This window comes from Ornithodoros turicata, chromosome 1, assembly GCF_037126465.1.
Source record: "Ornithodoros turicata isolate Travis chromosome 1, ASM3712646v1, whole genome shotgun sequence".
NCBI classification, from domain to species: Eukaryota; Metazoa; Arthropoda; class Arachnida; order Ixodida; family Argasidae; genus Ornithodoros; species Ornithodoros turicata.
Window position 1 is genome coordinate 46,846,394 of NC_088201.1, and position 110,819 is coordinate 46,957,212.

Below are 110,819 nucleotides of genomic sequence, written 5' to 3' on the forward strand. Positions count from 1 at the left end.
GAATCACAGCCGTTGTTTTAGACAGGCGTATGCATTTAGTGTGATTTATATCAAGCAAGAAAGAGTCTTTTAGTGAACGACAGTGGTGTCTTCGACGTAATGCCTCGCAAATATGAACACACCGAAGCATCCCAAACAATTACTTCACGCTATTAGATCACGCTTAGACCAGTTAATCTAGGTATTGATGTAAACTTAATCAAGTTACTTAGTAAGTGGTAACACCTCCTTGAGACACAAGACTTATCTCCTTTTAAAGTACAGCACTTTTTTTTTCTTCTCCCTTCATTTGCTCTGATTATTTGCAGGTGAAATTGAATGTCCTTCTCGCGTACTCACATGCTTTTGCTGAATAGAACTGCGGCGTGAACAAAGCTGCGTAGGGACGGGGGCCTGCCATCCACTGCTGACTTTGTCATGCTTGTTATGTGGAGCACGTTGCAAAAAAATGCAGCTGCACATCTGAAACCCCAATCATTATCATCGTCATCTAAAAGGGAGTGTGGTAGCACTGCCGTGAAACCAGGCACAATTTCCGACACTTTCCGCAGTTTGCACACTTTGCTTCAGCGTCAGTCTCTCTCATGGGACTTTGCATTAACAGTGACTCCCACCTTACATTTTAATGTGCGAGGGCTCTCTTGCACTACACATGTACGGTTTCCAAACTGCAACATGACGATTTGGAGCTTGAAACTGGAGCCCTGGTGTACCCTGTCTATGAAATGATACCAACTGAATCATGTCAAACGTGATGTTTAGTGGAAGATGGCTTTCTTGATTGTGCATTCTGCGTGACAAAGATGTAAACACGATATGCTTTTGTAAAGATAAGTGATGTTATGCTCTATGAATAAAGAGAATATACATTTTTCAACATTTATTCTGGCATATACGCATTTCAAGATACAATGAATGTGCAGGGAAGTGACAAAACAATATGTTTATTGTTTTGTGACCTCCCTGTAATGACAATATATATCTCAGGAATGACAATGTACAGGTACACTACGTAAACTTGTTGCACCTAATTTTCATACATGCTGAATTTAAAATTTTTGTTTTGCTGCCTATGTGTTCAGTGTATTACAAATTGCTTAATGCAAAAAACACTTTGTTAATTTCAAGCTTTTTGCTCCCATCTAAGATATTCCCATCCTGAAGGAACCGCCACTTCGAGACCATAAAATATTCAGTAGGTTCCACTGTCTGTTTCACCTGCAGTGGCAGGCCCTGCCACTGCAAATTTCCTGCATTAACATCCTTCAAACTGTGTCATAACCTTAAATACGTCAATATTTTTGCAAGTAGTTGACATGCTGGAGGACACTCCTCCTGCAGCTAAGGCAACTACAGAGAGTTCCAAGAGTCTGAAGGTAAACCTACAGCTGCATGAGTGTGATCAACAGTAGTGCATTCTCAAGAAATAATTTTCTTCTTATAGCATATATGTGCATGCCTAGCAACTGAAACAATTATCACAGTTCCACAACAAGTTTTAATTCCTGAGGGTGTATACTGTAGAGGTGGGTTAGATCTACAACAGTTAATACAAGGTATTATATACTATGAATACCTTTAAAAATCTCATGTGACACATGTGCTTTTACTTTTTGGAGGTGCTGCGGCGATCGAAGTTTGTGGGCACTGCTCAGGTTTTGCACCCATTTCTTGCGTATGTCGAGGCAGCTGTGAAGGAGAGAACATTGGTTAGGATGCAGCTAGTTAAAAATAAATGTGTTGCTTTTTAAAAGCACTGCATAAATGTTTAAAACATCATTTTAAAACAGGGTTTACAATCCCGATATCTTTTAAAAATTTCAACGTTTAAACGCTGTTCTAAAAATAATTATAGCTTCATCACCAAGACACAATGCTTGGTGAGGAGCCTAAGGTGTATATAAAACTCTCTGAAGTGATGTGTTCCATGATGTGAACATGTAAAGAGAATGTGCAAAATTGAGAGAGGCTCACCACAGTGCATGCACTGGGGTGGTTCCTCCCCGTAAAGTAGGAACCCGTAAATGAGGAACATGATACTTATATGTAAGCTCGATCGCATCAGACGATGACACAGATGATGCTCGATGACACAGACGATCCTCTGGGTAGCCCCCGTGAGGAAACCTGTATTGAGAGACCACACTGCTACAAATAACACGACAAGCTACAAATTATTATTATCGCAACAAGCTGACAACATAGCTCAGACACAAAGGCGGTATCCAAGTCACACCACACCACCGTTACGTAGGATTCTTTGCCACAAATCAAACCAAGGCACAAAACACTACCAATACATGAAAAAGGGTGACTATCTTGGTCTTATTACGACGTAATACTGAACTTATACGCGAAGGTGGTTCAAAGAAATGACTGTGCACTTGCTTCCGTAGAGAACACTTGGTACCGTGCTAGCAATGCATGCAGAAAAGCGCTCGAGTGCTCGCACATATTGATGACACCACTATCAGTGTAGTGTAACATGTTCACTCCAGCATATTATGCACTCAAACTGTATTTGCCGGCGGGTAAAATGCAAGTGTGTTCGATTGAACCTCGGAAGAGCGATCAAACGACTGGCACCCAGTGCTGGTTTGGGGCAAAAAAACACTTCATAATGCTCAAATAAATGTACAGAATGGACGCCTATTTATTCCTTGATAAAGAATGACTCACCTGTAGAAATTTCGGCCCTGTATCCTTGCCGGGGTAGGGTTGGTACGACCGTAATTGCAAGAAGTTGCCATGATCGCTGCGGCGACTGTTTTGGGTACAGTAAGATGGCGGCCGGTTGCCGCACGCTCGCGCTCCCTATCCGCGATCCAGCCTTTTACAATCGAGATCAGTGGTTATCACCGCACGGGACGCCCATAGTTGTCCGACGCCTTTCTGCGACCCGTGTGAGAATCCAATGCAGGGAGGCGCCCAGGATCGCGAGTGGTTAAAAAACGGCGCACTTCGACCGGGAAACATTCTGGCGTACGAGTTTCACGACAAGCGAAATACTTTTTAGGAAAAATTTTATGGGGTGCTAGGGAAATTGCATAGTCCTTTCAAGACCACGTGGGAATGCATCTGTTCAACCCGAAACTCGTTATATCGGAGGTCGACCAATAAGGTTACAGCTATCAGACATCAGAAAATGAGGAAGCTTTGGGGATGGGCTGTCCGCTGACAATGCATGCCCAATGTATTGGTGTGACTTAAACGTGAACAATTTACAATTCTAAGCTCCTGCGTATTCTGGGTTTTGAGTACACAAATATTCCGACCTGCACGGCACATTAGTGCAGGAAACTTTACTTTTGCGTGTCGCGCTAGAATAAACATGCAGTTTCGCGAATGAGTAAGATAACGTAAGATGTGTTTGGTACGTATTTGGTCCATAGGTTTCATTTCGACAAAAAAAAAAAAAAAGTAAAAAGTCTGTGTAGATGCGGTCTGCTGTCGCGAAGAGTCGAACGGCTCGGATGCGGGCTTAGAGAAAAGTAGAGAAAAGGGTGAGGGTACCATTTCATCAGGAGCACAATAGTCTCGACAGAGGTTAACATCGCCTACAAAGTGCCTGTGCGGTTGTCATGATGCAGTCTATCGTTCGTCGGGACATTATTGCGGAGGGTAAGGGTCCATTCACACGGTGCAACTTTTGCTGCCACTTCGTTCCCACGACGGCCGCACGCAATTGAAGTTGCCACCAGAAGTGAAGTTGCAGAGAGTAGGCTCCCTTCATTGTAGTGTTGAACGAACTGGTCAGATGGCGTGAGAAAATGTCGTCATCATCATCATCTTCGTCCAATCGCACGAGAGCGAGAAGTGAAAATAGGGTCGACAGTTTGCAAGTACGTATTCCAGAACACATTCGCGTGAAATATTTTACATGAACCGCCGGAGGAGCTTCCATACTGCTACCATCACCTTCGTAACCCGCGACGGCAGGGATGCGGAATTTACATTTAGGAGGTGATGCCACGACAGCCAGCCATTGCGACTGGATGCCTTCGGAGGAGGAGCCAAGTGATGGACAGGTTCCGCCTGGAGGTTGCGAAAAGAATCGCTCGTGGGCGAACAATACTGAAATTCTAGCAACCGGACTGCGCAACCCCTTTACACGGCTCAACCTCGCTGCGAAACCTTTTGCGCACTTCCATTTCACTAAAAGGGCTAAAAGCAAAGTTGCGCTAAAGTGGCATTGTGTTAATAGATCCTAATAGAGAGTATACCGTCCTAAATCCTACGACAAGGTCATCACCTCCCACAGGCCTCCGAAAATAACAACATCGGGCACAATAGACTAAGCGACAACAGGGTTGAGCGTCTTGGTAACCAAAAAATAGTTACAAAAATGTACTTTAATACAACCACGCTAAAACTTTACGTACAACATTCGCCCACTGCCGCTATTGAATGACTTAAAATTTTACTGCTGCCGATACTTGGTAATAAGATATTTATTCTGAAGTCTTGTTGTTTCGGAACTGGCTGAAGCTGATGGCATCTCAGCGGCATCTAACATTGTATCTGCCATACGACTCCTCCATCGTGTCCTTGGCGATGTCTTTCGACGTTTTGTCCCTCGTGCAGCTGGTCTCCTTCAGCGAGTTCTCGATGCACACTTTCAAAAGGTCAAGTTCCCTGCAGTATCCCAATGATTTAGGAGGTGATCAATTTACCACACATTCGATACATATGAATGTCACGTGAAAGACTAAAATATTCGACGTTAGCAGTCGAAAAAGCCCGACACCGGCGGGAATCGAACGACGCAGCTCTTGATAGCCGATCAAGCGCGCTGACCACTACGCTACACTGGCACGGCTTACCGACAACTTGCCAGTGGACATCACTCAACGAACAGGACACGCACTCACTCGCTTCACATCCTCTCCCATATGTTTCTTCACACGCACACACACATATACACTGTTTTCTCCTGGACGCCGCCATATTGAAAGCGCAGCGCCGTCTAGCCGGGGGAGCATGTTGAAAACAGTTTATCGCACAATCCAAAGAGAAAGAAAGCACACAGGTCGTGTCCTTCCTCCTTGGTGTCACTTTTCTCCTCTCTGTCTTGTGCTGGCTGCAAAAGCGCTCGGTGAGGCTGGCTGGAAAATGGTGTATACATTTACAAGGTGTGTTCTCTAAAAGGTCAGCCACATTTTCGCGCGTGACGCGATACCTACTTGACGGACAGACTTCCGCTGCCACACAGTGAATAATTTTGGTTTTTCTGGCATAAATTCTTCACTGTGTGGCAGCCGAAGTCAGTCCGTCAAGTAGCGATCGCGTCACGAGCGAAAATGTGGCTGACCTTTTAGAGCACACACCCTGCACACACATACAACACAGGATGAGGCAACGGCCATCTCGTGAGCATGTTTCAAATCGATATTTTATGCTTTTAGGTACATTGAGACTGATGTTGTGTTCCTCTATTTGTGCGTTCCAGCCTCAGAACAGGTACTTTCCATCAAGAACGTCACGTGTCACTTATAAGACGAATGCAAGGTCGGCTTGACCGCAGGACACGAAAGCACATCCGCCTATACGCTATTTTCTCATGGACGCCGACATATTGAAAGCGCAGCGCCGTCTAGCCGGGGGAGCACGTTGGAAAGAGTTTAGCGCACAAGCCAGACTGAAGGAAAGCACACGGGCCGTGTGCTTCCTCCCTGGTATCGCTTTTCTCCTCTCTTGCTTGTGCTGGCAGCAAAAGCGCTGGGTGTGAGTGAGGCTGGCTGGAAAACAGTGTACAGAAGCCTACTTATCTCAAAAATTTTGTTCTGCGATAACATATAGCTCATACCCCGAAAGCATAATTCATTATAGGACCGGAGCGGTATTGGTCCAAGGAAATGCAAAGTCGGAATGCCGTTTTAGTCAGTCCTCAGCGGCATCAAAGCATGAAACTCTACTAGATGCGTGACGCCACGGGTCAATTCCGTCACGTCCGCCATTGTTCGAGCAGCGCAAAAGCTCGACTGCACCGCCAGACTCGAGGATTGAACTCTTGGATTAAAAAAAAAAAGAATTCAGAGACTAACAATAACTCCTCTGCTGGAAGATAAATGGACGGTTTGTTGTTCCTAAAATGTGTCGTGCATCACGCTTGTGTGCTACATAGGAGGTTATATCACTGTCCTACAATGATACAGATTATACTCACTCGCATATGTCCGTGTCGGCGTGGATATCCCTGGCTCTTATGATACGGTAAGACTCCTGCTGACAGGTGATTACTTTGTTTCGGAGGTCTTCCTGCTGACAGTTTGGCTCTTCCGCTTGCTGTTCTTCCATCATGTCTGTAATACTTCATTATGAACCTCTGCCCATGTCAGTGACCTGCATGATGCTATTAAACTATGTAAACACAATCCACGCTGGACTTCGCTGTGCAGAATATTTCGACCGTTCTTCATGTTTGGTTCGGCAGACGAGGCCGTAAGGTGCAGCACACCTATTCGTAGACGATACATGTTAATCATTGCTCTCGAACAGCAGCCTTCGTGCACCGCAACCAGCCCTCGTCCTTTCACTTCGTGGTTAAGTCTTTACTTGTACTTTTCCACTAAAAAAAATGTCAATACGAAGAGTTATTCGACTCTATTGAATGACATGAAGCCTGCAACTCGCTGTAAACCAAGGTTAAAACAAGTTCTACTTTGTTTTCTTCTACACAAGGCTCACAAAAGAGACACATCAATCGACTAGCAGTGTGAGGTCATCCACTTGAAAGGAATAAAGCGATTGACTTATCACATTTTCGAAACCGATATCGTGAACAACTTTCCGATCTATTAAACTTCACTAAGGATTCAAAAACAACGAAGGGGGTTAGCAAAGCTGTACGCAGCTTGGCTAACCCCCGTCCACCGCAGCTTCGCCAAGTAACATGCAGAACGGGTTATGCGGTGAAGTCCATTTCTTAGAGCTGCTTAGTTCTGAAACAGCACGGCAACCCGCGCACACACAATAACAACAACTTTATTTTAAGATGATGAATGGGAAGTTTCATCGCAGGAGGCGATACTCTACCCCATTGCTGGTGGTAATGTGGGGAATGAAATAATGAGCCCCTTCACAATAAGTATTGAAGTCCGATTGTGTCCAGAAAGGTCAAAAAAGCTTTGAGCGAACCGCGCACATAAAATTATTAATTCCTCGTTATTGTTAACATACGTTTATAGAAGCGTTCGTCTTGCGTGTCTGAAGTACGATTTATGAAGTAACATTGAACGAGGAACAGTTCCTGTGATGGCTCTAAAAGATAGCTGCTTCCATTCCTTCTGTCAGTGTAATGTAACGAGCAGGTTCTGTATATAGGACTTGTTACCTGACGATCACGAAATTACTTTCTTGTGTTGTAATGATTTCGCACGAATATGAAAACAAATTGAATGATGACAGTTGAAGAAAAGGCACCAGCAGGGGGATTCAAACCCACACACCCTGATTGTCATGGTGCATATACTAGATGCCTGCCCAATAAAGCAAAATCGGCCGTTCACGCTACTGTATGGGGGCGCCAGTTTCCTAGGGTCAACGGAAACACTACTATAGTTAGAGCAGCGTAAGCGTACGCTGCCGTACACTCCGTGTATAGGGCTGTTGCGCTGGAGTTTTTGCGCGGACGGTGGCGCCTACGAGCGAGGGGCAGCCGAAGTAGCCGCTCGTTCCGTCGCTTTGTTGGGCTAGCGTAGGTGGTGGGAACCATCGGCCCACCGCAGAACAAGCGCGTGACAAAAAAAGCGCGCGGTGCTTTGCTGACTGGCAGAGAGCAGGGCACGGCAGGCGAATTCCTCAGGCAAAAGCGCGCTCGCTATGTTGTGCTCCCGCTCTTAGTAAATTTAGCAAAAGCTGTTTGTCGTATTCTCTTACCATAACTTTGTGAATGCAACAGCCCATTCAAAATGCAAGCTTTCAGTACAGCTACACTTATGAAACAGTAATAGTTACAAATGAATGTTCAGCTTGTTATTCAGCAGAGATTAATAATTTCGGCAGGCTAACTTAGACTTTTAAAATGCGTTCAGATATCTTCTGCGGCCCCTGGAAAACGTCCAGAAGGAGGGGGCGGGGGTTGAATGTGGCACTTGGGATTGTAAAGGGTCACAATCCCTGGGCTAGCGTGTATGTAGTCTGCATAGTATTTCCAGTATTTCTGCAGTACTGTTGTGTTGTAGGCTGTCGCAACTGTTACAAAAATTAAAAGGAGAGGATAGGACAGCGTCATGACATATACTGCGGATATCGCATCTAGATAACTATCACGGACCTAGGAAGCTAGCGCCACCATTATGGACGACTGGCGCCTATGTGTTTCGATATCATTGGTCAAACATGTAGTATATAGAAGGCGGTGGTGTAATTGATAGCATTTCTGACCGGCAATCAGAGTGAGTGGGTTCGAATCCCATTGCTGGTGCCTTTTCTACAACTGCCATCATTCAAATGAAGTATACAAATGGGCATTGTGAGCTTTGTGTTGTGTTTATCCTTCTATGTTAAATTGCCTCGTCCACTACAACGTTACATAAGAAAACGAGATATGAAATACCGTAATTCTGCAATATGGGCCCACGTCTAGAGAAGAAACATGCACCCTTATCCCATCAAAAAGAATTTTTTGTATGCCGATGTTTCGTATCGTTATCCCCATCGTCAACTGGTGAGTCAGAATCTGTAACCCTACATGAATATTTCTTGCACACCAAGCGGTTGTAACATGTGCTACGAACCTGATTCTTAGACAGAAAACGCGTGAACGCAGAAAAGTGCAATCTGGAGGGGCCACTGTGGAGGGCATGCGCAAGACAAATGGTATTGGCAAATTCTTCAGCCTGCTGTGATTACAAACAGCTGCGGTAAGTGCTGTTACCCGTTGGTACGTATAGCTTCTATTCCCGGCGGTGCGTCTTGAAACTAGCGAGCCACTCACAATACGGGGCGCAAAGTCTGGACACAATGACCGCGACAACCAAGACACAACGAGGTGGCAGTTTATTGTCCAGAGCGAGAATGAGTTTAGTTAGAACCACCTGGTATATGACATATGAACTTAAGCAACTAAGCGGAACGAAACGTACGTTTCATAGCCATAGTCTTGCATTCCAAGGTGTACTCCCCGACGACTGCCTTTGAGAAGTGCAGCATGCGACTGATGAGGTCCTTGTTTCCGGAGCACGCGTCATTCTTTATCAGTGGCGTCACACAGTGCTTGTACTCAGTCAGGGACCTGGGACCAAGAAACTCATATTCAACGAGTATGTTGCTTTTCAACAGCATATAGTGTATCTTTCGGAAAGTATATAAGCACGGTTTAATATTAGGTTATTGTTCGACTAATAATGAAACAACCACATGTCGCTCTTCCACCATTTATAATGGTCCAGTCGCTTAGGCACTATACGAAAATTAGCTCAATCACCATAGCAGCTCCCGATTCAGCTGAAATGGGCTGCGTTACGATTAAAATAATGTTAGACAGTACAAATAACACTGAGTATAAAAGTGCGTCGCACCAAATGATGACTAGTACATTTGCAATGCTCACTCATGGGACAGACATGAGGCAGACTTCGAATATTTTAATGAAGTGCGCAATTAAAATTGACGGAATTGGAGGATGCAAATGCGGCCACAGAAGTTTTCCCCGTAGGAGCAACGTTTTTAATTAAGCAATGTCTCACAATCTGTTGCGTAAAGAAATAAGTGCGACCTTGTTCACAGTGTACACGAAGGTGCATTTCTAATGGTATCTTCGACTGGCAGCCACCGGTCGCTCTAGAGCACTCTGGAGCGCGTGCTCTATCTTTGCCTGGACAACACTAAGCGCTCTAACAGCACTCTAACTTCGGCAGTTGTTTCTTTCTTCCACCTTCTTTCTTCCTCCAGCTCGGAGCGCTCTGGCTTAAAACACTGTAGGAAAGGGGGAGCGCTAGTTCACGAAAACATAGAGCAACTTTTTGTAAGATAAATACCAAAAGAGGATGTTCCCGCCTTCTACATACGTCAGAAAGGAACCCACCAGGAAAGGTACGCAGAGTCATTAAGTAGTAGGAAGGGAATCTCATCGACCTGAACCAGTACAGTCTACTGTGCTACCACAAAGACAGTGGAGTAAATTGGTCATAGAACTCCGTGGACAATTCCCTACGGGTGAACGCATCTGCGTTGTCGTAGACCTCTACATTAGTCGGGTCTAAAATACTTAGGTCAGCAACGGGTACAGCAATTGTCTCTCTCGAAGAACTATTTCCACGGTTTGGATACCCTGACACAGTCATATCCGACAACGTACCACAGTCTCTGGCTGAAGAACGTAAGACATGCATGAACCACCATCGGAACAAAGACAAACCACGTCACACCTTATTGTCCACAGGCAAACGGTGCCGCCGTAGAAAGGATAAGCAAAACATACTGAAAATGTTACGGGTTACAGTAGCAGAAGGAGTAGACTGGCGAAAGGATCTTCATTCACTTCTGGCAACATACCGCGTCACGACACACAGCACCACGGGACACAGCCCTGCAGAACTAATGTTTGGACGAAAGATCCGCTGTATTCCGGAGGTCGTTGACATTCCACACGATGACGCCCAGAGGGAACACGATGTGCGCCAGAAGCAAATTTCGAAACGCCACGCTGACACTTAGACGTGTTGCGCAATACAACTCTATCGCAGTCGGCGATACTGTTGTCTCAATTCAAGAGAAAAAGGACAAGCTTTCGAGAAAGTTTGCTCCCTGAAAGTGGAGAAAAAAGGAAGTCAGGCTATCGTTGGAAAAGATGGAAAGACAACCTGTTGCAACGTTGCACAGATGAAGACGATTATAAACAGACGTCCGACGTGCGAACAAGACTTTGCTGAAGCGAACAACGAAGAGTCGTATCGAGCCGTATCGAGCAAGACTTCGTTCTGCCTACAAACGACAATGTTCATAGCGCATAAGAAGAAGAAGTCGTCACCTACAGACCATTAATGTAGCTCGTGTACCCTACCACATAATCGCAATGAATGTAATAATCTTTTGGAGAAGATGAGGAATGTAGTGTATACGCCAAGCTCGACTAGCAACCAGGAGAATACAATATCGCGGACTAGACCGCACACGCATCTCTGTGTGCTCCAGGGTTAGACCCCGTAAAGTAACCAACCAAATAACCACCCAGTGGGTCTCATCCAAATAGCCACCGATATTGGCTTCTTTAAAAATTGTGGCAGCAATCGCTGCGCAGATTGTCACTGAAATGCGACAGCATTGCTGAGCTCATCGCGGCCATTCTTTGACGATGGGCAGTATAGAGACCTGTGGAAACTGAAGTAGCTCACGTACTTAGCAACCCTACCTTGTCTATGCCCCTGACAAAGACACATAACACTTACAACACTATAACACTTCCCGTACGGGTTGTGGGAATTTTATCGTCATTGACTAGATGCAAATTCTAGACTTCCTTCATGAAGTCCGCGAGCCAGCTGTTCCGCAGTGAAGTCTCCCACGACAGTCATGGGCATTTTGTGTTCCTTGAAGTTTTCTACGAAGCCTACTCGAGTCCAATAAACGAACACAACATTGATTTTGTCTTTAGATGATCCCGCTGTAATGTATACCAGTACCATGATGGTGGGGGCATCCAGGAAGGGATGGTCCTGTGCTTTCTGTTGCGGGTTATTCTCCGCGACTACCCGATTCCCAGAGCAAGATGGACAGCACACCGCTTCCTCTTCTGTACCACCATTACCTTTTCCTCTTTTATTCACCCTTCCATGGGTTCACCGTGGGTGCACCGAGCCGCCACCCCCGAGTAGGCTGACCGAGCCTTCCCCAAACATCATCCCCCCTTTCCTACGACGCATGCGTCGCCAACCTCGTCTGCAGCGGCTAGGGAGTGTCCTACCTTGTCTACTTTTGGGCTGTTTATTCGCTCGGAGGCGCTCAGAGCGGACATGACGTCCCGGAGTTGGGTCGTAGGCGTACGAAAACTGGCTCAGATCCGCCCGCTCTGTGTTTGGATATTCGCTCGGATCACATCCGAGGCAGCTCGCTTCGCTCGGAGTCTGGAGGACGAGCTCGCCAATCTTTCCCATAATTCATCAGCTAGAAGACGGCGACTACTTTGAAGTTTTGAAATTGTTTTCGTCTAGACCGCCTTACCGCCAGAATCAGATTGTGGAATTAATCATAAGTGCTTAAATTTTGCCTCTGGTACTTAAAAAAAATGTAAAAATCGCTGGCAATGAAACAGATCGGACACGTTTAGGTGACACAGGCTTTCATGCAGAGTCTGCACTTCTATAGACAACATTGGAATGGTGGACAAAAACAACAACAACAACTTTATTTTGGCTTTGGAGAGTGGGAAGCTTCATCGCCACAGGCGATACTCTACCCCATTGCTGGTGGGAAAGTGGGGACAAAAGGTGGACAAAAAGAAGAAACACAAAGCAATAAAAACTGTGAAGTACACAGAAGTAAAACCATCGGGCAATTAACATATGGGAAGGGACAGCAGGATTTGGCGCATGTGAATAGAATGGCTGGAGATAATCAGGTTCAGTGCGAGAATCTGTGTGTCTGTCCATGGGACGCATAGAGTCCGGGTATTTTGTTATAAAGTTGTAAACAGTGGGGCCCCGAACTGTGGCTCCGCCGGAATTTTCCGTAGAATTTTCTTTCCTACTCGGTTTCCCCCGACCGATCCATTTGCGGTCCCATGACGCACTCCCGCTAAGCTCGTGCTCTGCTGCCGAGCAAATAAACATAAACGACCTTTGAGAGTGACTACCTAATGGCTAGGAGAGTTACGTCGTTTCTCGAGTAGATAGCTTCGTTTGTCTTCTCTCTTCGCATGGGAAACGCATCACAAGCATGGGCTGATGCCGGGGCATTTTTTTTTTCTTTTTTGTTGGAGGGGGGAGGCGGGGGGCTCTTTGTCGAAGCGCGTAACTGGGAACGGGAGAGCGGAAAACTAATGGTTGACGTAATGGTTGACGTAATGGTGGACGTAATGCTTTGAGGGCCGATCACCCTGACAGAACACCCGCGCACGGATTTGAACCCCGGTCACCTCCCAATGGCGGCGTGGAATGCCATTATCGTAGCCACTAGGCCACAGGAGCTAGCTATGGGAGTTCTCACGGCGGTTTGTGGTTTTGTAGCCGCGCTTGAACACGTGATCTCCAAGCAGCAGCCAGTGAGTGCAGGGCTTACACTGCGACATACTCCGCCTCAAGAAAACTCGGAAGGTTCGCTGATAAATGCTATGCATTTAAAAGAACCGTGCATCAGTCTTAACCAGATCATAACCTTGCATCAGTTGTTGTTATCACGTTCAGACACCATTTACATCCTAATGAAGATGGCACGAGGGTAAGAACAGAACGAAATGTACTTACTCGCAGAGTTTCTCCTTATCTACTTCTAACTGGAAGTTGAGGTTAACGATAGCCCTGTCAAAGGTGGTTCCGCAGGCAAGATGACGATTCAAGAGGGTCTTACCATCGCACATAACATAGTCGTAGCTTTCTGAAATAACGCAAAATGAAAATCACCGCAGTTCTTGAAATAAACACTAAATAAACGGTATTTTACGTGCCAATACTAGGGAGTTTTAGTGAATCGTTTTCACTCAAACCGTTCGCGAACGAGTTTGCCGCCGCCCGACCACAGTGGAATACATTCTATGTCCCCTCTCCTTCTTATTGGTCACCTGCGACACCGTTCGGGAACGGTGTGAGCGAAAACGATTCACAAAAAGTCACTGATCCACTGCCCTTAGAAACTGAGTTGAGTTTGAATGTAAAAAGGCATTAGAAACAGTTTCAGGCGTTATTAGAAGCAGACTATATGCTTCCACTTCATTCCCCACATCACCACCAGCAATGCGGTAGAGTATCGCCCCTTAACCTAAAACCTTAAACCTAGTGGCTACCTTCATATGATATATGAAGGACAAACTCACGAATGTTCATTTGACAATCCCAGTTATATGTCCTGAGCTGTCTCTTCCGGCGGTCCACTTCTCTGCCAAAAACATACCGATCACGTCGGCATTTTGTGGAAGACAGAGACCTATCGATGCAGGTGCTGTATTTGCGTAAATTCCTGAAAGAAGCCAAACGGCACGGTACATGGTGTGCGTTACTTTGATGTTGGGCTCGTGACTCACTAAGCAACTGCTGAATTGTATGGTATGTACCACACGTCTAGTATATTATGTCGTGATTTTCCTTAATTTGTAAGCTTCTTAAAAGGACTTTTTAAAATTCTGGGAACATCTTATCGAAGTTTAGCTGAATAATGTCTTCCCTGTTGAGAACCTTGTGTGTCAGAAATGTTTCCCGATTGATGTGCGTCGTTTTTTTCAACCCACGAGTGCTCGAAATCGCACTTGGACCTTTCCTCCATGTTCCTCCTTCCTGGGTTTGCACGCTGCTCGCAGAACGAAGCATCGGCCAATCATGTGGGCACCATGAGTAAGCGGTGATGTCGTCGGTGACGTAATGGGAAACAGTAATGACACGGTCAAGTGTCTCCGCGTAACCCTTCTTCAATGAGCTTCGTGTTTTTTGGGCACGTACCTCGTGTAAATTATCTCGTGAGAAATCTGTTCGGTTGTTGAGCGCGAAACTTCGGTTGTGTTTGCAGGAAAGTCTGAAGAGTCAAACAAAACCTAGGAAAAAATCGCGCGCTTCGCAGTCCATTTAATAATTCCCAGTCCAAATAGACTTCGTAACACTACTGGGTTGATTACAAAACTTTGTTACGTGTTACCGCTATTTTAACGTAAACAACGAGAATTAGCGACGCAGGCCACAAACATTGAAGACACAAACACGTAAGCCTTAAAAAGCCCAGAAAAAAAGTCCTGGCGTCTGCACCTGTTTCCTGAGTTCTTCGATTTCACTGTTATTTTCTTCTGTCACCTTCAGCTGTTCATGCATTATCGAAGTCATCGCAATCAAACGTGTACGTAACCATTAGCTGAGGATGTGATTTTGGTAGAATAAGCCAATCAGTTAGGCCTCTGTTCCGAAAATGTTACGTAGACAGGACTACATAGTCCTGCACCTTTTATTGTTCTCTAATTCTTGTTTTTAATGCGTTTGCATTAGAAGTGTCAAAGTGGAAAAAGCTCTATGTATGTGTGTGTGAGAGGGAGAGAGCGCTGCGGAGCCGCGAATGGGAACCCGGGAGATGGAAACGAGACGGCGCCGCAAGCGCCGTCGACTCATTCTGCTCCGGACCTCCGTCAGTTGCACTCCGCTTTTCGAAGAGACAACGAATGTGTCAAGTGAGCTCCTGAAGAAGTTAGTGTAATGATCGCATTTGCTTAATGCTAGCGCATTTCTCTCGCACTTACCGATATATCCAGACTGATTTTTTTACAGCACCGACCTTAGCTTAGGTCGCAGACCTTAGGTAGCAGAGTCTACCTACTGAACCCACGTTCGCGGGTTCGAAACCGGCCGAGGAAGCCAGCGACTTGGTGTCATCAGACAAGTTCCTTTGACACGCTGTCCACCATAAGATCTGTACGGTGTTCTATACGCTGAAATTTCTTTGCTCGTAAAAAAAAAAAAAAATGTGACAAAACAATGAACATGTACTGTGGTGAGCAGAACCCATTCAGGTACCCACCACTACGACTTCGTTCGTGATTATAATTGTCTCGCGACGTAATATCACTTTTCATAGCGCGAGACAGCCTTTCTTTAATTCCGTGTCAGCGCCGCGAAGGAACTGTGGCTATGAGCGGTGTACAGACGTGGACAGGAAGGAGTGGAGCCAGGGGGGGTTATTATGCGTCCTGGGCCGACATTCGTCTGGAGTCTGCCGGAAAGCCCACGGAAAACCCCAGACAGCATAGCCAGTGAGCGGATTCGAACCCGCGTCACCTCCCAGACTCTGGTCGCGAAACAGTTGTTACCATTACAGATTTCGTTGCATCTCTAGCAGTGCCTCACAGAAATGGGTTTACTTTACGCGTATCTCTTTACTTTGTACAGGAATGTTCAGTGCATACCATAGCGGTAAGCTGCTATTACCTGCACGCTTCGGCTTGGTCTTTTTCAGCTCGCCTCAATTCCACATCCTCCAGAATCCGCTCGCATTCGATACGCATCCTCAGAAGCCGATTTTCCATGCATCCTGTCACGGGTACTGCAACAAATAATGGAACGTTTCTTTGTCTTGGGTTCAGGTTGGAAGATAACGGTCCCTTCGCCGCTCAAATATCCGACATCCGTCGTTCGAATAACATGCGCCGTCAAGTCATGTTACTCTATATATATACGCTACCATAGTATTCGTTAACTCCGACAACAGACACTTCCATCGTGACCAACAGACACTTCCATGCGACCAACGGACACTTCCCCTAGAATATTCCAAGCAAATTGTATTACGAGAAACGATAACCTAGTCAATGATACGATGTAAATTGGCGTCACTGACAAGCGAAGGGCTTCCTCCGGCCTGGTTGTGTGTCCCAGTCAATCGAATATGCGAGAGTCGGCGCTACCTGGACGACCAATGTCCAGCAGAGAACTGCATACACACTGTGATCTGCAATTACAATATAAAGTTATAGCTATACGATACTAAAGAAGAATCAATCATGGTGTAACATTAGAGCATTTCATATTCTAAAACTCTCTATTGCTTCTCAGCTGAATAGCATGAAAGACGCACGCATGGTTCCGCAGCAGTCCCGTTCCAACTGTAGTAATCCCAGTCACATATTTGTTCACGCAATCTGCGACTGCACGCCACACCTGTAACGATAACGATTGCAATAGACATGACTGGCATTCTGTTGCATCGCCATTGTGCGTCGTCACTTTGTGTGCCTTACATGTAAAAAGCAATATCGCGTTACCCGGAATTATGTGTCCCTTTCATCTTAATTCAAACGTCAGTACATTGGTTCATGTAAAGAAACACCAGCAACCATCACTCTTTCGCACACAGCAAGGCGCAGTAACCCAGTAAGATACTTCATTCTCTTTTTCTTTTATATAAACACATCCCCCCATGAAAGATGGAGCTCGAACACGTTTAGCTTGAAGTGGAGTTGCTACTTCCTACATGCTTTTTAAGCAATTACAGAACATGCGAATTGCAGCAGAATCTTGTCCATACACCATCAATATAGCAACAGAGCAATACTGACACCAGAACGTGCACACAATGAGTGTTTACGCTTCATGAAGAGTTTCTTCTACGCGTTACCTTGACGATGGGTTATTGTACGAATTAATGCAGGTAGTAGTGTAGAAGTATACCTTGCCGTTAAAGCACACTTTGTCCATGAAGATTTGTTGCAAGTGAAGCAGCGATGCTGGCAAGTCTTTATTAACAACAGCAGTACTCATTGCGCTGTTTGTTGGTCTCCTTTGTTTGTTACTAAGATATTTTTGAAGACGCGAACCATGACTGAATGAGCAAATTAGAATGGTGCAAGAGAGCTGGTGTACTGTACGAAGAGGTAACATTTCCTTGTGTTGTCCTCTCCTAACTCAATAATGAATGAAGAGAATGAAGAATGAATATCCGCAGTGGATATGTAATCACTTGGATATGTAAAACTGACGCAAGTATTCACGTGTATACTCGCACGAATAACATTACTTCACCTGTGAACACGAATCCCTCGAGACTACATTGCCACAGTAGCACTGAGTTGCATAGATACATCTGTAGTAATCGTGGATGTGGACATGGAATGTATAACGAAGAGAAGATAGTGTGCGACGCCGTTGTGTTGCTGAAAGTCAGGGACTACTAAGGTCTTTCCTGTATGCTACAGTTCTGTGCTATCAAAAATGGAAGATCCCGCGATCCGGTGAAACCACACGTCGGGAACCGGGTCACACGTAGATTCGGTAGCTCGTCGTCCAAGAATTTGACTTCAACGTGCCGTACGTAATTACGTATTTATTCCATTAGTTTACCTCCTTTCCGAACGTAAATGAATGTGATATACGCAGCACATCACACTCCTAGAAAGCTACACAGCTACAAACTACAAAAGCTTCAAGAGCTCGTAAAGCGGACGTATCATTTGCACAGCAAAAGTTGATCGAAAGCAACAGCAGAACTTTTTCGGACCCATGCCGACCATTGGGTACACAGGGAACAGTTTTTTATAAATATTACATGCCAAGTACTCGTACGCCAAAGCATAGGTACGGTTAAGCGCTCAACCTTGAAGTTTACCTGAGATCCTGTTCTATACTACATACCCACATGACGCATGACATGTGTCCACTGCGCAATGCACCGTCGGAAGAAAAAGATACACATTCAACAAATTTAATTTCGCGTTTTGGCATTACTGTACAGTTAAAAACAGATCCCACCCCGCCAACGTTACACGTTCTTCAAGTCATCCGTGGTGGCTTGGTTTATTGCCTTTCGAAGTCTTTATAGGACGCTCCATAGACGTCTCAATGACTCAAGCAGTGCATCAGTTCCGACTTTAGGTACCAAACGACAAACTGGACAACATCAACAGGATCGTCGAAATGAGAAGTACGAGTGTTTTCACGCTGTGTTCCGCGTAAGAACTGTAACCCCTCGAACAGTAGAGGACACCGAGTCTGTCGAAGAGTGTGTTGCCCATGTCCTTAATTTCGGGAACGAGCGGTGAGCAGTGATGACGGTCCGCCGAGTCGTTGAGACACTTGCGGTAATGGATAAGGTCTCTGCAAGAGAAGAACGAATTGCTTTGTGTAACACAATCGCGAGTGAGACAGTTAATCCTTCCAGTAATCGTATCTGAATATGTAGAACGTAATATTTGTTGTGAATCGCGTGAAACCGTGTGAAGAGAGTGAAGACTGACAGGAAACGTCCAATTCGGCTATTCCACAGGCTATTCGGCTATCCCAACCTTGAACAGAAAAACAGCGCAAAAAACTGGAGGGAGAGAAGAGACAAGTACACACAACGAGAACTGAGGGTTTTATTAATCTGTTGCGGCTGTTTCTCCCAGTTGAGGATGTACCAACTTACCCACGTCACAGCGTTAACGAAACTTCTTTTCTCACGCTTTGTTACAGCCGTTTACAAGTCCCAAACGTTGCCACACCAGTAGTGAACAGCTGTTTGGCCCTTGTTGGACCTCTTCAGCAGTGCGCTGGTGGGCAACGTTTGAGTGGCTACTTGAGAGGCTTTGAGAGCTACTTTTTTCGATAGCGGAGTAGCGATCGCGCTACGTTTTAAATTGGTAACGGGGAAAGTATTTCCGCTATAAATACCGGTAGCGGCGGATTCTTTCTCCGCTACTCTTTATAATATGGAACGCGTGGAACACAGATTTAAAAAAGTGAGATAACGGCGAAGCAGAATTTTTTTTTGTTGTTCCTTTTAGCTGCTTGTTAATCTGGTAGAGTGGCCGATGGCTGCTTTCTCCGGGCGTCTTTGTAAATTTGATTGCGCTGTGACAACACACCGCAGAGCAAAAATGTTGTGCATGGTGGCTCCTGATAGGCTGCTTCATGAATGAAACTGCGCTTCCAGCCATGTTAAATGATGTCTTAAATGAGCAAGGAAGTGACATTTAACATTGCTCGAAATTCTGCTTCAGTCATCAAGCAGTCTATTGGGTGCCACTACGCACAATTGTTTTGCTATTCGGTGTACTGTCACTTAGGAATCAAATTTACAAAGACGCCCGGAGAAAGCAGTCATAGGCCTCATCGCGTGACGCCATCAAACCTGCTGACTGCGTGGGGAGCAGCCGTCAGCTCTCATTGGCCGCCGAAAATTCGCCTGCCACTTCTACGATGCTGCGTCCGCGCCAGCGTCGTGAATTGACCGACCTTCAGATTGGGACTGTTGAACGACGCCACGCAGATTTCCTTTCACGCTCTTCCGGGGTTTCAAGAGTTTCCGGCTTGCAGATCAGAGGCCTCTCGAGCGTGCAACAGGTCAGCTGCGCTCGTCTTTCCTTACTAAGAGCTCCTGTTCTTTTTTGCTTCTAGAGCTCCATTAGGCTTCTAGTGAACGGATGTTTCGTCAACCTCGTCGCTTCATGAACTTTGTAGTTCGTAGTCTTTGTAGTTCCTAGTGCCGCTGCCCTTCACACCACTCCTAACTCGTAGCTGTTCAGTTGCCTTGTGGCCTATTCCTGGCCGGTTCCCACTTGTTACTTTCAATGTCTACTTCTGTCAATTTCGTTGCTGCTACCCATCGGTGTGTTATGTTTGCGTTTGCTATGCTATGTTATGTTGTGTTCATGTTTGGCAAATGAATGACGGATGTACTCACGCACAAAGTCGCTTCCGCGCCCGGTTCGTAATATGTGTGACTTTCGCTAGTCTTGTATTATTCTTGAAGCCTCCTGCTATGATACCCTCTTCCATGTTCCCATCACAGACGTCCCACTGCTGCGTGAACTCTTTCAATTCGCAAGCTGGAAATTGTGAAAATAGGTTAGTGTGCAATGATTAAAAGGATAAATGCGATTAGACTCCTACAAGCAATATGGAAATTGAGTGGTGAGAAACAGCTCTGTTTAAGTTTAGTCGCCAGGGGCGACACTCTACCACAGTGCTGGTAGTAGAGTGGCTGGATGTGGGGAGGGAAGAACAATGATTTGCCGATGGTTCAGTTTTGAAGCGCAGGTTTACTAATTGCAACGCAGGTAACTAAGGTAACGGCCGGTTTCAGTTTCTGATAACGGTCTCGTACCACTTTTGTCGCTCTTGTTGCCATTACGTTATAGGTTATGTTTGTAGTCAAGAGTTTAACGCCGAATAGAAACTGAACCGAAAGCCTCGACTTGAATCCTTCAGGCGTGCAGAGAATTTTTTTTATTGTGTGTTAGCGCCGCGAAGCAACTGTGGCTATGAGCGGGGTACAGACGTGGACAGATGAAGAGAGGACAGCAGGAAGGAGTGGGGGACAGGGAGGTTAGTATGCGTCCTGGGCAGACTTCAGGGGGAACTGTGCCGACATTCGTCTGGAAAGTCTTCGAAAAACCCAGGGAAAACCTCAGACAGCACAGCCGGTGACAGGATTCGAATCCGTGTCACCTGCCAGTCTCGGCGTGGAAAGCGATCACCCTAACCACTATGCCACGGGAGCTGGTGCGTGCAGAGAACCGCAGGTTGTATATTCTACACGCTAAGCAACCTTAGGCCCTAAGAACGGCCCTAGTAAACCTTGCCTATAAAGACGTTACAGCCAACACATTGCTGCAAACCTTTCTCGTGTGTTTAGTATTCACTAATAACATGTATCATTGCTAGTATTCAGCACTGCTAATATTCAGGTTAGTGATTTTAATTTTCTTAGCATATTTTTTCCCAGGATGTATCCGTTGCATTCCACGGTAATACCATTTACGACATTAGCCACGCGCTAAAGCAGAGGATGCCATAGATGGATTCACATGCCTTGCCTGTACTGCCTGAACTCTCCGTCATCCGCGCTGGGGATTCCATTGCAGACGTCTTCGTAATCTTTAAACAGATGCTTCTTGAGTACAGATATCTCCGTGTTAAGCAGCATCGCATCCGAGCAACCTGAGTCGTGCGTGGCAGAGTAGAGGCAATACTTCATCTCTTTCACCAATCTGCATTCGAATGTTTCCTATCAAATGCGGTATTGATTGTGCACCGTTAAACTGACTTTCTTAAGAAGTGAGTCGGCCTTAAATCGATTTTAAGGCGGACTCATGCGGTCTAGTTAAAGTTCACTTCCAGAGAGAGATGGCTGCACAGTCACATTTTTTTTATATTCGCTTCGCTTTCTTCCTGCGCGTTAGGGAAGTAATGTAATCGACGCCAGCGTGCAGAACATGCTAGCAAACGACAAAGCCATTATTTTCATTCGCAGGGATCTGGAAAACTGCAGCAAGCTTGTCGAATTTGTTGATTGCAATCACTTCCCCGACAGTTACTGGAGGGAATGACATCATTTTGGCACAAATATCGCGGGTGGGCGTGCCGAGAGAAGCGATTTTGTTGCATCTCCCGTAGATTACCATCTATTGAAAATTTGACAAACTTTAATTCGACAAAAATCAGTGCATGACGTCAGGCCATCACACATTTGTCATTCCCTAGATAAACTCGGGGGGAACACGCATGCACCTGTTTTGTGTACAAATTTAGCTAGGTTTACAAGAACCCTGCGAATTCCCCATAGATTTTCTTAAGAAGTGAGTCGTCCTTAAATCGATATTTAGCACGTTGGTTTATCATTGGCACTTGGTGCTTTATGCGTTTATCCTTTCTTCTGTGTTGCAGCTTCAGAACACTAATTTACATCGTGTACAAAGGCTGGCTTTGGCTTCAAATGAGTTAATCCTATTTTGGACATTTACTAGCCAAGTACGTCAAAGACGGTACACCAGCTTTGTCTTGCAGGGTTGCCGTATAAAATCGCATGTCGCTAAGTCTCACATGAACGCTTGTCAATCTGGGACATAGGACCCATAGACCAGCTACTTGTTATGGTACTTTGCTGATAAGCGATTACCAGGCTCCATATATTTGTCGGCAGATGTAAAACGCGCATTGCTCAGTGCGATACAATATATTTGTTTAATTTTTTTATAATTTTTCATACCATATAATAGAAATATACTCTATACTAGAAATACTCTATACGGTGGGCTGCAAGATACAGAGTTTGACAACTTACGGGCATATGCTTGTGTTATTTTCCACAAGTGATCCATTTTTATCGATAGTATGTAACATTTTGTGGAATGTCACCCCACAAAGGATCACTTTCTTGACGGCCTTGAATTGGTTACAATATGTCTGCCGCTCAAGCCCAAAGTACGCTCTTCTCAGTCGATCTGTAATAATCACAATGAGGGACAATAAGTGCGACAATGGACACAGTGGAGCCCACTCCTTAATGTGCCCTACTTTCCTATTGACTGATGAACAAGACAGGTACCCCTGTTGCGAGCATGTTCCTTCAGTATATCCACTACGGAACGTCGCATTGAAGAGGACTCTTCGCCGTACAATATGTTTTGTCAAGTTAAAGCTCCTCCACAACCTGCTAGACGGGGCTGACGACGTACGCAAAGTGAGCAGACAAATGTGACTATAAGCGAGCATCTTTCACACATGCAAATCGAAACAGGAACAATGATGCGAAATCCGTCTGTCTGAACACATTAAAAACGCCGCGAACACCGAACGCACTTCACCGCGTACACGCCCACGGTTAGCCAGCGTTCGGAGTGATGTCGGGCTGTTTTCAGACTGCTGAAAGCGGGAGAAATACGCCTTTTCTGTAACGTTTTCTGTTCGTTGCGAGAATTTTACTAAATTCGCGTTTTGTTTTTCTTTCGCAAAAGTCGTTGAATATATCTATTCCCGATGGGGCCCTACTGAAAGGTGGAGGAGTATCAGCAATCAGTGCAGCCGTTAATTAATCTTCATAATTAGTGAAAATAGGTGGACCGCACAATTATAAAGTTGTAGAGCACAACCCTGAGGAGTATAGTCCGCTAGAATCCAAACCGCAGCGCTTGTCTATGCCCTAGTAAAAATATAAAGATAGTATAAATGGTAATATATAAATAGTATAAATAAAAAATGCACCATTTTTTAGCGTTGAGTGAGTTTTGCGGTCGCTTTCTCCCATCGCTCTCTCGCTGTCACCCTTTCTCAACTGACATCAGGCTGTTCCTCAAAGCATGGTGCACCCCTGCTTCCTAGCGTCCTAGTCGATACCGTTTTTTGTTTTGTTAAAACCTGGTAGAAGTAGAACGTACACACTTATCGAGCAACGGAATCAGTGATTTTATTTTTTGTTACCTGCGTGGTTTTTGGATTGGCAGTTATATTAAGTGACATTTATCAGACGAAATCGTGAACTGCCTTGGGGGTGTTGAGCAGATCGAACCAGATAATGGCGGGAACAAAATCAAAGGCGGTATTTTGGTGATCACGTAGGCTGAGAAGCGGCGTCACTATTCCCCCTCACTAACCCCCCCTTCCCCCTTCCCTTACTAACCTTCCCCCTTACTAACTCCTGGGGACAAAGAGGCCTGTTCCACGCTTTGAGGAACAGCCCGATGTCAGTTGAGAAAGGGTGACACCGAGATGAGGGGAGAAGAAAGTAGCCGCAAAACCGGCGCTGCGCCCGAATATTTTAGCATTTCCGCATACAGAAAGGAGCTGTGGTTTCGATACTGGCGGGGTCGACTCCTCAGGGTTGTGCTCTACAACTTTGCAATTGCGCAGTCAACCTATTTTCACTAATTATGAAGATTAATTATGAAAGTTAATTAACGGTTAGTTACTGATACACCACCACCTTTGAGTAGGCCCCATCGGGAATAGATATATTCAACGACTTTTGCGAATGAAAAATCAATCGCGAATTTAATAAAATTCTGGTCAGTCTTTCGTGACGCACCCCGTATATGCACAATCCTCCAATGATAAGTTGCCCAATGTCATCCATTAGCAAAATCTTTTAGTGCAACTCTGTATCATAATTTGTTTAAGCATTACAGGAAAAGATGTAATAGACCCCCAGAAACTGGGCACCTCGAATACCTGAGCTTATGAAGCTGTGACATCATTGCGGGCATCTAGCCAGTGAGTCGGCTTACGAGACTTAACAGGAATGTTCGTGAAGTGTATGAGAGTGGGCTATAGCAACTTAACACATTTAATACTGATCAATAAGGCTACATGTCGAGTACGAGCGAGTGGCTGCGATGCTCGAAGGAAACCGACTGCCAAGCGAGGTGAGAGTCCATCCCGACAGCGGAGTTGCACTCTGACCCGATATTATGGGCGCCCCGAATGTGGGCCTCTCCGTGTGGAATGTACCATTGGGATGGGTGCCGAGACTATCGTCTTTTAAACCGCATGTCTGGCACACAGCACTCCTCCCCCTTTAGTATGTCACCGGTTGTCCGTAGCGTAGTGGTGACCTCCTGCATCGTCCTGATCTTCTAGGTGGACGAACTGGAGTCAGGAGGCTTGGGTTGTGAATTTCCACGTCAGACATCCAGGTGTCATCTTCTGTGGCGATCCGCGACGCAGGTCGTCGGCGCAGTTGGTCGGCGTGACGCGTCATGTCTCCGACCGCCGTTTTCGCAACAGCCATCCGGGATCCTTTTTGGTTCTGTACCACTCCCGGAATCCATTTTTGTCCTCGCCCGTAATTTCGAGCGAACACGTGCGTCCCTGGCCGAAGCACACCTGTTTCCGAACTTGATTCTTTTTCTGGGCTTGGTCGTGCCCGGTCAGGTTTTGAGATAGCTTCTTTGCGCAGTTCTTGGACGCTGATGAGGTCCAATCTTGACCTGATGTTGTACCCAAGTAGCATTTCCGAGGGCGATTTACCGGACACAGTGTTTGGTGACCGACGGTATGAATGCAACCAGCGGTCCACATTTGTGCGCAAATCCCCAGTCTTCATTTTCTTCAACGCATCCTTCACCGTGCGTACCGCCCTCTCTGCTAGTCCGTTTGACTGCGGGTGGTATGGGGCTGTACGAATATGTCGTATCCCATTAGCTTTAACAAAATCCTGGAATGGTTTTCCTGTGAATGGCGTGCCATTGTCTGACACTACGCAGTGTGGAATTCCAAAACGTGCGAATACACTGCGAAGTTCCCTCACCGTTTGCTCAGACGAAGCATTCTTAACCGGAATTGCCTCAATCCAACGTGAGAAGCTGTCCACTACGATGAGTAGCATCATTCCCTCGACTGGCCCGGCATAATCAATATGCACGCGTGACCATCTTATAGTTGTCGATGGCCAGGACAGAGGTTCCTTTGCTGGTGGCATCGGCTGGGCCTGTTGACATTCCAAGCAGTCCCGTGCCGTGTTTTCGATGTCCCCATCTATTCCGGGCCACCAGAATAGTGATCTTGCTACTGCTTTCATTGTCGCCATTCCAGAGTGTGTAGAGTGGAGTTCCAGTAACATCGCGTGGCGTGCTTTTGCTGGGATGATTATCCTCCTTCCCCACATAATCAGACCGTGGTCCGTCGAGAGCTCATCTCTTCGAGACCAATACGGTTGCAATGCCTTGTCTTGCAGCTGATGTGGCCATCCCCGCTGTATGGCATCCCTGAGTGCTGACAAAGTAGCATCTTGACTTGTCAAGTCGGCTAGCTGCTTTGCTGACAGTGGCCCCTCCTCCAGGATTTGGATAGAACATACTGCTTCTGAATTTGCGAGTTCTTCCTCCGTTGCAGTTCCTTCTATGGGAAGGCGGCTTAGTGCATCCGCATTGCCGTTTTGACGTCCAGGTTTATATTCAATTTGGTAATTGTAGGCGCTCAGTGTCAACGCCCATCGCTGAATCCTGCTGGCTGCCGTGGATGATATAGCCTTGCCTTCTTTGAAGAGTCCTACCAACGGTTTGTGGTCCGTCCGGAGAATGAACTGTCGTCCCCACAGGTAGTCTCTGAATCGCGTGACTCCGAAAACAAGTGCCAATGCTTCCTTTTCCAGGTGGGAGTAGTTCTGTTCTGCCGCCGTGAGAGTTCGCGACCTGAACGCAATTGGTCTGTCTTGCCCCTCAACGCGGTGTGATAGAACTGCTGCTATTCCATACGGTGATGCGTCGCACTCAAGCTGAAGTTCTCGGGATCAAAATGTGTTAGAAATCCGGAATTTACCAACACATCTTTCGCCTTTTTGAATGCTACCTCTTGGGCAGTATCCCATTTCCAGACGGAATCATTTTTCAGTAGGTCGTACAAGGGTGTGAGCAAGGAGGACATGTTACGAATGAAGCTGCGGTAGTAAGTAAGCAGTCCCAAGAAAGATCTCAATTCTTGCACGTCTTTCGGCGCTGGCGCTTCTACTATTGCTCTCAGCTTCTTTTCTTCGGGATGAAGTCCTCTTTTGTCAATGCGATGTCCCAAATACGAAATTTCCGACTTGTGAAACTCACATTTGTCCTCCCTCAGACGAACACCGTTGTCCTGTAGACGCTGGAGTACCTTGCGCAGGGTTTCTCCGAAGTTTGCCTCCCGTTCTCCAATCAGGATGTCATCGAGAAAGACTTGCGTTCCAGGAATTTCTCTCAGCAAGGATTCCATCCGACGCTGGAAGATCGCTGGCGCAGAAGCGATGCCATAGGGTAGACGCTTGTAGCTGTACAGGCCTCGATGGGTGTTTATTACCGCGACGTTCTGTGAGTCTTCATCAAGTGGAATCTGCTAGTATGCGTCGCGTAAGTCCAATTTCGAAAAGCACTCCGCTCCACTAAGCGACGCAAACATGTCTTCAATCTTCGGAAGAGGATATTGTTCAACGTCACAGACTTGGTTCAGCGTAACCTTGAAATCGCCGCATATTCTTACTGTGCCATCTTTCTTCATGACGGGCACGATAGGTGTCGCCCTTTCGGAATGGGTCACTGGTGTGAGCACTCCCGCTTCACACAGTCGATCAAGTTCCGCAGACACTTTGTCGCGCATTACATACGGAAGAGATCTTGCTTTGCAGAACTTGGGCGTTATGCCTTGCTTCAAATGTAGATGAGCAGGTGGACCTACCATGAGACCGATGCCTGGCTCAAACAAGGATTTGAATTCCTGCTTCAGATTGGTCACCTTGCCTTCGCTGTTAACAGCATTCACGTTGACGGTAAGCAGATCCAGCGCTGCAATTACATCACGACCACATAGGCTTGGGCCCTCACGGTGAACGACGTAAAGCGATGCTGTTGCCGTGCAGTGCCCGTAAGTGACTTCCATTTTCAGAACGCCTAACACTGGTAGCTGACCCATGTAGCACGATAACTTGCGTTGGCATGGCACTAACGTTGGCCAGGAGGCTTGATGTTTCCTGTACGTGCTAGCAGGTATCAACGTCACAGACGAACCTGTGTCAACTTCCATGTCAACCGGGATGCCCATCCAACGAGTGGTGATGATCCACGGACGCGGCGTTGCCTGGGTGTCGACACTATGGATTCCATGCAGGTTAAGGCTTGCCTCTGAGGTCGCCCCTTCTGTTGAAATAGCATTCGTCCGACCATGTGCTCGTGGTCTTGGTTGTTATGAGTCTGACAAGCACATCTTTGCAAGGTGTCCCTTCTTTTTACAGCGGTGGCACTCAGTAGTCTTAAATGGACATGCTGGTGCTCCGTGATCGCTTCTTCCGCAACGTATGCACATAGATTTCTGACTTGCCTGTCTTGGTGGGATTCCTTTAGGCTCTTGACCAACCGGACGTTGTCGACCCTTTCGGTTGATGATCCGGTTCACTGAGTTGTCCGGAGGCTGACTCAGTTCCATGGCATTCTTGGTTGCCATTTCTACGGCGCACGCAAGTGTAGTAGCTTTCTCTAGGGTCAACTCCCGCTCAGCAAGCAATCGCTTTTGTATGCCAATGTCCCTGACACCACATACCAGCCTGTCCCGTATCATCGTATCCAGAGTGGTTCCGAATTCGCAGAACTCAGATAGTTTTCTCAATTCAGCGATAAATGTAGATACAGTTTCGTTCTCGTGCTGGACACGAGAGTTGAAACGGAGACGTTCCACAATTTCAGACGGCTTCGGGGCGAAGTGACTGCTGAGTGTTGCTACTAGTTCCACGAAGGTCTTTGTGCTCGGCTTGGCCGGGGCCAGGAGACTCCGAAGTAGCCCGTAGGTTTTCGGTCCCACAACCGAGAGAAAAATACCGGTGCGCTGATTCCCGTCTGTAATCTTGTTTCCGACGAAGTACTGTTCTAACCTTTCAACGTAGTGACTCCATGGTTCCACGTCTGCGTCGAAGGCTGGGGCGGTTCCGAAAGTAGCCATCTTGCTTCCTCGCTCCGGAGAACAAAGGGAAATGCAGTGTCGTCGGATGAGATGTTTTCAGACGTGCGGTGACTGACGTGTCGTCGTGTACTGCCGCTGCGTCACCAGTATCCCATCCTCGTCGCCAGTTGAAGTGTATCAGAGTGGGCTATAGCAACTTAACACATTTAATACTGATCAATAAGGCTACATGTCGAGTACGAGCGAGTGGCTCCGATGCTCGAAGGAAACCGACTGCCAAGCGAGGTGAGAGTCCATCCCGACAGCGGAGTTGCACTCTGACCCGATGTTATGGGCGCCCCGAATGTGGGCCTCTCCGTGTGGAATGTACCATTGGGATGGGTGCCGAGACTATCGTCTTTTAAACCGCATGTCTGGCACACAGCAGTTCGAGACTCTCCCTCCTCTGACGTTCAGAGCTCGACGTGGAAGAACAAAGAACTCGTCGTTAACCTCGACACGAAGGAAAAGAATTCTGTTTTCTTTACGGCTTACTCCTGCGCGCTGTACAATGCATCCATAATGGAATCAGCTCAACCCTTTAAACTGAACTTTTTTTTCTTTTCTGGCTCTAACTCCGATGCGCTAACAGTATGTCCTGTTCTCGGCTTCATGTGGCGCTCTGCTGAGAACAGTCGCAATATGCAGAGTAACGATATCCTCGTATCGTAAATGAGATCTAGTCGGAACTCACCATCAAGCCTATCCCTGTTAGCTGCAAGCTAGGAAGCTCACTAATTGAAGAAGTTTCATTGCCTCCTATCATGCGCAGGTGCTGTATGACTGACAAGCGCAGCGTTTCACAGACGTAACGTGTGAGCTGTGAATACTCTTGTTAGCCTGAACAGCCTTGAGAATATGGCAATGCCATTTCCTAGACACTGATTGAAACCGAGGGCCGCGAGGTGCTCTGCTAGCATAGTGTAGCAAGAACATTGCTTGAAGGAAAACATTGAGGCAGTGCCTTACTGAACAGGATAGCCCTAGCGGATGTGACCAACTTCTATGCTCAGTAGGAATATATAGCCGTATTATGTTTGATGAAAGAGATTTCACAGTTTCGCTTTTGACGCAACTAGCAAAAAGCGAAGGAACTAAGCTTGTACAGCTTGGGACAAAAGTTTACGGAACACGGCACTGGCATATTTGTTCACCGGAGCGGTCCCCTGTTAGCTCTCCAGAACAGATCGAATAAGAAACAGGTGACCGGCTATTGTATCCATCTCTCAGTATGTTTGTCTGCTCCTGTTTGTTGCTAAGGTGTCGCACCAATGGAGAAATGCGACACCCCGGTGTTCCGTAAACTTTTGTCCCAAGCTGTACGACATCGCACCGCTCTTTGCACAGGTGGGGGAGCAATGGCACGTCGTGCAGTCTGCGATATTCACATCAGTACAGTGGACCCATACTCAGAAAGGCTGAGTAATCTGCGCAACAGGGCTCGTGCTGTGTCGTTTAGCGGTTGTGCCCATAGGCTTTCTTAGTATGGATTTCTCCCACCAGCTTACCTGCACGTTTCCACGGGTCGCGTATTCCTTCTTTTTTTTTTTAATCGAATCCCCACTTCGTTTTCCGCCAACCCAAGCTATTGGCATTATCGGCATAAAAAAATATTGGAATCGACACTGTTCGTAATTCGCGCGCAGATGGACGCGTGTGGGCCTTCAGTCTGGGGGAATGCGTGCGCAGACCTGGCGTATGATTTCCCTCTCTTCTACTGCATAATTCTTCGCGTCCTGATGCAGAGAATTCGAGAGGAGGTAGTGTGGGAGAGGGCGCTGACACGTCACGGAAAGGTGACGCGAGCCGATGAGGAGAGTTTCCGGTTGCTCCTACCGGAAGTTGTGGGTCCGACTGGCACGACAAAATAGGAATAACTCTAATTACTTACATACTGACATACTTATTTCAACAGCGTCAGGGAGCGAACTTTCCCTTTAAGAGTGTCGAGAAACCCTCTCTAACCGCAGGTGTTTAACGCACTGTGTTGTGATATTGCAGTATACATACAGGGTGTTTCAAAAAACGTGTCATTCGGACTTTATAAAAAAACGGGGCGGTGGAAAAATACGGGGTAAAGGGCACTTGTGTGGCAACCGAATTTGCCATATTGCAAAAATATTTTCATTTGATTTCTTTAATTGAACTCCAAAATTTCCCAAGTCAACCTAACGTTTTTTTTACAGAATTTGAGAGCCCGTAGCGAACATAGTCAGATCCACCAAGAAATCCACTCGATATTGCAAATGGAACTGCCCAAAAAAAGTCCCGAAGTTGAGGCTTCAGAGTTTCGGGTATTCAACAGCGCACCAAATCAGTCGGAAAAATACGCGGAGGGCAGTACATGCTCCTGGCCCCACGAAGCTAGAACCCAAGCAGCACAATGTACTGGAAGTCGAGTGCAATAGGGGTGGACGGTATGTATCTTATCAATGTTCTTTAGTGTCACGAGTCTGTTCAAGGCCTTCCACCAACCCGTCCACCCCTATTGCACTCGACTTTCAGTACACTGTGCTGCTTGGGAACAGTTTATCGCCGGACCGGCGTGCAGCACAAGACGCGCAGATAACAAGGCAGGTGACATTCCACCATACGTTGATAAGCGGCAAACAAAAATGCTTCCGCCTCTTTTTTCCTGCCCTGAGTTTTTTCGACCTCCTTCTATCTTTCATGGGGGCAGGAGCATGTCCTCCTCTCCACGAATCGTTGCGTCTGATTTGGTGTTCCATTTAATACCCGAAACATTGAATCCTCAATTTCGGGACCTTTTTGGGCAGTTCCATTTGCAATATCGAGCGGATTTCTTAGTGGATCTGACTAAGTTCGCTACGGGCTCTCTAATTCTGTAAAAAAAAACGTTAGCTCGACTTGGGAAATTTTGGAGTTCAATTAAAGAAATTCAATTGATTTTAATTAAAATCATATGAAAATATTTTTTCAATGTGGCAAATTCAGTTGCCACACAAATGCCGTTTATCCCGTATTTTTCTGTCGCCCCGTTTTTTTATAAAGTCCGAATGACACGTTTTTTGAAACACCCTGTATGAAATACAGAAATGCATAGTTGTCTCATGAGCACGCCGGTATTGTAATAACATTCACAAACATTGCGATTTACAAAGCTCGCAGGACACAACGCGACGCCCACAGGGGAACTTTTCCGCGGAGGAGCAAACAGTTACCATGGCAACAGGTACACCTTGAACCTTAAAATGTCGAGGTGCGCAGGTCGTTTTCGGCGAAGCTCCGCATACGCAATGCAAGCAGGTCAGTTGTCTGCGCAGCTCACCAGTTTCCGTCTCTCCCCTATTGCCCGTGGAGCGACCTGATTGGTCCCTGGGGTAACATTGCTGCCTTGCGAGCGGACAGACACTTCGTCACGTGGTTTCTCACTACTTTACCTTCTTCCCTGCGCAGAGACGAACTGTCGCGACACCGAAGGAGAGAGAGCAAAGGTGTCTCCGTCGCCGTGCCAGATGCAATAACATCCTAACGCAAGACCTCAGCGACATGCTGGGGTATATTGGAGAGACAAATCCTCGCATCATCAACCCGATTCCTCCAAAGTCGGAGAATCGTTGCGCAACCCCTAGAGGCTGCTTCATGCAGCTCATTGGAATTGAGTCATGGGTCATGAGCAGTGGCATTTTGAAGATTTTGAGGTCGCAGTTCTGGACTTTGTTTGAAAGCTTTTGCACTAACACAATGATGAAAGTTGCATCATACTAGAATCGCTTGCAACTGTAGAGAATTCATTCTGCAGGTAGACTGAACTCAATTGATCGAGTCTGGAAAATCACTTCAGCAACGAATGGACGGCGATTTGCGAATAAATAGTGCAACGGTAACCATAAAACTATTGCTTCAGCAAAACCATTCAACTGAATCTTGTGAGTTCAGCCTACCTTAAATTTCACCGAATTTCCACGCTTAGACAAAGACTTCACAGTACCGGGCGGACACTGGATCGTGGTGAAAAGAGTAATGACATGGTCTCGAATATTTAGCAAATTTCCCATGAAGCCTTGAGCTTGTAGCTGTTGGCAGTCGTTGCCGAAAACTGTGTGCTCGGAGCAGTTCTTGAAATCGTTTACTAATCTGAAAGGAAGAAAGGGTCACGTTATCGCTTTATCGGGCATTCTTCCATGGTGACTCATTCATCCAGAAGATATAGAAATGTACGCGAGGATGACTGATGTCGAGCAAAACCGCACGGTATGGATGGACAGCGTTCATTTTGGTAGTCTTATGAGGCAATCCTTTCTGTTAGTTACTATCCGTACTCTCGCACAATCACTCGTGTTTCTCAAGAACGCCATCTATGCGCCATGGACAACGCGAGAGGACCTGTGTAATTCAAGGCGTTATGTGGCGTTTGCAATATGAGATCGCTGAGGGAAACTCTTAAAACAGAACTGCACCACATTACACGCTCCTAGCCAAACACCATCCCGAACAGCATCATTCTCTCCCCTGATTTGTTGAAGACCTTTTTGTGACACCTATACAGAACTTTCGACCGTCATCATTTCAGCATCACATACCACATCTCATCTCATCCTGGCTACAGTCGTGACGCTGCAACCATGTGTGAGGCAAACAACGGCAAGCAGATCTCGTCACCATCACCACCACGTTTTGTTAGTTGTCATAGAAAGTCGTACGCCCTGCGCTTTCTACAGATCAGTAGTGATAGCGGTATTATTATGACATGTTCTCTTTACATCGTATGAAGTGCATATAACAACTCGACGGCGAACTGCTTATTGTGTTGTTGTTACACTCTTATAACATAACTCGACAACATAACCAACCTCATATCCAACCATAGCATAGAATAATAGCTTTATCACTCCGGACTTGCGAGGGGGTACGCCTTTTTGTGGCAGTTAACGTAAGTACGTAAGTGTGACAAAAAGGCGTTCACCTCTCGTCTTCAACAAATGAGGGGAGAGAACGATATCATTAGGGATGATGGTGGAGTACAGCTTGGGACAAAAGTTTATGGAACACCGGGATGTCGCATTTCTCCATTTGAGTGAAATCCCACCAGCAAACGGGAGAGCACACACATACTGAGAGATGGATAGAATAGCCGGACACCCGTTTCTTATTCGATCTCTTCCTGGTATCTAGCAGGGGGCCGCTCCGACGAAGTAATACACCAGTGCCGTGTTCCGTAAACCTTTGTCCCAAGCTGTACTAGCAGCGTGTTATGCGGTAAAGTTCTGTTTTAAAAGTGTCGATGCAATGCACTCAGTGTCCTTGTCAACAATGTGTCTTTTTCCGCTCTGTTCCGCACACGGGTGAAATATTTTTACCTTCGACTTCCTACACTAACTAGCTTGCATCTGATACTCGTGTCCCATTACCTATTGCTGTGACACACGGCACTTCGATTTTACGTGGCGTCTTCCTATCGCCAGTACATAAGCTATCGCGTATGAGTTGCAATGCATCCTCTACCTGGAACAGCGGGAAAGACGTTGTACTGTTGAAACCCGATGGTCGGACGGACATTCTTCACACGTGCTGCTCGGGCACTGGAAGCGAACGCTCTTCCTTAGAGGGCCAAAGAAGTGCACAAAATTCTCCTCGAGGAATATGAAAGATACCGTTACCTTGGCAGCGACACAAAACGAACGGTGATCTCAGTTGTCTCGTGACGTAAACCCCCAATTATAAAAAAAAAAAAAAAGGAACGGGACCTATCCGTTGCGCCGTCCTCGACTTCTGAGCGAAAGAATCCGTCCTCTTTCCCAAGGATGCGCGACAATGCGGAGCGGGCTCTTATTGGTCTCCTACCACGATTTGTCCAATCATCGCGGGAGATCGTTTCAGGACACCAATCCGGAGGCCTTTCCACATTGTCACGCTTCTTGAGAAAGAGAGGGTGGGTGGGGAGGGAGGGGGAGAGGGAAAGCCGGAGGGAAAGCCGGAGGTAAAGAGGGAATATCACGAACGGCGCAACTCTTGGTGTCTCAAGGTAAGGACATATTTCATTCCGCCAGGACAAATTTTTGCACTGTAGTGCCTCTTTAACCTCTTCCCGTGTGGCAACCGAAGACAACCACAGGACGTAAACAACGGGAGTTAGGGCCGAGGCAAGCTACGTTTAACGACAAACACGAACACGTAAGCCTCCAAACGCCCAAGAATCAATGAAATCAAGCAACTTAGGAAAAAGGTGCTCACGCATGCATTCGAACCAGGGCCGCCTGTCGTGGTGTACCGGTAGCATATGTCACCGGAAATCGCCGGTTTGCATAAAACTTGTGGTAGGTACCTAACCGTAAGAAAATGAGGCTGGTGCACATGACGTCACGCGGAGCCTTTGAACGCCTTTGAGCCATGTGACTCGAGAAAACATGGGGATCCATCACATGCGTCATACTGCGGGCCGAATGAGGCAACAGCGTGTGTTTTTTTTTAAATATCCCCTCATGATTGTACGCATACCGCGACAACTAACGGCATGCCCTCCTACTGTGACTGTTTTCCCGAGACGCGTGACCAAACGTGACGTCACTGCACAAGCCTCATGCTTTTACCGGTTTAGCCACTGGTTCAAGCACGTGCTACAGCCTTAAAGGAGCAGTCTAGAGGTGTTAGCGCAGTGTTAGAACACCAAGAAATAGTCATCTGTTCCTGTCAGCTGCTGCGAACCGAATGCCCGTGGGCAGTCTCGTGCGCCGTGACAGTCAGCTGTTTTTTATTGACAAAACAAAAGTGACGCACGCGATGATGCTGACTTTAGTATCGGCTGGCGCGAATCCTAACAATCTCCCTCCCAAGCCAGCTGATACGACGTAGTCATTGTGTCGCGATCAGGTGATCAGTCCAAAACCTTTTGCACACAGGATGTTCTTGTCATTCGGAACCGGCTTGGTCAACGAATCGGCGATCATGAGTTCAGTGGGGATGAATGATAACTTTCTTCTCGATTTCATTCCTTGCGTAGAGGTATTTCAGATGGATATGTTTGGAACGCTGATGGTGGACGGGGTTTTCAATCAGTTTGACGGCCGACTGGTTATCGCAGTATAACTGTAACTCCCCCGTGTAATACTTGTCGAAGCCAAGTTCGCCCATGAACATCTTTAGCCACTTTCCTTCTTTCATTCCTTCCGTAAGAGCAGGATACTCAGCTTCGCAAGTTGAGAGTGCTATCGGCCGTTGTCTCGTTCACTGCCAAGAAATGGCTGCCTTTGACATTGTGTACACGTAACCGCTCCGTGATCTTCCAGACTCATCTTCGTTCCAACTTGCGTCGGTATAGCCAGCGATCTGGGATCCACATGCAGAATAGGTGATGCCTACGTCTCTTGTTCCGCTCAAATACCGCAATACCCGTTTTGCCATTTGCCAGTGTGATTTGTTAAAGTTGCTGTTAAACTGGCTAAGGTAGTTTGTTGCAAAAGCTATGTCTGGTCTTGTAGCTTGCGCCAGATACATCAGGCTACCAATGAGGTTTTGGTAGGGGACACTTTCGTTTTCAACCTTGGATCCGTCGGCGTCCTGTTCTCGTCGACCCTTTTCTAACGGAGTTTTAACTGGCTTGCTGTCCGCCAAGCCGAACTTCGTCAATACTTCGTCGATGTATTTTCGTTGGTGCAGAGTTAATCGGCGGTCACTTTTGTTGTGATCGACTTCTATGCCGAGAATATACTTGGGTTCCCCCAAATCTCGACATGTTTACCTAAAGTATCAATCGCTCTAGTCAGAGCACGCTGATTGTTCGCGGCCATTAACATGTCATCAACGTACACACTGAGGAGGACCCTGTCATTAGCTTCTTCCAAGACGTAAACGCATCGGTCAGTTTTAAGCCGGTGGTACCCTAGCCGTCGTAGGGTCCTGTCCAATGTCTGATACCAGGTGCGAGCAGATTGCTTGAGGCCATAGAGCGATTTTTGTAATTTGCAAACTTTCTTTCACTTCATGTTGCTACCAGGAGGTTGCTCCATGTAAACTTCCTCCTCCAGGACACCATGAAGATATGCTGTCTTCAATTCGAGTTGCCGCATTGGCATGTGTTCCTCGTTCGCTAAGGCAAGCAGTAGGCGCAGTCTCATAATAGTCAATACCTTCCACTTGACTGGCTCCTACAGCGACGAGCTTTTGAATTTCCCATTTTTCATTTCTTTTGATCCGGTACACCCATTTCGATTTGATTACTTTCATTCCTGGTTTTCGGTGTATAGTCTCCATGTGCTAGCGTGGTGGAGCGAGCGTAGCTCGTCCTGCATTGCTTCTTGCCATTTCTCGCATTCTGGAGATGACTGTGCTTCCGTATACGAGGACGGTTCTACTGGATCGCTAGTGGAATTCTCCTTTGCACTTTGAGCCGCTTCGGGTTCGATATAAGTCTTCTTTTTTGTCTGCAGCGTCGCACTAGAGGCGTTCTGTGCCCATAACCAATGTTAGCGCAGTGTTAGAAGACCAAGCAATAGTCATCTGTTCCTGTCAGCTGCTGCGAACCGAATGCCCGTGGACAGTCTCGTGCGCCGTGACAGTCAGCTGTTTTTTTATTGACAAAACAAAAGTGACGCACGCGATGATGCTGACTTTAGTACCGGCTGGCGCGAATCCTAGCAAGGGGCACACAACTTTGTTTCTGTTTTTGGTCGGTATGGATCGAATGTTAGGCGCCCGAAAACAATTCCCACAATTTCCCATAATTACCCCAAGAACACGCTGACATCCCTCACTTATCCTGAGGATGTCATTGCGGGACAGCAGTGACATCCTGGGAATATCCCCATATGATCCTCAATTTGTTAGAAAAGTGTTAGAATGAGACTCCAGAGATGGTCCTAGGGACAACATCTGGGGACAAGACTGGGATACTCTCAGGAGCACTATAGGATAATATGAAATTCTCCAGTAAATCTGCTTTCATTTCTCACTCTTAGAAGTGTGCAGACGTATACACTGGAAACGGACTCTCTGTTTTGCGGTTTTCAACCTCGGCCACCAGCTTGTCATTTTCCGTCTCTCATTCTCGATGTTTTTTGATGACGAACAATGGGTGGCGTGGTATAAAAAGCAAAAAATATAAAAAGTCATGTGCCACTAAGTGTAAGACTAAGACAGCCGACTTTGAAAGGAATATCCAACAGTGGCATTTCCTTTCGCAGATAAATCATATACTATATATTGCTTATCTTGCGAACTTCCGCATATGCAAGAGTCCTCCTAGCATCGCAGTCAAAACCAAGGGTGAGGAACCTAAGTTTAATTCAATTTCATGTATAAGTAACAGACCAGTGACGAATTCCTTGGAGTATAAGGATACAACCAAGGTAGCGTCCATGTTTCCTACTTAGTGGATTTAAAACATCCACCGAAAGTCAAGCACGCGCTGTAATATGCCATCACTTTTCTGTATTTTCCACGGAAATGCTCCGTGCAGCATCCCGTCAGGGACCTTGCACGGATGTTCATGGCAACGAGGTCACAATGAAAGGTCTAGCAAGCTATATTTTATCGCACATTGAACCCAGTGCATGGAGTATCCGTTGAAATCATTCAATTTGTATTTGTATTCCTGTATTTTTGTATTTTCTCTTTCTATTCTACTATTCTCTTTTTGTAATATTTTGTAGTTCATACATCTGCTGATTTGGTTATGACAAACAAACCGAAACACTAATTAATGGGCGCAGGCATAGAAACGTACATCGCATTATTAAACTAATGTACTTCTCCTATATATGTCCTCCGGCTGGCGGCCGCAGGATGTACGCAAATGACTATCACTGGAAGATCCCATGATGACACTCTCCGGATCTTCTCCGGACATCCCATCACGGACGAGGACGCGATGACACTTTGAGGACGTCCTGAGGATCGCGAGTGTTCTTGGGGTAGTACAACTGTAGCGAAATTGAGACGCCTGCAATAGCCCCCTGAATCTCCCGTGCGCGAAACATCCTCCTTCGCCTTCACGATAGACACGTGATGAGCCCCGCCACGCGCGTCACTATGTGACGTGAGTGGTTGGACCTGGGATCACATGATCGAGGTGAGCAACACCGCGCAGGCCGGAGCGTTTGCTACCGCTTCGGAGACTTTAAGTGTTCTCCGGCTGCGTGATGCCCGAAACGGATGATTTGACGGCTATCAACGACACGACCTCAATTTTTTGGGACCGCTGACACCACCGGAAGAACGAGTGGTGCAGCACGAATCTAACTGTGTGTTGTACAGCGATACCCCAGCGCTTCCCGACAGTGTGCAACATGGCTGACCGTTTTCACCGCACAGTTGATTCAATGTCTAACAGGTGGCGCCACAATAGCGCCGTCATTGCTTGCTTTCTGCTACTGTGAGTTTTATGAGCTGCGAGTGCGTGCTGTGCCTTTTCCTGGTGTGGTACTGGTACTGTGTGCTGTGCTGTCGCACTAGAAAGGTCTTCAGTGACGCCATCGGGACGTGACAATTGGTGGGGACGTACGTGGACGTGTGTCTACGTGCGGTAGTTGCATCGCCATGCCGACCGAGTGGGGGAATATCTGCTGCTGTTCCATCATTGACGTACGACAAAAGCGCTCGGAGGTGATTGATAATCGCTCTCGCTGAAGCATAGACTGCATATTCGAAGGTTTGTATCAGGCTTTGTATCCTGACGTTTAATTAAAGCGAGCGTCTTGCTTCTTCCTGGCTCATTCGGCGGAACCTTGTGCAAGCGACAGTCAGGCGTTGCCTTTCTTATTCACACAACCCTGAACTCCGCGCTGGTGAGCTATACGGCCACACACTTCGGTGATGTTGGTAGGTACACGACAGATCAAACAGACTTTGCCGTGACTGGCGTGACAGGGAAATAGCGAATACATCAGAGTTACGCCTTACAGCAAACGCCTCGGAAGTAATCTCGCTTTGAACGGCGCGCTGGCCCGTACGTCGCTCCCCAGTAGTATACGTACAACGAAAGATTGCACAGAAGTCACGGATATTACTCTTGTGATCGCGATCTTATTTTGTCGGGCTGCATATATGCTTTGTTTTTCAGAAAACGTGATATAAATCATGTAATGAACAGCAGTCAACAAGAAACAGCTCGCAATGTTCGTAGCAGACGGTTTTGTCTTCCAACGAATCAGGGGCTCTCTACCACAAACGTCACACTAGAGCGGGTGTGGTCTGCAGTTGGAGCGCTCCGACCTGTCACCGCGGCAGCGATTTTGCAAATTAATTGCGCCGCGGTGAAACAACTTTGGACAGAAATATTTTGTAGGAAAGCTTTTCACATACTGCTTTACAAGATGACAGCCGTTTTGGCCATGTTGGATACCACTTTAATGCTCCTGTAAACTTTGTTATCTTCCCTCTCGTGCGAAACACATTGTCAAAGCTGTGGCGAAGGATTTCCCTTACCATTAGGCACCTAGCACAATTTTTATGCAAACGAGCCCTAAGGCCCACGTTCGAATCATGGCGTCAGCACCCTTTTCCTGAGCTGTTTCATTTTTCAACCAAAGAACACTCACACACAAGTGGGATTTTTGACTGTTCGCTTTGAAAGACGGCCAGGGTGTCGAACCGAAACGTTTTTGGTTCCGGTTTTCGTTCCGGTTACATCATAAAGGATCCGGTACCGGTTCTGCTCCGGAGCAAAAAAATAACGGTTCATACCGGTTTTTAACCGGTTCCGCTTCTGCTGGGAATATCTATCCCCACAAAAAAATCAATGTTACAAAATGTAAACCCGTTTATTCCGTATACATGGTATTTCATATTAATAGACAGCTGTGAAATTGGTAGCTCATGGTTCCTGTAGGTTACTGTCTGTTCAAATAGGCTTTTCCTTTCTTGAAGCACATGCTACAAACGGACTTGTTTGTCGTGATGTCATACGTAAAGTACTTTCTAGCGGGGTTGGAGCGATCGCGTCCCATCCGAATGTCTGTAGCTACTCTCTAGCCAGCAAGCACCACCGCACGAGTACGACGCAAATCGAGGAACACCTACACTCACAAACGCGCTCGACGGCTCCGTTTTCTTTTCTTTGTGTCCTGTCCACAAAAGAGTTGCCACTTCGCACGGGCTTGCCCTCGCGTATACGTAAATGTATTAAACTTAGCTGCTCTCAAACAAGTGACGCGTTGCACGACATTACATATAAAGAAGCCGTTATGCAGCCCCCTTGGGTCGCTGTTTAGTTGAGGAGTGTTTGCGGGGATCAAATTAGAACGAACAGTACGGCACATTGCTAGAGAGTCACATGTACCTCTAAGCCTGTGTGCGTGCGCGAACGATAAACCATTACAAAGGGAGCCTAAGGGTCATAGTATACCGACATACATTCCACCGTAACCGTAACCCTCGTATGGTACCCATGACATGACTTCAGAGCACACGACGTCTGTTTCATTCGCCTATCCGTAGCCCAAACCGGCGAAGTTTTATTTTGGACCGAAAACCGTTAAATATATTTTTCGGTTTCCCTCCAGAGCGAAAAAAACGTATACGGTTTCGATTCCGTTCCGGTTCGCACCAAAATAGCGTTTTTTTTTTCGGTTTTCGGTTCCGGTTTTCGGTTCGCTCCGACACCCTGAAGACGGCATTTGATATGTAAACGCACAATAGGAAAAACTTTCCATCTAAAGCATTATCAGCATATGGCCGCATTGCACACATTGGTCACACATTTTTACGCGCCCACAGCAACTAAGCATCGCCGTGATAGTGCAAGTCTACCGTGGCACCTATATCTTTTGGCAAATGCAAGTACCGCTATGTACACTTACCTGCAGATCCGCGGTACATTGTTCTTGTACAAGTCACTGAATTCGTTCTTCGTTTGGTAGTACTTGTAGCCGCAGCTCAGGAAGTTATGAATTAGTAGTATTCTTTCGCATGTCACTGCACAAATAAAGGAGTCGGTTATAGCTTCTTTTGTACCAATGGAACAGCAGCTGTGAACCGGCTAGGGCTGGTCTCAGATGACATTACAAACCTGAATATTATATTCAAAATTTTGCAAGAAATGAATGGTGTTATTGCCACAACAATTTCTGCCGGAAGCTGTGGGAAAACGAAGTTACCGTAGCGACTTCAGTACAAATTGTCCGGAAAAAAAAAATCGCATAATGGCTTGGTGCGCAAAAACGAAAATCGATTTGCCTAGCACAGATAATGATTCAATGTGGTTGAAGGACAGCAGATAATACCCGATACCATACACTCTTAGAAAAAAGGGTGGAGCAGTTACACCTTCAGTAATAGCTGTCGCATATGCTGGGCCTAAAAGGTTGCATAGTTCTACCTGCTACCTCACTTTCAAAACAAAACTTCACCGCGTAGCACGTTGTCCGCCAACCATTGCAACACATGATAGGGTTACCGCTTCTGATTCGGTGAGCGAGGGGGGCGTACGCCTTTTTGTAGCAATTTGGATATATGATGATCGTTTTTTACCCCCCCCCCTTTTACACCCTTTATCAGTCGCTATGTGGTAACTATAGAAGTTACCACCTTTTCACACCCTTTTTTCTTAGAGTGTAGGGTGTGCTGTAGCGGGGAGTCTCTTGTAGAGCGCGGATAAATATAATAAAACTATGCACTTAAAATCTTCGAAATATGCAGTAAAAATCCTGAATATATGCAATGTTTTCTTTTTTATGAAAGCAATGCACCAAATGCGTATTTAAAAAAAAAGAAGCGAGTATTTTATTAGGGATAATACGGTAAAATAAAGCCGCCGTCGTTGGCAGCACACGACAAAGAATACTTGCTACATGGTGTTATAAACCATGGAGCTGAAGGCTTTACGTTCATGATTGATGAATTAGCGTAAACGCAGGCTGGCTGATGGAATGTTCGTGTTTTTCGTGTTGCCCATGGTCAAGCTTGTATAGTCACGGCTTTGCGTTCGGCACCGCATCATACAGATTAAAATGCGAACACCGCCCGTCTTCGTAACGGTAATGTGGCGAAAGTGAAGTACGACCCATCGGCCATGGTGTTTCACGGCCGGTGAAGGGAGCAGCCAGGGTGCGGTCTGTTATGAAACAACATGTTTTTCAAGAAGCCCCGATGTAGCATCATAGCATGTGGAAGACAGTAAAAGATTTATTTTATAAGATTGACTTAACTGTAGGACCCGATATCATACTTTAGACACGCAGTATCAGTAGCACAGCACGGGACGAGAACATGCCGAGGCGAGCTCCACCACATAGCACGCTGCTAGCAAAGCAGCATTCTTAATGATATTCATTCTCTGTCCTGATTTGTTGCAAATGGGAGGAGACGCCTATCTGGGACACATTATGCATGTCCAAGATAGGCGCCTCCCTCTGATTTGAACAAATCAGGGCACAGAATGATATCATTCGGAATGGAGGTTGGCTAGGAGCGTGCTATGTCGCGAAGCTCTGTTTTAACAGTGTAGGGACGACAGAAACATAGTGGGGAAATTTTCCTCACTTCGACAACCACGTGAAATGGAGAGATGCTATTTTCGTTGTGCGATTATAGCTACAACTAATTTTCTGTAATTCTGTGGTTTGTTTGTCTGTGCATAAGTGATATACGCTGCCACAGAAATTTCAATACATGGTTTCAAATATATAGGCCAGTTTTGGTTATTGTCGGCGAGTCCTGTAGGGGTTTTAATGTAAAAGAATAATAAAAAAGACTGGGATTTTGTTCAAAATGTTCAATTTAGGAACGCCAAGGTTTGATGTAGGAAACGACATCCTTTATTGGAGCACTAAGGCAACTTCAAACTTTTCAAAAAATCGTCTTAGACAACTTTGCACTAAACCTCAAATCAACTATGGAATTCCGCCAGGGAAAATCGAATGTGTGCCAGTGTCTGGACTGGAACCCAGACTCTCCTGATATCTGTTCAGGGATACTACCGACCAGGTCAGCATGCTACCGAGGCCAGCATGTTACCGAGGTCAGCATGGCTTTCCACTGGCGAGCACTACAATCTCCTCAAGTGAACCGACAGGCAAACGCGCAGTTTCCAATTTTTGTTACATCTTTCTGACTCGCTCATCCACACGGGGCAGGGCGACACTCGATGCGTGTATCGATAATTAGTCGGGGCGACCTTCATCTACGGACGACACCAACACGTAAGTCTTCAATGCCCAAGAAACATCGAAGTTCAATCAGGAGGAATTTTGGCGTCGCCACTTTGGCTTTTCGTGAGATATTTAACGTAAAAACATAACATTTTTCATGCGTGTGCGATATCTACAGAGGAAACAAAAACACGCGCTGAAAATATTCGACGAGGAAGGCCCATCGCTGGGCCCGTCTCACTACAGTCGCACTCCACTAGGACAGAGCAGCAACGTTACGCCTGGTCGCTAAGGCTGGCTGAGCAACCCGGACCAACTCGAACCAAGGCCGTATGGCCAACTTCGAGATCGCGTTCACACGTAGCAACTCTGCAGCTCCTCCCACAAGCAACCGTACGGCAATCGGAGGGTGCGGATCCATGAAGAAGACCGGACACAGAAGACGACACACGCAAGCTCTTAGTCTTCTTGTCCGTCTTGTCTCTGGGTCTTCTTCATGGACACACACCAGCGGCCCTATTCTCGTCAAAGTAATCGACCTTGATTGCTTTGTGTCTTGCCTGCCACTGGCCGTTACGCAAGAAGGCGTGAAGAACAGAAATGAATGTCACGCGCTCGCAACTAATAGTCGAACTCTTGATCCTGCAGTCGTCGTGATAAAGTAGATAAAGCATGAAGAGTGCAGGATTAAGTGCTCGACCGTTGGTGGAGGGCGCGCGACACTTATATCTGTTCACTCCTTCACATAACGACCAATGACAGGCGAGACACAAAGTAATCGAGGTCGATTACTTTGACGAGAATAGAGCCGCAGCTCGCCTGCACACTTTCCCGTGTTTCATTAGTAGTGGGTTCAAATCCAACTCATGGTGCCATTATTCAAACCTTACACTCTTAAAAATGAGTTTCACCACATAGCACGCTCCTAGCCAGAAGGGGCTCATTATTTCATTCCCCGCATCCCACACCCATGGGGTAGATTACCGCCCCTGGCGATGAAACTCCCCATTCATCATCTCACAATCAAGTTGTTGTTGCTCCAAGCCAACCATCATCCCGAAGGACAACGTTCTCGCCCCTGATTTGTTGAAAACGTGAGGCGGAGCCTATTTTGTACTATTATGCACTGGGTACAAAATAGGCTCCGCCTCCCGTTTTCAACAAATCAGGGGCCAGAACGTTGTCATTCGTGATGATGGTTGGCTAGGAGCGTGCTATGTGGTGGAACTCATTTTTAGGAGTGTAGGCTTATTATCCTAAAAAATGCCTATTGATATGCTTGTGTGGCGCTAGTTAGAAAAATTTTATTTCCCAGCTACGCCTGCAGGATTTGAACCCATGAACGAAATCACACCACGCGATGGGGAGTCACGTCTCAATTCTCCCCTAGCTGATTGCCGGTGCACGAGCAACTTCTGAAGATTTCGCTCGGCGAGCGATTCCCAGCAACTCGAGTTGGTGAAGGGTGCTGATGTCGGCCGACTGCGAGCAACTCCAAAATTGCTCACAGTTGCTGGAACAAGTTGGCCCGTATGAACGCAACCTAAGAGGGATGGGTGAGAGACATTGCTTGGTTCGTTCTCCTGCGTACATCGTGCCATCGCAGTGAAAGCACGCTTTACAGGAGGCACCACGCACGAACGGACACGCGCTTTGTCAGTCTTCACTCCCTATTGTAGAAAACATGCAGGAAATCTCACAGTGCACACACCTGCAGAAATGTAGTCTACTACACGAAAGCTTGTGTATATTAAAGAAGGCTTCACTGTTGGATTTCCTGCATATCGTTACTGTTCTGGACGCTGGCTGTACTCTTCACTTCCATCTGCTAAGACATTCTGCACCAAAATATCCATTGTCCTGTGCATAAACAGTGCACGTAATGAACGCCGGTCATTCACTTCTTGGTGTATTGACAGATTCAGCTGTGGTATATCCGTACATTCGCACAGAGACTCGTGGTTGTACAAATTAAAGAGGCACTAAAGTACAAGAAGTTCTCCTCGCGAAATTAAGGATGCCGTTACCTCGACAGCAATACGAAAGTAAAATACGCAATTTACGCTTTTCTTCTTCTCTCCCTCTGAAGAAGGGCGGCAATGTGGTGCGGCGTGTCACTGGTCTCCTCAAACAATATCCCGCAACGATTGGACAAATCGTTTGAGACCAATCACAGGCCGCTTGGCATTGCCGCCCTTCTTGAAAAGGAGAGAAAAAGAAAAGTGTAAATTGCGGTTTTGTTCGCGAATAGTTACGAACCATGCAACAGACGAATCCCGTTCCTTTTGTATTAGTGTCAAGGTAACAGAATCTCTCATTCCGCGAGGATAAATTTGTGCACTTTAGTGCCCCTTTTCATCCTCGTCTTCGCGCTCACGTTCTGAGGTTACACATTTCACCTCGATAGAGATCAGCACTTACTGCTCCTCGTGTAGTTTACGCAAACGTCGAATCCTTCCATCAAGGATGCCGTGAAGAAGTCCACTGCAGATATCATGCTTTGGTCGCTCGGTCCGCACCGGGTGGTCAAGTCCTTGCAGTGCTTGAAGTCCGCATAGTATCTACGACGAAAATGCACGTCACACACACTTCACATGTGCACTCGGTAAGTTTTCCAGATATTAGGCTCGTTGCATAACCACGAGGAAGAATAACCAGACGGCCCTTTAGGGCTTATTGTTCACTGCAGAACGTCATGTTTAAACGCGCTTAACTTTCAACACGAACAGACTAGAATACAGCCACACCACAAACACCTAGCAGCGTGCAAGCAAAAGTGCTACAGGGGTAAACACTAGTACAAAATCGGATCGGTGAATAACGAAACTGATGCAATGCTTCCGCGACACGACGACGTGCAGCGCTTCCACAGAAACCGCCCATTTGCGCTGGAAGTGGCCATTGGAGATGTCCACGTACCTGTAGGAATGAATGAGGATGACAAAGAGAATAGGAAAATTCATTTTCGCTTCTAACTCTGGCGTACAGGGTAACGTTGTAGTGGATGAGGCAACTAAACACAGAAGGACACAAACCTCGCAACGCTCAGTTGCGTACTTCAACTGAACCATGGCAGTTGAAAGCCACCAGCAGTGGGATCCGAACCCATATACTCTCATTGCAGATCCGAGATGTTACCAATAACACCATGCTAGGAAACACGGGGACACACACTCACCCTCGACATTCTCTCTCTCTCTCTTACATTGTTGCCAGTCTGTGTGCTAGACTAGCGACTCGGCCATGTGTGACAGGCTCCTGTCGGCCGCGTCACGAACGATGAGGCGGCGCCACTTTTTGAAACGCATGTGTGAATAAGCCAAAACTAATCGTTTCAAACTGAACTGATTTAGGGTTCCTCGGAGTTCTGAGATGCCACACTGTATCCGTACCAAACGTTTTCACAGAAAAAAGAAAGACAAAGAAAAAAAAAAAAGCGTACGCGCCGCTCCTTCGGTACCGGTATCACTCGGCGTAGTGGCCGGAACGAAACATGTTGTGCGGTGAAGCCTTGTTTTCAGAGCATCAAATTGCGAGAGTGTAACACAATAAATGAACGCGTTGTCCACAACAGTTTGAAGCACCACTTTTGTTTGTGCTACACTCTTCACCGCAGATCGCGCTCCTAGCCAACCATCATCCCGAATGACATCGTCCTCGTCCCTGATTTGTTGAAAACGCCAGTCGTACGCCTTTTTGTGACACTTATGCCGTTACGTTAATTGTCACAAAGAGGTGTACGCCGCTCTCTCTCTCTCCTCAAATCGGAAGTATCATTCGATGCAATGGTTGGCCCGCGGCGTGTTATGCGGTGAAATTCTGTTTACGAAGGAATATGTTCCAAAACATGATTCTGAGAGGATACCTGCATTTCTCGTCCTGTTCGTTTGTACTGCCGCTCATTCTGATAAATACTGTGCCACATGAGAAGAATTTTCCAAGATATTCCCGAACATCGCAGAAAGGTTGGGCGAAGCGGAAATTCAGTATGCCTGCAAAGATGCACAGTATAAGAAATAGCACTGTTGCAGTTCTTCATTCCAGCATTTTTATATGGCCGCGTTTCGTAGACAGCATTGGATGTCTGCAAACTAGTTCACACGAAGGAAGGGATAAGGAGAACAGGTCGACGAAAAGGATGCGGTAAGGTCGGACTTATTCACAAAAGATGTGTGTTAGTCAGGAGTCTGTTAGCCTCTGTGATAAAGGAGTTCCATTTGTTGAAAAGCACATGCCATGACCTGGTTTTATCCTGGCGATTTAAATGTTTGCCACCTCAATAAACCTGTAGTTGCTACTCAGCTCCCGTACCGTACCACTGTGTCCTCGTCCGCTTTGCGCTGTTTTCTTCCAGTTATGTCGTGCCAAGTAGCTCAGCTCTACACAATTGTCAACTATGTGCTTATGGTACTTTCCAAGGAATAAAAGTCGTTGTTGCTGCAGAACTGTACGGGGATAAAACTCCCATGCCCAGCCATGTAACCACATCTTACGGCAGCAGGTTCATTTCATCCAGTCCACCTTCGAACTGCCATTATCATGCCCGTATACACGCGACAAAAAAGAACCTGAAACGTAGAGGGGGCATTCACAAATTGACGCCGGACCCAGAACATGACCTGGGCAGCCAGCTTGCTTTCTGTATCTTGCGGTTGTGTACGGCAGGTTTCATAGTATTCCAGTACATCGAAAGAGCTTCAAATAATGGCGCGGAGACAGAACTGCCAACACCTATCTCTGACTATAGGAACCGTGATAATCTGAGCACATCGTGTCTGCGTGTGCGCAACTTGCTGGATGCGGCGCACGTGCGGGACGCATCACTGCGAGTTCATTGACTGGGTGACATGTGACCTGTCCGCGGTTCTCATGCTTTTTTTTTTTTTCGACTTTCTCAGCTCTGCAATCACAAAGGTGGTGGTGGTGATGGTGACGAGATCGGCTTGCCGTTGTTGGCCTTACTCAAAAGCAAAAACAAACTTCACCGCATAACACACTCACAGCCAACCACCACTCAGAATGATATCATTCAGTCTTCTGATTCCTGAAAACTTTATATAAACGCAAAGTGTTACAAAATCTGCGTATGCTCTTCGTCCTAATCAAATCATGAGGCACAGCGACATCGCTCTGAATGTTGGCTGGCCTTGAGAGAATCATGCATGCCACACATGCTCAGCATGTACGTGTGAAACAGTATGAATACGGAAAATAAAGGTAACTTTAACGCCTCGGATCATGACACCTCACATCAAGACACCTTACGTCGGATATCCGTGCGCTGTATGTACCATATCGCCACCGGCATAGCATTTCGCAGAAATGCTCCGCCAGAATTTTCAGCAGAGTATCCCAGACTGCTGTCTTTTGCGACTACCGAACGACTCTGAATGGGGGGGGGGGGGGGGGGACATACCAACAGTGCTCATGAACATTCCATGAACGAGGCAAGAACACATGGTGGAGGATAAGAAAAGCAAGCTCACTTTGACACCTCGGGGCGAATATCATCACGGCCTCACAAAATGAAAATAAAAACTGAAATGTCAGGAACGTTTTGTGGACTGTTGGAACAGAACTTCACCACACAACAGGCCGAAGGCACAGAATGGCACGGTTATCACACTGACTTGCGAAAAGCGCGGGGCGCACGCCTTCTTATGACAGTTAACGTAATTACATGGATGTCACAAACAGCTGTACACGTCACATTTTAACAATGTCATTTAGTATGGTGATTGGCTAGAAGCGTGTTGTGCGGTGAAGTTCTGTTTAAAGGCCATCGGCAGCTCAGCAGCATCCCCCGTCCAGCATCCGCATCCTACACTCTTACAAATGAACTTCACCGCATACAACGCTCCTAGCCAACCATCATCTCGAATGATATCGTTATCTGCCCTGATGGGAGGCGTACCCTTTTTTGTGAAAATTATGAACAGCTTAAGTGTCACAAAAAAGGCGTACGCCTCCCGTTATCAACAGATCAGGGCAGATATCGATATCATTCGAGATGATGGTTGGCTAGGAGCGTGCTATGCGGTGAAGTTCACTTTTAAGAGTGTGGCGGAGGCGCGCACATAATTTTTCAATACTTGATTCTTTGTCAACGATCATTAACCGCTCCGGGCATTATTGTGTGTCTGTTTGCTGGTGATGGACCTTATTCAGTTTCTTTGCTACAAAGTTGTACTACACTCTAAAAATGATAGGGTTGTCACTTCTGATTCGAGGAAAGAGGGGGGGGGGGCGTACGCCTTTTTGTGTCAGTTTGGGTATATGGTAATTGACACAAAAAGGCGTACGCCCTCCTCTCTCTTGAAATCAGAAGAGATAACCCTACCGCCCGTGGCCATGGTTGGCGCAGGTCGTGCTACGCGGTGAAGTTCTGTTTTTAGAGTTGTATGCGCCACAGCAACAGAGCTGCAACGCACAACACGCTCTGGACCAGCCATCACGCCAAATGATATGGCTTCTGATTAGAGGAGAAAGCGGAGGGCACGCTTTTTTGTGACAATTAACATAACCGCATTAGTGTCATGAGAAGACGTACACTTCCCGATTTTTAAGCAGATCAGGAAAGCGAACGATATCATTTCGGATGATAGGTTCTGAGCGTGTTATGCGGCGAAGTTCTGTTCTGTATTGTAAGTACTATGCGACACAATAGGACATCGCAAAGCCAGTTCTAGCGAACGACTATTACGGTTGCCGTTTCGAACAGCGACGGAAACAGATCTTGCTAGCTTACCAGATCGCTTGATCGGACCGCAGTTGGCATTAGGAGCCCGTTTCAATTGGTCCCGTACGAACACAAGTTGATTAGCTATAGCCAAGAGATTCATCTGGCAACCAGACTCCGTTTCTGCATTGGCCAGACACACGTCGTAATTGCGGATTACTCTGCATGGAAACAGGCGAGTTACACACTCCACTTTGGAAAGGTTTTGTGCGTTTACTCACTCGCAGGCCTGCGTCGCAAACTGTGGATTTGGACCGTAAACAGCATCTCGAATGTTGTAGACGTACGATATACCGCACTCCATGTACTTCTCCAGATACTTGTCCTCCTGGCAGCCGCCGCTTGGCTGGGGCGGATTAATCGGGGGGCCCCCCGTTGGTTGGAAGGGGCTGGGAGTGATGAAACCCTGGCAATAGCTCTCATAACTGTGCAAGAGGACATTAACAACGTGGTATGCGTGCGCGTTGAAGTCACTGGACACTCCGCAGCTCAGCGTGTTTTCGATGTTCTTGGTGCACGCCTGGAAGTTGAAGTATGCCCTGCGTTTCGCAGAAATTGGCTGATGAGAAGCATCCCCTTATGAAAACTGTTATGTAAATTACGTTGAACTGTCTCAATATAGACTATAAATTGTGTTTAAAAAACGGTGTTTTATTGGAAATTCAGTTGAAATATCTCAATGTAGCCTACAAATTTTCTGTTGAAAAACACTAGATTTTCTGAACACGGTACAAAGTTACTGTTCGCGCCACTGCCTGGCTTTTTCGACGACTGCCATAGTTCTACTAGATATTCTATTGCCATATTATTGACAGGTGTTGAAAATTGGCCACCGCGTACGTCTTGGATTTCTGTTGAGTTCCTGTTGTGTGAAAGCGTATCGATGTCTTATTTAACCTGTGGTGTGGTTTTATTTAACCTGTGTGATCATCACGGGCACACGTGTAGGATCATCGAGGAAAATCCTCGGTGTCATTCGCAATAGAGTTTCCCAGTGCTTTCAGGACGTCCACAATTGACCACGTAGCATGTGCAGTTGGAAAGGCATATGCAGCAGCGGCAGTTCCTTCCTAAGAGAAAACAGATACTATATGTATATTGCTTGTCTTGCGAGCTTTCCCAAATTTGAAAGTCCTTCTAGCCTCTGAGTGACAACGAAGGACGAGGTGTCTCAGTTTAATTTGATTACGCATACAACAAACACTAAAGTGAGGAATTGCTTGGAGTATTATAACTCACCACGAAGATAAGTATGTGTTTCTAACTGCTTTTGGTGTGAGAAATTCAGTAGGTCAATCGAAAGACAAACTTGCAGTGCGCAATTTGCCATGCAGGTTCATACTGATGCAAACAGCCAACTCACTGCGCATGTTTGACTTTCGATGTCAAGGATTTGCTTTGTTTTACCTGTACTTCCGTCCTCTCGGTTTCCTCTAGTAAGCAATATACAGTATCTGTTTTCTATCTGCCTTCCTAACTGCACATGCTACGGGCTCAGAGGAGGACGTTCTGAAAGCACTGGCAAATTAAGCTGTTGCGAATGACACTGAGGATTTTCCTCGATCATCCTACATGTGTGTCCATGACAGCCACGTGTTGCGTTTCAACATAAGTTAAATAAAATATCAATGCAGTTCCACACAACAGCAGCTCAATAGAATTCCCAGAGGTACGCGGTAGCCAATTTTCAACACCTGTCAATAATATGTCAATAGCTCACACAATAGGAATTTTAGCGTTTTTGAACAGAACATTTATATTTTCAACGGAATTTCCATAACAGTTTTCATAAGGGTTAACACCGTTAAAGCTCAACAGAAAAGCAATAATAACTCTGCAATAGAGTGTGCATTGAGAACTGTATAATACAAATTCTATTGAGTTCTTTTTGAGCCAACTCAACAGTGTTAAAACAGAAAAGCAATATCAACTCTGCAATAGAGTCTCTATTGAGCATCATGCAATAAAGTTTCTATTGAGTTCTTTCTGAGCTGACTCAATTCACATTGATATTCTATGTTTCTGTTCACTCAAAAGGAACTCAACGAGATGTTCACAGGAATGCAAAACTGTGATTGGCTTTGTACCTTTGCTGACCACGCTAAAAAACAAAAATATACCTAAACCTAGATAAGAACCTAGTCGCATAACACGCTCCCAGCGAAACAGCATTACGATTATATATATTCCAAAATATCGCTCCTTCCGATTTGTCGAAAACGAGAAGGTTACGCCTCTCTTGGATACTTCGCACTTGTGTTGATCTTTATAGACAGGCGTATACATCTCGCTTACATATTTTACATCGACTTGCACTTTTACGACTTTTGTGTCCTTGCTGCTCCTACACTCTTAATAAAGATGATGGTGGTGGTGGCTTCACAGCATAGCACGCTCCTAGCCAACCATTATTTCCCAATGACAACGTTCTCTCTCTTGGTTTGATGAAAACGGGGGGCGTACGCTGCTTTTGTGGCAATTATGAACTGCATAATGCCACAAAAATGGCGCCCCCCCCCCCCACGTTTTCAGCAAATCAGGGGGAAGAATGATGTCATTCGGTATGATGGTTGACTAGGAGCGTGCTATGTGGGGAAGTTCTGTTTTAAGAATACTCTTGAGAACCGGAACACCACACTCTTAAAGCTCCACCATATAACACGCTCCTACCAGCCGCCATCCTGGATGACACGATTATCTCCCCCGGTCTGTACGCCCTTTTGCGGAGCCTATGCACTTGTGTTAACTGTCACAAAAAGGCGTACACGCCACGCGTTGCACCAATCAGGAGTGGAAACCGCATCATTCTGCGCAATTGTTGGCCTTCAGGATGTTATGTGGTGAAGTTATGTCTTAAGAATGCACATAGCCCACTCAAGGCCAACCACGGCACAGAATGTAACGGCTATCACTCCTGATTTGAGAAGACCAAGACGTATTCCCATATACAACAAATCAGGAGACAGAACGATATCATTCTAAGTGCTGGTTGGTGTTAAAGGTACTGTAAAGCAGCAGGCAAGCTGTTAATATTGGCAGCGGCAGTTGAAAGCTTATTCTGCAAGAAACCCACACTGCAAATTTCATGTGCAACAGAAAACTTAATCACGACTGAAATTGCGGGGAAAAAACGCGGCGCGACGACTGATGGGAAACAATCGCCCATTCGTCGAGCAACAGTGTTACATCTCTCCCAACCCTCTATCAGCTAAGTCATCGGCTAAGTAGCCGGTTTCTTGAACTTTCTTGAAAGGTTTGCTAAAACGAGATAGTTCCTGGCATATATTCTCTCAACATGCAATAACATTTGTACATCGTGGAAATGAGTAACAGAACTGTCAGCAGAATCACCATGAGAGCCACTTAAGCAAAAATGCACCACGTCCGGTGAGCCGGTGTGGTGATGGTAGCGGTCCACAGATGGCGCTGTGCTCCCATTGTTATTGGCATGTTTATGTTCGCTGCCCCACGTGGCGGGAACTGTGCAGTTTTTTATGCCTTGTTAGCGCCGCGAAGCAACTGTTGCTATGAGCCGCGTACAGATGTGGACAGATGGAAAGCTAAAAGAAGCGAAGTCTGTCTGCCCCCATCAGCTTATTTCGTCGCGCTTTGCTTGCATGTAAAGTGCTACATAAAAGAAATTATAATTTAAAGACAATATTATTCTGTGTCTCCGCTGGCCACATTATTTGCTGAAGTTCTGTTCATCAAGCCTCAGGACGAATTTCGTCAGCACGGATTCCGTTGGCTGTGGTTTTCAGTGATGGCCACTAACTACTTCGCAATTGAGTAGTAGTTCAACCACTTTTCAAGGGAGTAGTTAAAACTACTTCTTTAGCTACTACAATGCAGTTTAACTACATCTATAACTACTTAACGTTGTCCATCAACACCAATCCCTTGTAGTGTTCTTGGACACCTAAATATGAATCACAAGCAATGATAAACTTTGGCTGAAGCCATTGCAGCGATCGTCAAATACAGAGCTTGCGGCGGGATTCTTTCTGTGCCTACGCGATAAACTACGTCGAAGAATTATTTCACAGCAAATGAGGCTTCACTAGACAAGCATTAAAAGTGAAGATTTAGTACACACTACACGACGCAGTTGCTCTGCACCTCCGTTCTCATCAAACAAGTAGCTCAAAGTAAAAGTCGGAAGCACAATCGTGCCGTAAAGCTTGCAGCAAAACCGGAAGTAGTTGGCGCCTTCGGTAACCTAACTACTGTAACTACTTAAAATAGTAGTTTAACTAGTAGTTGCCACTACAATTCTGCAAGTAGTTGATAACTACTTTTTAACTACAATCAGGTAGTTTAACTAGTAGTTTAACTACATGTAGTTAACTACTCGCCATCACTGGTGGTTTGGATGAAGGCGCCGATCACTCCAAGGAGTATTGCACTGCTCTGTACTGCACTGCCCCTGCCTTCAGTGTACCGCAGTTTTTTCTGCCATTCAGGAATAGGCAAACAGGGAAATAACATCAGCTCTCGAAGTAGGCGGGCCCAAACAGTTTGCTGTTGCCATTTTGATCGTGTTATTTTGATGTCGTCATTAGTCATCTCATCTTTCATATGGCAGCCAATAAAATGTAAAAAAGAAATAGGAAAGTAAAAACTAACTTCACCGCATATCACGCTCATGGTCAGCCAGGACTCAAAATGATATCGTTATTCAAAACGGAATGTGTCCGCCTTTTCTGTAAAACTTTACACAAAAATGGCGTACGGCCCTCGTCCGCAGCAAACCGGAACCGCAAATTATCATAGTGAACAGTCATTGGTCTTGAGCGAATGATGACGTGACGTTCTTTCTTCAGAGTGCTACATAGACACGTGCAAAAACTCCTTCCGTGCACCGCACGTAGCATTCCATGTAAAATGTTTTTTACAAGTTCACATAACTCACATGCAAATTTTGTCTCTTTGGGCATTTTGACTGACGATTTCATTAAACAAGAGACCACAGGCGAAGAACTCCTTGGTTGCCATTTCCTCCATACATACTTGGTCAGCTTGGAATCCTGAAGCGAAAAATACCACGACTTACAAGAAGAGGAAATATTGCCATTATTCCAGAGCAAAACCTGCACAGTTATCCATGTACGAGTGACCAATCCTTAATTCGGCCAATGGTGATCTAATGAACGCTAGCGTTATCTGGTTCATTTGTTACCAGATTGTCCGACGTCATCCAATCCGGTTACTCGCGCTGATGGAATCGATGCGGTGAGCAGGTCAGGAGGTGCCTGAAGGCTACACTTACGGTTTACTTGTGTGGTGATGAGAGATAATTTGTGTACCGTAGCAGTGTCGTGTTCGTAGCATGCCTGGGACTGTGTCACCGAGCATGGAACCCTGTGCCGCTGAGTATGTATTGGGTCCCGTGCCTGATACCGCGCATTGTTCAACACAAACGTGCTCGTTTTCAGTACACTATTTGCATAGAACGTTTTTATTACCACTGGAGGCTGTTTGTCATGTTTCTGCGCACTGCCAGATGGTACATGAAGCTCTCGCCGTTTCTCATTTTGCTCATGTGCAACCACGACACTGGTTGGTTGACCTATGTCTATCCTATGTCGATCGGCCTTGCCGGTCGGCATTGTGAGGACGCATATTAAGAAATATACAGTACCTTTCACTACTTCTTAATAAACTTATTTTTCAGTTTGCGTTTTTTACTAGAGTGTTCTTTTGTCAGTGTAGAATCACTTTACTCATCTTTTCGGAAGGGTAAGAGTTAGGCCGCTATTAGGAGTATAATGAAGCCCTTTAAGTGTCGTTAAGAGAGCGAAAACGAGCGTATAGAAGTGAGGACAAGGCGAAGGAGTGAACGAGAAAACTGCGGATTTCCAGCAAAACGAACTTAGCCTGATACAGTCCGACAGAGAAGGTGAGTTCGTTGCTGTACTTCTGTAGGAGGGTAAAGCCACTGAAGCTATCAAGAAAAGTTTAAACCAGCTGAGCGTTGACTCTAAGCCCATTGAAAATAACGAATTTGCGCCGGTTAGAAAAACAGGTGATCGGAGAAGCGCAAAGAGTGAGCACTACACGGATTTTCGCATATGTGCACACACGTCTTTTATACACATGTACCTTCGGCACCAAAACTCATAAGCTGGACATTTCTTTTAGAGCCGTAGTAACGGAAAACAGTTCTTGGCAAAAGTTGCGTTAGAAAATAAATTTTTACAGCGTTCCCAGGATACGCTTGCTCCATAGGTTCCTTATGGCATGCCTGGGTCTATGGATGCGGTCAACTTCCTGAATGTTAACTACTCGTCAACGAATGCCGTTTTTTCCGCGATCATCGCAGAGTTGTTCTATTCAGTGCCTTATGCAGACCTGTTTGCTGCAGTGCAAGAACGTGGGTTCCGTTCCAGAACAATTGTGGCATCCGGGTTGACTCCTTCATAGAACTTTTATAGCCTTTTATCGATCACATACTGGATGAATTTAAATGTCATCATTCTTCAAAGGGGAAGCAATTGCACGGGCTCTGGTACTGCTTCAGAGTTGTCATATTTTTATCGAAATTTGACAGCCTGATGACTGTTGTGGGAAAATTAAATGTTTCAACTCGTGTTCCAACAACCTCGGTTTTACCTAGGAATTACCTGTGAACAACGCCGTAAGTGTATTGAGCTGCCACTAACTTTCTGTAATGATGTGCACTTCGGTTAGAAGTATGCTCGATGTGCCCTTTGCCCTATGAGTCACCGCACTCGAAATTGGTAAGGAGAAATATTGCTAAATTGTGCTTGTCTAACGCGTTGCAAAAGAGCTGTCCCCATTGCATGCATTCCAGGTTTCATGACCAAATGAGTACACTAACGACTGCGGGGTTCCCAGTGCCCCTGTTGACTGTTCTGAGTCAATAGAAACAAAAATAAAATGCCGAGGAACTTCCTGACGCATCAAGCAGGAAGGAAAAGACAGTAGTGATGACCATTCCCGATCCCTATAGAATCCCATATCCCTATATCCCTATCCATATCCCTATAGAATTTATCAATGTGTGAAAAAATTCGGAGCGAAGAACGAAGTTAAGCTTATCTTTTCGGCCCCTTGCATGCCGTTGACCGTATCAGGAAAAGCCACGAACGACAGCAACTGCACTATAAAACATGTGACTAACCACCACCATCTGCACGACGTGCGCAGTTTACAAAATATCCCCCGTCCAGTGGAAGATTTGATAGTGGCGAACCGGACGCTGCGTGAATGATAGGCTCCGTAAACATCGTGTGTTGGGCACTTACCGATGCATTGCAGTTTTTGTGAAGTGTGGGTGCTAGCAAATGGAGCATAACAAATGCGAACGAGAGCTGTGTGCTTGTCACATAAAGAAGCTTGGCTCAGATACATGGGTAATACCCCTGACGCACGGGCAGGCTAAAACTCATTTGAAGTAGGGGCCCTTTACAGCTTTGAAGGAACCCTTATAGGGAAAGCAGTTCACGCCGCTAAGACACGACAATGGCGATGTCGCATTAGTGTATCTCTTAGCGCACTCCGGAATTGCTCAATGCCCTGGCGATACGGGCGTAGACTTCACCATTGTGTTTCTGTCCACGCAGGTCACCTAAATTGTCTTCCCATAACTTTATCACAGCCCGTGCATGCCTTTCTTGCCACTGTACACACGGCCTTTTGGGCACGAGATTATTGAATTTATCACTAGAGAGCGGATTTTAGGCACTAACAGCGGGCGCTCTTGACCGCATAGCACCAGTGCCGTGTATGCCAAAGGGAGTCTGGCCATTAGGAGGAGCCTAAAAAAGGGGCTCGACCTGTCAATCAAATTGAGCGTTTTTCATTGGCTGCTGTTTTCTATGCGGGCCGCCATGACACCAAAATTTTCCCGAAAATGGCGGCGTAGCTTGGAACGGCAAAGCGAAGATTTCATGACATTTTTTTTTCACAAATTACGTCAATTTTAGTCCGTAAGTGTAGATTCTATTGCAATTATCTTGCAAATCACCTTTAAATTACGCTCCACTGTCGATGTTTACCTGAAAATATGTTTCGTCGTCCTTGTTAGGCCTAGTAACGACAGCGATCACAGGCAAATAGCGAGAAGAACACTACAAATGGCCAAACATTTTCATTTTATGACATACTTTTATTCATATACACACCTTTGCCCGTTCTTGGTTCAGTCTTGTTATGTTTCATAGTTGAAATACGTATAATACCGGCAGTCTGTTCCAACTAGCGGCTCTGCCGGCCAATCAGTTCTGCTAGCAAGCACTTCTGCTTCTGCTACTTCTGCCTTCTGCTATTCTGCGTCTTCCCGGCGTGCCCCTCACCATCCAGATGGCGCCGTTAAAAGTGGACGCAAAATCCATTATGTTGCTAGGTCGTCAGGGAATATCCTATTCAATCTAATCCAATCCAGTTTCCCGAAAATGTCGGCACCCAGGTTAATACAGGTAATATATAGCTTGGATAGCCTGGGGTTAATAGCGAACTGTATTTTGGTTCGTGATTGGCCAGAGAGCTCAAAAAGTGGGTGGAGCTCCAGGTATAGGCATGTTCCATTAATGGCCAGACTCCCTTTGGCATACACGGCTCTGCATAGCACGCAGTACGCCAACCATCGCGGATGATATCGCTCTGTCTCCCGATGAGCTGAGAAAGGGGGCGCACACCTTTTTACGTATCAACTTTCCTTCCAATCGGAAGATAAAAGGATACGATTCTGAAGGCTGGTTGGCCTAGAACGATTTATGCGAGGAAGAGCGCTACCTGCTAGTGGCCCTCCTCGGTAGCACTGTCGATAACGTGTTGGCTCGCTGAGCTCAAGCGCTCAAGTTTGCGGGTTCGATCCCGGCCGAGGACGGCAACAATGTGGGGGAGGTAAACATTGGTTCCCGCACCGTGTGTCGGAGATTTCCGGCGCACGTCAAAAGAACCCCAGGTGGTCCAAATTATCCGCAGTCCTACCTTGCGGCACGTGCAGCATTGGGTTGACACACACATGGTGACACACAGCACACTAGGCTTACGTGTAACACACGGCACCATTATTATTATTATTATTATTATTATTATTATTATTATTATTATTACACCTGTTAGTGCCTAAAACTCCGCTCTCTAATTATCACTCGAAAAATATATGTCTCCTGTAACTTGAAACACATATTTACACGACTGATAAAGATGTTGAACATAGCATGTGTGTGCTAAACAAGGATTTTCCCAGGACTTTAATTTTGGCGGGGTGTTGGCGTAATGTAGGGGGTGTACCACATTGTCGTCGTTCAATCAGCATTGTACTACGTATAGACAGCCGAAGACGCCATTCGACAATAAATTGCTGCGGGGAGGAGGCGAGGAAAATTTGGGGGTGTTAGGGGGGGGTGCTGGGAAAATCCCTGGTGCTAAATAATCGGGATCTGCTAATAGTCGGTGGATGCTGCTGTCGGAGCTAACCTTTTTGGTCGGAAAGGATATAGTCGATCTCCTTTTTCGAAAAGGCCCTTTATCTGAAAGGAGAATCTCCGTTATCCTGTGTCAGTGGGTACAAACGCCGTCCAGGTAGGTGTCCTCTGGAAAGTCATTTAGAGTACCCTTGCGTCAGGGGTAAAACGCCGGTTTCACACTAACGTTTTTCTCGTCCCTGTTTCTCACGGATGAGAAAACAGACCCATTCACACATGCAAGTTTGTTTACGGACCGTGTATCCGTACAGAGAAACTCTCGCCGTGTCCTATTCTGGCCCGTTTTTTCACGCACTCAGCTCGCTGTGTGGGTGCGCTCTTTCGCACCTTCGAATTCCTCGTCCGTGTGCATCCTGACACTGATAAAAAAATAAGAGATAAATGAAGAACGGGAAGGGAGTGTTCTTTGACGTAGGCCACCTTCAAAGATGGCGGTCTTAAAAGATAGGCGAGACACCAGTTTCTATAGAATTGTAAGGTACGTCCGTCCGCTTGGCCTGCCGTTTCGCAATTACGTAATTTCAAGCTATGACTTCTCTGACCTTCACACCGCGTCATTTTTGTCTGCCGTTTGTGACAATGAAATGATTTGCGACAAAAAAATGTTGCGAGCGGGGAACGTTTTTAATTGCAGTCTTTTGTCAACACAGAGGCGAAAATATAATTTGTACATATAAAAATATCGAAAATATTGTGATATTCATTATATGGACGCTAATGGAGCAACAGCAATATGTAATTGAAACAGAGAGGTAACAAAATTCCAACGTCCTGATATCGTTGAGGGGCGACAGAAGGTTTATCCAAAGGGGGAGTGGTACCCGAGAAACACGGGCAAGAGACGGACATGCCGTAATTTTCAAGGAGGGAGCACACGAGTTCGAACAGTGTGAATAGCAGCCTTGAACAATGCTCGTCCGTTTTCTACCCGCTATAAATTTCGATATGACAAGAAAGAAAAAAAAAACTCTGTAGTCACTGACACTGAGTTAAAGACGAATTTGTTTCGTCAAAAACGCTTAGAATGGGGCGTGCGGGAAATTTATCGTCACGAACACGCCACTCGCGGGGATATGCGGTAGTGCGTATGGCCTACATGAACCCGTGTGGAGCCTGCGAAAAAAACAAACAAAAAAAAGCAGGCAAACGTCTCCAACACGGAGAGCACACGGATGACCACCGAGAGAAAAAGCGGTCCCGACACGGACGTATTTCAAGGACGCGAAGAACGCCACGTTACTGTGAAACCGGCCTAAGGAAACCTTGTGTAAGGAGTCTTCGGATTACTCTGGTTAGGCGCATGTTCAATTGCTTTAGGTTAGCTTCTGTGCAGGTTGTACTGGCAGGCCCATGCGCAGTGCACTTTATGGAAGCTGAGTTATGAAAATAAACATCCCCATCCCCATTCAGCGTTGTCCCGTCTACTGCTCCTTGTGCTGGAGTCTTTCCTCTGGTTTTCGCTTTTGCAACAACGTACCAACTAGCCCAGCAAACAACACTATTAAGTGTCGTTATTGCTTTGGTGTTTCTTTTTAATAAGTACTGGGTGCTAGGTTACAATTTTGCCATCATTTTCGAACTTTCTTTCCTTCCTTTCCTTTACTTCCTTTGAATATGAGTCATCCTTATAGGACTGCATTCCTTAGCGAATATTGACTTGTAAACCTGCTGTGTCAAAAGAATTTCGTGAAGCATCCAAAGGACAATAGCCATTAGTCGAAACATGCAGCAGAAACAACCACTTTATTGCAGCTCCGATAGAACGACTTACAATGCCGCGAAACCTAACTTGTAGCACCGCTTACAAGCAAGACGTATATCAGCCAAAGAGTATTAGGAGAGCGCCTAAAGCACATCTGCAAGAGTGTGCGCTCAGTATACGCTCACCGACGTCACCTCTATTTTATTGTTAGATTTGTCTACCGAAAATGTCGTAGCAAACTGGCACAGCAGACTTTGCGAACTCTCGCTGCATCACGAGAGTCAAGTTTGTTTGCTTCAGACTTTCACTGACGGAATATTCCGTAGCGACCATTGGGTTCAAAACCGCACCCTAAGGCTACCAATCATTCTGAATCGCGTGGACGATGACAGCAAACTTTCTCTCAAGATCATTCCCAACTGCCTGGCATTACATTTGTCACCTTTGTACAGAGTTAGGGATTAGCCCAGCCATGATATAGAGGATTCATACAAAACTTCATGCATATTGTGAGGCACCCACAAAATTACACTTACGTGCAGCGCGCGATGTGTCGCCCTTGAAGCCATCCGAGCACCTGGTGACCGGTTATGAAGCCGGCCGGATCCTGCCGCTATGTTTGTAGGTGAGGGCATACACACCGCACCCACAGCAATACCATTTTCTTATCGCGTGTATCTGGCAACGACCTTTATCACTTTCCCCGTTTCCCTCCCTTCGTCCCTTTCGTCCCTAGACGACCGAATCATTTCACGGGTAGGCCCTGTTTTTAACGGACCCAACGACGAAACGAACGACACCGACGTAACGACAACGTACGAAACTCGATGGCCCTCAGGTTCTATTTTTTAAGGAGACGGACCACATATACGGTTGTGTGAAAGCTGCCTAAGAGTGATTTCTGACATGATTGCTCCATAACGAGTATGAAAAAAATCTTCAGAAGGGATCGCGTAGCGTAGACTTACCCTCGAGTCTCTTGGCGACGTTGAGAGCTGTCAGCTTGAGCTCTGCGATGCACATGTCTCGGTATCTTTGTGAAAGCACTTTTGGGAAGTATTCCATGTGAGACATCAGTTCCGTGTCTTCTTCGCATGCCTCGCTATGAAGCACTGGGTTTAAACAGCTGTAGTACCTGCTCAGAGTTCTGTAATGCCACGAAACAAGCGTAATTAGCATCCAGTCGCTGTCAACGTTTCATCATTTACGCATTTCTTTCACTCTCGTTGAGGTGTGCCGGTAAAGAAAGAGTTGCGACATAAGGCCTCGGTGGCTCAGTTGGTAGCGTGTTCGCCTTCTGATCCCGAGATCGCGGGTTCGAACCTGGCCGAGGACGCCAGCAACTTGGTGGCAGGGTACAAGTTGCTCAGACACGCCGTCTTCCGCGAGGGACGTTAAATACGGGGCGCCGTGTGATGAGCTTTCATCGCACGTTAAAGAACCCTCAGGTGGCGTCGCTCATGATCTCAGTTGTCTCGCGACGTAAACACCCAATTATAAAAAGTTGCGACATAGGTGCGATAAATACGATCGACCTGAATGTGTTCTCATCGGGGTCATTGATATGCTTGCTGCTGCACGCTAAAAACGCACGGTACAACAGTTGTGCGCAGTGTCTGCACGCTCGCAATAATGAGCCTTAAACGGTTTGTGCTGCTGCCTTTGAGAAAGCGAACGTGAGCGGCCAGATGACGAGCGGACCACGTGGATGCTGCTTGGATGTTTTTCTCCTTTTTCACTTTATCGCTCTACTGAAACCAACCTATGAGGTCGCAGTCTTCACAAACCAAGAAGACCATATGGCCCCGATCTTGAACTCCGACATAACAGGCGTTATCGTTATATTTAAAGTTCGCGCGCTCCAAAGAGCTCGCGTAGGCTCGCCCAAGAGCGCGTTGCGAATCACATGTGAAGTGATCCATTGGGCGCGTTAACTTGGTGCTCCGGGAACGTTCCCTCTTTCAGGGGATCACATAGTAACACCTCCAAAGTGACTTCCGGTACACGTTCCCGGGTGCACCCTGCGCGCCGCTTGTCTCATGCTGGGGCGGTAGCACTTCTGGCCCGTGACTGGCCTAGCACTTCTTAGCGGTAGCAACACGGTAGCACTTCTGGCCTGCCTGCGAAGGTGATTAGGAGCTCCTCCTCCCCTCCTCGCTACTACAAAACAGGTGCGTTGAACTATCCTAACTCACCCTTGCCGTACCGAATTTACGAGCGTTTCAAAAGGAACGTTTGTCGTTCACTCCTTCCATTTGCGCGGATGGACTCGTACTGGAAATAACGGACGTCACAGAGTACTTGATTCGGCACCTCTGCCTTTTGTTTCTATTCGATATGCATATGTGTTAACCGGTCAACCCATCCCATTCTACCTTTCGTATGTAAATAGTTGCCGGAATGACTGTACTGATTGTAGATAGAGCTTGTACATACTGTAACTAGTGTGCCTGCTGTCGTCAATAAATTTTCCTATAACAAAAAATGACACGAGGAGGAAGCCCCGTGAAGGACGTATCAACATTAGGGAACGCCGCAAACATGCACGGACAAGTAAAGTTCATACATTTCATGAACCACATTAAAACTGCAAACACTGCTGCTGCGTTTGTGCTAGTTCATTCCGTTGCTGAGCGTTGTAGTAAGCCGTTTGCAATGCAAATCAATATGCGTTCTTGTGGTGTTTGTGGAACTCAACGTGTTTTCCTTCTGCGACGCTCACCTCACGTGCGGGCATGGGTTTGATACTGACTGTTAATATTACACAGCCCGTACCTGCAGATCTGGTGAGATTCTACTTCTTTCTCTTCTTCAACTTTCTTAATCTTCATCTGGAACTTCTTGGCACACTGGAACTGTGTGTCCCAAGCCTTGTCCCTGGTGCACAGGTCCAACTTCGCGCGGCTGCCTACTGGGGGTTCCTTATGTAACGACACTGTAAACAAATGGCCTCATGTCAAAGAATATGGAGCACTTCAGAAGAGTGGGAGCAAAATAAGGCATTAAAGGAGCAGTGAAATGACATTTAGGATTGCTCGACACCTGTCTATCAGGAGCGACCAAGCAAAACATTTTCGCTGAACGTTGTCACCTTGCGCAGTTCAATTCACGAAAAAAGATGAAGAACGAAATAGTCAGCCTTTGCGGAGAAGCGTGACCGTGGAGGCGCGGCCCTATCAGCTGCCATGACGTAAGGAGCACAGCGTGACGAAGAGGCAGCGTAGTCGACGGTCGGCGCCCCCGTATCGGCTACCCCTCGCGTCACGGAGGGGCACCAACGGCACTCACTCCCGTGTGGGCTCTCTGAAGCAGTCGACGGGTTTCTAGAGCGCTGTCTGGGCCAAGTACCTGTCCAGTGCACCAGGAGTCTCCTGTATTTTTTTATTTTTTTGTACACGAATGCTCGAGGTTTCACGTCCAACCCGTCAAAAAAAAAAAAAGTGATGGGTCCTTCACAGATCCCGTGAGCGTCCCAGGAGCATACGCTTATCGCGCGCCGTGCCACTAAGGGTCGATTCATACGATGCAACTTTTTGCTCCAAAAAGGTCCCTTTCATACGGCGAGCAACTCTGAATGCCGTAGTTGTCACTGAGCTCGCCAGATGGCGCGAAAAAACGTCATTGTCATCATTTTCGTCCAATCCCACTGCGACTTCCACTCGTTACGACTTCAGTCCGTTGCGAGTTCGATAATTTTGCGTAATTTCCACTGGTCAGTGATAATTTCATCGTCTCGCGTACTGCCGCTGCAATAACTGACACATGGAAATCTTCCTGATTGGTCGCGCTTGCAAGGCGGAGCCGTGTGATTGACAGGTTGCAGCTAGAGTTGCAGGAGAAATCGCTCGTGAAGCGATCGGCTGTGCAACTCCTGCAACTCGAGTTGCGCTACCAGAGCTTCGCGTTCACACGGTGCAACTTGGTGCCGCAACCTGGTTGCGCGCAACTAAAGTTGCATCGCGTGAATCGACCCTAAGTACCTACTGCCGACTTAGAAACATTATACAGTTTCTTTTATCCTTTATTGATTCAAAAGAAAGCTGTTAGAACAGCACTGATTCCATTTTTGCGGGTAGGTTGTGCGGCCCGGCGGACATCCGGTGGGAAAGAGCATGTAACTATATATACTGGACGTCTAATTAAATAAAATTAATTTTCCGGTGCATGACGGCCACCGATGTATAAGGCGCACCCCTGCAATTAACGAAAATTGAAAAAAAAGCTAGGTGTATAACGCACGCAATTTCCAGTTATTCACTTTTGAGCAGGAAATAGGAAGGAAGTATGTATCGCCCTCACTGCACACGGCAACAGAAGCACCCACGCCAAGTACAAGTATTGTTTATAACCCATTATTATTATTACCATTTGTTACTATTATAGTTTATTTACCTACAAGGTACCACCTCTATTTTAAAGTGCAGGTCTGTCACCCGAGTGCTCATCTAGAGAATATGAGGTCATCTAGGGTCCTTGACCGTCATCTGACTCATGCGTACTATGTCGCCCTCAATCAGGAGCAATGCCGCTGCAAAGGGAGACCGCTATCCATCCAGGACTTAAGAAGCCTATACTGTCCATTACTTGTCGGAGTTCTACCAACCTCACAACCTCCTAAGAGGTGCCGCATGGAACCCCGCGCGTGGCTGTTTCTAGACAAGTTGCCCCCGACTTCCCTCCTAAAAGTCGACCTTCCGGGAAAAACAAACAAACAAAAAAACTCCCATGTATAACGAACACCGGTAGATATCGCGTTATAAATTGAAAAAAGTGTCACGAAGACGCACTGCGCGACACTGTTTTAAATGTATAACGTGCGCGTTGTACACCGGACAATCATTATTTGTATCCATCCTCTTTCTTAAAAACCCTAAAACGAGCACGTACTTTCAGATAGAAATCATCAAACTTTGGTACGCAAATGAGGAGAAACCAGAACTAGGTACTTCTCGAGCGCAGAAACGACATCGCTTCGGCTTATCTGGGCTGGAAAGCGACCACGCGAGCTGATCTGGCCAACAGAACAGCGTTTACTCCATGAGCTCGGGGTGCGTTCCTCAACCTACTCCCGAGTTCGGTAGATCACGTGACACTGTTGTACCACCTGATCCCAGAGTTGCTAACCGGTCGAGTAAGTTCGGGAACACATGGTACGCTCTCATCGGTAAGCGTGAAGGCGAGCGGCTTTTTTTTCGGAGATGATGGGGGGGGGGGGGGGGGAACGTTATTGACCTCCCACAGAATGGCTACATCGTTTCTAAAAATCATATAACACGATAAAGCCAAAAACTAACCTCGCGATCCTTTTCCAGCACATTAGGAAGCTCGTAACGAAAAAAAAGGAACAATTCAACAGGACGCGAAATTTGCTTGGATGACTACAACATAACTGATGCGCATGGAATATAAAACACATATGCAAAACCACAAAATGCACGCCTGAGCCAGGAAAAAAATGCAAAGCTTACTTTGGCAACTGCGAAATGAATCTCGCTTTGTTTCAGTTTTGAAAATCAAGTCACAAAACGCGCATTGAAACAAATGTGCCAGCTTGCTTGCTTTCGAATGGTGTTATGATGGGCCATCCCACGACTTGGTGATCCTGTCCTGGAGGGATTGGTTGGAAAGCTATTCCCGGGACACGCTGGTACAGTTTCGTTTCGACGTTCCCCGAAAAAGAGGAGACGCGGCAGGAGTGACGTCACTACTCGGTGTTACCGATCCCTGCCGACCTAGGGAAGGTGGGTTAACAGAGTTAACTGGCTGCTTGACTCGATCTAGTCTTGCAACGCAGGTACCGACGTCATGGAATAACTCAATCCGGTTTTGAAACAACGCTTCCAATAGAACGCTGCTCCCGACTTGAGTAGGTACAAAACAGGTCCCCCCCCTTTCCCAACGCGAACACCCTTTCCCTCTTTTTGCGCTGGAGAAGTGCGTGGTTTCAGTTTCGGCTCACTTGCATAGCAAAAGTTGGATATTTATATCTCAAAGTATGTGCTCGTTTCAGGATATCTAAATGAGATAATGCGTTTAAATAATGGTTGGCTCCAGTTCTGCTATCTGGGATTTCTCCGAAACCATCTAATTAGTAAATTTAGTTTGAAATGCTAATTAGTCGTTCAGTAGTCGCATGCTCTTTCCCATAGGATGTCCGCCTGGCCGCATAGCCCACCTGTAAAATCCGCATCTAGGTACCTCTCATAGTTTCATTATAAAAATTCTGTAAAGGACAAAGAATACTAAAAAAACGCCCTGTATTTCGACAATAAATGCGTCTCTTCTGCTCACAGGGCAAGACATGGAACAAATACAGCTATAACATGCAGTAAGTGAGACTATCATATTCTTTTCTCTATCTGCCAAAGTTGTGCATTGTGAGGCATAGAAGTGTTCCTGCGAGCCAGGTGGCGCGAGTGAGCAGCAACGTCAGCGCCCCAAAACATGCAACGCGCGGTAGCTTAGCAAGCGACGGCGGCACTTTCAAATACATGGTCTCGAGTTGTTCGCACTTGGTAAGATGCATCGCTTTTTCTGTAGATTTCGTACAGGTTTTTTTAGCTTATGATGAAACTACCTACTGTCGGATCCTTGGCCGCTTGGGCCCGAAATGGCGCTGTGCAAACTGCTGCAACAGCCCTATTGCCAATGTGCTGGGTTCGAACAGTTTCACTCTTACCGTTTGCATGCTTGACGCAGTTTATGTTGTTGACCTTCATGTAATCTTGTACTGGTTCAAGGGCGCGTCTAACGTATTCTCTGTTGGGGCACCTTGTCATTCGTATCACCAGTGACATGCACAGCTTGTACTTGGAAATTATCCTGCAGTAAAAATGTCCTCAGTTTCTCCGTCTGAATAGGGGGAGAGCGAAGTACGGTGATACGTATCGCGCAATTATAACAGCATAATTTTTACTACACTCACACATTGTGTAGAATGCAAAGTGTCTAAAATACATAGATCCGTCCCATTTTCAGCAAATTAAGAGAGAGAACGATATTCTGAATGACGGTTGGCTCCGGACGGTGCTACGTTCTCAAGTTCTGTTTTAACAGTGTGGGCACACGAAAACAAAACAGTGATCGTCTTTCTGTGTGCGTGCCTATATACTCGGGCTTTTATTACACTCTAAAAACAGAACGCTCAGAATCAACTGTCTGTATTATCGACGCATTCTGGACCATTAAATTCATACCCAGATAGACATCATTTTTGGCACGAAAACTACTCTGGCAGGACAATTCGATTGACAAACATTCATTTCTGACTATATAGGTCTGAGAGGAATCCTAAATGGGGTAAACAGCGTCCTCATTCCTATAGCAGCTACGAATAGGGTAAGGTGGGGCAAGATGAGACACATTTTGGTCGACGCCGCCTGTCCCAGAGACGCGTTGCTCCATGCGCTTGAAACTTTACTCATAGTCATAGGTGGCTCTGCATGTCCGCTTTATTGCACTTGAGAATCACCCGGATCGGTGTTCGCATTGAAGAGAGAAAAAAAAAAGCGGTTACTTCTGCATGGATTGTAAAGACCCGCAAAAAAGCTGCGATTTTCTGCAGTCCTTTTTCTTGTCATCTGTGCAGCACCGTTTCGCAGGCTTAGTCTGCCAATGTAAGTCCACATCCTATTTCTATATTCATTCATCTAAATATATGCAAAATATGAGCACTCTTGGTTATCCGGTGGTTAACAGAAAAAATATTTCATCCGGTGGTATGCACGGGGCAATACGCGACAATTTAATGTAATTTAGAGACTGATAAGCCAACTATTAGGTGGCTTTATGCTTGTTCCTCAGAGATTTCTTGTTTGCATATTGCCTAGGATTTTCCACCAAATAGCACCGGGTTATGTGTGGTTTTATTGCACATCATGTGGGTGGTGGGCTCAAGAGGGTTGCGTAGGGGCCTACGGGCTTTACTTTATCTGCTTCGATTGCAAAAAACGAATCTGTATAGTTCATTAGTGTCCCATTTGGCCCCACGCGATGTCTCGTCTTGCCCCGAGGGTTGGGGCAAGATAAAACAATCTGCATTTTTGAATTTCTTGTTCTGTGCTTACTTTAGGCCAGCAAAAACCGTTCTGCATTTACAGGTCAGAAGCTCTAGACCCCTGAGAATGTGCCTATGGTTAGTTTTTTTTAACACGAAAAATAAAAATTTCATATTCAGTTGCAAATTTCTGTCTCATCTTGCCCCACCTTACCCTACTGACCGAGAGAAGAACAGCAACGTAACAGGAAATATCTGATACCGTCAACTTGCGCTTGACGCCACTAACTGGTCGCACGGGAGAGCCGTATTGTAAAATGGGTGAAATTCGATGACACCGCAGGTACCTCCAGTAGGTTCGCTTCACTGCAATGCAGATCGAGCGACAAAGCGACCTACCTCATGACAGCAATATCAAACATTAAACAATGACGGACGGCCATCAACATTCCAGAACTCTAATGTTCACTCAAAACTCAAAACCACAGCTGACACGAGTCACCTTACTAGCTCGTGAATGATCCTATATAAAATGCGCCTAGTAACACCAATGTCGTGTTCGAGTTCCCCCATACGAAAATATTTTTAAAAATACCTAAAATAACGCGCAACTGCAGTTTGTCACGACATCGATCAAGGAAGAAATATTGTAGCGTTTCTGAAGAAGACTAGCTCACTGTGGCGCGTCGATATGTAACACATGATATAGTAGACTTACGAACAAATGAAACTTTGATCCCCGTGGTTGTGCGGCATATTCAGTTTGAATGTCGACTCGCACAGGCCGGACTGGGATTGGAATGTTTCGTAGTCACATACTTCTAGAACGAGAAAACGGTAAAACAGAATTGTCATTCCACCCAAAAGGATAATTATCGCAGCCGAGAAACCCCTCTGACGTACAAAAAGAAAGGCGAACGCAAAGCCTGATTACCTGAAACAGAATTGGGCGAACTTTGAGTGCCGTATCCAAAGCATTTTTCTTAGTACTTCCGCGAAAACTATTTGTACTATGCGGAGTGTCGAAACAAACCGAAATGAACCGAATTAATATTGCTGCGCTGAGCTCGGAACGGAACCGTAAGTAATCGGTATTAAAGGGACTATGAAACGATTTTTTTCTTCGTTTCGTTCGAAAGAAGACATTTTTCTGAGTCTAGAACCGAAATTTTACTTTCGTCGCGCGAGCGGATTTCTCGGGAGCGAATTTAAACGGAGCGGCGAAGGGAGGACAGCTAGCGCCGCGCCGTAGCGAGCTGCCGAGCGGAGACACAACGGGCAACTTGACGCGACCACGGCCCGCTCAGCAACACGTCATCGTGACGTGTTGCCGAGCCTAGGAATCCCGCCAGGAGCATGCGCCGTAGGATCCCGCGTATGCGTTCATCGGGAGTGGAAATCTCCATGACAGCAGCTTTCGCGTGATCGGCAGATTTCGGCAGTGGCGGCAGCCACAGCGCGAGCTCGCGGCATTACTTGCCATTGTGCAACACCGGTGACGTAACGGGGAACCGAAGTGCGGTCCGTACAGTTGCACCATCGGCAGGGAAATATGCGCGGGAGAGGAGGAACGCGGAAGAGACATTTCCAGCGCGCGCTCCTCGCAGAGTGGAGCGATTTCGTCCGGAAAAATTTGTGGCATATTATTTTTGCTGCGGGAAGAACAGTTTCCATCGAAAAAAAGTATGGGGGTTCGGGAAATTTCATAGTCCCTTTAAGAAAGTACGGTTTCTGGTCCAAATAACTGTTCACAAACGCGAACAAAATACTCACAATACAGTTTTTTACGACTCGTTTACGATTACGTAGTTGCCTGTCATGGCAATAATCAATGCTTCAAAGACATCGAGAGTCACTAATGCCTCAACTGTGGGACGCTGCGCGGAGCGAAACAGAACGACGCCACAAGGCGCAATTGAATTTAGTTCGCTACTTGGCAACGGCTTCGTTAGATGAGTCCCTATTTCGTGATACTTGCCCTTCCCAGAATAAAAAAACACAGGAGATCTTTTCGTACAGCAGCATACAAGTGCTACGTATACATATGTCCACTCAGTCCTGTCCCCTATTTGGGGGGAGGGGGGGGAGGCCAAATCTGTTGAAGTGTCAACACAAGGCATTCGCACCTCCATACTAGAGACTGTCGCGCAGAAATTACGGCTATTTCTCATTTCATCATAGTACCTCGCAAGCTCCACAATGGCCTCAGTCCTAATAAGACTATCTGTATGTTTGGCTTTTGCTGAAATCGACAACGGGTGAGACCTACCATTGCTCTTGAACGCGTAGTGCAGTAGAGTGGAATGTGTCGGAGATGATGAGTTCAACTGCAGCCCATGGCTAGAAGCCAGCATGATTATGATGGGCAGGAGAATCATGTAGGACCTCATATCCAATCATGCACTGTGGGCCGCAGGGTTCTACGGCAGAAAGAGAGGGACGAATGTAAGTTCCACAGAAGAAGTCTTTATTTGCAACAGCAGAATTGCGTACAATGTAATGTAGACCATAACAACAAAATAAAGTTACATCAAGTGCTCTGAACATCAAATGAAGTTACAAGTACAATTCTAACACATAGAAATAACCTTTAAGAAAAGTACGACATGCAGCTTGGGGTAAGAGACTTGTTATTGCATTTTGTGCATAAGATATGGCTTAAGTTTTGTTTTGACGACAGTATAATTGGGTTCTTGCCTTATCGTTATAGGTAAGGTATTCCATTCCTTTCCACCGCAGTATACTCTAGGGTAAATTTGCCGTAGTTCGTACGTGGGACAGGGAGCTTGACCATCCATTCATCCCTTCGTAAGTTGCAGGTGGAGGAATAACGAGTAAATGAGACATTGAGTAAATGAGTATATTGAGTAACGTTATTGCCATGAATTATTTTGTGTACCAGTGAGCAAACATTGTACTTTATTAAGGTGAAAATGTCCATGACGGATAGCAAGTTAAATGCAAACGAGGTTGAGTTTCTCGGCGACATTTGCAGTAATATACGTAGCGCCCTTTTTTGCAATAGATATAGCGGGCGAGGTGTTGTTGTGTAGGTAAGACCATATACCGCCAATGCGTAGTTTAGGTGGGAGTGTACTAATGCATAAATGTTAAGTAGAGTGTGTATGGAAAAGAATCGTTGTGTTTTTGATAATGCGTACAGCCCAGAGCACATTTTGTTACGAATTGTAAGGATGTGGTTGTTCCAGTTTAAGTGTTCCTCTAGGATTACGCTTAAAAACTTCGTTAGCTGTACTCTTGGTAGCTGGCTTTGAGAGGGGCGAAACACAACGTAATTTGATTTCGCGAAGTTCGGAACAAGTTTGTTGCTCGAAAGCCGTTTTGTTAACGTATCAAGCACGTTGTTCGCTGGCTTAAACAGCTCGTCAGGTGTTTTGCTCTCTACGAAGATGCTCGTATCATCCGCGTAGACGACACAGCTTTCGTGCAGGCAGTTAGGCAAGTCATTAATAAAGGCCCAAATAATAATAAAATAGAGGCCCAAAATAAGAATAAAAAGAGGCCCAAAATCGAGCCCTGTGGCACACCGGTTTCGCAGACGCTGCGTTGTGACACGTGTTTTCCAATTGCTACGAACTGCTCTCTGTCAGTGAGATAGCTCTTAATTAGTTCAAAGGTAACCCCACGTATTCCGTACTTCTGCATTTTTAGCAGTCAGAGGTTATGATCGATCAGGTCGAACGCCTTGGACAAGTCAACAAAGATGCTCATAGTGAGCAGCTTCGAATCTATGTTGCGCTTGATTCTTTCCGTGACATTACTGAGAACCAATGTCGTGGACTTACCTTTTCTAAAGCCAAACTGGGATGTACTTAATATATTGTAGCTTTCAAAAAAACTTTCAAGCCTCCTCAACACAAGTCTTTCAATCACCTTACTCAGAGAAGACCACAGGTGTACGAATGCATGAAGCAGCGGCTTTACCACAGAATCCTTACTCGCGTTGGTTTCTGTACGCGCGTCGTTCTTCAAGTGGATTACTTATACCGAATTTTTGCATCTGCAATAGCAGAACGATCGGTACCTTTTGTTATGCCATGCACATATCTTAATGCAATGTTTCCAAATGACCGGAAATGCTCCAAGTGCTCTGCGAATTAGGCAGGTGTCTGCTCTTCGTTGCCATGTATCACTGTATATTTTATAGTACTGTTTACATACTACGTCATGCGACAGCACCATAGTGAAGAGTTCGTATGCAATGGAAATGAGCCATGTACGATCATGCCAGAGCAATGACTACAATTTGCAGTTACAGCGACTACGTTCCTAAATGTTACTGCAGAAACAAGCTCTTGCTGTTATGTGAGTGCTCATGTCGGTGTAAACAACACAGATCCACCACCGTCAAGTAAGAGTGATGCTGTGTCTCCTACCCAAGTGGAGGGGACACACCACAGTGATGGAGATCACCGTGTAATGCTCGGCAATCCATCCACCATAGCGCAAGACGTGGGCAACTCGACGGGGTGGGCTTCCCGCAAGGGTGTTTGGGGCCGTTACTGTGTCGGTGATGCGCCCAAGACGCGATTGACAGTTCTGTTGTAGAGAGGACTTACCTGGTGGAAATACGGCGACGTGTTCGAGGTGTTTCGGGCGTGATGGATCGTTACTTTTCACATTGCCATTCCTCCAGAGAAGTAAGAGTATTCGCTTCGAAGATACTCGAGAGCGCGCGGCTCCTTGCACGTGGCCGTACAGCGGCTTCGCAACTGGATTTACCTCCGCTAGTGACGATGGCAATGGCACCTTGAGCTGCTCCGTTCCAACCAACGTAAATACCAAAAAAAAAAAAAAAGGCTGGCACATATGATGCAAGTTACAGTGGCATCAAATCAACGACAGCGACAGACGTGTTTATTTGAGCTCGCCTGTCGCTACGTGCATGGTTCGCCTTGTCGGTTGTGGTCCGCAGCAAGATCTCCTTCCGTACGTACACTTCTTAGGACGTCCCATAATGTCACTATTCGCCTCCGCACACGCACGCAATACCGTCTCCACTGCTGCTGCGGGCAACAAGAAACCGGCACGCACGTACGCAACTCTTCACAAGCCCCGACGTGTGAAGCGGAAACCCCCGCTGTACTGTTCCTCCGAGGCACGTGACACCAACGTCACAGCCAATGTGACACTCCAAAATGACAAAGCTGCATCTCTCGCCTTTTTTTCGTTTCTTCGCTTTAGCTCGCGCCAAGAAAGAGAAGGGTTTTCGGTGATGCGACGTACGGACAGGATCTTCACGAAATTGAGCCCTTAACAGTTGTGGCTGTAAAACAAGCAAAGCGGTGCACCCGTTAGGTCAATCGTTGAGAGATGTGAGAGCATTACAATGATTCGCACAAGATCATTGGAAAGTGGGATGTAAAGTAACGATGTCACTCTGTCTAACATTTCTTTCAATTTTGTTTACTGTTCTCACTACTATCGTGTCTGCGTAGTGATTCCACATTTGCGGGTTGAACCTAGATACAGAAAACCTCCTTATTATATATTTTCACTCCTTCGACACGTAGACATTTATTGGGAATTCGTGTGGTCATTTCGTGGCTACTTTGCCAGATCACGCCTGTTCTCGTCAGTTTTGCCAGATCTCGCACGTTCGCGTTTGCCAGCAGCACATTTTTCGACCGGCCTCGATAGGACCAGGCATCGGGTTGCCCAACTATATCCGGTGTCATCACATCCGCACTGCGAGGATGGCGAGGGCCCGCATTGGCCCGCACGTCGAAGTTCACGTGGGTTAGCAGACGACGAAACCCAAAGACGAGCGACCGCGATGCCCCTAGCGTGACCCCGCTAGATTCCTGGCATTCATGTTCGGGTGGCAAAGGCCACGTGATCTTGCGCGGGCGCCAACCAATCAATTTCCGAGCGCTAGGCCGTTTTGCCATGAAATAACCACCTGAATTCGCCAATATGGTGGGGGTGGTGCTGCTGAAAGAGCTCGCCGTTGTCGGCCTCATGGGTAACGAATTATCCAACAGAATCGCGATGTCGTCTGCTTCAGCCAATCGCTGTCTATTTCAAGCATAGGTCCTTCGTGGCTCTGTGGCTACCAGTCGTGACGTTGCCCACCTCTTGAGCCCTTGAGCCTCGGCCCACCTCTGTGAGGCCGACAACGGCGAGCCCTTTCACCATCACCACCACCACCATCGCGCCGCCCATACGGCTGAATGCACCTGGTTTCCATAGCTATACGGCCGCAGAAAGCACGTCGTGATTGGCGGACTCTTAATGATTACGTCACATCGTTCAAGCGTTCGAACCTTCTTTGTTAGGTGGCGTTTGTTAAACCCAGCCGGGGGCGCCAGCAACGTCTCAGCATGTGGTTCATTAGACGCGCTATCCTTCGCAAGAGAGGTGAAATACCAAGTGTCCAGCTGAGTCTGTGTCTACCAAAACAGCGCTGCAGCAGGTGCAGAGCGCGCTGTTATGGGCAGCACTTGCTGGTTTAGTAGACGGATTTCCGGCTTCGTTAAGATGGCGGGTGTGCTGCAGACGACGCATAGGCCATTGTTTCACTTTTTAGTTTCTGAAGTCGTGGATGAAGATGAACAGCTTTGCCTTGATGGTGTGGTTTACGCAGTCATTATAAAACAGACGACTGAGCAAGAAGCTGAGGATCTGTATGCACATCGCTAGCTTTGTTCTGGACATCGAATTCAAGGGTGATTCAGAATGCCCCGCACAGCGTTTGAAGCAAGCATGCGTGTCGCGAAGAACTGGGGGCATGTGTTCACAACAGAACCGTAGCGACGGGGGTGTGAAAGGGGCAGCCGCCCCGCCCGTGCGCCCACACCAGAGAGGGCGCCGAACGGCAGGCCCTGGCTGGTTAGTTGGACAGTATAAAGCGGGAATGAGAAGAATTTGAATTTACGATCTCGGCAGTGCAAATAAGCGTTTTCTTTTCTTTGTTTACAGAGCTTCTGGCGGCAACGGGAGGGGGGGGGATCTTCAGATTTGCCCTGCCCCGGGCGCAAACTGGCCTCGCGACGGTTACGGTTCAGAATCATAGGATACCTTCGTTGAAGGCGTAGTGGCGATATAAAAAGCGCTCTTGACTTTAGTATAATCTCTTACAGCAGGTCATGGCAGCAGGGCGCAAAACGTACCCTGTGGAGCCAGAGCTCTGCATCTTGCTCACTATATGGACACGTGCAGGAAAAGAACCATTCCGCACAGTTGCCGACAGGTTTGGCGTGAGCTTAGGGCTCTCCCACCACTTATACGAGAAATACGTGCAGATACTCGTAGAAATGGCTCCAGAATTCATAATTTGGCCAACACACGAAGAGATGAAAGATAACTGAGTACTTACAGTGGTGCATTGAGTACGACTGCAAATATTTTTTGCAAAATGCAGAAGCTGCTGCGCTGTTTGAAGAAGACAAACGTTTCCCTGGAATTCTATCGGATGCGTTGATGGGTGCCACATACCAATAAAGGAGCCGAAACAAAATAAAGATGCATAGTACAACCGGAAAAAGGTTCCCCTTAATAGCTCTGCAAGGTAAAACCTATTTTCAAAGCCATGCATACAAGGAGTGAATCAGAAAGTGATACATGTATAACTGCGTATTCAGAAAGGTACTTTGGGAGACAATCAGTGTAAATTTGATGTGTCCAAAGATTTCTTTGTCCTCATTGTTTTGCCCATGAGATGTGCAGACTTGAATGGCCTACAGGCAAGGTGAACATGGAAACTAAATTTGGAGGCGGAATCCCAAATACAAATTAAAGCGGCATGCACTATGCTAGTGCACTAGCTTCACTTGACTGCCCCTCTTTTCAGGAACTTGTGAGGACAACACCCTGTCATTCATCGATATATGTGTCGGTGAAAATTTCTTTGTAAGGAGGCCATCACTGCAGCAAGTACATAATAAAGGTAGACGGCATCATAGCAGTGAAGCTGACCTGGACATCGAAGACACAGTGTTCACAGAGGAGGAATACACCGAGCCTGCCATGTCCAGTGCATCTCACAAGCGTGACTGGATTGCGTCAAACTGTTAAGTATTATTCTCGTTATGCATACGTCATCAGGGTTTGAGCGCAGAGCATTACGAATGTCCCGTAAGATTGCACTGCGTTCTTGCAAAGCTTTCACAACGTCTTTGCCATACATATTGAATTCAATTAACAGTTCTTCGGACTGTTGATGCAGTGGTCTTCTCTTTCGTCTTCCTCCCCTTTGTGGTGTCCCCTCTGTGTCAGGAGAGGGTGCCATGTCACATGGCGTGATGTTTCATTATCGGGAGGCTGCTACACGGACGGATCGAAGACTAATGCTGGTGTATCTTGTCCCATGGTAACTGGGACAGTCACAATAGCTCACCGTTTACACAAAGTCATATCGATATTCAGTGGAGAGGTTTATGCGATCATCATAACACTCAACTACATTTCACAACGTTGCATTGTGTCATCAGTCATTTATACAGATTCCCTGAGCTCTCTGCAGGCAATATGTTCAGTCCAAAAAACAAAAAAAAATCTTGTGCAGCGAGCACGACGTCTAGCTAATACAATAACTAACAGGGGCTATCGTTTAACCCTTTGCTGGGTGCCAAGCCACGTGGGCATACAGGGTAACGAAAATGTGGATCGTGCAGCTGCACCTGCACTTTCAGCTGACATAACAGTCTTTGATGTCCCTGTTCAAGACCTCAGGTTATTTTTGATGAATGCTATCAACATGAAATGGTGGCAATTTTGGAGCACACAAGAGCAGAATAAGCTGCACCTGGTGAAGCCTCAAACAGGAAATCGCTCACAGTCTTGAAAACAGGTTACACGATATCTTAACTTGCAGGTTAAGGGTCGGACACACATACATGACTCACGGGTTTTTGCTACATGGGGAAGACCCACCTGAGTGCGTGCGCTGCAGAGAGCCCCTTTCTGTCCAACACATTCTAATTACATGCACATTACATGAAAGTTATCGTCAGCGTCATTTCACTGAATTTTATCGTTACTCTTTACCTCTTCATCCAGCTCTTTTGCTGGGTGATGAGGCTACTGTTCCTTTTACTGGAGTACAGAATTTTTTAAAGAACATTGGATATCTTAACAAACTGTGAATTTACAGTGAGCTCTTTTCGTAGCCTTTCATGTTTTTTTAAGCCACCACTAGCCAAGTTGTTTTAATATGAGCATTTCAAATTTTAACTAGGTTCATCACATTACCTTGTTGTTGGGCGCATTATAGCCCTAGTAGCTTTTGCGCCAAAAAAACCAAATCATAATCATCATCTCAGGAGGCTGCGATAGCTCTGGTGCTGTGACGTAAAGATCTTCATTCACACCAATGAACATACTCTACATGACGTTCTTCTTACAGTGACTGTTGTTATCGACTCACGGGCCTCCAGATACCATCGGGGCAGTGGTTGAATACTGAGCACCAGTCATCAGGAGCGGCACAGGCTGTATCTTGGGGTACCCCTGGAGGAGCTCCGAGAAAAAGTCGTAACACTGCCACATTTTTTGTGCCCTCGGCCGGTTTTTGCCTCTTTGTCATTGGTATTCTTGGATGTGTCCGATAAATTCCTGTACTTTCTGGAGCAAGCGTCACTTCACACTACAAAGAAAACAGTTATGTAGATTGTGGTTCCCATGACATGCAAGAATAAACAGCGGTACAAGCAGAGGTAATAATACCATAGGGATTCATCCCCGAGTACAGTCGGAGCAACCGTAGCGAATTTCGGGGAATGTTAATTGAACAGAACGGCTCGGGTAAATAAATACATGCTGTTGCTATTGTGGCCTTCGCTACGTTGAACGTTCATGGATGGAATGGTGCAGTTACCGAGCTGTTCCAGAATCATGCAACAGACCTCCAGAAGCCATCTCTGGTACCCGGAGGAGGCTGCAGACCGCAATTCAGGAACTGCTGGTGTAGACGATCCCTCATTTGCGCAACTCACCTTCATAGCCCGCTCTTCCTCATTTCCCTACTTATCTCCTCCCAGATTTCCTTCTTCTGTCTAGGCGGTGCGTTTATGTACTGCTGGTGGCGGAGTCTATAAAGCTCCAAAACCAGTAGTGTGTCCCCCGCCGTCCAAGTGAAATCTGTGAAATAAGCAGGCCATGACCTGATACAAGGGCACACGAGCTGTGTTTATACTACTCCTATTTACTAACTGTCCTTCAATAGGCATCTGACACACAGTGTGTTGGAAGGATGCTGCATTAAAATCAGTGCGTCGATGGAAAGAGCGTCGTCCTATGCATGTTATAATTAGTTTGTATTCAGAATGGCGGTAAATTTAACATGGCACGACCATTTCATCCGTTTCCTTATCTGTCTCCGCGGGGTCGTCGTCTTCTGCACGAACCCGGGAAGCTTCACTTTCTGCACCAGTGAATTCGAATGATTGCTGGGAAATGCGCTTTTCAAAGGAGCTTACGTATACTAGGGATCGCAGTAGCCGCGTTACCAGCAGCGGTTCCTTTGCGCGAACGCCGGATGAATTCTTGCAAATATGTATCGTCTGAAAATAAAGAAGGCATTGTGCTGCAGCTCGTGTAGCTTTATTCAGACAACGCAGTGTGGGGTCAACAACGCAAGACACACAACTGGAGCACAAGTACAATGAGCACGGCTTTGGTTTCCACACGTGGCGCATTCAGATAGCTAGTTAGACTGCGCCTGACAAATTCATTTTCTTCCCCCGGCGATTCCAGTACGTTCCCGCAATATTATCGAAACGCTTCTAACTCATGTCGTCCAAACATCAGTGTAGTGCAACTGCACAGTTTTGTGGCACGCTAGCAAAGAAGCACAAACCCACAGAAAAAAAAAATATTTCATACATACCACATTGGAGTCTTTTTACTGCCTTTGTCGATACCAGTGCATTGATCAGCAATCCCTCTGGTGTACGTAGAGAAATTGTAAACATCTCTGCGGTCGAGGTGCACACCATTCTCAAAGTACACGCTGCAAACGAGAAGCGTCCTCTCCTACTATGACGTCACTCAGCAGGACAGCAGCGCGCTCACCAGCTCTCGACCTGCTGCCCGCGCTGCTCACCGGGAGGAGCGGCGCTGTCGCAGAAAGTTGTTAGCCCAGCGCGCTGCAATAGTAGACAGAAATTAGCCATTCGCTGGCAGGGCTGGCAGCAGTGCTGCTCTAGTATAGACACAACCCAGCTGAGCGAAGCACGGAACGATCACTGTGGTGTCGCTTATGATCATATAGCTGCCTCGCGGCACAAAGCCACGTAGTGTTGGGGTGTCTGAATTCTAGTTCCCTCTGTGAGCTACAGAGGGAGCTACTATTCAAGCAACTTAGGTTGCGTATTTTTCTTGTTTTTCCCCGAATTATTCTTTCGCTTGCTTAGCGCTTGCTTAGCGATATACTTAGCGCTTCTCTGCTATGTCATGAACATTGACATACCTGTCCGCGCATATGGTAGACAGGTAACTTCATAAGGTTGTCTGTAACGGCGCCGCTGGGGCGTAATGGGGGCGGTTCGCTCCTACCCAGTGTCTTATGTCTCCTATGTCTCCTCCTGAACAAACTTGTTCCTCGCAAGCTCGGTTTCGTGTTGTTACATGCAACACAGGCAAAACTTCGGAAGTTACATATTGTCGGCAGTCGTCTTTCGCAAGTCACGTTTTTTGTTTTGCACCACCGTGTATTGCACCTACTTCTCACGTGGCTGTTTTTTCAAGGCCCCAGAAAACGCTTGCGAACTTTGAAAAGAAATTCCAGGTGACTCGAGGCGACTTCTACAGCTTAAGTCAACTTCCACGTCCTTCATCGAGCCGGGATGAATAAGGAAAGCGCACTTCTAGATAACAGGTGTGTGCAAATTTGCCATCAGGATGGGCCAAATTTGCCGTCAGGCGGAGGGTAGCCTTCAGCTGGCTTGATTTGGGACAGGCTAACTTTCCTCATCAGTGTACATTTGGGTAGGGGAAGTCTCCTATATCACAGCTACTACCACACATTCCACGCCAGTGCTGAAGATGTGAGGAAACAAATCGGATTTAAATCAAATCCGTGGTTTGCAGAAGGAATACAGAAGAAGCTAAATCAAATCCAAATCAAGTCTGTTACTTAAATTTATTCGGGTAAATCTAATAACTTTAAATCCGGATTTATTTCCAGGACGCCAAATAAAAGCCCCTTTTAAAGGTACTGTAAAGCAGCACCGATCAAATGCCATTTAGTGTGGCTATTCGATAGTCCAAGCCACCAGGACAAAAACTGCGCAAGTTTCATTCCAATCGACGGTGCAATTAATTAGAAAATTACAATTAAAGATTGCGGGCAACACTGTACTAGGTAGTCGAAATGATTCCGTACTCCTGCCACATACGGCGGTAACCACATTGCATGCGTATAACACTGGGCCCGACATAACAATCCACCACAATCCACCATAAAATCCGTCCCTGCAATTCACACAACGATCCACATCTGAGGATAAACGGATAAGCGAACTGAAATGAAATGCTGAGCCTTTGAAAAAAATGTGTCAGACGTTCAAGAAGCCAGACAGCGTCGGGACTTGTTTGTTCACAGAGGTTCACAGAGAGAGTTTGTTCGTTCGAAAGAGGCCGCGAACAGAAGGAGCGCGCAGGCGCAGTAGAGAAGTAGGGAGATCCTCCATCGAACAGCGGCCAGCGCTGGGTTACTTCGCAAAAAACACTGTTAACAGGGGTTTCAGAATGCATAGGTAAACAGGGAAACTAATAATATGGTTACTAAAATAACGAAGTTCCGATGTAATAGTGTGTAATACCAATTTTCAGTGTTGCCCGCTGTACAGGGGGTTGTTTGACACCAGGCGTCGCACCGCTCGACTACGCCGCATTTTTCATGGCAAATTAAAAATATTTATAGCGCGTTGTCGGTCGTATGGTTCCGCATATGGCATTTAGAAGCAACGAAGTCTCTAGTCACATCACCGGCATATCATGCTTGTCTACTGCTTTACAGTACCTTTAAATCCGGATTTTTCAAATCCATCACAAATCCGGAAAAGGAACTAACGCTGCTGAACAGCTGTGGAATGGTTTCAGAATCGACCACAGGTTTCGAAACTCGGGATTTTTACACAGAATACCGAATTCTCAATAGTTGCGTAACTAAGTAACGTGCGAAACATGGAAGATATCTACTTCAGTGAAGCTCCATGGGCGTATACTGCGGCAAAAAGAAATGAGAACTTGATTGCAGGACGAATATTCTGCTGCACGAAACGTCGTGCTTATTACTTCATTGTCGCTGGTCTTGGTACGGTACACATGCCACATGATACATTTCTTACTGTGCAGTATGTATGAACGAGTGCGTGAAAGAACGAGATGGGAGAGCAGCATAATGATACAGCACTGCAAAAATTGGTGAGGGCCTAGCGCTTTTTCGTGCATGAATTATAGGTCGTAAATTGACGTAAGCAGCGTGGAAAACCGTCGTTGCAGTGTTCGGGCAGTGGCATACCTGCCGAATATTGAAGCGTATTAGATTTACTGTCAGCATTGCATTACAAAGTATAGCAGAGGCAGCCCGAGCCGGAGCAAGCGTTGCGCCACGGCCGCGCTAGCATGCGCATCACTCGTGCATATAGGCTGAATTTAATGGCTGAAGTTATGTAAATCCGAATCCAAATCTGAGAAAAAATGGGACTCAATCGGAATCCCCGAGCAAAAATGATTCAACTTTGTGGATCTAAATCAAGTCCAAGATTTCAAACTCCGTTCCACAACAGTTCCACACACACATTTCACTACAGTTTCAAGGAACGTCTCGCACAGAAGGCAGCACGTGAATATACTGCATCTGTACTGAGAGATGAAGTATTTATTCGTAAAACGCTTGTACAGCTCCGGTCAACCTTAGTAATAACACTGAAAAAAAATTCTCACATTTCCCAGGCTATAACAGCCACCCTTGGGGCACTGGGGAAACGTTAACTGAACAAAATCATTGCGTTAACAGAATGCTTTTGTTCAATACACCTCAGTTTGTAAACAAATGACATCATAGTGGTCGACAGCCCCACCAATTTGGTAGAGTTGAACTACGCTCGAATCTAGGGGGCGAACAAGGTTGTGCCCAAAAGCCACGGTCTTGAGGGATTACGATAGTCCCTGAAGGGGACTGTCCTACTTTTCTTTCAATAGGTAGCTGCGAAGAAAGCCCATTCGTTGAACCCAGCCCTCCGCTTCGTTTCGGTTCGGTCTGTCTACCAACGTCATAATGACGTTTCTTGCGTAGATTTCCTCAAGGCTCCAAGGATTGCTGTAATCGCGCTCGGGAACGAGATCGAGAACAACTTTTTTTCAGGTTGACTGGAGCTGTACCCCCAAACAGGCTATTTTGCTTTCCTTTGTGCGATATACAATGGAACGCCAACAAAGCCAGTTTGTTCCCTTCTGCCGTACCTTCTGCATGCTACATAAACTACTGACAAACTGAGATGGAAATGAGATGTCCGATCTGCGCCCCGTATTCCCTGCACCACACGGTCGTCACGGTGGGGGCGTCATCTTTATTCCCATACCCATAAGAAACAAAGTTTTATATACACTCTAATGTCATTCTACCTTCTACCACATCCGATGGAGACGTCTCTTGTGCAGCTTCTTCCTGCGCCTGTGTACAGCTTCCATGTCCATATCGTCCATGTCTTCCAAAAAGCCGTCATTGGGGTCGGGTGGATAACCGTCATCGTGTATTTTGCCACTTGCCTTGCGCTTAGAGGGGATATCATTCTTCGGAGGTTTTACTGGCTGTTCATTAGGTTCCCGCTCGTCCTCTCTACCGGCTTTATTATGTACGAACAACTTCCCTTGGACCTCATTCGGGTTTCCCTCTGCAAATGGTGGTGGATTTGTAGATTGAGCATGGTCACCGTGGTCCGGGTCAACTGTGTTCCAGCTAGGCTGCTCTGCCTGACCCCTTCTCGCCGAGTTATCTCTGCGTCTGTCTTCTCCACCCACAGGGAATCTGTAGATTTCACTTGGGGGGAGCACTTGGTCTTCATCCGGTTTCTTGTCTCTCTCACCTGGTGACATGTCCTCCACCGGGTTATGATCGAGTGGTAGATTACTTCTGGGTTTCTTTGTAGTCGCCTGGAATGGTAATAATGGATATACGGACCAATCTTGCCATGCCTGCACTGGTGGATTCACAGAAGACGTTTGTATCTCTTTATGTAACCCATAGCGTACCCCTACGATTAGCCATTTAAGAAGTGTAGTCTAGTCATGAGGATGAAAATAGCATCTGCTCTAAGTGCCTGATGAAGAACTTCCTAGTTTTCTTAGACTTGTTGCCTTGTTGTCTAACATAACATGGCACGCACATTTTTTAGTGTTGGTGGCTTGGCAGTTACTGTACATTTGCAGGAGAGCTGCATATTACGTTTGTTTGTAGCATCCTTCAACATTATTGTCTCGAAAAATATTTGTTTATATCCAGGAAAGTAATTAATTTGCATTGATTGCAGCAAATTTTCGTCGTAGTAATTTTTGTCAATACTTTTGCAGTTGTATAAAAACGAAATGCAGTACATCATTTCGCCCTTAGCTTCAACAAATGCTAAAAAGAAGAAAAAAAGTCAAGCAGGTTGTTTTATCAGCTAGGTCTTATTTAAGGTGTTCCCAACAAATGCTACTCCTTGATTTGAATTGCAGGATTTTTATCTTGTTGTCGGCCTTACAAAAATAAAGTGCTGTGCGGCAAGTGTTTCGTTTCTATAGTGAGCAAAGCACATGTTGCGCTTTGCACATGCTACAGTTATACCATAGTAGAGTGATGTGTTGATGATTTGTTGATTAAGTGATGATGCTTCTCATGTGATATGCGTTGGCTGGTAAAATGTGGTACGCTGAACCTGCGCTCCCAACTTATTCACTCTGTGAAAACGACCTCGCTGAAAACGCCTCACGAAACGTCTGAACTTTGACGCATGCATATTGCTATGCTACAAAATGCCTAACCTAGTATAGTCATTATCCTAGCAAGCAACATCTTCCGCCAATCTTTCCCTGGCAGAGGAAACATAGTGAAGGCGAGTGGTCGGTCGGTTTCGGCCGTTAGTTCACGGAAAACACAACCGGTGCTTGTATGTGCGGTATTTACCTTGTATATAAAATCGTTAAAATTTCTTCTGGCTCGGGTTCGCTCAGTCTCCTCTACGGTTCCTTCCGTAGTTTTCTCGGCCTTCGTTTCCGGCCCAGGCGGTATGTCCTCCTTTTCGCCTGCGATGCCACCACTTCGGCCACGCTTCATTCTACCTGCGTTCAAGTGAATAAGGATCACCTATTTGCACAATATTTGGTATTATATTCTTTGACTGACTGCCTGGTTGCTTCCTGCAGAGCAGCAGATGAAAATTAATTGGCGCTAACTAGCGACCTGTAATAGTATAACATTTGAGCTAGTGCCCTGATTAATATCGTAGCAACAACGACGGCGACAGGTGTGTTCCACAAGCAGCCATTCTGTCTCATTAAATCATTGCCATCCTGACACTCTGCAGCTCGTATCATTTGGAGGAGGTGCTGGCTCGGTCCCCCTTCACACATCCTCCAAGAATACTTTTGCACAACAGGTGTATCCTTGGCTACTACTGCTGTGTCACTGGCCCCAGCGCTGTTGCCATGACCATCAACGCCCCAGCCCGCACAGATGACTGCCGCTATTGATCTGACGGGCAAGACTGGGCAATCATCCCTGGTCCCACGGATAACAGGCGCCCAGGACAGCAGCGTGCTGTGGCGTCCACGCCTGGTACGGGCACCACAGGCACCTAACAGCTCTTAACCAATAAGAGAGAGAGAGAGTGCAGGCTACACAGCGCCACCTAATCTCTCATCCGCAATCGCTCGCATCGTCCGTATCTCCCACTGACATTCAGAACATTCCCTGGATCATCCACATTAGCCATCGTACACGAGAGGTCACGAATAGACCTCTACCCGAGAAACGTCAGGACGTTGGTAGACAGACGGAACCGAAATAAATCGGAAGGGGAGGGCTGGGTTCCACAAATGGGCACTTGTTCGCTGCCTCCTATTGAAAGAAAGGTAGGACCGAAGGTCGCATCCCTTTCAGGGATCATCGTGATCCCCTCAAAACCGCGAGTTTCAGGCGCGACCTCGTTCGCCCCTAGCTTCGATTGTAGTTGAAGTCTACCAAATTGGTGGCGATGTCGAACGCTATGACATAATTTGTTTACAAACACGGAGGGGTCTATTCACGGGAATGTAAAGACAATGCACCACTATCCATTCATCCATCCATCCATACGCGACCATTCTGTCTCATTTAATCATTACCATAATGACGCTGTACTGCTCGTATCGATATATGTGTTGCTCACAGTTAAGCCTGTCACCTTTTGGGAAATGACGTTACAAACCGTGGAACCTGGAGTTCGGTCAGCGGATGACGGAGTTCAGTCAGTGGAGTTTTCAGTCAACAAACACTTAACGCTTAAAGGATTAGTTGGCTTCCTAATGAAATTTGAAAAAAAAAAAACGTGCTGGACGTATGCAATAGACAATTAACAACTCCCCTTCAATCCCTTTCAATTAAAACTGACGTATTTACCGAGTATTCAGCAATTTCCTATGAGCATCGGCAGCGCGGGCGAGCGCCGCGGGAAGGGCTTCGAGGGGAGAGTTTCGTATTAGCCGTCAGTTTCGGACCACATAATTCTGTACACCTATGTGCTGAATGGCTCCAGGAGGTCATTGAAATCTTTAAAGTGGCTAAACGTGCATACCACTGTACCGAGAAAGACCTTAAAGGGGTTGTGAAGCCAATCCCGAACATTACAAGAAACCATGGTTAAAATGTAGATTTATGGATGCCAAACATCACCCTCGAAACCCCTGCACACTGCGGAGTTGTGGCACTTTGAATGTGAGGACATCCTTTGACTCATGGCTCGCCTCCTCCTGTCCCGATCTCCGTATGACGTAGGGTGCGTTCCACAATCAACCCTCGAGTAGGAGTTGGTCACGTGACAGAGTTGCACCACGTGACCATGGGGGTAGGGTAACCCTCGGGTAGGTTGTGAAACGGGCAAGAGTACGATTCTCAACATGGCGACAGCAGTCGACAGGGACATTTGGGCCCCGGGACATCAGAACCGTTAGCCGCTGCTTCGCTTTAGCGTGACGTTGTTGACTTCAATATGGGGTCATCTGCGTGGGTTCGTAAAGCATTCATGACATGAATTAGGGGTATTTACCGCACGTTCCGAGGAAGGTTAGCGCTGTTCTCGTCCGCAGCTAGCTCTAAAACCCATAGAAACAGGTTTCGACCCTCACATGCACCGATCTGATGTGTGTTGTATGCATGGTTTCGTGCATGTTGCTCTGAAGAAAACATTAGGTCGCAAAATCGACACTGGAACTTTCCTGCATCCTTTATGATGCTGCCGAGACAAGCAGCAGCAAAAAGCAGACGACCGTAGATTTCAATGCAGACGACAGCTCTGACGTTACTACTCTTACCTACTCCCGTCTGATAGGGGGTAGAGCGAGTCGATCTCAAGTACCTACTCTCGAGTGGGCGACCCGCTTTTGGAATGGGGGTCGCCACGTCATCGAGTAGGTTTTGGAACGCGGAGAGTAGCTACTCTCTACTCTCGGGTCGACCCGGGTGAGTTCTGGAACGCAGCCGTAGTACCGAGCGTGCGACGGAAGTGCGTAGTTCCCGTCCTCATGACGCCGCCTGTAAACAGAGACACGGGTAACGCTGGGACGCGGCGCGGTGAAGTGCTCGGAACGGAAGCTGAAGTGAGCAGAAGCGCTATGACGTAGAGCCATAGAGCAACCGGTCAAAGCGTCACTTCCCGCCTATTTCATGGAGCTGCTTGGCACCGCTTGGCGCCACGGTCGGCGGGGGCCTCGAAAATAGGACATTTTTAAAACTTGGTAGCATAAAACATAATAGGGTGTGGGAGGTGGGACTTTGCGTACGAAGTGCGTGGAGTGAGGAGTACATACTCTTCCAGAGACAAAGTTCTATCCGCGTGGTTTCTCAACCCCTTTAAGGAACGGTTGCATCCAGAACCCATCATGAAACAGATACCACTATACTCGGCATCGGCTGACAGTCTACTTCGCGCTACTTTTTTACCTTCGAGAAGTGCTTAGATATTAAACGAATTTTAAAGATCAGCGCTGCTTGTGCAGCCGCGGAGGCTCTGGCGACAACGAGATCAGCGTTACCTCACTCCCTAAGAAGAGTTACAGGGCCTTGTTCAGAGGAGACACGCCCGCACCGCTGCGGCATCCCTTTTCTCAAAGCCGTGCTCTGATTAGTGATGTAGGGAATAACTTTTTCGCCTTTTTCCAGAAAGGGAATTCTGGCATTCTCTCAACATCCTGCGTCTGCTCTTGTCATATATTCCATCGAATAACAGTCAAGCTGCGCCACTATTTAGCGCGGCATTTTCGATACAGTGGTCAGTTAACCACGAGGAATAAAATGATCCATTGACTGGAATGGATGCGACCGTCCCATGAAGCATGCGAATAGTGGTGGGCTCTCAACGGTTCCAGTCAACCTCGAACACGGTTCGAGGTGTCTCAATATGATTCTATACATTGCACTAAAATCCACAGGGAATAGTAGTAGTATTAAAGAAAGGGATGCTTCCTCTTACCGGTGAAGCTGCACGAGCGCGAGTCTTCATACAGCAGCGTCATGACAACATTGGTTGCGGCACCCTGGAAGGCTTCGCCTCTGCAACGCAGTCTGTCTGCTATGTTCTCTGTGCAGATAACGAAGTTCTTGAACGCCCTGATGAATAGTAAATGCATGTCGGATACTCGAGACTAATGCTACATAGACCGCTCAAGACACGTTTTCGCGCCACATACAGATCAAAATATAGAGGGAGTTTTTTAAATGCGGCATTTCTTTAACGCACTTTTGAGCCTCGGTGAAGTGTAGGAGAGAGAAGTCGTCAGTGGAGAGGGGTTCTTTCATCGTCGCGATGCACTATCTCCCCCTAATCATTTCTTTATCGCGGCACCGGTTCAGTGGAGAGATTTTGAAGATCCGAAGGTCTTCATATATAACGATTCCGAAAATATGATAAGCGCAGCACCTGATTGCTTTGTAGTAGCTGGCATCGTTGATCTTGAACATGAGATTCCAGCTTGCCTTTTCGTATAGCGTGTCCGATGTGCGAAGCTTTGAATTGTGTGCTTCTTTGTGGTTGCATATTGCGCCACACATGGGTGAGACAAAGGGGGTGTTTGTCAGACCCATGGTCTCGCTTCCTTCGCTGGCCGTCGTTCCCTCCACCTGCCAGCTAAGCAGTTTTGATATCCCACGTGACTGCAGGGCAACAAACGGAGCAGCTCCGCTTTAATTAGGGGCAGGAATTGGTCCACTAACGCTGCCCATGACAAAGGAGCTGCCGAAAAGGGATGGCCGCGCTCATGTGGCCGCGCTCATGTGGTCACGCTCGACGGTTAGGATGATCCCTTTGCCGGCGCGTCAAGCCTCTTCCTAGAGTCCTCCTATATTAACACTATGCCTCATACAGCTTTCGCTGTAAAATGCACAGACACGAGCATGCGGGTGTCACAGACGCATAGTACAAGAATAAAGCCAAACGAGAAACTCTGGGATTTTGTTGCTCCGATTGTTCGAAGATGGGTACCGACACGACCACATATAATACGGAGGCAAAAACAGCGTTACTATACTTACATGCATATCCTTGACATATCGTTTACAGAAGTCTTTTTCACCTCGTTGTAAACGATAGCACAAGCAAGGAATTCCCTCGAGGCGTAAGGCTCTCTGCAATTTGTCACTCCTACCTGCCGAGCAGTTTCTGTTATGGAAATAAAACGAACCCTATGATGCAGGCATCCATGCATGTTTTACAGTGTACAACCAGTTATCACAAGCCACTACCACAATCTGGTGCTGTGACTACGCCAGCAGCCGTACTCCTTATTCATTTCATTTATTGGAAACATTTGTAGGAACCTGTACATCAGAGGGTGGCCAAAAAGCAGCAAAAAAGCTGCTTGACTAGGGCATGACCCTTTGTCACTCATCACTGATAGTTATATCAGAAATCTAGCAAACGTATAAAGGAACATATACACGAAATGCAGGCACTGCACATAGGAGACAACCATTCAGCATAATCAGCTACACAAGGCCCCACGTATGCTTCGTGTCCTTAGGAAGGACAATGGCACAGCATTAACGTGCAAATTCAGTGCGGAAAACCTGTTTAGTATATGTGGAAGGCTATAGGTCAGCGACTGGCGTCCGTAATCAGTTCTCAACTTAGGAATCTTCCATCATGCAGTGTGGCGCGTACGCTCGGTGAAAGAATGAAGTGAAAAAAGCGATAGAGAAAAGGTATTATTTTGCTTTATAGCAGTTACATAGGTTTTTAACAAAAAATAGCTATATAGGTTTGTTGCCTTGATGATGTTAAGTGTAATGAACAGTTCGCCAGTGTGACTGACGCAAGGTACATCAGCTATAATTCTAACAGCGCGCTTTTGTGCTATGAACAAACTGTTAATGGAAACCTGGGTTCCCGTGCCCCAAACCAACAGGCCATAACGCAGTAAGGAAAATATCAATGAATTGTAAATGATCACCTTAATCCTTTTTGGCAGAGCAACGCGGAGCCGATTCATGAGCCCAATGGACTATTCAACTAGAGCACCCCAATTTTGCGCTCGCCAGATACCTCGCCGTGGTAGCCGTAATAGCCGTGGTAGCAGCGTAGAAATTTGATTTGGTTGGTGTACATTGGAAACGAAGGTAAAAATAATAATAATAATCATAAAAAACACGGGGGGAGCATGAAATACATTGTTTCTTTCTGTTTTATCCTTCACGGATATCTTGAAAGAAAGAGTTGTGAGAGCAGCGCTGATTCCAGTTTTGTAGGCGGATTATGCGGCCATGCGGACGTCCTGCGGGAAAGCGCATGTAACTATATACAGGGTGTCCCAGCTAACTGTGAACATATTTTTTAATAATATATATAACACTTTTTCCAAGATGAAATCAATTGCAATATAGCATATGCTGAAGGGCACTTCCAAGGAGGGCATTAGCAAAGTCCAAAGGCAATGTCTTAATTAACTTTTTAATTATAAAAGCTACAAAGTTGTCCCAATGAGAACATCTGTCCCTTTCGGTCACCTGATATCGTAGCCGTTTTCAGAACAAAAATCCGTTCGATAGATCGCCCGCAAAAAATTCGTGAAGGAACGCCATTTTTTTTTTTTTTTTTCATTGCGCATCTTCGCAGACGCGTATTTTCTTCATCTCCAACGTGAGAGGGGAAAGGAGTACAGTGCCGCCTCGTGCGTCGAAGATGTGCTTTAACTTGCGGAAACAAAACAAAAACAAATGTATCGGGTGACTATCGGAACTGGCCTTATCTTGGGTAGCATTTTCTGTTTCGTTTTAATCTTTTTCCAGGACGCGAGAGGTGATAGTGTGCTCTTTCTCCCTCTCACATCGGGGGTGAAGGAAAGACGCACTTCTAAGAAGCGCAATGAACAAAATAAAGAAAAAAATGTCGTTCCTTCACGAATTGTTTGCGGGCAATCTATCGAACGGATTTTTGATCTGAAAACGGCTACGATATCAGGTGACCGAAAGGAACTGATGTTCTCATTGGGACAACTTTGTAGCTTTTATAATTAAAGAGTTAATTAATGAAAGTTAATTAAGACATTGCCTTTGGACTTTGCTAATGCCCTCCTAGAGAGGGCCCTTCAGCATATGCTATTGTGCAATTGATTTCATCTTGGAAAAAGTGTGATATATATTTTTAAAAAATATGTTCACAGTTAGCTGGGACACCCTGTATACTGGACGACTAATTACCTGAACTTCCTTAATTCAATGCTTTCGGGAAAATGACAGAGCAGAATTAGAGGCAATTATATTTGCATCTATCCTCTTTCCTTAAAATGATGAAACGAACACTTATTTTGATATGCAATTGAGCCGCACTTGTCGAGCCCAGAAACGAAATCACCTCCGGCTAATCTGGCACAGCAAGATTTAACGATTTACGTCTCGCACGACGTGACCGTTTCAGGATATCTGAAAAGGGTTAAATAATGGCTGCCTCCAATTCTGCTACCTAGCAGTAGTCGAATATTAGTCCTCCCGTAGAGGGGATCCATTTTGGGTTCCACACCGCCTGTCGCAGAGACGCATTGCTCCATGCGCTTGAAACTTTATTCATAGGAGGCTCTGCGAGTCCGCTTTATTGCACATGAGCATTATCCGGATTTGTGTTTGCATTGAAGAGAAAAAAAAAATCTTACTTCTGCCTCGAATCTAAAGACACGCAAAAAAAGGCGCGATTTTCTGTACTCCTTTTTCTTGTCATCTGTGCAGTAGCGTCTCGCAGGATTATTCTGTCAGTGTAAGTCCTCACCCTATTTCTTTATTCCTTCATCTCAAAAAACGCAAAATACGCAAAATATGGGCATTCATGGTTACTCTGTGTTTAACAAAAATAATGAATCCCATTATATGCACGGGGCAGGACGCGACAATTTAATGTAATTCAAGTTTAATGCAATTTAAACTCTAACATAGAAACTGACAAGTCAACTATTAGGTAGCTTTATGCTTGTGCCTCAGATATTTCTTTTTTGCATATTGCCTAGTATTTCCCAGCAAATTTTCCTGTTTCCTGGCATATTTCCAGCAAAGCAGAAGCGCACTCAAAAGCGAGCAAACAGTGACACATCAGACTGGCGGTGCCTTGTTTGCAAAGGACGGTGGAGCGAAATAGAACCGGGTTCTGTGTTGTTTTATTGCACATCATATGGGCGGTGTGCTCAAGGGGGCTGTGAAGGCGCTTGGATTGCGAAAACTAATTTGTATAGTTCATTACCATGACGTGTCTCATCATGCCCCACCCGATGTCTTGTCTTGCCCCGAGGGGTGGGGCAAGATGGGCCATTCTGTATTTTTGAATTTTTCTTGTTTTGTTCTGAATTTTAGAACAGGCTACATCCGTTCCGATTTATAGAACAGGCTACATCCGTTCCGATTTACAGATCAGAAGCTGTAGACCACTCGGAATGTGTTTATGGTTAGTTTTTCTGAAAAACACGAAAAATAAAAATTCCAAATTCAATTGCAAATTTGCCCCACCTTCCCCTACGTGAGCGCGTTCCGAGCTACGTGTCCTCTGGCCGCACAACCCACCTGTCAAAACTGCATCTGGGTAAATCTTATCTAAATGATTAAACAAAACGCGTTGTATAATCGGTCAAGTCATATTTTACTTTCTCGACTGTTTTCGCCATATTTTTTCTAACCGGGTCAAACTTCGCCTTGATCCCTTCCCATTCTTTCGTGACTTATTTTTCAGATGTACAACAGAAGTGGCGCAAATTCGTGCTCGACTCTGAGTTGCATATACGAAGCACGTTACAGCATTTAATTTAAATTAACCAGCGTGTAAAACTGTGCCAGTGCCCAACGGGTAATAACAATAAGCCAATAATTCCGGAGTATATACGAGCACTTGGTTGAAATAGTAGAATATCCTCCTTTAGCTAAACACGTCATTACTAGTTCCTTCAACCTCCTCCAGCATGCAGCAACCACAGTGACAGCAATTGAAGTGGCTCACCGCTAGCACTCCAGAAGAAATGGGAGACTTTCTTTTTCAGCTCATTCTTACAAGCACTCTTGTAATCGGTTGTCAAAGCTTTCGGGAAATAAGTTATGTCATCGATCAGTTTCTTCTGGTCCTTCTGGCACTTGCTGAACGTCCCCATTGGTGACAGACACTTGTAGTAATCCACCACAGAACTAAAAATAAATACACACTTCATATGAGCCTCGCAACATTAGCAAACTAGAGCAAACTGGCATCACGTGCAGCTGAGTGGCCACCGGCTCCAGTGTGCTCAGTGCTCAGAATGTGGGCTGTTCACACGTGATGCAATACTTAGCACCCGTCTTTGCTGTCAACATGGTCCAATGCGTGTCACCAAATTATCTTTTTCTAAACTAAGTAATCTGCAGAAATGTTGCACAAAGCTGGTTCCAACGGTAGTTTGGTAGGCGACAGACACTCTTGCCTCTCACCCCCCCCCATCAGGTAGCTGACAACTTATGAAAACAAACATTCATTCATTGACGCGTGATGTGCGCATGCAATGCAAGTGCACAACGCACATTGTACGACGGGTAGCGACTGAAAAGTAATGCATAGTCGCACGCAAAGCGGAACAAAACATGGTGCAAAGCGGCGCGTGCTGCCCTCTTGTAGCTACTTGCCCACTACAATCAATAGACGACTATGAACTATGGGAACTTGCTAATAACAAAGGAGGAGAAGGTCTCCAAGCTGTTTCGGTTCCTCCTCTCTCGGCCTATTGTGCACGAGGAGTCAAGGTCAGCGAAAACGAAACGTGAAGGACAGTTCATTCCAGTAATCTCCCGGGATGCAACGCGGACGCAAGGAGCACTGGTCCTCTATTCCGTTCAGTCCTGCTGTGAGAGCAGCTGTTGCCATGGGTTCGAGTGTGTCTGCTACATCAACGCGTTTAAAACTACGAGCAGTGATTGAACTTGAAATGAGACGGACAAAAAGCGAATCCTGGTGACATTAATCATCAAGCCGTTTATGGTGATCGAAATACCGTGCATATGTGGCCAAAGGAATTTCGTGCATATCGCGACTGGTAAAGCGAACATTGAAGACTTGAGGACAATTTCTGTGGAAGAATTGGTTCAAAGCGATCATCGCATGACGCAACAACGCGTCGCCACCTAGTCCGATGAACTATCACTGAGACAATAGTCTTGCAGCACGAGAGCGCCCAGCCACACACATGACGCGCTACCACCGAGGTTCTTGTGAAGCTGAAGTTCACCCTTCTGTTAGCACATTCTGCTAACATTCTGCTGAAGTTTGCACATTCTGCACCGTACATACTCAACGAATTTGGAGCCCTGCAATTTTCTCTTATTGACTCATTCAAAGAGGGACCTTGAGGACATTCCTGCCACCTTAGTTCACTTTAAGGGGGGTGCCGCGACGGACGCAGTGAGGTCGTGGGGCAACGAAAGACCGCAAGAACGGAGAGATTGGAGGGATGAGAAACTGCTTCACCGTTAGGAGAAATGTCTATCCGTAAATGGTGACAGCGTCGAAACGTAATGTACGCTCCTGTAGACAAAAAAAGGCACTTTCATCCCTATACTTGTTTCACACGAATATCTCCTTTCGTTTGGGAGTTACGTGAGACTGTGCATTAATTTTCAGCCGCCCCTCGTAGCACAGCTGGACTGTCGAATGCAGAAAATGCTTTCATGTGGTGAAAATCACATGATCATACTTTACACAGAGACAGATAGCGAACTGACAGCTGTACTGCAGCTGTTGTCATGTGTAGTTGTTAGTCGGCGAAAAACAACAAAAGGCAGAAACACAGAAACCAGACCAGACCATTGCTTTAAAGTAGCACAGAAGTCATTTTTAACACCCAGTTTTCTTCCTATAAAACTGTTAAGTAGGCCAGTAAGATGCACCATGCGAAGTAATTTACACCACAGATTCATAATTATCTCAGAAATTGAATTTAAAATACGCCGCAAACACCGACCGTGCGCAACGGTGGTGAAGAGCAGTACCAGCCTGTGATCTGCCTGGAACCTCGCGCTGACGCTATAAGGAGAACGCTCGCTGATTGGCCTAGAGAAATGTTGTCTGCTACTCCGCTGTCGTCTGCTACTCGGCTGTTCGGGGTTCTGATAAAGCCTTTCTCCTTGCTCGGTAATGCTTCGGCTGCTCCTTCTCTCCCCAATTCTCCGGGAAAACTGGCAAAACAGGTTTACGGCGGCAAAGGGACAAGGCGCTGACCCCCACTGACCGGCAAACCAGAATGAGTCCTTATGCAGTCATCGGTGACGTGCCATCATACCTCCTCATCCTCGTTATAGCTGGAGTGGCGAGTTAAGTGTGAAGGCGCGGAGCTATGTTTATGTGAGTTTTTTTCCGGGAAACGAATTGCACACATCAAAACCTTTCGCGCTATTCGGTATAATGACACAAACACTTTCATCAGATGTCTTAATCTGAATTTTTTTTGGATGGCCCTCTGTACTCCTTTAAATGTCATTCACGTACGCACTGGGTTATAACAGCGCACCAGAGAGAAGGTCCGCATGTTCTGGCAGACTTCCTCTCGGCTATTTTCCTGGTGACCCAGCTGTAGCGAAAGCTCTGTACCTTTTCTTTATCATCGTCATCATCTCCTTACCCTTTGTACTGCACATCGAGCAGTGGTGCGCATGACAGTGGCACACAGCCCAAACTCACGAATATAAATTTGTATGTGTGCCGCGTTGCACGGCCCACCGCGTCGATTGGTGTCGCCACTATGGCGCATGTGTAGAGGCACGAGTGCCATCGTGATCAATAAAGTGTTCTGGAACTGGCTGTGGTCCGAGCAAGACACGACAGTCGACAGTGCGGAAATACAGAGAATATGCGGGTTTTACTGACCTGCATGTCTCTTTGAGATGTGCTGGCGTAAAAGGACCTGTGAGTACGCGAGCATCTTTCTCAAATTCTTGAGTGCAGACCAATTCCAGGGACCACGCACGTGCAGGATTGCACTCTGGTGAAGCTTTCTGCCTGGAAAGTTGATATCGCACGCGGCGCATACGCCCTATTCTCTGGTTTGTCTCTGAAACCCAAGAAAAGAATTACACTTTTTGTTTTCTTTTTTTTTGTGTGTGTCAACATTTCTGCTTCCCTTATTATGCTCTGCAGCTAGCATGGTTCCGAACATTAGCCGCAATTCAAGTTAAATTCGTACTGGGAGACCGTGGCAAGGTTCGTTGCCCTTTGACGTTCACTAAGTTTTTCTTTTTTTACCCCTTTACTTCTGTACCTTTCTCGCTGTTCCTCCAGCAGAAATGAGACAATTTTCGGCATGACAACTTCACCGTGATACAACATTACAAATGGGGTACCTATACATGGTGCTACAGTAATTATGTAAAAAGTAATAACAAAAGCACGCTGCTGAAAAATATGCCACGAATGACACTAAGTAAATGTCATTGTGTCAATTGAAATTGAAGTGAAATTGAACTCCAAAATTTATTCAACCTACAACTTTCAACCTTTCTTTCGACCGTACAAAATGTTCCCTATACGGCTATACCCAACCTGACAGTACGGACACGGTCTACGAACCGTGACACCGCGCGAAGTCTATTCGACTACTTTCTTAAGCAATGCTTAAGTGGAGTAACTTGATCTAGCCTATTACTACACCAATGCTTTGAATGAACTGTAATAGCTTGGACACGAATTTCTGGCATTTTTTACGCACAAACAGGATTACTGGTGCGGAAACGCGGAAGAACTGTCAGGTGTCATTGGGTAAGCTATTTATGTGAAAGGAGCGAAGTGCGAGTTCATGAGAGCTCTTACCTTTGGTGATGTTGAAGCAATCGACACTGTAGCCCTGAATGATACCTCTGATCTTGTGCAGCTCTTGAGATACGAATCCTCTTTCGTAGCAACTCGACTGGATCATTACATTTGCCACACACATTTTGTACTTGCGCAGTGAGCTACGAAGATAAAAAGTGGATTTACTTGCAGTACCCCTAAAGGACACTAGGCTCGTAGGGGACGTTCTTCCATTCCTTCAGGCCAGACTTGTGCGTAACGCGTTACTTGTAATCAATTAGTTTTTTAGTATTTTTCGACTAATCAGTTACTTTACTGTAAAAGTAATTTTTCGAGTAATCATTTGCTTTTCTGAGTAATCGATTACTCAGTCATGGATTACTTTCCCGGCAGAGATTAACTTATCTTTCAGATGTTCTGCCCCAAGTCAAGTACCTCGTGCAGTCAGCCTTTGTTGGGCCGTTCTACTATAGCAAGCGGAGGTCATTGCGATAACTTTCTGGAATTTCAGTGTCTCTCTCCCTAATCTCTTCCTACACCAGTGTGGTGGTACCTGAAGCTTTGCACGCAATGCTCTTCCACAATCTGGCTAACGTGTTCTCGGGAGATAAATACAGTAGACGTACAGGTCTACTTGTCCAACGCGTGTTTGTGTTTCGTGCTATTTCAGCTGTTCTGCGGTTGAAGCTTTTTGTTTTTGTTTATCTGAGGCACACAAGGACTGTTATAATTTGAGTGAATGCAGAGTAACGACCGGAGTAACGCGTTACTTTTTTACTCGTTACATTTAGATTCAAGTAATTGGTAACGGTAATCAATTACTTTTCCCGTTGAAGTAGCGGTAATCAATTACTTTTTTCGAGTAACGGGCACAAGTCTGGTTAAGGCTGATCTGTTCTCGCCGAGGGCACACAGGAGGCCACCCTCCGCTTATGTGTGAGCAAATATCACCGTGGCTATTATGCACCTTGAATTCCCCTCGAGAGTCCGTCATACGAGTAGAAGAATAATGCAAATATGCTTAACGGTATTATACAATGTTGGATGCGTTATTGTATCATCCTTCCAATAGTCATTCGTTTTTATCTTGCACCGATTTGAACTTCGTAAACTGGTAATGCCCTATAGGCAAAAAAAAAGAAAAAGAAAACAGCATTGATCACTGAGCAGCACTTGAATTGGTGGTTAAGGAACAGACACACCGATAGGTGCTCTTAAACCACATGAAAAGTGTGCACTGGGAATTTGCGCCAACGTATGCGTTGTTGGAATACGACTCACGGGCAGGTTGTCCAACTGAAGGGCACCATTTATGTTCCACACGAAATGTCCCTACAGTGGAAGACACAGTTATAGGGATGTGACGCTTCTTCGGGTTGCTACAGATCTGAGTGTTAGTGGTCTGCGGAAACCATCTTCCACTCTTTGTGAGTGTCGCTTCACGTTGGGTATCAAAAATGCCTGAAGAACAAACGGAGTCCTGACATGAAATGTCGGCCACGTCGAATGCTTGTGATCACTTCAACGTATGATTTATGGTGAGAGGAAATATTGTTCCGTGTTAGTGCTGCGAAGCAGGTGTGGCTACGTGCGGCATACAGACGTGGACAGACTGAGAGAGGACAGAAGGAAGGAGTGGGGACTATTGGCGGCGAGCGCGACCTACAGGGGGCGCTCTAAAAGTCACGTGATCCGCCGGTAGTGTGGAAACAGGGGAAATCTGCGGTAGTGGCCGTGTTTGGTCGTGATTATGCGGTATTGCGCTGTTTCTAACTACAGGTCGTCATCAACTTCCCGAACTATAGCCGAAACACGAAAAGTTTCTAACATCTGGATAATCAAGCTGCGAAACGGAAAGCAAGCGCCAGAAGCCCTATGAGGCATGTTCGGAGCATTTCGCCGAAGCGTACATAGGAATGAAATAAAAGAGTAAAGTTATACTTGGTGGACAGAAAACTTCAACAATACGGTGCTCTTGGTTTCCCGTCCAGATCCGAAACGTGGTTTGCAGAAATGAAATGTTGTGCCGTCAAGAAATGTACCCCACGCGAATGCTTGACAAGCCTCCATCAAAAATCCGGCCTTGGAGGAGAAATCGTCATTGTGTTGCACCGTCAGATATGTTTGAGCGACTTTGTTTATTCTGCTATCGATCTTCCTATATGGTGCTTTGCCGTTATCGCAGGATACACATTACGTCTCACACCTGTGTCACATCAGTCACATATCTCCAGCTATAGGAATAAAGGTGTTGCACTGCTCTATGGTTTCCAATGTAGAGTAGTTCGTGGACTTATACGTCACGCTGTACAATACAACAATAATAATATTAATGAAAGAAACAAATACGAATAGATCCTGCTACGAAGTTCCTGTTTTAGCCTGAACGAAACTACTATACACAAACAAGATAACATTACATATGATCATGGGTGTCAGCGTTGTACAGGTATGAAATATGCACCTCCTCGAGGACTATTACTGTAGTGCTAAAGGGGGCGATCAAGCTTGCGCCTCACACAATTGCGGTCCTGTTGGTACTTGATTAAATGAAAAAAAGATGAACTGTTGACACCTATTATTACCATTGGAAAGTTTATCTGTATCGAATAACGCTGTACTGGCTGCCAATGATCACGATCCTCAAATGTATTGTTACACGTTGCACTCATTCTATGAGGCACCGCTCTTTATCTTTCAATTCAATTCAAATTTTATGGTGCCCATGCGCAACCAGATTTGTCCGAGTAATCCTGCACCGCACCAAATACTTGCCAAGTACGGCAAACAAAACTATGAATGTGACACTGCTCAAGGCCGATAAGAAGGCTTTTTTGGTACACAAAAATATCTATCTGTAAGCTGGTGTGGGCATCGATAGGGAAACTGGAAGGCAAATCCCGTCCGTAACAGCAGTGATTCACACGCGCACCTGTGTAGCACGCATCAATTTAAACAGGAACATACTCATTCTTTCATCAGGAACATACTCATTGCGAATTTAATGTTCATTTGACTCTGTCGTAGCCACGCTTCGAGACAGGCAACGTTCAGGGCTGTCCCTCCGCAGCACAGCCGGTGACAGGACTCGAAGATGTGTCACCTCCCAGTCTCGGCGTGGAAAGCGATCATCTTAACCACTATGCCACGGGAGCTAGTAAGAGAGGAAATATGAGGACCACTGAAACGCATGCCATGCCAGTTATCAGCTATAGAAGTGACAATTAACTGCTACGTTTTCACACAGTCAGTGTAGATCATGGTCGGCTGTCGACACAGACGCCATTGGCAGGGTGGACATACAATGGTGGTTTTGAGACTTCGTGTTTGTGTCTGTCCCTTCGTGTTCCCTAGTCTCGGGGTTTTTTACATTATGCATACAATGAGTGACACGGCGTAAAAACAGGATTTTGTTTGGAAATACGAGTGTTCGACATAGTGAGCAAACGTGAAGGCATGTAGCTGCTGTATTAGTACCACATGAGCGTTCCGTCGACTAGCATGCCCTGCGGAGTCAACTGGTACAACCGTGGCACCGTACACCAACCTTCAAACCTTTTTATTTTTATTATTTTTGTGTTAGCGCCGCGAAGCAACTGTGGCTATGAGCGGCGTACAGACGTGGATAGATGGAGAGAGGACAGCAGGAAAGAGTGGGGGACAGGGGGGTTAGCATGCGTCCTGGGCCGACTTCAAGGGGAACTGTGCCGACATTCGTCTGGAAAGTCTTCGGAAAACCCAGGGAAAACCTCAGACAGCACAGCCGGTGACAGGATGCGAACCCGTGTCACCTCCCAGTCTCGGCGTGGAAAGCGATCATCCAAACCACTATGCCACGGGAGCTGGTCAACCTTCAAACCGAAACTTCAGCGAGTCAACGTTGGTCAACCATAGCAGACGAAAAAAACGTATGCATGCGGTAGATGGCACAAAGTAGAAGAAAGCGTTTTGAAGGTGTCTGAATTTAGATGTATGCTTTTCTTGTGCTTAACGAGATTAAAATTTTTGGCCAGAACCATGACAGCCAGACACAAGAAATGCCGTTTTTTGTCATCATCTAAGTGCCGCCAAAAGGCCCACAGCGAAAATCTAACCACCGGTGGAGATCTAGGAATCACTAAAATCTGCCAACCACAACATATTTCAAGGTAATTGAACGATTCCTTGTGGTGCTATATGTGATTTCAAGAATGTTGGGGCATCCCACAGATGCTGAGGGGTGTCGCGCTCCCTTAGGCTAAGGGGCATTGGACTATCTGTGGGCTATCCTGGTACAATTACTCTGAAGTACATTGAACCCTCGTTATTATGACCATGGTCGTTCCCGAACATTTTTGTCATAATGCGGAATTGTCATATTAACGGTGGAGATTTGCAGAGGTTCCGCAGCATTGTCCCCCAAGAGTATGGTCATAAAGCGCGTATGTCAGATTATCGGGGGTCATATTAACGAGGGTTCACTGTATATAATTCAGCAGATTGTATACGTATCATCAAATTGCTCTCCGTGGCCGGTATTTGTATCCCGGAAGCCGGTGAACCGGCGCACTGGGCTACAGAGATCGGTATCATTACCAACAATGTGAAGAATACGATCGGAGTGACAGTAGGGGCCAGTTGTCTGATAGTTCTCGCACGTTTTATACTTTTGACCTGCGCTCCCAGGGTCAAAGTGCAACCGACTATGCCGTCAATAAATCGCATGAGTGTATATTCTGCCGGCTGCCCCGGCTAGAATGTTCCTTTTCTAAGCCTTTCGCTTTAATTTTTTTATATCATAGCTTTTCTTCTGTGTGGTACTGAAATAGAAGTGTCCAAAAATACGTGTATAGTGCTGTTGTTCACTAAGAGGCTTTGTCACTCCAGGTGCAATGGCATTTCAAATTTTTCAAACATGTCACATGATCACTTTTCCACGTGTACTTCAAAGCAATTTTATTGAATATGTTTTCGAATACGGGTTCTACTATGCAACCTTTCTGATGCTGGTGAGGATTTTGAGTTTCTTGGCACTGGGACAACGAGCCCTATAATGCACATGTCTATGTATTGGCTGACAAATACGTTGCATGCATTTACAAGAAGCTCCGAAGACAATGCAGTATTTACAAGCGCATTTTGAGCAAAATAGCTGAGACAGCAGAGAAGACTATTTCTCATGTTCCAGAAGGAGACTGAGCTTGTGATGCAGTGTAAACTTTTCACGCGGAAAGTGGACTCGAATGAATGACGAACCGAAACCACACATGACTTTGGTGGATGTCTTAATGCGCTATTTGCAGCGGACAGGCCATGCTAAAAGGGTTCGAAATGTTGTCATGCCGGTCATCGTAAACAGCATACGAGAACGTGAGAGTTCGGTGCGTAAAGACGCAGTTGATTACAGGCAATATCAAGCATGCATTTTTACCGAACGTATCAAGTTTGCCTATCGAGGCTGTTCGGAGCAATAAGTGTACGAACGACAACAATGCCCCGCACAATTTCGTATGGCAACGCTGGCGCTCATACACATAGCATACACATCGACTTCGAGACACATCCTCTTCAGCGAGGAGGGCGATTCAAATAAACACCGCAAATGAATTTGTATTAACTGCACATTATATGTGAAATCACATGTGCCTGCTTTTTGGCGTAAGCGTCTCCGATGTGAACGTTGGCACTTGAGCTAACGGTGCGTTCAAATGTGAATACCCTATCTTTCGGACATGTGCGCAACCAATCCCACACTGCATTCTTGACTTCACCCGTAGTCTTCACCCGTAGTCACTGCGCCACCAAGCTGCTTTTGACAGCTCTAAAAATGTCAAAATCTGAAGGCGCTATAGGTCGGGGGAATAAGCGACCGTGAATGGCTCCAACCGTCGAACCAGCGGAGTGAGGACATGCGTTGTCACACCGAAGCAAAATACCACTGGTTAACTATCAGCGAATTGCACGTTTCATGTGAGCACCAGAGATTTCCCTCGTAAGTGTGCTGCCTTTCTCAGGTAATGCTCAAATACGAAGCACTGATGATCACGAAGTCATCATGACTGTGCCACCCGACGGTTATTTCCGAAATTTCATGGGTTTCGGTGTCACGGAGTACAGCCATTTCTTACTCGACCGCTTTATCTCGGGCTGGACCCGGCTCGCATCTTCAGTCACGCCAAGAGTGAAAGAAAATAATTATAATAAGTCAACAGTCCACTCGCCCTCCTCACACTCCAGGTGTCCGGTCCCCATATTCCTGAGACCTTCAGATATTGATATTCGCTCATGCATGAAGTAGTACAGGTCGAGACTATCATCATCAGACGCGTGTCGGTCATTTCTGTCAAGCTGATGCAACGGTGAGCCCGTCAGCGTCAGTAACACTCTCCGGATTAATAACTCTGTGCTCAAGGCTTGGACATGATACGAATCGTCCGCCGAACTACTCAGACCATTCTTGTTAGCATCTGCCGCTGAGACATGCATGGCAAACCGTACCGCCTTGTCAGCTGACGGTAAATTTGCAGCGGTTTCAAATCTGATGGCAGAACCTTGCTCTTTCATGCACACATCGAAACTAGCGGACGCATTTAATGGTGTCGTCACGCTACATTATGGGGACAGTGGTGAGATCTACTGTATGCTCTAGCACTACCGTCCTTCACAAAGCACCATACCACGTTACAACTCCACTCCTCATTATTAATTCACACGTTTTGCGGTTTTCACTCGAATCACCCTTGTGTTATGTGATCCAGATATCAATGCTTTGCGCATTTTGTGGGATACAATTTGTAACGTACCTTTAGCACGGAGCAGTGGGCGCCACCCTCAACATCAGTCGGAATTTGAGTTTGTTCGAAGTAACTTCAATTTCTGTTAAACTTACTAGCAAATGAAGTCGTGATTGCCATGGTGGTGTGGAAGATTCATTCGTAGTATCCGGTCACATTCACTATGACCGCGCCTGAAATTTTGGGCGTCGCAGTCAGCCTTTGATGACATTTGATCCCCTAAAAAAGAGCATGTACGTATCAAAATACTGCTATAGCATTTAGTGAGCAGTCACTGATATATTTGTCAACGTTACCTACAAGGTTCAACGTATGTCACTAGACCTGTCGCGGCGCCAGACAATAATGCCTTAGTTCTCCATAAACCTTTTTATTGTAGGGGAAATTTGGTTCAGCGTATGACCGGAAGAGAACATTTGCATTGCCGTTGGTGTCGTTGGCTCGCGATGCAAGTTAGATATAGTGCCACGAATTTTGTTCCATGAAGTTTCACGCAAATCTTTCAGGATGAATCATTTGTGTGTAGCAGGCCGTGGACAACAACGAAGATGCCCACGCACCTGGAGCACCGGCCTCAGTTCCACCGGCGCGGCCATGGAGATAGGCCACCGTCATCGCCTCTCCGTGGCATACCATCATCGCCGGTCGGGACTCATGTAGAGGAACAACACCTCCTCTACATTTGGTGACCCGAACGTTGAACATCAGGTTCGGCGCAATTCGGCCCTTCACCATCCCAAATTTCTGACTGCACCATCGACAAGCACTACCACAGCGCGCTATCCATGGAAGCCACTGCCATTACTCGGCTCACGACGACAGCATCACGACTGCCCTTTTACTCTCCATCGACTCGCCGACCGCTCACTGATCATCCCGTCCGCGTTCGGGATATGATCGTGATGATCCGAGTAATGATGGTGGCTTCCAGGTATAGCGTGCCGTGGTAGCCCTCGACGATGGTGTGGTCAGAAATTTGTGATGGTGAAGGGCCGAATTGCGCCGAACCTGATGTTCACCGTTCGGGTCACCAAATGTAGAGGAGGTGTTGTTCCTCTACATGAGTCCCGACCGGCGATGATGGTATGCCACGGAGAGGCGATGACGGTGGCCTATCTCCATGGCCGCGCCGGTGGAACTGAGGCCGGTGCTCCAGGTGCGTGGGCATCTTCGTTGTTGTCCTCTACATGTGTAAAGCATGGTTCACACTAGTGCGTTTTGCTGCGTGCGGGCGCCTGCGTGCGTATGCGTGCGTTGTAAGCAATCCGTTCCGCTGTTCACATACCTGCGTCCGAATGCGTGTGTCACCAAACCGTAAGCCAATGAGCGCCGAGCGGGATTCCACTCTTGTGGCCGCCATGTTGAAAACAGTCTCACAGAGAGAAACCTACTGCGCACGCTCGGAAGGCGTCCTCGCGATTCGTTCTCCGCTAGCGGGCTGCTACGTCCCTCGGAAAAAGTTGAGCTCGGGCGAACTCCTTGCGTTCTGCTGCGGGAGGTCGCGCGCGTATCTGTTGCCACGGTACCCAGCGCCCGCACGCATTCGCACGCAGCAGAACGCACCAGTGTGAACCCTGCTGAACAAATGGAGAATGCAGGTCGTCCTTGCTTTGCTGTTATTATAGTCAATTTATATAACTTACCCTTACTCATGAACTTATGATTGCAGCGGAAGCCGGATGCGATAAGCCATGCCCGCGTTATCTCTTTCTACTATCGCTCTGTGGGCTGGGTTGGCCACCTCCTTTCGTCGGACTGACAACCATTGCGCTCAAAAAGTCATCAAGCGCTATGCTGTTGGTGCCCCGAAAAGCATGATGTCCGGCTATTTTTTCCGATGGGATAGCTCCTAAATATCCCAGTCAATTATCATGAATTTGAGTAAATTCGGAAGGCTCTCCACATTGGTGGTCTAAAAAAGTGACCTTTACTGGCAAATTTCAGAGTTCAGTTCGCAAAAATTTGCATAATAAAACTTACATCACATGACATTGACATCAGGAGGTGACAAAAACCTAGTAAGAAGAAATGCCGTTAACCGCATGATTCTAGGTGGCGTAGTTTTGTTATTATAATTCAATGACATTTTCTGGGACACCCTGTATATGCCCTTACATTATCGATTACGTTTCGCCGCAGCGCAAATCATGCTGGTGGGCATTATTAGCCAGATCAGCTTATTAGCCGATGCATTTTTCCCGCTTCTTGCTCACCACAGCAAAATATAACCTCGAACCGGTCTTCTCGTGACGTCACATATGACGGGAAAAATGCGTCGCTGATAGGCTGATAAAGCTCAAAATGCCCACCAGCATGCATTGCGTGGTCGCGAAACGTAATCGATGACGTAGGGGCTCAGGTCGTCTATTGCTTATAAGAACATTTAAACGTACCACACGATACGTCCTATAGTTCACGCTCCACCACAATAGAGAGTTTTAGTATATCGTACATTATCGCCTTTGCGTACGTACGTGGTAGCGTTGGTGGTTCTGCGCACTGCGCATCTATTATGGGCGTGCGCGCAGAACTACCAACGCTATCCTTTACGTACACAAAAGGCGACAGCGTACGATGTACTAAAACTCTAATGTAACGAAGGATGGTAACGGCTTACGATCATCGTAGTTTCCGCTGTCCTGAGATAACGGTGAATCGTCGTGTCTCTTGTCGTCTGAAAGCCACGAAGACCCGTCTTCCTCCTCGTCGTCAAATCGAGCAGGTCTTCGGCGTGCAGAGGTGGAGTTGATAACCAGGACACACAGGAGTATCCCCGAGAAGACCAGTGATCCCGACGGAAGCAGCTTCATTGATCCACTGTTGCAGACAGTTTGGGTCTTTGTATTTTGGCACTTTAAGCGTGAAATATGGCACTCTATGTAGATATTGTCAGCTGACTGCACAAGTGGTTTCTCTGGAGAGTGTACAACGTGCAAGGTGCATTTGCCATACACGAGTGTGCATGTCTTTCTTCGTGACATTTTTAGAGCCACAACCGTACATGCAGATATTTGAAAAAAAAAAAAAAAACAAGGAGAAAAACTACGTCCGAATTATGGATACGTCCAATGACAGCCGCCACAACCACATGGAATATCATCTATGCCTGAATTGCTGTGATGCATATCTCGATCGCATTATGATTATAACGATACGAAGTGTTTAGTTGGTATCAGCCTGGAAACTGCCTTGTGCCTACACAGGAATACAAAGGCAATTCCACACGCTCATGCCAAAATATTGGTATCCGCTTGACCATTAACACTGAGTGGAAAAAGGCGACAGAGACCAAATGGACGATGCCGTTATCGTTGCATGTGCGAATTGGTACGTCACTCACAATGAATACAACAACAATGTTCTAGATTGCAAAATATTCGAGTTTACCTTATCCCCTGACAGCTGTCTCGTTAAAAAACCGAGTGATGGCTTCGACGACTGGGCAGACTGGAGTGATGCTAACCTTCAGTCGCGATCCAGGTGCTTATCGGTACAGCGGATTCCAGCAGCAGGTTCTAATGCGAGCGCGTGATCACGCGTTCAGCTGGTGGTGATGGCAATAACGATTAGGTCCTTGTGGCATGATCACAACATACCACGCGTGGCGGCCTGCTGAGCACTGTACCTGTGGGTTTGCCATGTATTGTGTAGTCAAACCCTCGACTTGTGAACGGTGAAGTTCCTGGAAAAATCGTTTAGAAATCATTCGTAAATGAAGGTGCGGCCCCGTTCATAAAGGGAGGGAATTCGTTAATACAGGGTTCATAATGGGTTGACTATATTCACAAATTTTAAAGCGCTAAAACCACCCTGCATGACAAAGATGACCACACACGACACCGAGTGCTTACTGTCGACAGTTTACTAGGGAACATACATTCCAGTTACATCAAGGGTACGCAAAGGAATTGTCTTTCCCTGTCTGATAAACACACTCTCTGGGAGCGGACACACGTGCTGGCTGCCTTCCCGTTCAGCAAGGCCTCCCAGATCTTCCGCTCCCTGTTTTTTATTACCTCCCTTTTATATCTGTACTACTAAACATCCTGTGGCAAACAAATTCCCATGGGTACAATAAAAAGTACCATAAAAATAAATACAGGTTGCCTTCCTACTTTTTGCTGACTCACTCTATACATGTGGTACAGCGCGTGCGTCAGCTCGGAGAGTTACCGTGTATTCACCACGAGCGCCTTTTCTGACTACGCACGACTGAAGGAGGAGGAGGAGGTATCAACATAATCACGCAATCATCCAACCATTTGGTCGCGGGCGGAGCTTATCGCGCAGCAGAATCTATGAAGCGCGCACGTTTTTATTGTATTTTTGGCGAGATATCCAAGAGCCTTGTGCAACATCACTGCGCTCAGCAGCTCCGTCCGTCAGAACGAACCACACGGACAGTTTGTTCGCGCGGCACAGAATCTGACGACTGACGCGCAGAAGGAAGACAGAGCGAAAAAGAAAAGCCACCCTCTGTTGCCAATGTTACACGCTCTATTATTTTTGATCTAATACACCAGGTAGAACAACACCCGATCTTGTGGAAGCTTGCCGATGAGCAAAACCGAAATGTACCGAGGAAACATGCGATGTGGGAAAAGATCGCTCTTGAAATGGAAAAGAGACACCCGGATGTCGAAGGAACGGTAGATGTGTACATTGAAACACTTCTTGGGTCCGCATATTCACAGCGCAGTCGTTGTATCAGTTGCTGTTAATTAATAATAACGAGTTGGCAGCATTCGCGTTCCAATCCAAAAGGTATCGGCTCAGGACACTAGCAGTTTCGTTTAAAAACGAGAAATGTGTGAGCAGTATGCCGCAAGCCTGGTAAGACAAAGGGGGACAAAATTTATTCCCCAAGCCGGCCACTCTGGTCACGCATATTCATAGTTGTCTGGCATCATAAATTAACCATGTAATGGTATAATATTTTAGGACGGTCATTACACAAGCCTGCATGGTAGCACCCCGGGGTCATCATCACGTCATGAAGTGCATTCGCGGGGGCCACTGTGTGCATACATTGTGTTCTGACAAGCATCAACGAGAACAATCAGTTGTAATAAAGGGAGCCAGTTTTCCGCGGTTTCACTATTCTGACGTGTTTCCCATTCATCGCGGCCACACAGTTTGGGAACTGCCAGAGCGCTTTAGAGTAACGTGCTTTGCCCCTGGATAAAGCTATAGTGCTGAAAATGCAACACTTACGCGATAGCGTCTCGCTTTGTTATGACATATTTCATAATTATTCACTAGGGGAGCTTCCTATAAAACGCGATATGCAAAAAGTGCCAATTCGTGAATTTCGTTTTGTTCCATAATTTTATATGTATGTATGAGACGGTAACGTACCCCCACCAACAACAAAAAAAAAAAAAAAAAAAGAAAGAAAGAAACAGGAAAGATCATAAGGGGGAGTTGTTTGAGTGGGTGTGAACTCTGCCTCGCTATGCCACCAGTATACGCGATGAACGTTTTACTGGGAATGAGTAGTAGACACAAAAACATGGCCTGTCCAACGCCTAAGACAATGGGGGCAATGAAACGCAGGAATTGGAAGCTACTAAAGCTAGCCAAGCTAGCCGAAAAAAAAAGCAAGACGGATGGAGTATAGAGGATGAAGGGTGGAGATGCGTTGAGGGTGCATGAGTTCGTCGGGGAGAGCAAAGTATTAGATGGGCCGTTGAGCAAGACCTCCGTTCTGCATAAAGAGGACAAGGTTTCTTGCTTTAGCGGAACGTGCGGCAGAAAAACCACCACACACACACACAAAAGGTGTACGCCCCACTCTGTCCTCCAATCAGAAGTGAGAGCTCTATCATTCACGGCAATGATTGGCGCAGAACCTGCTAGG

General features: G+C 46.3%; 3 protein-coding genes across 4 annotated transcripts; all 3 read right to left on the reverse strand.

Annotated features, from left to right (window-relative positions):
- Positions 1–4,435: 4,435 nt before the first annotated feature.
- On the reverse strand, positions 4,436–16,794 carry LOC135398645 (uncharacterized). Its single transcript, XM_064630031.1, has 8 exons — positions 16,702–16,794; positions 16,465–16,575; positions 16,056–16,170; positions 13,970–14,112; positions 13,404–13,533; positions 9,087–9,235; positions 6,167–6,302; positions 4,436–4,635 (listed from the first exon to the last, which is right to left on the reverse strand). Exons 1-8 carry the CDS (start codon positions 16,703–16,705, stop codon positions 4,500–4,502), a joined length of 924 nt encoding a protein of 307 aa, XP_064486101.1. The 5' UTR covers positions 16,706–16,794; the 3' UTR covers positions 4,436–4,499.
- Positions 16,795–18,308: 1,514 nt separating this feature from the next.
- On the reverse strand, positions 18,309–74,449 carry LOC135398650 (uncharacterized). Its single transcript, XM_064630038.1, has 17 exons — positions 74,292–74,449; positions 71,981–72,131; positions 70,430–70,532; positions 68,395–68,537; positions 64,491–64,650; positions 62,684–62,862; positions 55,471–55,585; positions 50,780–51,097; positions 50,568–50,719; positions 47,685–47,811; positions 46,241–46,380; positions 41,531–41,645; positions 32,728–32,873; positions 22,666–22,825; positions 21,414–21,592; positions 20,284–20,428; positions 18,309–18,716 (listed from the first exon to the last, which is right to left on the reverse strand). The coding sequence occupies exons 2-17, from the start codon at positions 72,099–72,101 to the stop codon at positions 18,491–18,493; spliced, it is 2,529 nt and encodes an 842-aa protein (XP_064486108.1). The 5' UTR covers positions 72,102–72,131; positions 74,292–74,449; the 3' UTR covers positions 18,309–18,490.
- A 9,739-nt stretch (positions 74,450–84,188) lies between these two features.
- Positions 84,189–108,464, reverse strand: LOC135378160 (uncharacterized). 2 transcript variants are annotated; one of them, XM_064611075.1, is made up of 10 exons: positions 108,347–108,464; positions 107,577–107,776; positions 105,055–105,178; positions 98,205–98,347; positions 97,266–97,449; positions 94,380–94,561; positions 90,443–90,569; positions 89,385–89,521; positions 85,844–85,998; positions 84,189–84,831 (listed from the first exon to the last, which is right to left on the reverse strand). In XM_064611075.1, the coding sequence occupies exons 2-10, from the start codon at positions 107,767–107,769 to the stop codon at positions 84,307–84,309; spliced, it is 1,770 nt and encodes a 589-aa protein (XP_064467145.1). In that variant the 5' UTR covers positions 107,770–107,776; positions 108,347–108,464; the 3' UTR covers positions 84,189–84,306. The 2 variants fall into 2 exon arrangements, with proteins under 2 accessions (XP_064467145.1, XP_064467146.1); XM_064611076.1 differs by having other exon boundaries at positions 107,577–107,811.
- Between the last annotated feature and the right edge of the window lie 2,355 nt (positions 108,465–110,819).

Excerpts from the sequence above, each read along its gene's own strand:
- LOC135398645 (XM_064630031.1), bottom strand. Across the intron at positions 16,171-16,464 it reads CCGGAGGAAGCCCTTCGCTT|TACCCGTGACAGGATGCATG; the intron begins GTCAGTGACGCC and ends TATTTGTTGCAG. Across the intron at positions 13,534-13,969 it reads GGATTGTCAAATGAACATTC|AAAGCTACGACTATGTTATG; the intron begins GTGAGTTTGTCC and ends GCGTTATTTCAG.
- LOC135398650 (XM_064630038.1), bottom strand. The coding sequence starts at position 72,101 with ATGAGGTCCTACATGATTCTCCTGCCCATCATAATCATGCTGGCTTCT. Across the intron at positions 50,720-50,779 it reads TTTGCGACGCAGGCCTGCGA|AGTAATCCGCAATTACGACG; the intron begins GTGAGTAAACGC and ends GTTTCCATGCAG. Across the intron at positions 41,646-46,240 it reads CGTAAACTACACGAGGAGCA|TGACATGCGAAAGAATACTA; the intron begins GTAAGTGCTGAT and ends TTATTTGTGCAG.
- LOC135378160 (XM_064611075.1), bottom strand. The coding sequence starts at position 107,769 with ATGAAGCTGCTTCCGTCGGGATCACTGGTCTTCTCGGGGATACTCCTG. Across the intron at positions 97,450-98,204 it reads TTGCTTCAACATCACCAAAG|AGACAAACCAGAGAATAGGG; the intron begins GTAAGAGCTCTC and ends CTTGGGTTTCAG. Across the intron at positions 90,570-94,379 it reads TTTCTTCTGGAGTGCTAGCG|AAACTGCTCGGCAGGTAGGA; the intron begins GTGAGCCACTTC and ends TTTCCATAACAG.